Raw genomic sequence first — 114,252 nt, 5'->3', positions numbered from 1 at the left:
ATGTAGCTTTCAGTGTCCAATCTCAAATGCTGACCTTTGCAATCCCCAAAGGACATTCCAAATGTAGTGGGTCATTCCTGTAGCCCATTTCCATTTTCCTCCATGCAGATTCAATGACACTGTAGGACTCCAAAGGCTTAGGAAAAGCTGGTCTTCGTTTCCTGTGAATAACACATACCACCCGTCCAAGCCAGAACTCTAGTTTACGTGCCTCCGTTGGGAGTTTCAATGAGGAGATCTCATCAAGATTGAGATTTAGGTGACCTGAAACAGTGTAGATTATATGTAAACATAGATAAGCAAAGCAGAATGTTAATACATAAATACCAAAATATAAAACAAAAGAATAACATACTATCTTCTATCTTACATATGTACACAGGAATGTGCTCTCTTACCAGAGACCAGTGGCCACTCATTGAATGGCAAGAATGGGAGCCAAAAAACCTAGCAGGGTCCATGGTTGCTACTGTGAGGTGGCCTTTCCCTTATCCCAAACACAGGGGAAATGCCCTTTGAGCAGAATAAGACCATGGGCTCTAATCCTCCTGTCGGGAGCTGGAATGTTGCCTTAAACTAACAGTGTGAATGGACCCCAAGAGAGACACAAAGTGTGGGATCCTGGTTTGTGTGTGGGGTTCTGGGTTCTCCCAGTACATGCAGAAGATCTTGTTCTGAGTCCTCCCTGTGCTTTAGGAACAAGCAAGTGCTTGTAGGGTAAGATGGCACTAGGCGGGGCCGGCGCTTTGGCAAAGTAGGTGAATCCTCCGCCTGCGGCCCTGGCATCCTGTATGGGTGCTGGTTCTAGTCCTGGCTGCTCCTCTTGCAGTCCAGCTTTCTGCTGTGGAGTGGGAAAGCAGTAGAAGATGGCCCAAGTGCTTGGGCCCGTGCACACACATAGGAGACCAGGAAGAAGCACCTGGCTCCTGGCTTTGGATTGGTGCAGCTCCAGCCATTGCAGCCATTTGGAGAGTGAGCCAACAGGAGGAAGACCTTTCTCTCTGTCTCTTCCTCTTACTGTCTGTAACTCTCGCTCAAATAAATAACAATCTTAAAAAAAAAAAAAAAAGATGGCACTGGGATACAGGGATACAGGGATAGTGGCGTTAGACAATGAAAGCTACGCATTGCAGAACCAACCAGTTCTGGATTCTGACTAGAATGGAGCCTTGCAAATTAAGACTGATAGTCCTGGATTGGAAGCACCTGGGAATAAGTACTGCATGTTTAATTGAGAAGCTTCCATTGAGAAGATAGGATTGGCTTGCCAACCCTTCTGACCACCAAAGCAACTGGCCCACTAAGGGAAGTAAGTCAAAAATCAAGTGTTGGGCTGTTTTCCCTAATTGAGTAGATGGTGAATATGACCAAAGTAGGATTCAACTTGTATGGGGAAACAGCTGGTGTTTGAGTTATATGCATTGAAATATCCTCAGGGCACCTGAAGGGAAAGACCCCAGGCTATAGTCCTTGAAAGGGATATTAAGACAGAAATTTGGTGATATTTCTATCCACCTCTTGGTTCTCAATGCTGGTGTGAGTCCTGGATAGTCCCTTCAGCCAACACTAGCCTGGTTTGAAGAATGTTAATAGAATCACACACATCCAAAATACAGATTTATAAGTATGTACACAGAAAAATAAGTACCCAATAAATAAGCAAAAGCATTAGGAGTATAAAATGGGATATAATAGGAATATACTGTGCTTAAAGTCCAGATTGTTCTGAACTCTCAGGTTGCTGATGGGAGTCTGCATGGGGTGAGATGATAACAGGCTACAGGGATAGCCCTCCTTTGGAGTTTCTTGTGGGTGGTTGGATGATTCTCAAGTTCAAGGATTTGTATCAGATGCTGAAAACGACACATTCCACACCAAGCTTTTTTTTCCCCCTAGTTCTAGGTGGTTGTAGATGAAGCCAGATGAGGCCTGGATTAAGAAAATTTGAGGGCCAGGTTCCTGAAGCATATGTCATTGAGAGGCTTCCAAGGCAGGGATGGGACTGCCTACCCATTCTGGCCATCAAAGTGGGTGGACCACTAATTAAACTGGATCAGAGCTTGACTGCTGGGCTGTAACTACTCAATGGGTAGATTATTGGAGTCATGTTAGGGCTCAGCATGCTGGGAGAGACAGATCATTCAGAAGAAGTATTGGGAAATGTGTAGTGAGTGTTCCCACAACACCACAGTTACAGAGGTGCCTCAGACAATGGGCCCTACAGAAGCTCTGAGGCTACCAGCTTGGTAATATTTACCCTCATCTCTTGGTTCTCAGTGCTAGTCTATGTCATGAACAGTTACCTCAGCCAATTGCCTGGATCAATAATAAAGTATGTACACTGGAAAATATTCACAAATGCATGCAGGAAAAAATAGAAATTAAACATTTTGATATGCATAAATACACAGAAATTTATTATGTTTTGCTTCATCTACCATTGTAGAGGAAAATATCACTAGGCTTACGTACAGTATAAACATACCCACAAAACGTGTAGGTATATAAAGCAGAATATTAACATAAATATCAAAATACATATTTCTGGCATAAAGCTGAAAAGAGCACACTTTCATATACACATAGTTTTTCCATAAAATTTTTTGTTATTTTTTAATTAAAATACTATATTATTTGAAAGAGAGGCAAGAGCTTTTTTTATTTATTTATTTTTACTTATTTATTTGAAAGAGTTAAACAGAAGGAGAAGCAGAGAGAGTCCTCAGTTGGCCGCAATGGCTGGAACTGTGCCAATCCGAATCCAGGAGCTAGGAGCTTCTTCCAGGTCTCCCACACGGGGGCAGGGGCCTAAGGACTTAGGCCATCTTCTACCACTTTCCCAGGCCAGAAGCAGAGAGCTGGATTGGAAGTAGAGCAGCTGGGTCTCAAACCAGCGCCCATATGGGATGCTGGCACTGCAGGCAGTGGCTTTACCTGCTGTGCCACAGTGCTGACCCCGCAAGGGCATTCATGCTAGCAGAATCATGCAACACGAGGGAAGAGGGGGCATAGCAGGAGTTTCCAGAGTTCCAGGGAGTTCCTCAGAGCCAGTTTCTAGGGACCCTTGCCTCAAGCACCAGCACAATGCCCATTTAACCAACAAGACCAAGTGCCTTAGCCCTCTTGTGAGGAGCTGGGATACTTAGAATATCTCTCTGGATTAGAACCCTTCTTTAGAACTGCCAAAGGAGTCACATATAGTGGAGGCCTGGTTTGTGTGAGTGGTGTGGGGATCTCTCTGGAAATGAAAACCAGCTTGTTCAGAGTTTTTCCAGCGCTCTGGCAGTAAACATTTGTGGGTAAGATGGCATAAAACCACGTGGATGGCGTTGCTAATATTGGAGTATCCTCTCCTCTTGGCAGTTGGGAGATTCCCAGGGCCCAGATTTGAAAGTAACACATTCCATGACGTACCAGTTCTCTGTTCTGAATGGGACCCGAGATTTGAAAAATCTGCAGGTCAAATATCTGAAACATACTCTGTGTTTTGGGGAATTTCTCACAGAACAGGTGCCAACCCTGTCTGGCCACCAACATAAGTGATTCAAAGGAAACCAGGGCAAAAGTCCAGTACTGGGCTCCATCTCCCCAGTTGGATAGATGATGGCTGTAGCCAAATTAGGGCGCAGCTTGTGGGGACAGACATTTCTTGCAGAGTTGGTGTTTGAGAACTGGCCAGTGAAGATGTTCAGTGCAGCTAATTGAGGGGAATTAGGAATAGATCTTTCAAGAGATCAAACTGGCAGCTTGGTGATAGTTTCATACATCTCCTGGTTCTTAATGCCGGTCTGAGTCATGAATAGTCACTTCAGTCAGTGATAACCCAGTTTGATGAATAATTAAATATAACCCCCACCAAATTATATATGTACAAATATGTATACAGAAATATGAAGCAAATTTTAAAACATGAATATGCATAAATATAGAAGTTTATTAATATAAACATGTATCTTTATCTGCCAGACTGGGGTGCTTCACTAAAGAGTATAAAAAAATTGTGTGTATGTGATTGCTAAATAGAAATTACCCATAAGATATATATAAATGAAAGTATTAATATATAAATATGTAGATATCAAAATATTTATTTCTTAAACAAGACCCCCCCCCCGAAAAAGCATGCTTTTTTGTATACACAGGAATTGTCATGCAGGGACCAGTGAGGACTCTCCGCAGCTACTTACAAAGAATGATAAGAGCTGAAACTAGGGTAGTCCCATTTCAGGTTTCCTTTTCTGGATCTGACGCACCAGGTTATTCCTCTCTGATTATAAGAAGACCCAGTGCCTTCATGCTCCTGAGCAGGTAAAATTTTTCTAAGTCTTTCCACCTGGATGAGAGCACTTTGGAATTCCCAAGAGAGGTGCACACAGTAGAATCCTGGCTTGTGTGTGCCGTGTAGGGTTCTGCTAGCAGGGAAACACCAGCTTGTTTAGAGCCCTCTTGGTGCTCTGGCATGAAGCAGGTATGCATGAAATAAGGTGGCCCTGGGCTTTGGGGATAACCCTTCCATATTTGGAATATCCTCCAGATAGATGAGAGATTCCCAGGAACAATATTTGGCGTCATGGGGCCAGTGTTGTGGTGTAGCATGTTAAGTTGCCACCTACGATGCGTGCACCCCTTATAAGTGCTGGTTCTAGTCCTGGCTGTTCTGCTTCCGGTCCAGTTCCCTGCTAATGCACCTGGGAAAGCCACAGAAGGTGGCCCAAGTGCTTGGGCCCCTTGCACTCATGTGGGAGTCCTGGGTGCGGCTCCAAGCTCCTGGCTTTGGCCTGTCCCAGCCTTGGCCATTTGGGAAGTGAGTCAGTGGATGGAAGATTTCTGTCTCTCTTTGTAACTTTGGCTTTCAAATATATACAATATATTCTGCATCAGACACTTAAAACTACACATTCCAGAACAAACCAGTTATGTCAGGTTCTAGATGTATCTAGAGTACCACGGATTAAACCTGAATTTGACCTGCATTGGAAATTCTAAGGGGCCAAGTACTTTTGCTTGAGAAAGTCCTAACACGGGAGATTGACCTGTAACCCTGTCTGACCACCCAAGCAGGTGGTCCGCTACTGCATGGATGAGTGTAGAGAAACTAGGGCTCAGCTGGTGGGGTGAGAGTTCTTTTGGAGCTGGTGTTTCCAAAATGTGTGATAAATATACCCAAGGCACACGACTATAGAAATAAGCCCCACATGGCCTTGCAAGGATCTTAGGCCAGCAACTTGGTGATATTTCCACACAATCTTTGGATTTCAGTGTGAATCTGAGTTATGAATAGCCACCTCAGTGTATAATTGCTCAGTTTGATAAATATTAGTATAAATATTCATGTCTATAGATATGTACTTACAAGTACATACAGGGTAATATGGAACAAATTTAAATACATAAAATGAAATGCATAAACAAAATTAGAACTATATTAATGTGAACATGCAACTTTATTTGCCACACTGGGGTACCTCACTAGACAGTGTAATACAAAAAGCATAGTTTATATACATATATGCACACATACAAAAATATACATGTTAATAAATACAGATGACAAGAAAAATATGCAGACATAAAAAAGAATATTAATAAGTAAATATACACCTATCAGTATATTTGTTTAAAAAACTAAAGAAAACATTCCTGGGGTGGGCATTTGGCTTAAGCAGATAAGACACAGATTGGGATGCTTGCATCCCAAATGGGAATGCCTGGGTTCAGTGCCCCACTTCTGGCTCCTGATTCCATCTTCCTGCTATTGCAAACCCTGGAAGGCAGCAGTGATGGCTCAAGAAATTGGGTTCCTTCACCCACATGGTATACCCAGATTGAGTTCCTGGCTCCTCGCCTTGGCCCCAGCCCAACCCCAGCTGTTGTGGGCATTTGAGGAGTGAATCCATGGATGAAAGTGCTGTCTTCTCTTTCTTCCTCTCTCCTCTTCCTTCCCTCTCCCTTCCCCCCATCCCACCCTCAAATAAGTGAATACATATATTTTTAAAGATTTATTTATTTGAAGGTCAGAGTTACGCAGAGAGAAGAGAGGCAGAGAGAGAGAAGTCTTCCATCCGCACGTTCACTCCCCAAATGGCCGCAATGGCCCGGAACTGAGCTGATCTGAAGGCAAGAGCCAGGAGCTTCTTCCAGGTCTCCCATGCAGTGCAGGGGCCCAAGGACTTGGGCCACCTTCTACTGCTTTCCCAGGCCACAGCAGAGAGCTGGATCGGAAGTGGAGCAGCTGGGACTCAAATCGGCACCCATATGGGATACCGGCACTTCAGGTCAGGGCATTAACCCACTGTGCCACAGTGCCAGCCCCATAAATATATTTTTTTTAAAAAAAGCAAACACATGGGGCTGGCACTGTGGCATATCATGTAAAGCTTCCTCCTGCAGTGCTGGCTTCCCGTATGAGCACCCATTCGAGTCCCAACTGCTTCACTTCCAATCCAGCTCTCTGCTTATGGCCTGGGAAAATGGTGGAGGATAGCCCAAGTCCTTGGGCCTCTGCACCTGCATGGGAGACTCAAAGGAGTCTCCTGGCTCCTGGCTCTGGATTGGCCCAGCTCCAACCATAACAGCCATTTGGAGAGTGAACCAGTGGGTGAAAGATTCTCTTTCTCTCTCTCTCTGCCTCTGCCTCTCTATAACTCTGCCTTTCAAGTGGCCTTTGTATGACCTCAAATGTGAGGGTAATTTCCTTGTAACCTAACAAGAGCAAGCATCATCAGCTTCCAGTAAGGAGCCATTATAATTCTTAATTCTGGTGATCTGTATGAGAGCCTTTCTTTAGAATCCCACTAGAGGGGCTAGCATTGTGATACAGTGGGTTAAGCCCTGGCCTGCGACCCCAGCATCTCATATTGAAGTGCTGGTCGCAGTCCCGGCTGCTCCATTTCTAACGCAGTCCCCTGCTAATGCACCCGGGAAAGCAGTGGAAGATGGCCCAAGTCCTTGGGCCCCTGCTACTCATGTGGGAGACCCAGGTAGAGTTCCAGGCTACTGGCTTTGTCCTGGCCAATCCCAGCCATTGTGGCCATTTGGGAAGTGAACCAGCTGATGCAACTTTTCTTCACTCTTTCAACTAAATCCTTAAAAAATAATCCCACTGGAAGGCACATACAATAGGGTGCTGTTTGTGTATATGTTATATGGTTCACACAGGAAATGAATACGAGCTTGTCCGGAGGTTGGTCTGGCATCAAGTGAATATGTATGGGGGCAGGTGCTGTGGCACAGCAGTTTAACACCCTGGCCTGAAGTGCCAGCGTCCCATGTGGATGCTGGTTCTAGTCCCAGCTGCTCCTCTTCTGATCCAGCTCTACTGCGGTAGCAGTAGAAGATGGCCCAAGGCCTTGGACCCCTGCACCCACATGGGAGACCCAGAAGAAGCTCCTGGCTCCTGGCTTCAGATTGTTGCAGTTCTGGCCATTGTGGCCAAATGAGGAGTGAACCATCAGAGGCAAGACCGACCTCTCTCTGCCTCTGCCTCTACGTAACTCTGACTTTCAAATAAATAAATAAATAAATACATCTTTAAAAATAAAAGTGAATATGTATGGGGCAAAATCGGACCATGCCACAGGGATAGCCCAGCAGTGAGTGGAGTTTCCTTTGGATAGTTGAGGAATTGGTGTCAGACACTGAAAGACATACATTCCTTAACAAATCCATTCTGTCTGACTCAGCTGGACCTAGAACCCTCAGATTAAACCTGGCTTTGACAACACCTGAAAGCCAAGCATCTGGCCCATACTTAAAGCACCCAAAAGCAGGTGGTCCTCTAGGAAAATTAAGTAAAAGTTTGAGTATTGGGCCATTTTCTCCCAATTAGATGGATAATGAGTATAGCAAAACCAGGGTTCTACTTGTTGGGGAAGATGGTAAGGAATGTGCAGTGAATATGCAGAAGGTACCAGTCTACAGAGAGGCCAAGGACCTGCCAGGGATCTTAAGCCAGTGCTTAGTCAAATTTCTGTACACTCTTGATTCTTAATGCTTTTCTGAATCATGAATATTCATCTCAGCCAACAAAAGACTATTTTATAAATATTAATATACACAGATGAAAATGTATATTTATACACAGAGAAATTGGGATAATTTAAATAAATACATAAATGGAACATATACATATAAAATGTAGAAATTCACTAATAGAAACATGTGTCTCTACCTGCCAGGCTGGGTACTTTAGCAGACAATGTAGAGGAGACAACATAAATGAACCTATAAATGCGTCTATATGTGTGTGTTTATGAAATATGCCCAGAATAGGCAAAGAGTTAGGGAAAATGATCTGGAAGACTTTTCCACAATTTCTTTCTCTAGCCCTATACCAGAACTCTACCTCCTTACATACCAATGCAGCGTGCCCAATTTCCCATGATGCACCAGTCTCCTGCACCAGGAAGAAGGTGCCCTGATGAGCACATGTCCATACAGCTCAATGTAAAGAAGCCATGACACTCCCAGAAGACCTCACGTGCACTAACTCTCCCCCAACTCTACCCTGTTTATATATTTGCTTAGGGTACCATCCCCTACCCCATAAAGGGGACCACCGAGTGTGGGGGTAGCCTTTTTTGACCTTCCCTCATGCTCTCTCCTTGTGGACAGCCCTCTCTTGCTCTCTGACTCTGTCATGGTAAGTATCTCTTCTTGTGGGTTTGTCCACATTCATGCCCGAATACATATTCACTCACTTTAAATAAACCCTGCTGTCATTACCACATTTTACATATGCTCTGCTTTTAATTCCTGGCTCATATGGAGGCAAGAATCTGGCATTAAAACTGGGAAACATATCTTACAACATATGCACAAAATATGTACATAGATAAATGTAGATTATATATAAAAATGTGTAGATAGCAAGCAGAATATGATTATGTGAATTCATAAATATCAAAATGTGAATATATTAAAACTTAAAGAAATAGTATCTCTTCTATACACTGGAACTTGTATTCTTACCAGGGACCAATCAGCACTCTTATCATTTACTGGAACATTGGGACCTAATAACACCAGGGAGCCAAGGGCTCCATGTTTCCTGTGGACCTTGCCTGACCTCGGTCACCAGGGTAGTCACCTTATGACTTAGCAAAACCATATCCCATCACCTGACTGTGAAAAACTAAAATGTTTCCTAAATCTAACAGTCTAGGTGAGAGCCCTCTTTTGGAACTCCCAGACAGTGGGTTAAGTGCCACCTAGAGTTCTGTCATCCCTCATGGGTATTGGTTCAAGTCCCAGCTACTCCACTTTCCATTCAGATCCCTGCTAAAGTGGCTGGGAAAGCAGTGGAAGATGCCTCAAGTGCTTGGGCCCCTGCATCCACATGGGAGACCTGAATGAAGCTCCTGGCTCCTGGCTTTGATCTGACCCAGCCTTGGCTGTTGAGGCCATTTGGGGGAGTGAATCAGCAGGTAGAAGACTTCTCTACCTCTTTGTAACTTTGCCTTTCAAATAAATGAATAAATCTTAAAAAAAAAAAAAAAAAAAAAAACTCCCAATGGAGGGCCATGCAGTACAATTCTGGTTTGACTGGGAGTCATGGGATTCTCCCCGGAAATGAAGCCCAGCTTGTTTGAGTTTCAGTCTGCTCTGGCATCAAGTCATCGTCCGTGGGGTAAGATGGCATCAGGATCAGCGATGGCTCTACCATGTGTCTGCACTGTCCTCTGGGAATTCACAGGGCCAAAATTTGGCATCAGACACTGAAACCTACACATTCCAGAAGTAACCATTTCTGTTTGATTCTAGCTAGTTCTAGAGCCTCCGTTCAGATTGAGCCTGAATGAGAGTTGGATTGGAAACACCTTAGGAACAAATACTGAAGCACAGTCAATTGTTTTGAGTAGCTCCTGATATACAAGATGGGCCAGCTAACCATTTCTGGCTACCAAACAAAGCAGGCATCCATATGGAAACTAGATCAGATTTCCAGGTTTGGGCTTTGTTTTTCCAACAGTATCTTTGATGAGTATAACGTAACTAGGATTCAGCTTGTGGGGGAATCAGTTTATTCATAGCTGGTGTTTGGTTAATGTGCAGTGAATGTGTGCAAGCCACCAGTCTATAGAAAGGGCTCAGGCCATGGGCCACATTCCATGCAAGGGGTCCTAGACCAACATTGTGGTGATAGATCAACACATCTCATTGTTAGTTTGAGTCATGAAAGCTCACCTCATTCGGCCAGCACCGCGGCTCACTTGGCTAATCCTCCACCTGAGGCACCGGCACGCCAGGTTCTAGTCCCAGTTGGGCACTGGATTCTGTCCCAGTTGCTCCTCTTCCAGTCCAGCTCTCTGCTGTGGCCCGGGAAGGCAGTGGAGGATGGCCCAAGGGCTTGGGCCTTGCACTCACATGGGAGACCAGGAGGAAGCACCTGGCTCCTGGCTTCTGATCGGTGCAGCGCGCTGGCCGTGGCGGCCATTTTGGGGGTGAACCAATGGAAAAAGGAAGACCTTTCTCTCTGTCTCTCTCTCGCTGTCTAACTCTGCCTGTCAAAAAAAAAAAAAGAAAAGTCACCTCATTCAATGATAGCCCAATCTGATAAATATTAATACAAATATACACACCTGAAAACATGTTTATAAATATCTAGAAATAAATATGGAACAAATTCAAATAAATACAAAAACATATGAGTATGTGTATAGAATGTAGAAATTTATTCATATAAACAAGTTGCTTTATATGGATGCTTCACCAGACAGTACAGATGAGAAAACAAAATTATACAAAACATGTTTTTGGTTATTTTTTTTTTTTGGACAGGCAGAGTGGACAGTGAGTGAGAGAGACAGAGAGAAAGGTCTTCCTTTTGCTGTTGGTTCACCCTCCAATAGCCGCCGCGGCTGGCGCGCTGCAGCCAGCACACCGCGCTGATCCGATGGCAGGAGCCAGGTACTTCTCCTGGTCTCCCATGGGGTGCAGGGCCCAAGTACTTGGGCCATCCTCCACTGCACTCCCTGGCCACAGCAGAGAGCTGGCCTGGAAGAGGGGCAACCGGGACAGAATCCGGCGCCCCAACCGGGACTAGAACCTGGTGTGCCGGCGCCGCAAGGTGGAGGATTAGCCTAGTGAGCCAGGCGCCGGCACAAAACATGTATTTTTAAAAAGTAGATATAGATTACATATAAATGATATATAAAGTGGAATATTAATACATAAGTATGAAATATTTATCCTTTTTAAAGATTATTTATTTGAAAGGCAATTATATAGAGAGAGAGAAAAAGAGAGAGAGAGACCTTCTATCTGTTGGTTTACTCCCCATCAGCTGGAGCTGGGCCGATCTGAAATCAGGAGCCAGGAGCTTCTTCTGGATCTCTAACATGTGTGCAGAGGCCTAAGGATTTTTGTCATCCTTCACTGCTTTCCCAGGTGCATAAGCAGGGAGCTGGATCAGAAGTGGAGCAACAGAGACTCAAACTGGCACCCAAAAGGGATGCTGGTACTGCAGGCAGTGGCTTTACCTGCTTGACCACAGTGCCAGCCAAAATATTTCTAAAATAAAACTTAAAAATGCATAAAGCACCTTATTGTATACACAGGAGTTGTATTCATGCCAGGGACTAGTGACAGTTCTCATCTGCTGGCATTGATGAGAGCCAAAAACTCCAACTCAGTCCTTGCTCGCCACTTTCAGATAGCCCTTGACTGACCTCAAGCCCCAGGGCATTCCCCTCTTTAACATGACATTCCAAAATACCAATTAAAGAGAGATTTAAAGAATAATGATATTTATTTGTGGATAAGCAGAGAGTTGCAGTCAGATTATGCATGCACAAAGTATAAAGCATGAGTATATCCAAGGAGGTTTAAGCAAAGGAGAGTTTGTAAAGACAAAAATATGGATAAGTTAGTCAGATGGTTTGAAATAATAATGTTTGGTCACAATGATTAATAACCAGGGTGACTTAGTTCTAGTTTGGGGGAAAGCATCAGATCATCTGTAGAAGTAAATTTGAGCCATATTTGACAGAAACATTAACTAAGTCAGACAAAAGGATTTGAGAGAAGTAGATGGGGCTTTCTGTATATCCTTGGGGAAGGATTGTCTTTTCCAGGTGCAGTCACAGAGGTTCTGGCTTTGAGGGTATACTGGTCTACTGGAAAAGGTGCTACAGAGATCAGTAGTTGAAAATTAACTTAAAAATTTTTGAAAGAATGCTTCTCCTCATCTTTGAGAGGCTCTGCATTTCCTTTGTTCTAACTGTGGGCTTCAATAGACAAATTTTGAAATTTCAAAATAACTCCATTTTGGCCAGCAAAGTTGAGCGTCATCCCAGGTTATTTTGGTCCAGAGACAGCCAATTGTAACTCTTGAGAACAAATTGCCCCTGAAATCCTGCAAACAGTTCAAGTTCTCTTGAACTACTGAGATACCTGTTTGAAGTGTTTGGAAAGGGGCCAGCACTGTGGGGTAGTTGGATGGGAGCCGGCACCATGGGGTAGCTGGACAGAGGCTGACACCGTGGGGTAGCAGGTTAAGCCTCTGCCTGCAGTGCCGGCATCCTATATGGGTGGCTAGTTTGAGTCCCAGTTGCTCCACTTCTGATTCAGCTCCCTGGGAAAACAGTGGAAAATGGCCCAAGTGCTTGGGCCCCTACACCCACATGGGAGACATGGAAGAAGGTCTGGGCTCCTGGCTTTGGATCTGCCCAGATGTTGTGGCCATTTGGGGAGTGAAACAGCAGGTAGAAGACCTCTCTCGCTGTCTCTCCCTCTCTCTGTAACTCTGCCTTCAAATAAATAAATAATAAATCTTTTTTAAAAAGTATTTGAACAAAGCTACTTATCTATCAGGTCAATTTGACATGGGAGCTGTACACAGAACACATAGCTGTCTAATCTTGGCCATCTTGCTCAACCTTAAGCGGTCCTTTGATCTTCATGCAATCATTTTCTATTCCCAGAAATGTCTGTCTTAAAATTTATCAGTAGCTTTCATTTCCGCAGCCTGTTTTCAGAGAAAGTACTCTCCATGTCTCTAAAGATGTTTGTAATGACTCATGTCCTAACCTGTGAGAAGTTTGCCCCTGCTCACCTCAATCTTGCATTTTTGGGAAAAGCCAATGTGTGCTCACTGTGTGATGACAATGAAAATTTACCATCACAGAATACAGAAATTCTGACTAGAATTTGACCACTTTGGAATACTGCCCAAGAATCATTAAAAGTCATTGGCCTTGTTTCTCCTGGGCCTGTGTGAATGAGCCTTATATTAACTTTATGTTAACTTTTTTTACAAAGCTTGTTTTATGTAAGGCTGCTACAAAACACACCAAACACTGGAGTTAAGGGAAAGGTTTATTGTCGGGTAGGGGAAGCCCGACGAGCCCCGAGGGGTGGGTGAGACAGCAAGAGAGAGAGGGATCAGGAGAGGGGGCACGTGTTTGAGAAACAGGTCCTGTTATACCTTGGCAGGGGCAGGGAAATAAGAGCAGTGAATCCCATTAGAATCAGGGTGGATCTGACACCTGTGCTTGGGCCATCTGGTCACCTGGCTTCTCAATGGCAGCAGGAGCTAGAGCCTAGGATGGTGTCCAGGACATAGATTGGTAAGACCTGAACCATTTTACTTGCATTTTATTTCTGTTGACTCTCTCTGGACAGTATTTTTTAATCATGAAACAGGAGGTGGCTGATTAAACAAATTTAGAACATGGGTTACCCTTCCTGGGCTTCTTTGTTGTGGACCAAGTCAGGTGATCTGAATGAGGGCATATTAATATGCCCCCTTCTGACTTGAAATAAATTCTCTGAGACCTCCACCTGAAGCATGGAGGTGGGGATCAGGGAGGATGTAGCCCATAGGCCCTGGCACGGCTGGAAAAGCTGAGGTCAAGGGGCTCTTGCAGGCACTGCTTCGGGGGTCGAGAGTGTGCAGTGAAAAACTGGGAAGTTTGCTTTCATTCCTAGCCAAGAATGTCAGTAGAAATCCATTAGAAAAGAATTTGGAGGGTTGGGGTGGGGGGAACAGGTTTTATTTCAGCAAACAGCTTTCTACAAAACCTAAGTTCACTCCTGGGAACAAAGGAGGGGGCTGCCTCCTAAAGGCAAAACAGAGCAGGCCGAGAGTACCTCGTCCTGATTGGTCGACACTCAAAGGAAACTCTGAGTTTGACTGTCTTGGCTGAGCTCCTGCAGCATATTAGAGACATTTTTCCATCTTGGCAGTTGAAACAGAAACATGTCCAGGCAAAAGCTGCCAAGTCCAGCTTGTGGTTTATCCAGGAATGCAGAGCACAGCAGAGAACTTGGGCAGCCAGCAGTCAGCAAACCGCTGCTTGACTCCATTTTGAATCTGGGCCCCAATAACCACTGAGGATCCATCTTGTAGATTCAGCTTTGCTCAGAGTGCGCGTGGTCCTGTTTCAATACATGCAGGCACATATAATATGTATGAATGTAAAATAGAGAAACTTAATAAAATAAATGTATAGCTTTATCTGACAAATTTGGGTGCTTTGCCAGACAGTGTAGAAGAGAAAACTTTATATATCTATGTGTTCTACATATATATATACACATACACAGAGTATAATAAATACTTATGAATGAATAATGTAGATTATAAATGCATAGGCATGTAAAGTAGAATATTAAAACATGAATATGTAAACATCAAAATACATATTTCTTAAATGAAATGGAAAGAAACCACCTAGTATATCATACACGCACAGTCAGTGGTTTTCATGCCAGAGACCGGTGGGCATTCAAAAACCTCTAACGGATTTGCTAGTTGCCAGTTTCAAATGGTCCCTAACCTCAAGCACTGGGACGATCCCTTTAACCTATAAAAACCAGGTGCCACTACCATCCTGTAAAGAGCTGAAACAGTTCCTAAATCTGTCAAACTGGAGGAGAGACTTTTCAAAAAAAAGGTTTATTTATATTTTTTATTTGAGATTTATTTATTTATTTGAAAGAGAGTTACAGAGAGGCAGAGGCAGAGAGAGAAAGAGAGAGATTGTCTATTTGTTGGTTCACTCCCCAAATGTCCACCATGACCAGTTCCCAAGCCTGGAACTCCATCTGGGTCTCCCATGTGGGTGGCAGCGCCCCAAGCACTTGGACCACCATCCACTTCCTTCTCAGGTGCAATGGCAGGAAGCTGGATCAGAAGTGGAGCATTTGGAACTTGGACCTGTGCTCATGTGGGATGCTGGCATCACAGGTGGCAGCTTAACCTGTTGCACAACAACGTCAGCCTTGAGAGATTTTTTTTAGATTCCTCCGGGAAGCACAAACACTGAAGTCCATGTTTGTGTAGGTGTTTTAGGGATCTCCAAGTATGTGAAGAACAGCTTGTTCTGTCTTCAGGCTGCTCTGAGGATAAGCAAGTGTGCATGGATTACAAGGGTGCCTTTGCCAAGTATGGAGTGTCAGCTGGCATCAGATGTTGAAAGCTACACGTTCTAGAACAAACTGGTTCCAAATGGTGTTAACTAGACCTAGAGCCCCACAGATTAACCGTGAATGAGGCTTGGATTGGCAACGCCAGCGGGTCAAGTAGTCGAGACACACTCAACTGTCTGAGAAGCTGAAAATCCAGCATTGCATTCCAAACCCCTCTGCTCACCAAAGCAAGTGATCCACTGTGGAACCAGGACCACATGTCCAGTGCTGGGCTCTGTCTGCCCAGTGGGACGGATAATGAGGGTGGCCAAGCAAGGACTGAACTTGCGAGGGAAGATTTTTTATAGCTTGTGTTTGGGGACTATGCAGTGGATATGCATGACACCAGACTGCAGACAGACTTCAGCCTCCCAGGGAACTTGGGCTGGCATCTTGACAATATTTTTACATAGCTTTTGATTCTCAGTGCTGGTTTGAGTCACCTCAACCAATAGTAGCCCAGTTTAATAAATATATATATAGGGGCTGGCGCTGTGGTGTAGCAGGTAAAGCTGCCAGTTTGAGTCCCAGCTGCTCCACTTCTGATCCAGCTCTCTGCTATGGCCTGGGAAAGCAGTAGAATATGGCCCAAATCCTTGGGCCCCTGCACCCATGTGGGAGACTCAGAAGAAGCTCCTGGTTCCTGGCTTCTGATCAGCCCAGCTCCTGCCATTGTGGCCAGTTGGGGAGTGAACCAGCAGATAGAAGACCTCTCTCTCTGTCTCTGCCTCTCCTTCTCTCTCTGTGTAACTCTTTCAAATAAATAAATGAATCTTTAAAAGATAAATTTATATATATACACACACGCCAGAAAATACATATTTTACAGAGATATATGGGACTATTTAAGTAAATACATAAACTATGGGTATGTATATATAAAAGCAGAAAAATTTACTAACCTAAACATGTAGTTTTATCTTAAGGATTCTGATGCTTCACCAGACAGTGTAGAAGAAGAAAACATAAATGAACAAATACAAGAAATAAGTATTTTAAATGTATGTTACATAAAATTCATAGATATAAAAAGCATAATATTAATATATGATACGTATATATCAAAATATGTTTATTAAATTAAGAAAACTGAATAAAGTACACACTAACTCCTATACACATAGAAACTTGATTTGTGCCAGGACCCAGTGGGCATTTTTGTCATCTGCTGGCAAGGATGGGAGCTAAAAATTCCAACCAGTGTTCCTGGTTGCCTGTTTTGGGTGGCCCTTGTGGAACCTCATGCAACAGGGCAGTCCCCTTTTAACCAAATAAGAGCAGGTGCCATCACCCCCTTGTGCAAAGCTGGAAAATGTCCTCCATTTGTCAGTCATGGTTAGGATCCCTTCTTTAGAACCCCCAACGGAGGCACATACAGCAGAATCCTGGAGTGTGGATCCCGTGGGGCTCTGCCGGGAAATGGAAGACCAGCCTGTGCTGAGCCTCGGTGTGCTTTGGCATCAAGGGAGCATGCTGGGTAAGATGGCAGCAGGTTGCAGGGATGGCCCTGCCAAGATCAGAGCATCTGCAGGGCAGCTGGAGGACTCCCGGGCCCACAATTTGGCATTAAACACTAAAAGCAAACCAGTTTTTCTATCTGGTTCTGGTGGAATCTAGAGCCCCACAAATGTGTAAATGAGATTTCAGTTGGAAACATTTGGAGGCCAAGTACATGAGAGATACTGAATTATTTGAGAAGCTTCTAGAACAGGAGATTGGCCTGTCAATCCTTTCATGACACCAAAGTATGTGGTTCACCAGGGAAATTGTGTTGGGGTCCCTGTCTCCCCAGCGGGATGGGTGATGAGGACAGCAAAACTGAGGGTCAGCTTATGGGTAAAGACAGGTCTTCCATAGCTGAGGTAGGACAATGTAAAGTGAGTATGCCCCAGGCTCCTGGCAATAGAGGCCCTGGGCTGTGAGGGCCTCTGAGGCCAGCAGGGATCCTAGGCTAGTAGCTTGGTGATTTTTGCATACATCCCTTGGTCCTCAATGCAAATTGAGTCACAAATAAACCTCAGCCAGTACTGGTCAAGTTTGATAGTTATCAATGTAAATATACACTCCAGAAAATACCTATTTAGAACTATATACAGAAACATGTGAAGCAAGTAAATGCATAAACACCTGAATATGTAGACATATAAAATACACAAATGAATATGAATGTGTTGTTTTTGGTCAGACTGGTTGCTTCCCAAAATAAAATATAAATAGATATAACTATGTGCACCAATACATGTTTTCATAAATAAATTTGTATTTCTTATCATATATGTAGCTTTATAAAGATTAATACATGCATATGTAAGTATCAAATACACACTCAACCTGTCCATCTGGATGAGAGCAGTTTCTTTTAGAACCTCCAAGATCAGCACATACGGTGGACACCTGCTCAGTGTGGGTGCTGTGGAGTCCTCACAGGAAATGAAGGCCAGTTGCTCTGACACCTGAAGGTGCTCAGGTGTCAAAGGAGTCTGCATCTGCATCTAATAAGATGATGCTGGGCTGTATTGATGGCCCTGCCAAGTCTGGAGTGGCCTCCGGGTGGCTGGAGGATTCCAGAGCTAAGATTTGGCATCAGACACTGAAAGCCACATAGTCCTGAGAAAACCAGTTCTGTTTGCTTCAGGTTGCATCTAGAGGTTCTCTCCCCCGCCAAGATTAAGCCTGAAAGAGACCTGGATTGGAAAAACCTGGAGACCAAGTGCAGTAGTGACACTCCATTACCTGAGATGCTCCAACCAAGGAGACAAGACGGGCTGGCCAACCTGTCCACTGGGAAAACTAGGTTAGAGTTCAAGTGTTGCCTTCTGTCTCTAGACTCAGGTGAATGATGACTGTAGTCACGCAAGGGCCCAGCGTGTGGAGGAAGACAGTCCTTTCAGAGCTGGTGTTTGGAGAATGGGCAGTGAGGATGTGCAAGGCACCAGACCACAGAGAGGACCCAGGCCATAGACTGGGTAGGGTTCCTACCAGCAGCCTGGAGATCTTACTCTGATGTCTTGTGTCTGAGTGCTTGTCTGAGTCATGAGTAACACGATAATTAATAACCTGGTTTCATAAGAGGTAATATGAATATGCATATATTAAAATATATATTTACAAATATGTGGAGACATATGAGACAAATGAAATAAACATGAATATCTTTTCTATTTTTATTTTTTAAGATTTATTTTTATTTATTTGAAAGAGCTACAGAGAGAGGTAGAGACAGAGAGAGGTCTTCCATCCGCTGGTTCACTCCCCAGATGGCCGCAACGGCCGGAGCTGCGCCAATCCAAAGGCAGGAGCCAGGAGCTTCTTCTGGGTCTCCCAAGTGGGTGCAGAGGCCCAAGGACTTGGGCCATCTTCCACTGCTATCTCAGGCCATAGCAGAGATGTGGATCAGAAGAGGAGCAGCTGGGACTAGAACCAGTGCCCATATGGGATGCCAGTGCTTCAGGCCAGGGCTTTAACCTACTGTGCCACAGCACCGGCCCCCAACATATGAATATCTTAAATTAAAAATGTCAAAAGTTATTAATACTGGGGCTGGCACTGTAGTGTAACCGGTAAAGCTGCCACCTGCAGTGCCGGCATCCCATGTGGTGCTGGTTTGAGTCCCAGCTGCTCCTCTTCCGGTCCCGCTTTCTGCTTGTGGCCTGGGAAATCAGTGGACAATGGCCCAAGCACTTGGGCCCCTGCACCCATGTGCGACACTGGGAAAGGCACCTGGCTCCTGGCTTCAGATCAGCACAGCTCCGGCCATTGAGGCCATGTGGAGAGTGAGCCAACAGATGGAAGATCTTTCTCTCTCTCTCTCCCTCCCTCTCATTGTCTGTAACTTTACCTCTCAAATAAATAAATAAAATCTTTTAAAAAAAAAAGACATCCACATCTGGAGCTGGGGTTGTGGCACAGCGGGTAAAGCTGCCACCTGTGATGCTGGCATCCTAGTTGGATGCCAGTTGGAGTCCCAGCTGCTCCACTTTCCATCCAGCTCCCTGCTAATGTTCCTGGGAGAGCAGCAGAAGATGGCTCAAGTCTGTGGGTCCCTGCACCTACATGGGAGACCCAGAAGAAGTTCCTGGCTTGTCCTGGCCCAGTCCTGGCTGTTGTGACCATTTGGGGGTGAACTAGTGAATTAGTGAATGGAAGACCTCTCTGTCTCTCCCTTTCTCTGTAACTGTGCCTTTCAAATAAATAAAAATAAATCTTTAAAAAAATGTTTCTTGCACCTGAAATTTTTTGGCACCAAAATAAACTCATATTTTTAACATTACTGTGAATTTTTTGAAACATCCTCATATATAAAATACACTTCAAATATATAAATTAATGAATATAGATTACATATAAAAATATGTAGAAGTAGCGACCAGTGTTTGGCTTAGCGTTGGGATACCTGCATGCCCTATCAGAGTAACTGAGTTTGAGTCCCAGCTCCACTTATGATTCCAGCTTCCCACTAATGCACACCCTGGAAAGCAGCAGCAATGGTTCAAATAGTTGAGTCCTTGCCACCCACCTGGGAGACCTGGATTGAGTTCCAGGTTTCTAGCTTTGGCCTAGCACAGCCCTGGCTGTTATAGATACTTGAAGAATGAGCCAGCAGATGGAAGAGCGATTTTTCTCCCCTTTCTCTCTCTCTCTCTTTCCATATATATATGCCTTTCAAATAAATTTAAAAATAAAATAATTTTAAAAATACATATCCACCAAATTGAATGTAATACAAAACACTTTTACCTCTGTTATTTGTTTAAGATTATAAAAGATGTGAATTTGAACAAAAATTATTTAGTAGATATCAATGGGATAAGTTAGTGGATATACCTTTTAACAACAAATGTGCTTTATAATATGTTTGTTTAAACAGGCTTCCCAAATCTCTACATCCTTAGAGTTTTGCTGAGCTAAATATATATGATGGATATTCATTAAATATCCAGGTCATTTCCAGATAAATATTAAACAAGAATTACTAAAATTTAGTTTATCTACTTTTGACTTCTTATTACAAATGAACCAAATGTATTTGGGTCTGTTAATAAACATAAAAAATTATACTTTGAGGAAACACTTTTTATAAAGTAAATGTATCTTTCAATTCCTTTCTTTCACAAGCTTTTTTTTTAATTGAGAGGCAGAAAGAAAGAGAGACAGATAGAAAGAGAGAACGAACCTATCCATCGACTCACTCCCCAGATACCTGAATCGGCTGGGATGGGGTTGTGGGGGCAAAGCTGGGAGCTGGAAACTCGGTCCAAGTCTCCCAGACGGGTGGCAGGAACCCAGTGACTTGAACCATTGCCACTGCCTCATAAAGTCTGCATTAAGAAGCTGGGTCTTGAACCACGGTATTCCTATGTAGGACGAAGGCATTTAACCCACAGCTTAACCACTAGGTTAAGTGCCTATTCCAGTAACATGTCTGTCTGTCTTTCTTTCTTAATTTCTTTCTTTCTCTCTCTCTCTCTTTTTCTCTCTTTCTTTCTTTTCTTTCTCTTTCCTCCTCCCTCCCTCCCTCCCTTCCTTCCTTTCTTCCGTTGTAAAGATTTATTTATTTTGAAAGTCAGAGTTGGCCGGTGCCACAGCTCAAATGGCTAATCCTCCACCTGCAGCGCCGGCACCCCAGGTTCTAGTCCCGGTCTGGGAGCCAGATTCTGTCCCGGTCGCTCCTCTTCCAGGCCAGCTCTCTGCTGTGACCCGGGAGTGCAGTGGAGGATGGCCCAAGTGCTTGGGCCCTGCAACCCATGGGAGACCAGGAGAGGCACCTGGCTCCTGGCTTCGGATCAGCGCAGTGCGCTGGCAGCAGCGCGCTGGCCGCAGCAGCCATTGGGGTGTGAACCAATGAAAAAGGAAGATCTTTCTCTCTGTCTCTCTCTCACTGTCCACTCTGCCTGTCCAAAAAGAAAGGAAGGAAGGAAGGAAGGAAGGAAGGAAGGAAGGAAGGAAGGAAGGAAGGAAGTCAGAGTCTCAGTGAGAGCAAGAGTGAGAGGGATGTTCCATCTGCTGTTTCACTCCCCACATGGCTGAAACAGTCAGGGCTAGGTCAGGCTGAAGCCAGGAGCCAGGATCTCCACCTGGTCTCCAGTGTAGGTGGCCAGAGCCCAAGCCATCTTTTGCTGCTTTTCCCAGGCTATTACAGGGAGCTGGACCAGAAATGGCACCGCCGGGACATGAACTGCCATCCATATGGGATGCTGGCATCACAGGCAGCGGCTTTACCTGCCATGTCACAATGCTGGCCCCAACACATGCTACTAAAAAAAGATTTTAAAATGATGTTAATCTATAAAATTCTGGTTCACAATTACTAAGAATATGTGATTAAATCTATTAAAAATAAAGGGATGATGTGGTGGCTTAGCAAGTTAAGCCACTGCCTGCAATGGCAGCATTCCCGATGTGCAGCCGTTAATGTCCCAGCTAATGCACTTCTGAGCCAGCTCCCTGCTAATGGCCTGGGAAAGCAGCAGCAGATATCCAAGTGCCAGGGCCCCTGCATCCACCTGGGAGACCTGGAAGAAGCGCTAGGCTCCTGGCTCCGGGCCTGGCCCAGTCTGGGCCATTGTGGCCATTTGGGGAGTGAACCAGCAGATGGAAGACTTCCCTCTCTCTCTCTCTCTCTCTCTCTCTCCCTTTCTCTTGTAACTGCTTTTCAAATAAATAAAAATAAATATTAAAAAAAAACTATTAAAAATAAGGGAAACAGGTCTGTTAGGAATATACAAGAAAAATAAGATATTTTAATTTAAAAAGTTATAAGAATTTGGTTTTGTTAAGGGAAAAGTAATTTTGTCTAACTTAGAGGTTATTTAAATTTTGTTTCAAAGAAAAAATAAAAAGTTGTGTAAACTTTATAAAAGATAAGTCTTCTAAGAGAAATTCTATGTGTGATCAAGTTGGCTAAAATTATTTTAAAAAGTCTTTTAAAAATTAAACATATAATGATTCAAAACTAGAATTTGACTCATTTAAGCAAGTTAATTTTCTAGATTTATTTATTTTATTTGAAAGGCAGAGTTACAGAGAGAGACTGGCAGAGACTGAGAGAGAAAGACAGATTGAGGGAGACAGAGAGATCTTTCATCCTCTGGTTCACTCCCCAAGTGGCCTCATGGCCAGGGCTGGGCCAGGTCGAAGCCAGGAGCCAGGAGCTTCATCCAGGTCTCCCAGCAGGGTGGCAGTGGCTTAACCTGCTACACCACAGGCTGGCCCCAAGCAAGATTTTTATGTGGTAATAGTATGAGGTACCTTTTGAGTAAACTGTAAAAAACAACGGGTGGGGGGTGTGTGTGGAGAGCCAGATTCTGTATGCTGTGCCTCATGTTGTCTTTACCAGATATTTTGAATTTCTCTTAAAAGAGTTGTACTTTTTTTTTTTTTTTTTTTTTTTTGGACAGGCAGAGTGGACAGTGAGAGAGAGACAGAGAGAAAGGTCTTCCTTTCCATTGGTTCACCCTCCAATGGCCGCCACGGCCGGCGCACCGCGCCGATCTGAAACCAGGAGCCAGGTGCTTCTCCTGGTCTCCCATGCGGGTGCAGGGCCCAAGCACTTGGGCCATCCTCCACTGCACTCCCTGGCCACAGCAGAGAGCTGGCCTGGAAGAGGAGCGACCAGGACAGAATCTGGCTCCCAGACCGGGACTAGAACCAGGTGTGCCAGTGCCGCAAGGCGGAGGATTAGCCTAGTGAGCCGTGGCCCTGGCCTGAATGACCATTATTTTTACAATGACCTGTGATCCTATTTTGATCAAGTGTTTTAAACTTTCAGGATTTGACAAACTTCCCAAAAATTAATTTTTAAATTAAGTCTTTTGATCTCAGACTAACTCTGAACATTCCAGAAAGCCCTGGAAATCCAAGAGAGACTAATAAACCTAAGCTAACTCGATATGTTAAAATTACATGAGAAACAGGGCCGGCATATGTGCCGTGGCAGGTAGGGCCCCCGCCTGCAGTGCCAGCATCCATATGGGCACCGATTCAAGTTCCGGGCTCCACTTCTGATCCAGCTCTCTGCTATGGCCTGGGAAAGCTTTGGAGGATGGCCCCAGTGCTTGGGCCTGTGCACCTGCATGGGAGATCCAGAGGAGGCTCCTGGCTTCAGATTGGCATAGCTCCAGCCCTTCAGGCGGATTGGGGAGTGAACCAGCAGATGGAAGACCTCTCTCTCTCTCTCTCTCTCTCTCTCTGCCTCTCCTTCTCTCTTTGTGTGTAACTCTATCAAATAAATAAATAATTTTTTTTTTTTGACAGGCAGAGTGGACAGTGAGAGAGACAGAGAGAAAGGTCTTCCTTTGCCGTTGGTTCACCATCCAATGGCCACCGCAGCTGGCGCGCTGCGTCTGGCGCGCTGCGGCCGGCGCACCGCGCTGATCCGATGGCAGGAGCCAGGTACTTATCCTGGTCTCTCATGGGGTGCAGGGCCCAAGTACTTGGGCCATCCTCCACTGCACTCCCTGGCCACAGCAGAGAGCTGGCCTGGAAGAGGGGCAACTGGGACAGAATCTGGCGCCCCGACCGGGACTAGAACCCGGTGTGCTGGTGCCGCAAGGCGGAGGATTAGCCTAGTGGGCCGCGGCGCCAGCCAAATAAATATTTTTTTAAAAAAGAAAAATTATATGGGAAACACTGTCAGATAATAAATAATGTTTAGCCTTCCTCTAGTTATGCTTGTATAAATATATTATTCATGGATGTTCCAAACTGTGTGAGATTTCTAAAAATCTGATGGCTTGGTCTATGTTGTCAGCAGTAATCCTGGCATTGAGTTGTTATATACCATAGAGATAACCACTGGTAAACTGTCATCAGATGTTTAATCATGCTTATTTTTAAAGTCTCATCCATGGTTAAATTGTTTTATTCTGACTTTTTTCCAAAAAAAAATTTTTTATAAGCTATTATAATTCCAAAGTGTTGTCATCAAAGAGTTCCATGGGAAGGGTAAAAAGATCTCTGAGAATGTGTGGTTGGTTCCACTAAATCCAACTGGGCAAGAGTTTTTCAAAACTTTGAAAAAGGAACTGATGGGGGCAGACATTTGACATAGCAGTTAAAATGCCATTTGGGGGGAGGGCAGCACTGTGGCATAGTGGGTTAAGCACCCCCTTCTCACCTGCAACCCTGACATTCCATTTCGGAGCGCCGGTTTGAATCCTGGCTGCTCTGCTTCCAATCCAGCTTCCTGCTAATGCGCCTGGGAAAACAGCAGATGATGGGCCAAGTGCTTGGACCCCTGCCACTCACCTGGGAGACCTGGATGGAGTTTCAGGCTCTTGGCTTCTGCCTGGCCTAGCTTTGGCCATTGCCTGCATTTGAGGAGTGTACCAGTGGAAAAATGATCTCTCTCTCTCCTTCTCTCTCTCTTTCTCTCTCTTTGACCTACCCCACCCCCATCCTGTTACTCTGCCTTTCAAATGAATACATAAGTAAGCAAATCTAAAAAAAAAAAAAAAAAAAAAAAAGTCACTTTGGATGCCCACATTGCTTAGAATCCTGGGTACGAGTTCCAGCCCTGTTCTGATCCAGCTAGATCCATTCCGATGTAACCCCAGGAGGCAGCAGGCTCAAGTAGTTGGGTCCCTGCTACCCACATAGGACGTATGGATAGAATTCTGGGGTCCTGGCTTTGATTTAGCTCAGCTCCAGTTCTTGTAGGCATTTGGGGAGTGAACCAGTAGATGGAAGATCTCTCTTTGCCTTTCAAATAAAGAAATAAATTTCTAAAATGACGGCTGGGCTCATAATACTGCTAACCAAAATCAGACAACACGAAAATTAACATGAGACTAAATAAACCAATAAAAACTGTTATGAATTTCTGTGACTTTTTGTTTTGATTTAAAATCCATTGACTCTAAAATTCTCAAAGATAAAATCCGATGGGACTCCAGGGAACAGAGGGCCTGCCTTCTGTCCCTTCTTTAAATTATTTGAGAGAAACATTTATTCAAACTGGACCTCTTTCCTGGTGCTTCTCTCTCCTTTAATCCTACACACATCCAGTAGACCCTCCCTCAGAGTACAAAATAATCAAAGTTGTTGGGGTTAAATATGCCTCTCACTCAATCTTTTCAAACCCTATCATATATTTAGGCCACAATTCTCTACAAAAGAAGAAAAAGTGGGCAAACTGGTTCTGGATGATTGTAGCCAGATCTGGTAGCCCGGAGGTTAAGCCTGAATGAGACCTACATGGAAACAACTGGAAGTCAAGTCCATCAGCGGCCTGCCCAACAAACATTTCTGGGCACCAAGGCCCGGAAGAAAATCAGGTCAAAGGTCAAGCTCAGGGCTCTCACTGCAAGATCTAATGCTTGATCAGGGAAACCAAACTAGGGCTGAAATCATTCTCTCCAAGCTGGTGTTTGGGAGACGTGCAGTGAATATGCTCGAGGGACACCAGACCACAGAGAAGGCCCAGGCCATGTATGCTGCCCGGAATCTTTATGAGGCCAGCAGTTGGTGACACTTCCACACACTTCTTGTTTTTTAGCACTAATACGAGTCATGAATAGTCAGCTCACCCAGTGACAGCCTAAACAGAAAAAATATTGATATAGGGGCTGACGCTATGACATAGCTGGTAAAGCCACCACCTGCGGAAATGGCATCCCATATGGGCGCCAGTTCGTGTCCCATCTGCTCCACTTCCGATCCAACTCTCTGCTGTGGCCTGGGAAAGCAGCAAAAGATGGCCCAAGTGCTTGGGCCCCTGCACCCACGTGGGAGACCTGAAATAAGCTCCTGGCTTCAGATGGGCCCAACTCCAGTGGTTGTGGTCATTTGGGGACTGAACCAGTGGATGGAAGATCTCACTCTCTCTTTCTCTCTCTCTCTCTCTCTGTAATTCTTTCAAATAAATAAATAAATGTTAAAGAATATTGATATAAATATTTATGCATCAAAAGACTTTTTTACAAATATAGACCAAGAAATATAGAAAGATTTAAATAAATAAACATATGGATATGTATAAATATTAAACAAAGACATGAATTAATACAAGCATATAACTTTATCTACCAGTCTAGGTAGTGCTTCACCTGTGTAGAAAACATAAATGAGCTCACATATTTATTATATGAATAAATATTATGTATAAAATGTATAGGCACGTAAGGGAAATATTAATATAAGAATACATAACTTTGAAAACATGTATAAAACAGTACTGAGAAACACACACTATCCTGTATATATGGGGTAACTGGCATTCATGCGAGGGACAAATGGGCACTCTTTACCTACTGGTAATGATCAGAGCCAAAATCTCACAGTGAGTCCCTGGCTGCCAGTTTCAGGTGGCCCCTGCCTGACCTCAAGCACCAGGGAGGTCCCCTTCTAATCGAACAAGAATATGGCTTAAATCTGTGAATCCAGATGAGAGCCCTTCTCTAGAACTTGAGGGGGGCACATACCATAGAGCCCTGGTTTACGTGGGTCATGCCGGGTGCATCCCAGAAAGTGAACCCCAGCTTTGTCTGGATCCTCAGGGTGCTCTGGCATCAGGTGAATCGGCATAGGGTGAGGTTGCACCTGACTACAGGGATGGCCCTGCCAACTCCGTAAGGTTATCTGTGTGCTGGGCCGATATCCAAGGCCAAGATCTGGCATCAGACATTGACACCTACACCTTTCAAAGCAAACCAGTTGTGTCTGGCTGTAACAGGATCTAGATAGAGCCACACAGAACAACCCTGAATGAGACCTGCATTGGAAACACCTGGGGGCCAGTATATGAGGGAGACACAACTATCTGAGAAGCTTCAACACAGGGGAACAATGTGCTGACACCTTCCAGCCACCAAGACGGGAGGTGCACCATGGAAAGTAGGCCACATGGGGAGAGCTGGGCTATGGCTCCTGCAGTGGATGTAGGGGCACTGTGGCCAAACTAGGCTCAGGCAGATGGGGGAGGCAGTTTTTTCACAGCTGGTGTTTAAGGAAAGTGCCGTGAAGATGCAGGAAGCACCAGACCCCACAGAAGTCCCAGGCCACGGGCTTCCCAAGGAATTTCAGGCCCGCAGCTTGGTGATATGTCCACACATCTCTTGGCTGTCAGTGCTAGTCTGAGTCAGGAACAGTAACTTCACACAATAATGGCACAAACAGCAAGTCTGTTTATTTACATATAGATAAATATCTATTAGTTATAAAAATATGTAGGTCTCTCATAAGGCAGAAAAGTAATACATGAATATTCAGAGTGAAGGGAGACTTTATAAAGAGATATGACAGGGGCCGGCGCTGTGGCATAACAGGTAAAGCCATCACCTGCAGTGCTGGCATCCCATATGGGCGCTGGTTCAAGTTCCAGCTGCTCCACTTCCAATCCAGCTCTCTGCTGTGGCCTAGGAAAGCAGCAGAAGATGGCCCAAGTCCTTGGGGCCCTGCACCCGCGTGGGAGACCCGGAGGAAGCTCCTGGCTCCTGGCTACGGAACAGCACAGCTCCGGTCGTTGTGGCCATCTGGGGAGTGAATCAGCAGATGGAAGACCTCTCTCTCTCCCTCTCTGCCTCTCCTTCTCTGTGTGTGTGTAACTCTGACTTTCAAATAAATAAAAAAAAATCTTTAAAGAAAATGAATAAAAGAGCTGTGACAACTAAGGGCAATGTGATGTTCTTGACCAGATACTATATGAAACAAACAAACAATAGCTAGGGAAGCCATCTTGAGGCAATTGGGGAAATTTGAATATGGGCTGTAGATTAGGTAATATTTATTGTATCAATTTTAATTTCTTTTGAAAGATTTATTTATTTATTTATTTGAAAAGCAGGCCAGCAGAGGAGAGTTTAAGAGAGAGAGAGAGCTTGAGAGAGAGAGACAGAGATCTTCCACCTGCTGGTTCACTTCCCAAATGTCCACAACAGCCAGAGCTGGGCCAGGCTGAAGCCAGGAACCAAGAACTCCATCTGGATCTTCCACATTGGTGGCAGGGACCCAAACATTTGAGCCATCTTCCACTGCCTTCCCAGGTGCATTAGCAGGAAGCTGGATCAAAAGCAGAGCAGCCAGGACTGGAACATTAGATGTTATGGGAGAATATTCTTATTTTCAAGTATCTACACAAATATAAAAGTTTATTCTTATATGTAAAACTGCAAAAAAAAAAAAAAAACACCACACAATCTCATTCATACACAAGAATGTCCTTGCATGCCAGGGACCAGTGGGCATTCAGCTGGTCTACTGGAGGAAATGGGAGGTGATGACGCCAAACGAGTCCCTGGTGGCCCAGTTTTATGTGGCCCTTGCCTGACTTCTGGCACCGGGGAGGTCCCCTTTGAACCTACCAAGACCAGGTTCCATCACCCACCTTTGAGGAGCAGGACTATGAGACTATTTCCTCCATCTCTCCATCCAAATGACAGCCTTTCTTTAGAACCCAACGTGCAGTAGAGTCCTGGTTCACGAGATTGATTTAGGGATCTCCCAGGAAACAAAGATGAGTTTGTATGAACCTTTGGGGTGCTCTGGCATCAGTGAGTGCATACAGGCGCTGAGCTACAGGAATGGACCTGCCAAGGCTAAAGTGGCCTCTTGCATGTCGGTGAATTCCTTGTGTCTGATTGGATCAGACACTGAACGCTCCACACTGGACAGCAGTCCTGTTCTGTCTAATTCTAGATGGATCCAGAATTCCACAGATGACTCCTGGGTGAGACCTAGATTGGATAGATACACATGGGGCCATCTATCAGGAAAAACTCAATTAGTTGAGGAGCTTTGAACAGAGAGGGTCAGGTTGCCAATCATCTTTGGCCACCAAGGGAGGTCAGTTTAGAGACTGGGCCAAAAGTGCTGAGTGCCCTCCGAGCTCTTCCTCCTGAACTGGGGAGATAATGAGTGCAGTCAAATCAAGGCTCAGCTTGTGAGAAAGACTTCTTTTAGAGCCATGAAGGGTGCAGTGAGCATTTACATGAACCAGACTACAGAGGAGTCTCAGACAATGTGCTGCACAAGGTATTGTTGCACCAGGGTGGGTGGAAGAGAAAGCCTAAGGGCAGGAGTTCAGCTTAATGGTTCAGAAGCCTTTTGGGAGGCCTGCATCTCGCACTGGAATCCCTGTGTTCTAGTTCTTGGCTCTGTTCCCAATTCCAGCTTCCTGCTAATGCACATCCCAGGAGGCAGCAGGTGGTGGATCAAATACTTGGGTCCCTGCCACCCATGTGGGAGACCTGGAGTGAGTTCTTGGCTCCTGGTTCAGCCTAGCCTTGGCCTAGCCATTCATGGAGTGAACCAGTGGATGGGAGGTGTCTCTCTGTCTCTCTCTTTCTCTTCCTACATTTCAAGTAAATAAAAAAAAAGTTAAGTGTTTAAATAACAAAAAACGAATGAACCTATGTTTCTATATACATAAGAGATCTATATATACATATAGATATATATGTAATATATAAGTATATAAGGCAGGGTATTAATATTAATATGTAAATATAAAATGATATATTAAACAAATACTGAAAAAGACACAGTACATCATACACATACCAGACCTAGTGTTCACGCCAGGCAGTCATGAGCACTCTCATCATCCAGTGGCAAAGATGGGAGCCATGGATGCCAAGCTCCAGCTGACCCTGGTCTGACCTCTAGCACTAGGGCAGTCTCATTTTGACCAAAGAAGAAAATTGTGGAGGAGCTCCTGTGGAGGACTGGAATGTTTCCTGTGTCTGTGCCTCTGGGGTGAGAGCTGTTTAGGACCCAGAAGGGAGCCAGGTGCAGCAGAATCCCAGCTATTGTGGGTGACCTGGATTCTTCCGGAAATGAAGACCTGCTTCCTGTAGCCTGCAGGGTGCTCCTGCGTCATGCCAGGCTGGCTGGGGTAGGATGATTCCAGGCCACAGGAATAGCCCTGCTAAGTTTGCTATGTCCTCTGGGTGGTAAGTGTTCCCCAGGGCCGAGATTTGACAGCAGACACAGAAACCCACCATATGCACAGAACAAACAGGTTCTGTCTGGCCCTCGCTTTGAGCTGCACAGATCCAGCCAAAATGAGACCTGGATTGTAAACAACTGATGAGTGTAGTGAACTTGTTGCTTGGCTTGCGTGGAAAGACTGTCATTTCGGAGCTGGCATTTAGACGATGTGCAGTGAATATGTGACCACACTGAGGTCCCAGGAAACAGGGAACTGAAGCGATCAGCTTCCTGAGATTTCCACGCATCTCTGCTCCCAGTGCAAGTCTGGGTGGAATCCTCACCTCAGCACATAATAGCCAAATTTGATAAATGATAGCATGAATCTGCACCAGGACATTTGTAATTACAAACATACTCAGAGAATTCTGGGGCAATTTTAAATAAATACATAAGCACATGGGTAGGTATAAATAAAGAGAAAATGGAAATGAAAAGTCTGTTTAAACACACACACAAATACAAAAAATATATAGAGAGATTATAAATAAAAATATATAGATATAAAAAGAAAATTTTAATACATGAACATGGAAGTGTCAAAATGTATATATTTCTTAAATAGAGAAAAATGAGAAATATACACACATGGTAACTTGCACCCCTGCCAGGAAGCAACACGTTCTCTCTCATCTACTGGCAAGGACAGGAGTCAAAAGTGCCAAAGGAATCCCTGGTTGCCACATTTAGGTGATCTTTCCCTGGCCTCAAGCATGAGGCCAGTCCTTTCTTTAAAAATTTTAATTATTTACTTTTAAAAGCTATTTATTTGAAAGGCAGAGTGGCAAAGAGAGAGGGATAGGGGCCACCATTGTGAGCAGTGGGTTAAGTCACTGCTTGCAATGCTGGCAACCCATATTAACTTTTTTTTTTTTTAATTTATTTTTTTTGACAGGCAGAGTGGACAGTGAGAGAGAGAGAGACAGAGAGAAAGGTCTTCCTTTGCTGTTGGTTCACCATCCAATGGCCACTGCGGCCAGCGCGCTGTGGCCAGCGAACCACACTGATCCAAAGGCAGGAGCCAAGTGCTTCTCCTGGTCTCCCATGGGGTGCAGGGCCCAAGCACTTGGGCCATCCTCCACTGCACTCCCTGGCCACAGCAGAGAGCTGGCCTGGAAGAGGGGCAACTGGGACAGAATCCGGCGCCCCGACCGGGACTAGAACCTGGTGTGCCGGCGCCGCTAGGTGGAGGATTAGCCTAGTGAGCCGTGGCGCCGGCCCTGCTTCTACTTCTTCTGCTTTTTCTTCTCCTTCTTTTCTTCTTCTTCTTCTTCTTCTTTTCTTCTTCTCCTTCTCCTTCTTTTCTTCTTCTTCTCCTTTTCTTCTTCTTCTTCTTCCTCTTCCTCTTCCCCTCCCCCTCCCCTCTCCCCCTCCCCCTCCCCCTCCTCCTCCTTCTTCTTCTTAAGATTATTTGTTTGAAAGGTAGAGTTACAGAGAGGCAGAGGCAGAGAGAGATAGATATTTTCCATCTGCCGATTCACTCCCCAGATGGCTGCAATGGCTGGAGCTGGACTGATCCAAAGCCAGAAGCCAGGAGCTTCTTCTGGATCTCCCATGCGGGTGCAGGGGCCCAAGGACTTGGGCCATCCTTTTATTAAAAAAAAAAAAAGATTTATTTATATATTTGAAAGGCAGAGTTACAGAGAGGCAGAGGCTGAGAGTGAGAGAGAGAGAAAGAGAGAGAGATCTTCCATCTGCTGGTTCACTCCCCAGATGACCGCAACAGCTAGAGCTGGGCTGATCCTAAACTAGGAGCCAGGACCTTCCTCCTGGTCTCCCACGAGGGTGCAGGGGCCCAAGCATTTGGGCCATCTTCTATGCTTTCCCAGGCCATAGCAGAGAGCTGGATTGGAAATGGAGCTGTTGGGACTGGCCAGCACTTTACTCAGTATGCCACAGCACCCATCCCTGCTCCACTTCTGATGTGCCTGGGAAGACAGTGGAAGATGGCCCAAGTGCTTGGGTCCCTGCCGTCCATGTGGGACACCTGGATGAGGCTCTTCGCTTTTGGCTTCATGCTGGCCCAGCCTAACCATTGCAGCTTTTGGGGAGTGAACCAATGAATAGAAGATCTCTCTCTCTCTCTCTCTCTCTAACTCTGCCTTTAAAATTAATCAATTAATTAATCTTTGAAGGAGAGAGGGAGACAGAGACAGAGATGGGAGGGGTGCATAGAGAGAGAGAGGTCTTCCATCTGCCGGTCCACTCCCCAGATAGATGCAACTGCTGGGACTAGGCCGGGCCAAAACCAGGAATCAGGAACTCCATCCAGGTGTCCCATGTGGGTGGGCAGGGGCCCAAGCACTTGAGCCGTCTTCTGCTGCTTTCCCAGGCACATTAGCAGGGAGCTGGGTCAGAAGCAGAGAAGCTGGGACTCAAACAGGCACCCATATGGAAGGAACGCTGGTATCTCAGGTGATGGTTTAACGTGCTGTGCCCCAACACCAGCCCCAGCTTTATGAATTTTTTAACTAGTTAGTGTATTTCCATTTTATTTAAGAGAGGGAGAGGGGAGAGAGGAGGGGGTAAGGGGAGGGGGGAGAGGGGATATGGGAGGGGTAAAAGGAGAGGGAGAGGGAGAGGGAGAGGGAGAGGGAGAGGGAGAGGGAGCCAGAGAGAGAGCGAGAGCTAGAGGGAGAAGACAGAGATCTTCCATCTGCCGGTCCACTCCTCAAACTCAACAGCCAGGGCTGGGTCAACCTGAACCGGGAACCTGGAACTTTAGGTCTTCCCACGTCAGCAGAGATCCAGGTACTTGAGCCATCATCTGCTGTCTCCGTGCATTAGCAGGAAGCTGGGTCAGAAGCAGAGGAGTCAGGACTTGAGCCCAAGCACTCCCATACAGGAGGCAGGCATCGCAAGCAGCATCTTACCCACTCTGCCCAGTGCCCACCCCGAAGCAGTTCCCTTTTGACCCTACACGACCAGGTGCTGTCAACCTCCTGCAAGCTGCACTATATCCTGACTGTGTGGGGAGGAGGTGTTCTCAAGAACCCCCAGGGAGGCACAGAGCACAGAGTTCCGTTTGCTGCAAGGCTTTGCCAAGAAACGGAGCCCATCTTGTTCTGAGCCCTCCGTGTGCTCTGGCATCAAGCCTGTGCCTGTGGTAGGATGGCACAGGGCTCCAAGGATGGCCAGCTAAGTTTGGGGTGTCCCTTAGGCAGCTGGAGGACTCTAGGGCCAAAATTTAACATCAGAAACTGAAAGCTACACATCCCAGAGCAAACAGCTCCTTCAGAGCCAGTGTTTGGAATATACAGTGAAGGTTCAAGGCACCGAACTACAAGGAGATGCCGGGCCATGGGCCCTGCACCAGACCTTAGGCCGGCAGCTTGGTGATGTTCTCACACGTCTTTTGCTTCTCAATGCCAGTCTGTATCACCCAATAATAGTCCACTACAATGAATTTATACTTCCCCAAACCTTTGTATATTCATTTATTTATTAAAGACTTATTTAATTTACTTGAAAGGCAGAGTGACAGAGAGAAGGGGAGAGACAGATAGAGAGAGATCTTTACCCACTGGTTCACTCTCCAAATGGCCGCAACAGCCAGAGAGCTGGGCCAGGCTGAAGCCAGGAGCCAGGAACTCCATCTGAGTCTCCCACATGGGTGGCAGGGACTCAAGCACTTGGGCCATCTTCCACTGCCTTCCCAGGCACATTAGCAGGGAGCTGGATTGGAGGAAGAATAGCTGGGATTTTTTTTCCCCAGAAAGCTTTTGTTTAAGGAATACAGACTTCATGCATTTCATACGTGCAACTTTAGGAACATAGTGATTCTTCCCACCATACCCTCCCACCCCTCTTCCTCCTTCCTCTCTTATTCTCACTCTTATTTTTTACTAAGATCTATTTTCAATTAACTTTATACACATATGATTAACTCTATACAAGTAGAGTTTAATAAATAACATAAAAAAAAGCTTCCTCAACAGTCAAGACAAGAGCTGTTCAAAGTCATTGAATCTCTACGTTTCAATTTCACTCCTGTAGATTACCTTTTATGGGCTCTATTAGTTCTCACAAATCAGGCAGAATATATGGTATTTGTCCTTTTGGAACCAGCTTATTTCATAAGGTTTTTTTTTAAGATTTATTTATTTATTTTGTGGAGTTCAGTTATGTGTAATTAGTTCAAACTGTAAGTTAGTTTAGATTAAGTACATTTGGAGTTAAGACTTAATAGTATCTGGTATGTTAAGATTAAATGACATGGGCCAGCACCGCGGCTCACTAGGCTAATCCTCCGCCTGGCGGCACCGGCACACCAGGTTCTAGTCCCGGTCAGGGCGCCGGATTCTGTCCCAGTTGCCCCTCTTCCAGGCCAGCTCTCTGCTGTGGCCAGGGAGTGCAGTGGAGGATGGCCCAAGTGCTTGGGCCCTGCACCCCATGGGAGACCAGGATAAGTACCTGGCTCCTGCCATCGGATCAGCACGGTGCGCTGGCCGCAGCGGCCATTGGAGGGTGAACCAACGGCAAAAGGAAGACCTTTCTCTCTATCTCTCTCTCTCTCACTGTCCACTCTGCCTGTCAAAAAAAAAAAAAAAAAGATTAAATGACAGGAAATATGGGGCAACATATTAAAATCAAGCTAAATTTTTGGTCTTAGGAGCTTTGAGAACCTGTTGCAAGAACTGCCATTCCTCCATGACAGGCCTTATTTTAAGACAGAAAAGACAGGCCTAAGGGTATGGGAGTGAAACTATTCCTGGAATTTAGATTCTTCCACCTTCCTGTGTGATGCCTAGCCCCTAAGTTGCTCAAATGTAGCAATAAAATGCATAAATTTAGGTAATTACCATATAAGGAATAAGGAACTCGCCTATGTGTGTAGTGACATTTGTACTTGTTTACTGAGTGCATAAAAATGCTGGGATGGGGAGGGACGGGGCTTCTCGCCTCAGCACTGCACTATGTCGTATGTGCTGGTGGGAGCCCCAGCTAGCTGGAAATAAATCCTCTTGCTGTTGCATCCAGCCTGCCTTTTGTGAGTTGTTTTGGGGAGGGTCTCATACCGGACACAACCATTCGAAAGTCAGAGTTAACACAGAGTGAGAAGGACAGAGAGAGAGAGAGAGAGAGAGAGAGAGAGAGTCTTCCATCCACTGGTTCACTCCCCGATTGGCTGCAACAGCAGGAGCTGTGCCAATTCAAAGCCAGGAGCTGGGAGCTTCTTCCGGGTCTCCCCATGCAGGTGCATGGGCCCAAGGACTTGGGCCATCTTCTACTTCTTCCCAGGCCACAAGAGAGAGTTGGATCGGAAGTGGAGCAGCCGGGACTAGTACTGGCGCCCATATGGGATGCTAGCACTACAGGCTGTGGCTTTACCCGCTACGCCACAGTGCCGGCCCCTATTTCACTAAGTTTGATGTTATCCAGTTTCATTCATTTTGTTGCAAACAACAGGATTTCATTTTTTTTTTACCACTGTGTAGTATTCCATTGTGTACATAGCCTATAGTTTTTTTATCCAGTATTCAGTTGACGGACATTTGGGATGATTGCATATCTTGTATAGCTGGGATTTGAACCTGTGCTTCCATATGGGATGACAGCATCGCAGGCAGTGGCTTAACTTGCAATGCCACAATGCTGGCCCCCTAAAATGCTTACAAATATATTCAGAGGATATGGAACATATTTAAATTAATATATACATAAACATACACATAAGTATTTTATAAAATAAGGAAATTTCTTGATATAAACATGTAACTTTATCTGCTACAATGATGTCCTTAAGACAGTGTAGAAGAGGGAACAAGTGAATTTATGTTTATAAACACCACATAGATAATATATATTTATAAATCAATATAGATTACATGTGAAAATAAGTATACATGTAAAATAAGATATTTATGCATGTATATGTAATATCAAATTATGGAGGTGGGCGCTTGGTGCAGAAGTTAAGATGCCCCCTGGGATGCTTACATCCTATAGTGTTGGATCTGAGTTCAAGTTCTAGTTCTGCTTTAGATTCCAACTTCCTGCTAACTTGGGGCTGGGAGGCAGTAGTGATGGTTCAAGTAGTTAAGTCTCAGCCATGCACACAGAAGACCTTGATTGTGATCCTGGCTTCTGGCTCCCTCCTGGACCAGCCCTGGCCATTTTGGACAATTGGGAGGTGAACTAGAAGATGGGAGTTCTCTCTCTCTCTCTTTGACCATCTCTCTATGCATATATCAAATAAATTAAAAATGAATAAATTTGAACTATGTATTTTAAAGATTTATTTTATTTGAAAGGCAGAGTTAGAGAGGGGGAGGGAGAGACTGAGAGAGAGAGAGAGAGAGAGAGAGCTTTTATCCACTGCTTCACTCTCCAAAGGACCACAACTACCAGGTCTGGGCCAGGCTGAAGCCAGGAGCCTGGAACTCCAACTGGGTCACGTTGGTGGCAGGGGCCCAAGCAGTTGGGATAGCTTGGGATGTCTCTCCAAGCACTTCAGCAGGAAGCTGGATCAGAAGCCAAGCAGGGGGAATTTGAGCCAACACGTGTATGGGATGCTAACATCGCAGGCAGGGGCTTAATCCTCTGTGCCACAACACGGGCTGCTTCAACATATATATTTGTTAGGCATAATTTAAAGCCGCAGTATCTCATGTGTACCCAGAAACCTGCATTAGGAGGGAACCCTGAGCACTCTCATCTACCAGCAAAATGTGAATCAAAAATGCCAAGGGGATTCAAACGGCCCGTGCCTGATCCCAACACCAGGACAGACCCCTAAGTAGACCAAGTGCCATTGCCCTCCTGCCAAAGCTGGGATAGTTCCTCCATATGTCTATCTGGATGAGAATTCTTCTTTACGTAACAGTAAAGCAGACTGGGGCACTCTGGAACATCAGGCCAGGAAGACGCTGGAGGCCTGAGACTCCAGCCCTCCAGCTGTGTGCACATCAGATATTCCTCACCCTGCACAGATGTGCATTCCTGCTCCCGCATATGCTGAGGCCCTGTCAGGCCCAAACCACATCCTGTTATTTCCCTGCTGAGAACTGAAGTTTTCATTAAAGTGGAACAGTCCAACCCCATGGCTAGCCATCGGAGTCTTTCCCACAGATTGCTGTGTTCCTGTCTGTTTTCCCTCTCTCTTATTGAGACCTGCTTTACATGCATTCCTTTCTTATCCAGTCCTTACTTACAAGAGTGCCTATGCTACCCTGCCTGCTCCCATCTAAATTCTTGGCACATACTTGATGTACGTGATGCACTTCTAGTGCTCGCCTTTAAAACCTATTTTAAGTCTGTAAGGCCTCAGAGTACAAATTCAGGACTGAGTTTTTTAGTGTGTGTTTTCTTGGGCTGTACCTTGAAACAATTCCAAATAAACTCTTCTGTTTTTAATAAATTTGTGCCTCCATTTCTTTTAAGTATTGATGTACATTTAAAGATAATTTTTATTTATTTATTTGAGAAGTAGACAGACAGACAGACAGACAGACACACACACACACACACACACACAGAATCTGCCATACACTGGTTCACTTCACCAGATGCCTGCAACAGCCAGGGCTGGGCCAGGTCAAAGACAAAAGCCAGAAACTCAATCCAGGTCTCTGACGTGGTGGAGGGACCCAAGTACTTGAACTACCACCTGCTGCCTCCCAAGGTGCAGGTTAGCAAGGAGGGGAAGCAAGTTGGAATCAGGAGGGGAGCTGGGACTTGAATCCAGGCACTCCGTCCGATGTGGGGATACAAGCATTCCCAGTGGTGTCTTAGCTTCTACACCAAAGGCCCAGCCCTAAATGTCAACATTCTTGATACAGTCAGCAAGATCCAGAACAATCCCGCCACCAGCACTGGCGTTTCTTGGACTCAATGTTCAGTACCAGCATGGAATGTTCACTGGGCTCCATTTTTCTTGGGATACAAGTTGGAAGTCTTCTTGCATTTGGAACCTTACAGTCCTTGTTGCTGATGTCTGTTTTATTTGGGACTTAAGAGATAATTCCCTTAGCTTAGGGATTCTATGTTTACCTTTACAAGAGAGAGAGAGATTTGGCTCAAAGGATTTTTTCCCACTCCCAGAGAGTCATTTGGGTAAAATTCTGTTTTCTACCTCCCAGCTGGGAAAGTCAGGATATAAACCTGAGTGATGTAAATGTTTATCATGTAGCAGACCTGTTCAAAAAATTCTGGGTGTGGTGCGCATTAGCTGCAGAGATAAGGATGCTACTTACAACACCCATATCCCACCTCAGAGTTGTCTGAGAGAGTCCCAGGTCTGCTTCTGATGAAAGCTTCCTGTGTTTTTTTGTTTTTGTTTTTTTTTTTTTTTTTTTTTTTTTTTTTGACAGGCAGCGTTAGACAGTGAGAGAGAGAGACAGAGAGAAAGGTCTTCCTTCCGTTGGTTCACCCCAAAATGGCCGCTATTGTGGGGAGCAACTCGGACTAGACTAAGTTACTGGAATTAAGACTTATTCTATGCATCTGCTTTCCCACAATATGGCGCTGAGAAGGGAAACAGCTTCTACACAGCTGCCTCCAGTTCAACCAATAAACTGTAGGACCTGCTCCTGATTGGAGGAGAGCAGCGTACTCGGCGTGTGGGTAGCAGAGTTGGGATTGGTGGAAGAGGACTATAAAGGAGGAGAGAGACAACATGCACCAGGAACATCTAAGGGGAACGCCTGAGGAACATCTGAGCAGCCCCCGAGAGAGCCGGCCGGTGGTGTGCCGCTCCCCCGCGGAAGTGGGGAAAGTGGCCAGGGGGAACCGCCCTTCCACGGAGGTGGAAGGGACAGTAGCCAACCCGGGAAGAACCAGCAGCAAACCCGGGGAGGGCCGAGCAGACGAAAGAACAGCGCAGGGTCCTGTGTCATTCCTCCACGAAGAGGGGGAGCGACATAATGGTGCCGTGACTCGGATAGGAAGCCTAGGCAGGGCTTAGTGTCGTTCCTCCACGAAGAGGGGGAGCGACAGCTATGGCTGGCACTGCACCAATCCAAAGCCAGGAGCCAGGTGCTTCTCCTGGTCTCCCATGCGGGTGCAGGGCCCAAGCACTTGGGCCATCCTCCACTGCCCTCCTGGGCCACATCAGAGAACTTGACTGGAAGAGGAACAGCTGGGACAGAATCTGGCACCCCAACAGGGACTAGAACCTGAGGTACCGGTGCCACAGGCTAAGGATTAGCCTTGTGAACCGCGGCGCTGGCCAAAGCTTCCTGTTGATGTGTGCCCTGGGAGGCAGCTGGTAAGGCACCAAGACCCTGCCACCCTGATGGGAGACCCACCCTGAGTCCTGAGCTCCTGGCTACAGCCGTGCCTAGTCTCAGTGGTGAGATGAGTGCGGGTTGGTGTCCTGGTGTCGATGACAGTTTACGAGACTAGACACAACAGTGAGAGAAGAGGAAAGGAAGTTTTATTTGAGTAAGAAACAAAGAAGCTTTGAGCAAACAGAGGGACTGGTAGAAAGACCAAGCCGCTGAGGTCTTGCAGCCTAGGGCGGGTATTTGTATGTCATTCACACATCGTCAAAAAAGCAACATGAAAGCAACATGAGCTGTTGTGAAGGCAGGAACAGCCTTAATAGAACCTTTTCTAACTTGTTGTTGTAAAAACCTAAACCTTGTTTTCTGTTTTTAAACATTTGTTACAATGGGCTTCCCTCCTGTTTTGTTCAGTGTATACCTGCTGAAAAAGAGCTGGAGATGCGGTTATCCTGGCCTGCTTCTAGCCCCCAGGCTCCCTAATCACCTGTTTTGGGCACTAGCAGATGGAAACTCTGTCTTTGTCTGCCTCTGTCTCTCTGCCTTTCAAATAAACATTTAAAATAAATAAATATTTAAAATTTGGGGGGTGTCAACTCTCTGTGGCAACTCCAGCTGGATTTATGTATATCACTGACACCAGAAGAACCATTAAGGCAGCTGGGTAGATATTAGCCTATGTGGGTCAGAGGGACCGAAGAAAATAAGAAGTTTTGGGCTGGCGCTGTGGAGCAGTGGGTAAAGCCACTGCCTGCACTGCCAGCATCTCATATGGGCGCCATTCAAGTCCCGGCTGCTCCACTTCTGATCCAGTTCTCTGCTATGGTCTTGAAAAGCAGTAGAGGATGGCCCAAGTCCTTGGGCCCCTGCACCCACATTGGAGAAGCTCCTGGCTCCTGGCTTTGGATCGGCACAGCTCTGTTCATTGTGGCCATCTGGGGAGTGAACCAGCAGATGGAAGATTCTCTCTCTCTCTCTCTCTCTCTCTCTAGTTAGACCCTCGGAGTGAGGATGCTAACACGTCGAGAGGCACACTGCAGAGACTCAGACTCCAGACAAGCTGATGCAAAAACAAGAGGATTTATTCAGCGTCTGTGCAGAGGGCCCTCCTGAACGTGGGAGTCCGGAGAGCGCCCCCAGTACAAGCCACACGGTTTATAGACCCGCAGCGATCAATCAAAAGCACTATAGTGTCCATGCACACAGCAGTCCAATCCGCGAGTTGTTCATGTGAAGGGCATGCGTCTTCTATCCAATCAGCTATGGGATCACATGGGAGGCATGCACCTCGTCGCCATTTTGTTGTTTACTTCTTTAGTAGTTCCTTTCCCTGCCAGCGCCATCTTGTTCACCCTGGGCGGGGAGGGGCGACGTCTCACTCCCTTCGTTCCCCTGGAGGGAGAGCAGCGTCCCGCTTCCCACACCGTTATTTGAGTATGAGGAGGCATACAAACTGGGTTAGGTCTTAGCACAGCCAGGCACAAGTGTCGCAGCTAGCTAAGCATAGGGTCCCTTATTTTTATAGCTGCACCTAATTTTAGCTTTGGGGAAAAAAGTTTAGGGCTGTAATTTTAAACTTTAATTTTTTATTTGGGGCAAAGGTGACTTCTTGTTTTTAATAGTGTTAGCTTAAGTCACTCCATCTTGGTTTGATTTTTAAGGCTCTTCACTCTCTCTCTCTCTCTCAATCTCTCTGCCTCTCTGTAACTCTGCCTTTCAAATAAAATAAATAAAGCTTAAAAAAAGAGAGAAAATGAGAAGTTTTAAAGATAATAAATTGATGTGCAATGCAATGAGGAAAAAAAAACCTGAAAATGGGACCCAGCCTCTTGTCTGTCTCCTCTGGCCCTAGGTGTCCTTGGCTGTCCTTTGTCAAAAGCAATTCACTGCCGGCGCTGTGGCTCACTTGGCTAATCCTCCGCCTTGCGGCGCCGGCACACCAGGTTCTAGTCCCGGTTGGGGCGCCAGAGTCTGTCCCGGTTGCCCCTCTTCCAGGAGGGTGAACCAACAGCAAAGGAAGACCTTTCTCTCTGTCTCTCTCTCTCTCTCTCTCTCACTGTCCACTCTGCCTGTCCAAAAAAAAAAAAAAAGGCAATTCACTGAATTGAGGGAGCGATACTGATATCGGAGATGACCCCCTAAAATATATATTCAAAATGTGGCCCTTAAAATTCCCCAGAGGCGCTATCTGGGATGCCACATATGTTACTGGAATTTGGGGTACCATATGATATCACCATATTAATAAATCCCCAATATTAATAAACCTGAGAAGGTTCTTGCCTAATATATTTACAGAAGAATTATAAATAAATAAATGAGGCAGCATGGTACATTTTAAGATTTTATTTAGTGCGAAAGATGGGTAAATCTGAGTTTACCCTGAAGGCACAGGGCTATAGCCAGCTCTCTCCTGGCCAGAGGCCAGGGCAAAAAAAGAAAAGGGCCGGACACACCGTATCCCAGGCTTTTTTTTTTTTTTTTTAAATTTGACAAGTAGAGTAATAGACAGTGAAAGACAGAGAGAAAGGTCTTCCTTCCATTGGTTCACTCCCCTAATGGCTGCTACGGCCGGTGCCGTGATGATCCAAAGCCAGGAGCCAGGTGCTTCCTCCTGGTCTCCCTTGTGGGTGCAGGGACCCAAACAGTTGGGCCATCCTCTGCTGCCCTCCCGGGCCACAGCAGAGAGCTGGACTGGAAGAGGAGTAACCGTGAGTAGTACCTGGCGCCCCAACTGGGACTAGAATCCGGGATGCCGGCACCGCAGGTGGAGGATTAGCCAAGTGAGTGAGCCATGGCATTCACCAGTTCCCAGGCTTTTAACCCACTTCCAAAGGGGAGTGGTTAATTAACCCGATTGGCTGGTGGGCACCCAGGTGTGGCCAGGTAGGGGCATGAGGTCACACAGGGGTGTGAAGAAGATATCAGGTAGGGCATGAGGACACACAGGGGTGTGGTGAAGGCGTGGTCTTCCAGCTCACAAATCTAATCGATTTTAACCTGTATGCCTGCCTACTTCAATACCTCTGGCCCTACTGGACTACATACAGGAGATATTTGCTTCTCCAATAGACAAGAGCCCCAGTGGCTAGTATTGTCCGCAGACATTTGTTTAGGGGAATTCCACATCTAAAAATCCCCCACAAAGACTTTCCCAGAAGAGGGAAGTGGGGAGAAAAAACGGAGGACCCCAGTCTGAATGCAGACTATGCTCTTAGTCCTTTACTGAGACGCCCGCCTGATCCATCGGATGTAGCAGTGTCTGTCTCTTCATTCTTTCCGATAAACTGTGTTAAAATCGCCTTCTCTTCTGCTCCTTCATCGGCCACATTCTTCATCCTTGATAGAACAAGTTCCCAGGGGTTCAAATCAGGGTTTCAGAACTGGACCTGGGCTGCTGGAAGGCCAATCTCCCAGAGATGAATTGATACAGGGAAATCAAATTTATTCAAGAGGATAGCAGCAGGGGGAGGGAGAACATGGGCAATCTTTGTCTCAGAAAACAATTCTCTCCCCCTTGCCAGTTAGAAAGCGCATTTTTTAAGTTGGAAAGAGGAGGTGGAGTTGGGGGAAGTTAGAAGGATAATAGGCACAGTGTCGGGCAGATTCCCAAGGTTCACTTGGAACTTGATGGGCAGGGCTCCTTTTGATCTAAGAGGTGACAATTTAGAGTGGGCGATCACAGTTCCTGGATAGGTGTGGAATGAATGCTTTGGCATTCATTCGACTGCAGATTCCTTCCTTGTGTGATTCTAGCCATTTCCCTGCAGTTGGTCCCTGGAATTCGTCAGCACATATTATTTGTTGGATTAAACATGAGTGTGATTAATCATAAGGCCAGCAACTAGCTTTTGATAAGCAGAATGTGAAAAGAGAGGAAAAAATGTATCCTCTTTAGTTACAGCACTTAGGGTGCTTCTTTGCGCAAATTTATTGGAAAAATGCTGACTTACTCGTCAAATGCATGGTACAACGGTTGGCTGGCAAGAACCCAATTTCTTGGGCCATCACCGTTGCCTACTAGAGCCTGCATGGACTGCAATGCTGAATTCAGGAGCCACAGCCAGGAATTGAACCTAGATACTAGGATGCAGGCCCTTTAACTTGAAGACTAAATGCCTGTCCCCTGCCTTCTGAAAGTCTTAAGCTCTTAAATTACAGTGACAAAAATAGAAGGAACTTTCAAAATCCCCAAATCGGTTTATTTGTGTGCTACGGGGGAGAAATCTTCAGAAAGTCTCTTTTTCTCTCTGCTCTTTGTTCTTTTGCCTGTCAGCTGCCTCCCAGGCAGCTTTGAAATGTAAACATCTGGGAAATTAGCTGTGGGTGGGGGAGGGCTTCGCTTCCTGTCCTCAGGAATTTTCTGTGACTGCTTTTTTTTTTGCTTTCTGCCTTTCATCTGGGCTGAAATTAACTATATACTGAGAAAGAAAGAGCTCCCTTTATGCAGACACAAGGAAATGTGCCTGTAATGGATCCCTTTATGTCTTTCTCATGCCAATGCAAACAAAAATTGAGCAGAAAGACGGGCCTCCCTCTACAGCTGGAAATGAGCAGCAAGCTCTCGGGGCAGCCAGGGAGAGGGCAGCGCAGGGGCGTGGAAAGACTTCTCTCCAGCAGCCACCACAGGCGCCTCGGCTCCCCCAGCTCCGCACCAACCCTTTGGCTTTTAACAAAAAGCCACTGTGTGTGTCTGCTGGGGAAATTCTCAACACCCACCTGTGGTCACCAACCCCAGGGCAAAAACAAACTCCTACTTTGTGTGCCTTTAATACGTGAATTGCACTTCCCCGTCTTGTGAAAAAAAAAATCATTAAACAAAATCTTAAAGATCCTTCCTACTAGCATTTGTAAAAACAGGTTTTAAAAAAATATTTTATTTGTTTGAGAAGCAGAGACACACAGAGAGAAATCAACTTGCTGGTTCACTCCCCAAACACCTTCAACAATCAAGGCACAGAACCCAATACAGTTCTCCCACATGAGTGTCAGGGACCCAACCACTTACAACCTGCTGCCTCCCAGGGTGCCATTAGCAGGAAGCTGGAATAGGAAACAGAGCTGGGACTTGAACCCAGAATGGGATAGGCAAGTAGCTAGGTTAGGACCAGGGAGCAGGAAGTCACAAGCCACACCCACACCCACCCCAAGTACCCTCCTCCTTGTCATTCAAAATGCTGTTTCCCAGGAAATATCCCCTCCATCTGGAACCTGGAGGGGAGGCACCATGCAAATTACCACTCCCACTTCCCACCTCATACAAGAGAAGGGCAACTGGGGAGAGGGCTGTTCTGCTGGAGACCATGACTGGAGCAGGTGCTGGGCTGCTTTCTCTCTGCATCCCCTCTTCTTCTGGGCTCTCTTCCTACTCATGTGGGTATCTCTGTGGGGCAACCCGTGTACTTGTGTTGTGTGCACGCTTTCTCACCTGTTAAGTAAACTTTATCACTTTGTGCGCCTATATGAGCCTGTACTTAGAATGCTTCTCTAGGTACAAGGCAATGACCTGGAATGAGACAATAAACCCTACTCCGCCACATCAATGGTGCTTTCATGTGCAACTCAATTTCCACCTGGCGTCTCCTCCTTCCTGGTCCTGGATTAGACACTGGTGCATTACTGGTGTTATATCTTAATGTTAGCCGTTGCAAAGCACACCGGACACCGGAGTAAGGGAAAGGGTTTATTGGGGAACACCCTACAGACCGGAGTGAAGGGGCGGCGAAGGAAAAAGAGAAGGAGACTGTAAGAGAGAGAGACAGAGGAGGGAGAAAAGAGAGGAGAGAAGCCAAGAGAGGCCAAGAGAGCGCAGGAGAGAAGGACCGAGAGAGAGCAGGAGAGAAGGGCCAAGAGCTCAGAGGAGGAGGCTAGAGAGAGGAACCGAGAGAGAACAGGAGAGAAGGGCCAGAGAGAAGAGCCAAGAGCCAAGAGAGCACGTGTTCAGGAACAGGCCCTTTTAAAACTTTGCCTGAGGGCGGGCAGGGAAGCAGGAGCAGCGAATACCATTAGGATGGGGGTGGAGCCTGGCTCAGGTAGCTGGGCCATGTGGCCACCTGGCTACAACTGCGCCAGTTTCCTAACAGTTGGAAAGTTGGCTTACTGCATTGACGGGTAAAGGGGTAGAATTACAATACAGTGCTACACAGAAATTATGATTTATTTATTTATTTATTTGAAAGGCAGAGTAACTGAAAGGGAGAGACAGAAACAGAGATCTTTCATCTGCTGGTTCACCCCCTAGATGGCTGCAAGAGCCAGGGCCGGGCCAGAAAGTCAGGAGTGGGATTCCATTCAAGTTTCCCACATGGATCATGGGTCCAAGCACTTGAACTAACACTCTGCCTTCCCGGGTACATTAGCAGGAAGCAGAGTAGCTGGGACTTGAACCTGTACTCTACTAAGGAATGCCAGCATTGCAAGCAGCAGCTTAATCTACTGTAACTCTGCCTTTCAAATAAATAAATAAATCTTTAAAAAATGTAAATCACTTAAGTTAAAAATATTAATTTAAGGAAGGGTAGGACATTTGGTGCAGTAGTTAGTTAAGATGTAGCTTGTCCTATGTAGGAGTGTCTTAAGATTAAGCCCTAGGTCCATTTCTGATTTGCTTCCTGCCGAGGGGCACCCTGGGAAGCAGCAGCTGATGACTCAAGTACTTGGATCATGGGAGACCTGGATTGCATTCTGGGCTCCTTGCTTCAGCCTGGCCCAGCCCTGGCTGTGGTATTTAGAGAGGGAACCAGTGGATGGAAGATCTCTCTCTTTATCTCTCTGCGTTTCAAATAAATAACATTTTAAAAAACGTAAGAAACACTGGAAGAAAGAAAATATAAAGCAAGTCAATAGGTGAATAGGTGGTGAGAAAAAGGATATTTTCTCCTACATTCCATTTTCTGAGTGTTCCAATTTTCCATTATAAATATGTATTGCTTTAAAAAAAAAACAGAGCAGGAAAAACATTTTTGAAAAGACACAACTAGTAATACAGAATACAAAGCAGTTTATAAACACAAATTAGTCCTTGGACCTTAAGACAGAATGTCTCAAGAGAACAAAAGTTCAGACTCACTTCAGGAAAAGAAATACTTACCGAAGCCTGTAATTTGTTCTTTGGGAAGGGCTGTACGCCACTTTTACTTGCTAAAGTTCTTCAATTCTGTGTTTATTTGATGTGGATGGTACCTCACCTAGCGCAGGAATTGATTCATTGTAGCAGGAAAAAAAAAAAACCAGGAAATATTTCAGTAAACAGACCAATGGACCGGTTATTAACAAAATATATTTATTTATTCATTGTTTATTTTTTGAAAGGCAGAGAGACAGAAGAGGGGGAGGGAGAGTTTCAAAAGTCAGGAGCCAGAACTCCAACCTGGTCTCCCACAGGGGTGACAGGGTCCTGAGTGTTTGGGCCATCATCTGCTGCCTTCCCAGGAGCACTAGCAGGAAGTTGGCTCGGAAGCAGAGCAGCAGGGACTGGAACTAGAGCTCCAACATGGGCTGTGGGCCTTGCAAGGGCAGCTTAAGCCTCTGTGCCAGGACACTGGCCCCAGCACACGCTCACATCCATTCCACAGCAAAGGGATGAGCCAACAGGCCACACACATACACACACACCCGGCCTCTCCCTCTGAGCCCAACAGCCCAACATCGATGTTCAAAGTGATTCAGCCTGGACTGGTGTGGCCTTCTGGGGAGTGAACCAGAAGATGAAGGTGCTGTTTCTCTCTCTCTCTCTCTCGCCCTGCCCTTCAAATAAATAAATAATATTAAAAGACAAGGAAAGAAGTGTCATCATACTGATTGACAGTACTTAAAGTCCAGCTACCCATTGCAGGGCGATTGTATTTTGCCAGGTGTGTAAAAGTGCACTATCCAGGGCTTCCCCATCGGCAAGGGCCACAGGGAAATGGCAGTGAGGCACCCCGTGGGCAATTTTTGGGTCCCATCTTTTCCAGGGCACGGCCAAGGAGCCCACTGCTCTCGGGAATGGATGCCAGTTATGTGGGCAGAGTGTGTTTCCTAGGGTTACTGACAGGAGTTCCCAGATACAGCTAAGTATTTTTTACATTTTGCACACACACACATTAATATGCTTATGTGAAAATTATGTATTTTACGTATTCTTCTCCGTGTGTTATAACCAGGCTTTATATTACTCGAGGCGGCCATTGCCATCTCAGCCCGGCACCGAATTCACACAAAGGTGCTTCCTCACGGAGAAGGACGCCAGGGGATCCCACGCCAGTTTCCTTTCTACCCTGAACCAGGCCGCGGAGACTTAAAAAAAGAGGGGCACAGATCCTACCGCTGCCTACAGGGACGGAAACACCCTCCTCAGCCTCCCCCCTCTTTTTTCCCCTACAAAAGCAAAAACCCCAAAGAAGGCGCGGATAGCGCCCCACTGTGTCCAGGCGCGCGCGCGCGCGCGCGCGCGCGCCACACCCCCTACGCCGCGCGTGATTGGCGCGCTCCGCCTGCCGGGCCCGCACCCCCGCCCCCGCCCCGCCCCCCCCGCCCCCGCCCCGCCCCGCCCCGCCCCGCGCGCTCCGCCTGCCGGGCCCGCACCCCCGCCCCCGCCCCGCCCCGCCCCGCGCGCTCCGCCTGCCGGGCCCGCCCCCCCCGCCCCCGCCCCGCCCCGCCTCGCGCGCTCCGCTTGCCGGGCCCGCCCCGCCCCCGCCCCCGCCCCGCGCGCTCCGCCTGCCGGGCCCGCCCCCCCCGCCACCGCCCCGCGTCGCGCGCTCCGCTTGCCGGGCCCGCCCCCGCCTCGCGCGCTCCGCCTGCCGGGCCCGCCCCCCGCCCCCCGCCTCGCGCGCTCCGCCTGCCGGGCCCGCCCCTCCCCCCGCCCCCCCTCGCGCGCTCCGCCTGCCGGGCCCGCCCCCCCCGCCACCGCCCCGCCTCGCCTCCGCCCCGCCTCGCCTCGCGCGCTCCGCCTGCCGGGCCCGCCCCCGCCTCCGCCTCCGCCTCCGCGCTCCGCCTGCCGGGCCCGCTCCTGCCGTCCCCGTCTCGCGGGTCGTCCTCTTCTCCCCAGCCTTCCGTTCACCCGCAGCACACGCCCCCACCCCCGAAGTCCTAAAACAAGGAGGCTGAGTCTGCGGGTGTAGGCCGGGAAGTGGCAGGGGAAGCTTGGGGCCGCGGGCAGAGCCGGCCGCTGTGCTTCCCGGCGCGGGGGAGCTGGGCCGAGGGGCGCTGGCCTTGAGGAGAAGGGCGTCTAAGTCTGAAGTGCGAGGGGCGAAAGGACCGCAGGACGCCAGGGAGGACTCAGTGCCCTTCAGGCCGAGGGCAGGGTGCGGCGGACCTGCGTGGCGCAGGATGAGCGGGGCTGGGAGGCTGGAAGCAACTCCGTTGGCTGACGCGCCCCAGGAGCGCAGTTTCCGAAAGCCAACCACGAGCGCCCCCCCCCCCGCCCCCGCCCATTTCCCCCCAGTTTTTCTACGACCTCTTGCCCCCGCACTTTCTCCCTAGTCCCTGGCTGGCCGGCCGCCCAGTGCACACTTAAAGCTGCAGATCTCCGCTCTGAGGAGTGAAGTCTCCTAAGATGGCATCTAAAGAGGGCTGAAAAGCAAAGGGACCGACTGCCTCCACCAGCTAGGGACGGGACGGTCGGTCAAAGACGAGCCGGGAACTCCAGCAAAACCAGTATCGGGTTTTATTGCGCCTTCGCGAAGCACGCGAGCCAGAACAGAAGGGTTTCTGAGCCCCAGGCAGGCCTGGGTCTTGGGCTAGGAGGAAGGCAGCTGGTGATCTGGGTGCTCTCGGGACTTCAGGAAGACGCTGTATTTGTTCAGGAAGGGTTTGGCCAGGCCATTCAGCTCTAGCCGAAGCTCCTCCAGAGCCTTGTCCAGCTCTTGCTGCTCCCCGGTCATCTGCTGCCTGTAGTAGTTGACGTAGAGGTTCACCCAGTCATCCAGCACGGTCTGCATGGCCTCCTGGGATAGAAGAGGGTCGCTGAAGACCTGGGCGGGCAGGGGCAGAGGGTTGGAAAGCGAGAATAGAGTCAGCAATGGGATCCGGGAGCCCTGCGAGCTCTCCTGTCCTCTCTCCTTCTAGATGTTTCCATTAACTCCACTGTCCTCCCAGCCGCAAGTTAGGCTCCCTTTTCTGCCTTCAGCGCCCACTCCAAGCACACTGCAGGCCTGTGTGTGTGACCCAAACTGCCTGGGCCTACCTGCTGATTCAGCAGAACGTTGAATTCCTTCAGGCCCATAGAAATGAGGTCCTTATTGGTCGGAAGAAGCGCCATCTGCTTGTCTAGAGAAAGAGAGAATTTAAGCTTTCTTTGCCTTAGCCCCGGGATAGTTCCCCCAATCCTCGCATTCTGCTTAAGGAAGCTCCCTCCACCCCCACCCCTACTCTCTGCTCTGGGGTCACATTTCCTTCGAGCTGGGCTCACCTTCAAGTCCAGCAGTGCTGTGTCTGTCTCACCCACACTCCTCAGGGTGTGTGTATCCTCTGTGCTAAGCTGGATGCAGGCAAGCAGTCAAGTGGCAGCCTCAGGAGACGCCCCGAATTTAGGTCCTGAGCAGGGGTGATAGATAGGTCAGCCTGGGGAGGAGAAGGCGGGTGGGGCTGCCCTGGACACAGAAAGATAGCGAGGCCAAGGACACCAGATAAATTAGGAGACCCTGAACATGCAAGAACCAAACCAGGCACGTTCAATGGCTGTCTCCCAGGATCCAGGCGCCAAATGCTAAGGAAATGAACTTTGACATGACAAGACATTTTGCCATTGTCACGACAACGTGGTGGCAATCATTCTCTCAGTTCATAGATGACATAGCAGTAGCAGCTTATATCACATTGGTGCCAGGCTCTGTTTCAAACATGTATTGAGGGTTTATCCTTATTTAAAAAATCCCTCTAGACATAGCATGCAGATGAAGCATCCGGAAGATGTGTGGATTCGGCTGTATGCACCAGGCTGTGCTGCGAGAGTGGAGATGCATTTGTCTTGCTTCCTACCACATCATCAGGTGCACAACAAGGTGGAAATACTGTTTTTCACTTTGAGTAATTTTTCCAGTGTTTTCCATTTTCAGCAGATGTTATTCCGAGTACTAATTTTGCATACTAATTGAACAGTACAAAAATGTACACTGAAAATGTTGTTTCTAGCTGTTAACTCCTCTCCAAAAGTAACCAGCATTAAAGTTATGGGTGTCTCCTGTTGTATGTTTCTTCATTCATCCTGTCAAATGTTTCTTCATTTAAAAACCAACATTCACAGGCACCTGTATATTCATGGAGGTTTGTTGCTTGTGGGTTTTGTGTGTGTGTGTGTGTGTCCTTGGATATAGCATTTTCTCCTATACATATGCTGTATACTCATATACAGCAGAAATGGAGTGGGATTTGTGCCACAGTGGGTTAAGCCACCACTATTGCACACATCCCATATTGGAGTGCCAGTTTGAGTCCCAGCTACTCTGCACTTCATCCTACTTCTTGTTAATGTGCCTGGGAAGCAATACCTAATGGCCCAAGTGTGTGGGTTCCTACCACCCATGTGGGAGAACTGGATGGAATTCCAGGTTTCTGGCTTTGGCCTGGCATAGTCCTGGCTATTGCAGGCTTTTGAGGAGTGAACCAACATATGGAAGCTCTCTCTCTCTCTCTCTCTAGCAATCTACCTTTCAAATAAATAAATATTTTTATAAAAAAAATCTAATTCATATATACAGATTTAGGAGCAGGATATTTCTCACCCTACCCTCCCTCCTGTCCATGTTCCCCATCCTTCTTCTTTTTTTTTTTAAAGATTTATTTATTATTTACTTGAAAGTCAGAGTTAGACAGAGACAGAAGGAAAGGCAGAGAGAGAGAGGTCTTCCATCTGCTGGTTCACTCCCCAATTGGCCTCAACAGCCAGAGCTGCGCTGATCTCTAGCCAGGAGCCAGAGATTCTTCCAGGTCTCCCACATGGGTGCAGGGGCCCAAGGACTTGGGCCATCTTCTACTGCTTTCCCAGGCCACAGCAGAGAGCTGGATCAGAAGTGGAGCAGCCAGGACTCAAACTGGTGCCCATATGGGATGCCGGTACTTCAGGAGGTGGCTTTACCTGGTATGCCACAGCGCCGGCCCCTGTCATGGCTGGTGGGAGTATAAAATGATGCAGCTACTACTGTGAAAAACAATTTGGTGGGTTCTTCCTTAATTAAAAAAAAGACTTCTTTCTTATTTTTAAAAATTTATTTGACAGATAGAGTTAGACAGTGAGAGAGAGAGAGAGAGAGACAGAGAGAAAGGGATGCCGGCGCTGCAGGCAGAGGATTAACCAAGTGAGTCATGGCGCTGGCCCCAGATTTATTTCTTTGAAAGGCAGAGTTCCAGAGAGTCAGAAGGAGAGACAGAAAGATAATCCAACCACTGGTTCACTCCCCAAATGGCGACAATGACTGGGCCTGTGGCAGGCTGTGGGGAGCAACTCGGACTAGACTAAGTTACTGGAATTAAGACTTATTCTATGCATCTGCTCTCCCACAATATGGCGCTGGGAGAGGAGTAAAAACAACTTTTACACAGCTGCCTCCAGTTCAACCAGTAACCTGCAGGAGCTGATCCCGCTCCTGATTGGAGGAGAGCAGCGTACTCGGCGTGTGGGTAGCAGAGTTGGGATTGGTGGAAGAGGACTATAAAGGAGGAGAGAGACAACACGCACCAGGAACATCTAAGGGGAACACCTGAGGAACATCTGAGCAGCCCCCGAGAGAGCCGGCCGGTGGTGTGCCGCTCCCCCGTGGAAGTGGGGAAAGTGGCAGGGGGGCCCGCCCCTCCACGGAGGTGGAGGGACGGCAGCCAACCCAGGAAGAACCAGCAGCAAACCCGGGAAGGGCCGAGCAGACAAAAGAACAGCGCAGGGTCCTGTGTCGTTCCTCCACGAAGAGGGGGAGCGACAGCAGGCCAAAGCCAAGAGCCAAGTATTCAGGCCATCTTCCACTGCTTTCCCAGGCATTTTATCAGGGAGCTGGATGAGAAGTGGAGCAGTGGGGATTCCTGCAGTGTGGATGGCAGCTTAATTCACTGTGCCACACACAATACCAGCCCTAGTTTAGTTGTTTCTTACGAAGCTTAACATACTCTTACCATATGACTCAACAATTCCACTCTTAGGTACTTTACCCATGAGATAGTTTTGTAAAACCATTCACATACAAATGAAAATATTCACAGGAGCTTAATTTATAATAGTGCCAAACTGGAAACAATCCAAATGTCTGAAAACCAGTCTGAAATCCAAATGTCTGAAAACCAGTGTGTGGGTATACAAATTGTGATATATTTATTCAGTGGAATTCTCATTGACAATAAAAAGCAACAGATGAGTGCTGTTCATGACAATGTAGATGGATCTCAGACACATTCTGAGCGAAAGAAGACAGACATACAGGCTTACATACAGCACACAGTAATTTCATTTCTGTGAAATTCTAGAAAAAGTAAAATCAATCTGTAATAGAAGAAAGCAGATCAGTGGTTACCTGGGATCAGAATGCAAGTGTTGGGATTTTTTTAATGATTTATTTTATTTATTTGAAAGACAGAGTTGTGGGTAGGGTTGATTGTCCATCCACTGGTTTATTCCCCAAATGGCCTCAACAGCCAGAGGTGAGCCAGACAGAAAGACCCAGTTCATCTGGGTCTTCCAACTTGATAACAGGAGCCCAAGCACTTGGGCCATCTTTTGCTGGTTTCCTAGGCACATTAACAAGGAGTTGGATCAGAATGGAGCAGCCAGGACTTGAACTGACACTTATAAGGGATGCTGGCAACATAGATGGTGCTTTAACAAAGGCACCTGAGGAAACCTTAACACAGATGCAAAGGTACCTGAGGAAACTTTTTTGGACAATAAAAAATATGTGTATCTTGATTATGACAAGCATTTTCACACACTGTTAGAAGCCTAAATTGGTAGAGCTTTTAAAAAATACTTTTAATTGGGGCCGACACTGTGGCATAGTGGGTAAAGCTGCTGCCTGCAGTGCTGGCATCCCATATGGGCGCCGGTTCGAGTCCCAGCTGCTCCACTTCTGGTCCAGCTCTCTGCTAAGGCCTGGGAAAGCAGCAGAAGATGGCCCAAGTCCCTGGGCCCCTGCACCCGTGCGAGATACCCGGAGGAAGCTCCTGGTTCCTGGTTTTGGATCGACTGAGCTCCGGCTATTGCGGCCATTTGGGGAGTGAACCAGCGTAAGGAAGACCTCTCTCTCTCACTCTCTCTCTGCCTCTCCTTCTCTCTCTGTGTAACTGTGACTTTCAAGTAAAATAAATAAATCTTTAAAAAATACTTTGAATTAAAATACACATGTCCTTCAACCCAATGGTTCAGCAACAAATATTCATAGTATTTTTAAAAGTTATTTATTTGAGAGGTGGGGGGTGGGGGTAGAGAAAGAGAATCTTCCACCTGTTGGTTCACTCCTCAAATGCCTACACAATCAGAACGCAGACAGGTAGAAGCCAGGAGTCATGAACTCCATTAAAAGTTCCCATGGGTTGAGAGTATTTCAGGCATGGAAAGCCAAGACACTCTGACAAAAAAAAAAAAAAAAAAAAAAAAACAACAACAACAACAAAAAAAAACCACACACCTAAATGAAAGATCTCCACGAGTGAGATCCCAGTGGAAAGAACAGGTCTTCAAAGAAGGAAGGAGGTACCTTTCTCTGAAGGGAGGAGAGAACTCCCACTTTGACTATGATCTTGTCTAAATAAGATAAGAGTCGGAGAACTCAAAAGGCTTCCATAGCCTTGGAAACTCATGACTGGAGCATAGGGAGATTACTGATGCCATAAACAGGAGTGTCAGTTTGTAAAGTCAACAACAGGAGTCACTGTGCACTTACTCCTCATGTAGGATCTCTGTCCTTAATGTGCTGTACATTGAAATTTAATGCTATAACGAGTACTCAAACAGTATTTTTCACTTTGTGTTTCTATGTGGGTGCAAACTGTTGAAATCTTTACTTAATGTATACTAAACTGATCTTCTGTATATAAAGAAAATTGAAAATGAATCTTGATAAGAATGGAAGGGGAGAGAGAGCGAGAAAGGGAAGGGTTGCAGGTGGGAGGGAAGTCATTGGCGGGGGGGGGAGCCAATGTAATCCATAAGCTGTACTTTGGAAATCTATATTCATTAAATAAAAGTTAAAAAAAAAAAGTTCCCATGGGTGTCAGGGACTCAAGTACTTGGGCCATCTCAGCTGCCTACCCAGGTGAATTAACAGGGAGCTAAATTGGAAGCCGAGTATCTGGGACTGGAACCAGCACTCTGATATGGGATGCCAGCATCACAAGCAGTGGCTTAACCTGATGCACCACAACGTTGGCTTTGTTAATATTTATATTGCAAATACAGAAAGGCCTGGACAAGGAATTTTCCATACCAGTTTGTAATAATGAAAAGATAGAAACAATTTAAAGTTCCATAAATATGGAGACACTTCAAAGAAACTATGGCATGATATGTAGCTATTAAAATTACTGAGGTAGACCTGTGCTGATATGAAGGCTCTCTAAGACAATGTTAGACAAGCTACAGATATAATAGCTGACCTAGGCCAGGAGGATGGAAGTGGGAATTAAATGCAAAAGTGTACATTTTGTGTGTATGTGTGTCACTGTGTACGTGTATTATGAGTATGTGTGTGTGCATGTATTGTGTGTGTATGTATTGTGTATATGCATATGTATTCTGAATGTGTATTGTTGTGTGTGTATGTATTGTGAATGTGCTGTGTATGTGTGTATGTATTGTGAATGTGTGTGTATGCATTGTGAATGAGTGTATGTATTGTGAATGTGTGTGTATGTGAATGTGTGTGTATTGGCTGTTTACTTCTGGGGGAACTGGTATTTGTTGAGAAATGGAAAGGAAGTAATTGTCAAAGAATGTGATCTTTCCATTTACAATGTTTGAATTATTTTACAGCAAGAACGTTTCCATTATTTCTAGAATTTATTTATTTTGTTTTTTTTAAAGATTTATTTATTTATTTGAAAGTCAGAGTTACACTGGGAGAGGAGAGGTAGAGAGAGAGAGAGAGAGAGAGAGAGAGAGCTCTTCCATCTGATGGTTCACTCCCCAGTTGGCCACAACGGCTAGAGCTGTGCCAATCTGAAGCCAGGAGCCAGGAGCTTCTTCCAGGTCTCCCACGTGGGTACAGGGGCCCAAGAACTTGGGCCGCCTTCTACTGCTTTCCCAGGCCACAGCAGAGAGCTGGATTGGAAGAGGAGCAGCCGGGTCTTGAACTGGCGCCCATATGGATGCTGCACTGCAGGCAATGGCTTTACCCACCATGCCACAGCGCCAACTCCTATTTCTAGAATTTAAAAAGAATACGAACCCAAAAAGAAAGTAAGGAAGTCACTGAAAGGGCTTTCAGCAGGGGGGATTTTAGCTGCATGGAAAGTGCAGTATCTGGGCAGGAGTGGCAGTCGGGAGATCCCTGAGCAGAGCGTGCAGGAGACGAGGTGCCTGATGTACCGCTGTGTGCTAGGACTGAGGGGCAGGCTTCCAAGAGTCTTCATGAAGTCAGGAAAGGGCAAATGCTACTCCTCTCTTGGTCAAGTCACTGATCCCTTCACTCCTGTCACAGGCAAATCTAGGATGGGTCCTGGTCCCCAGACACTTAGGAGTCTGCATGAGAAGACTGGATGTGAAGACCTAACACAAGCAAATATAGCCTGGCTCCTGGCAGCTTATGCCAGCATCTAAACAAATGCCAAATCAGAATAGCCACGGTCTCTGGGCCAGGGGCTGTCAGTGTGATGCTGGCCACATATGGTGACCACTAAAGCTGTCAAGGGTTCAGAACTAGTGTGACTGTGTATTCCAGTTCACCCCAGAAGCTCCACTTCAGATATGTTATCCCAACAAAATTATCAATAATGCCCCTTTTCCAAATCAATTCCAAATCATTTATTTATTTTTAAGAGAGAGAGAGAGAGAGGGAGAGAGGGAGAAAGTGGGACAGGAGAGAAAGAAACACATTTCTGTTCACTGGTTCACTCCCAAATGCCCACAACAGTCAGGGCACTCAGCTGGGGTCTTCCACATGGGTGGCAGGGACCCAGGTACTTTTTTTTTTTTTTAAAGATTTATCTATTTATTTGAAGATCAGAGTTATACAGAGAGAAGGAGAGGCAGAGAGAGAAAGATCTTCCATCCGCTGGTTCACTCCCCAGTTGGCCACAGCAGTCGGAGCTGCACCGATCCGAATGAAGCCAGGAGCCAGGAGCTTCTTCCAGTCTCCCACGTGGGTACCAGGGCCCAAGGACTTGGGGCATCTTCTACTGCTTTCCCAGGCCATAGCAGAGAGCTGGATTGGAAGTGGAGCAGCTGGGCATCGAACCAGCACCCATATGGGATGCTGGCACTGCAGGCCAGGGCTTTAACCTGCTGCGCCATAGCGCCGGCCCCGAGGGACCCAGGTACTTGAGTCATCAGCTGCTGCCTCCGAGGGTGGGCATCAGTAGGGAGCTGGAATTAAAGACAGAGCTGGGACTCAAATCTAGGAATTCTGTATGGGGTGTGGGCATCTCATGTGGCATCTTAACCCCATGCCAAATGCCCATCCTAATAGTGCCTCTTTGAATGACACTAAAAAACTCTATACCCAACAATACATTATACAGTGACACTAGTTACCAGAGCCACTTGAGCCACCTCCTACAGAACAATGGGCCTCCCATTTGAACACTTGTCACCCTCTCCAATAAGAGTTCAGGAGTTTTATTCACATGACACATTTAATCCTCATCCCAACTGTATGTGGTACATGCCAGTATTATTTCCATTTTGCAGATGAAGAAACTGAAGGGCAGAGATAAGCAAGCAACTTACCCAAGACCTCACAGCTACACTCATAGTAAGCCACTCTCTTGGGATTTATTTACAGATGTTGGTCTCGGAGGTCAGCATATTCACAGAGGCACCACTGAAAATTTAACACCAGGGAGGTGGGCATTTGGTGCAGAGGTTACACTGCCACTTGGGGACCCATATCACACCCTGGGAGGCAGCAGGTGATGGCTCCAGTGCTTGGGTCCCTGCCACCCACGTGGGAGACCTGGAGTGAGTTCTGGGCTCCTCCTGGCTTTGGCCTGGCCCAGCTCTGGTTGTTATAGGTATTTAGGGAGTGAACCAGCAAATGGGAGATCTCTCTCTCGCTCTCTTTATGCCTTTCTTTATTTTATTTTATTTTTTGACAGGCAGAGTGGATAGAGAGAGAGAGAGAGACAGAGAGAAAGGTCTTCCTTTGCCGTTGGTTCACCCTCCAATGGCCGCCGCGGCTGGCGCGCTGTGGCTGGCGCACCATGCTGATCCGATGGCAGGAGCCAGGTGCTTCTCCTGGTCTCCCATGGGGTGCAGGGCCCAAGCACTTGGGCCATCCTCCACTGCACTCCCTGGCCACAGCAGAGAGCTGGACTGGAAGAGGGGCAACTGGGACAGAATCCGGCGCCCCAACTGGGACTAGAACCCGGTGTGCCGGCGCCGCAAGGCAGAGGATTAGCCTAGTGAGCCATGGTGCTGGCTTTCTTTCTGCCTTTCAAGTAAGTAAACAAGAAAAACTTCAGGAAGAAAATGTAACATAATGTTTGTAGCCTTTCAACTTTTCATTTTATCAGGAAACTAATTCTTTCTTTTTTTTTTTTTTTTTTTCAAATGAACTGCTTGGGGTTATCTCCACCTCAGACTGCACTGCTGTGAGATAAGGTGAGGCTGGGTAGAAGGGCGTTCCAGGTTCAAGTCCATGAGGAAGGTGATAGTTTGGAACAATCAGAAGCTTCAAATAGGGAGTTGTCAGCTTAAGTCAAACTGGTGGGAGGCTGGCTAAAAAACCAGGGTATTTTATTTTCTGATTAAAAAGAGGATGCTTGGGGCCAGCACTCAGCCGCCACCTGCAGTGCCGGCATTCCATATGGGTGCTGGTTCAAGTCCCGGCTGCTGCATTTCTGATCCAGCTCCCTGCTAATGTGTATGGGAAAGCAGCAGCAGATAGCCCAAGTGCTTGGGCCCCTTGCATCCACGTGGGAGACCTGGAAGAAGCTCCTGGCTCCTGGCTTCGACTTGGCCCACCCTTGGCTGTTGCAGCCATCTGGGGAGTGAACCAGATGGAAGACTCTACCTTTCAAATAAATAAATAAAAATTTTTAAAGAAAGAATGCATTTGGCAAACTTCTACTTGAGTAAATATATTGCACTGCATGAGAAGGAGAGAGGGAAAAAGAGATAAAGGTGATCTGGAAGGGAAAGAAACACCTGTCTTAAACTTCCGGTTTCCTGTGCTCCCTCTCCCATTAAATAAACAGGAACTTTTTGTCTGAGGCTCTTGTTTTCTGACACTATTACTGAATTCTCTCAGCCTTGCATGAGGTTTCGGAAATCAAATTCCCCCAGGCTCAGAGCTAGAGAGAATTTCTAGTGGAGGCCAGGGGCTCCCAGAAGGAGAGAACAACGAAACACAGATCTTGGGCAGCTCTCCATGCATTCACTCACACACAGGCCCTTGAAACACCTCGTGCGAGTCAATGAGGAGATAAACGAATAAAGATATGGTCCCTGCCCTCAACACTGCGGAAGAGAGAGCCGCGGACTTGCGTAAAGATGTGGCTGCAGCAAGTCTCCCACACAACTGTCTCTCCGGACATCGTCTTTCCTTCTCTCCATTACTGGAAGTTTTCAGGTCACAAGGGATTCAGGGGGACCCCGGGACGAGAAGAGGGCACATTAAACTTTACAGAGATAAAAGGCCCGACAGCTCCTAGGGCGTGGGAGGCGAGCCAGGAAGCTAGGAACAGCTGTTAACAGGATGCTGGGGCCGCGCGCCCTTCGCGAAGGAAGATTGTCCCTGCGCAGCCGCCGTCGCCGAGCCGGAAGTGAAGCTGGTGGTCGTGGCAGCTGAGACCGTGGCCACGTCTGGCGGGGCTCGGACCGGGAGATTCGGGATGGCTGAGGACGGGGCTCCTGGGACCGCTGTGTGCTTCGAGCAGTTCGGCTCCGGGACGGCCCGGGGCTGCCGCGTCGCGGCCGACGGCAGCCTGCAGTGGGAGCCGGGAGGGTGGCACTGGCGGGGGTTCTCCCGGGTCTTCCAGGCGAAACCAGATGGACGAGATGGGGGTGGAGGGGGTTCCCCCGGCACCGCTTCCCGGACGCTCGCGGGGCTCCAGGCCGTGTTCTTGCCGCAGGGCTTCCCTGAGAGCGTCAGCCCGGACTACTTGCCCTACCAGCTGTGGGATTCTGTGCAGGTCAGCCCGGTGGACACAGGGAGATGGGAGAGGGGTCTGTGCAGGCTCTGGCTGTCTCCACACATTTAAGCGAGCGATCGAGGCCCGGGGCGGGGCCGTGACGTGTCCCAGGCCACACACCAAGAAGGATGGCGGGGAACGACGTAAACCTCTGTGCCCCAGTGCCCACTCCTCACTCCGCCTCTTTTCTTCTCCAGGCCTTTGCTTCCAGTCTCTCCGGCTCCCTGGCCACCCAGGCAGTCTTGCTGGGCCTAGGGGTGGGGAACGCAAAAGCCACTGTCTCAGCTGCCACGGCCACCTGGCTCGTGAAAGGTGAGCTGCACCCCCTGGAAGCCTCAGCGGTTGCCGCTCTCGCCTTGGCCTCTTTGTCTTCCCATTGCAAAGCCCAGCCCCTCCTTTGTGCCTCTGCCAGTATCCTGGGCTCCCGAAGGGTGTGAGATTATGAACTCCTGCGTGATGAGGTAGCATGCAGGAGCCAAGTGTCCCCAGTATCTCACACAGTGCCTTGTCGCACCCCAGCCTTACCCCTCAAAGAGGGCATACCCTTATCCCACACAGCAACCTAGCAGCCACGTACAAACTTCAGAGCCCCTAATCACCTGGTCCCAAGTCTCTCCCTATTACGCCTTGTCTGTCTGTGGAGGATTGCACGAGAATGCACTTTGTCCAATAAAAGTGCCCGCTGCCCGTGATGGTGGGAATGGGTTATTTTCAGAAAGAAAGGACACAGCTGATCCCAAAGAGAAGGGAGATTCTGGAAAGCAGGAAAGTACCCCCCCCCCCCCCCGGGATCTTACGTGCCGTGAATGAGAGCCCTAATGACCGTGTGCTGGGTGTGTACGGCGTGGTGCGCAATCACTAAGAAACAAAGATGGTGTCTGCCCTCTGCCTCCTAGGGAGAGAAGTAGAGGGGGTTCCACACCCAGAGGTCCTGTGGCTTTGTCCGCTGACCTTCACCTCTCAGCACCGTTCCCAGAGGGTACTCAGGGTATTTCGATCAGAGGCTGATCAGGAATACAGGTGGCCCAGGTGGCAGCTTAATCCGCTCTGCCACAACGCCTGCTCCCCAAACCGTGTCTTCCAAATAATTCTGTGGCAAGTGGCCATTTTCCTCCGTTTACAGGTGAGGAAACTGAGGCACGGTGTCCTGTCCAGGGTCACATAGACATTAGGTGGTAGGGCTTGGGTTTGAATTTGGGTGGTTAAGCTCCAGAGTCCGATTTCATTCCAGCACACTGGGATTACTTTGGATCTTGTCCATTGCTCTCCTGTGGGTTAAGTGCTTGGAATGAAGTCGGAACTCGGGTCAGTAGCTAATATTTCTGTGTCGTTTCTAAGCATCCCCATCTCACCACCAACATGGTGGCCTAGATACATTTTCAGCTCAGGTTATTAGGTTTAAAAATAAGGCTATTTTAAGATACAAAAAAAATATCCAGGTACTCTGGAGCATGTTACTGATGCTAAAAGGAGCCGCCTTCATTAGAAAGGATTTCATGGGGTTATTACCATCAAACATGGAAAAATTGTGGGTCTGGCTTCGTATGCAAAACTCCCTTGGACTTTCTTGATACGATCCTTTTCAGATACAGATCTCTATGAAACACAGTGTTGACTGTCACAACCCACGTGGTAAGACTCCTCAAAGCCCACCATAGGGCATGCATATGGGTCTTGATCTCTGCAGCCAGCTATGTTGGATGCCATTATTAACTTTTTTCACATGGAGAAACTGAGGCACAGAGAGGTGACATAACTTGTACCAATATCACCTAGGGCCAGGATTTGGGCCCAGGACTCCTGAGTCCCACTCTTTACCGCAACTCTTTTGCCTAATAGGATTTCAAAGTGGAGCCAAATAGCAACTTGTGGACAGCTGATTGCTTTTTGAGACTCAGAAGTTTCTAGATATATTTTTTTAAAGATTTATTTATTTATTTGAAAGTCAGAGTTACACAGAGGAGAGGCAGAGAGAGAAAGAGGTCTTCCATCTGCTGGTTCACTCCCCAGTTGGCCGCAACTGCCAGAGCTGTGCTGATCCGAAGCCAGGAGCCAGGAGCTTTTTCCAGTTCTCCCATGTGGGTGCAGGGGCCCAAGCACTTGTGCCATCTTCTACTGCTTTCCTGGGCCACAGCAGAGAGCTGGATTGGAAGTGGAGCAGCCAGGACACGAACCGGCACCCATATGGGATGTCGGCACTGCAGGCCTGGGCGTTAACGCACTGTGTCACAGTGCCGGCCCCAAGTTTCTAGATCTTAAAGCTCAGTTAACTAAGTGAGGCAAGAGCAGGTGAGAATTATGTTTCCTATTCTGATGGACAGATTGCCTTTCAGATATCAGGCAGGGTGTGCGTCATCAGTGTGTCGGAGCGCCACCCTCTTGATTCAGACACGGGCCCTGGAAACTGACATTAGAGGAGCAGAGAGGGCCCCCTTTGTGTCGAGTGTCCTAGGGAAGATATGCATCTGGTTGGAAGAAGAATGCAGTCTGTCCTAGCGGGCTCCCTCTTGGTTAGCGAGAGTGATCTTGCCATGTTCCAAATCACTAACCCGATCCAATACCAGAATCTTAAATGGAAAAGCAAACTGTTGAGAATAGAATGTACTTGAAAGGGAGAGGTGAAGGTGATTGACAGCAGAGAGGAGGCCTGGGAAGCCACCCTGAAGGGTGTTGCTCCGGGAAGCAGAGCAGGCCGGGTGAGAACGTGTTGTCCACACGCTGCCCAGCCCTGGCTGATGGTGGCAGGGAAGGAAGGCAGGCCCAGACATTAGCATGTCTTCAGGGTGATCAGAAAAGCTGGAAATCCAGATTTCCTCGAAAGAAAAATCCACGTTGTTTACCTGTCTTCTTGGAGGTTCAGTTGCTTCCTCTGTGAAGGAACGATGCCTCCCAAGCTCAGAGGCTTTTTGTGTGAAGAGAGAGGAGCATCGGTGTTCCGGTGTCTGCAGAGTGCTTAGCAGCCTGTCTCGGACCCAGAGACAGTCAGCTGGGTGAGCCTGCCTGCTACAAGGCCTCAGTGAGGCAGGTGCAGTGGTACAGCGGGTTAAGCTGCCCCTAGGGATTCCCACCTCCCATACTAGAATGCCAATTCCAGTGCCAACTACTCTGCTTGGGCATCTGCTACCCACATGGCAGTCCCAGCTGGAGTTCTGGGCTCCTGGCTTTGGCCTGGCCCAGCCCTAGTGGTTGCAGTGAACCATCAGATGGGACAGTCTCTCTCTCTCTGAATGCGTTTCAAGTAGATAAAAATAAATTAATAAATGGGTCTCAATGTCCAAGGATAGAGGCTTCTGCGGGGGGGGGGGGGTCAGTGCATCAGTTTGCAGTGCAGTATATCATCATCATTGTGGTCTTGCTTCCTCTGTGTCCTTTGTCGTGTCCCCTGGGGGAGTCCCTGCCAGTTCGTCCTCATGATCCCCCTGCTGGCGGTAATGGGTACTGTCTCAGTATAAAGGAGGATTGGAATTTGCCAAGGTTTTCTGTAGAGGGTGAGGCGGTAAACATTCTGCCTTTTGCTGGCCCCAGTCTCAGTCACAGCTCTTGTGTCACAGAAACAGCCACAGACAAACGAGCATAGCTGTGTTCCAATAAAACTTGACGAAAACAAGATGGAAGCCACGTGATTTACCGATCCCTGGTCTGCGTCAGTATTTTTCATATTGACGGCTGTCTGCTGTTGGCCGGATTCTGAGGCTGGCGCTGTGACTTCCTGGGCCACTGCAGTATCCCCCTGGCTTCAGGAAGTCCCTGGTGCACAGTAAGCAGCCAGGAAGCAGTTGTGCAACTGAACACCCAGCTGGTTCTAGGTACTTGGTTATTCTCCCCAGCCTGAGCGGGCCCCTCCGTCTGCCCTCCACCCACAGTGTATCACCAACCCACAGCCCAAATCCTTTATTTATCCTATAATGACCTGCGACTGCACTGCTAGCCTAAGAGCTAGAACATCAACAGTAACCTCTGAACTTTCCACTTAAGATTTCCTGCTTTTTGGAATAGTTTTACCAAATAGAGATATGTTCCCAGAAATTATACAGTGTGAGTTGTTTTAGAGCTTTATGAAAACTATTTTGTGCTGTGTGTTGTCTTTGTGAGTTACTCTTTAAAAAAAAAAAAAGATTTTATTTATATTTGAGGGGTAGAGTTACAGCAGAGAGGGAGAGAGAAATCTTCCATCTGCTGGTTCACTCCCCAAATGGCCACAATGGCTGGAGCTGGGCTCATCCGAAGCCAGGAGCTAGGAATTTCTTGTGGGTCTCTCATGTGGATGCAGGGACCCAAGTATTTGGGCTATCTTCTACTGCTTTCCCAGGCCATAGCAGAGAGCTGCATTAGAAGAGGAGCAGCCGGGACATGAACCGGTGAGCATATGGGATACCGGCAGCCTACTACGTCACAGCGCCAGCCCTGAGTTACTCTCATACGACATTATAACGTTAGTATTCATCCGTGTTGCTGTGAATAGTTGTAGTTCATTGGATTTTCACTGCTGAAGTTTGAGTGAACATTTTTTTGGTCTCCTGCTAGTGAACATTTGTAATATCCCAGTTATGAACAACGCTGCAAAGAACATTTCTTGTCCATGTCTCTCTGTATGCTTGTACACTTAGTTCTTTTGAGTGCATACCGAGGAACTAAGTCTAGGCACTTCTGAGCCCTCATGCAACTGTGTCCTTCCAGAATTTACCAAACCAAGCCAGGTTTCCAAGGCAGCAACTCTGGGTGAATCCATCACTTCAGTGCCAGGGACTGCCAAACCCCGCAGCTCCCAAGTCTCATCCTCCTTCCTTACCAATGGTGTCTTCTCTCCCCAGATTCAACTGGCATGCTGGGCCGCATCATCTTTGCCTGGTGGAAGGGGTGAGTCGGTGTTCCTGGTCAGTGGACACAGGACAGCACCCGCCAGTGGCGGGAGTCAGCCGCTGCGCTGGTGAGGGTTCGTGGGACATAATTGTGTCAAGTGCCCAGCATGTTACCTGCCCGTAGTAACATTTGCTGCCCTAACCAGCTTCCCCTGTGGTCCCCAGCCCCTCTGTGTGCTGTCTCTAACCCTTGTGACAACGTTGTAGGGTAGCACTGTGTGTGCAGTTGTACAGGTATGAACACCTGGAAGAGGGAAATGGCTTGCGCCAGCCAGATGGCCTGCAGCTAGTGAGATGAGGTCCCCACAGCATAAAGCTGCTTTATTGGGCAGAACCCTGGGCCAGGCCACAGTGTTCAAGAGCTGCCCTGTGTGTGCTCCCGATGCAGGAGTGCTCCCTTTCCCTCTAGATTACAAGTTACAACTCGAGGCTGTGCTACAGATTCTTGCTTTTTAAATTTATTTTACTTGAAAGGCAGAAAGAGAGATGGATCCTTCGCCCATCTGCAGGCTCTTTCTCACTGGCCTGCAATAGCCCAGGCTAGACCAGGCCAAAGGTGGGAACTGGGAGATTAATCCAGGTCTCCCACAGGGGTGTCAAGGACCCAGTTATTCAAGCTATCACCTGCTGCCCTCCAGGGTGAACATAGCAGGAGGGGAGCTAGGACTGGAACCCATTCACTTCGATATGGGATGCCGGCACTCCAAGCGTGGCCAGTTACTCACGCTATGCGGTGTCAGGTAGAGGAGCCCATGAACAGCCTGCCTCAGGCTGGCTGGAGGGTGGGCAGCAGCCACAGAACAGTCAGGTTTTCCCTTGTGCATCATGGGCTAGTAAGGGGGACAGCACTGAGGGGTCACTGCAGGGCGTCCCAGCCGATGACCACGGTTCAGGCAGCAGGGACAGGGTATAGGGACAGGCCTCCGGCTGGAGGTGTGGGTTTTTCTTGGGCCCCTCAGACCTTACTATGGCCTAGGACTCCCCACCCTGCCCGCAGGATGTGTTTCCTCCTTAACTCTGAATTGCAGCAACCTCTCCTCCCTGACAGGAGCAAACTGGACTGTAACGCGAAGCAGTGGAGGTGAGGAGGGGCTGGGCCCGGGGGTGGGGGGTGAAGGTCTCCTACCTCTGACCCCTGACCTCTGGCTTCTGATCCTTCCCCCAGGCTTTTCGCTGACATCCTCAACGATATTGCCATGTTCTTGGAGATTATGGCTCCTGTGTTCCCAGTCTGTTTCACCATGACCGTCAGCACCAGCAACCTGGCCAAGGTACCCATCTTTGGGAGCACCCCTAGCCCAAGACACCTGCCTTGGTGGTACTTTGTGTAGAGGTGCCACTAGGCCCCGGTACTTCTAGAAAGTGAGCAAGTTCAGATGTTTCTTCTCACACCCAGCCATATACTGGGTACAATGGTGCTTTGTGGTAGAGGACTCCCTGGGCACAGTGTGTTAACCAGCTTTTCATCCCTGTAACAAAATGGCTAAGACAAGCCACTGAGGAAGGAGGAGCTTTCTTTTTGGCTTATGTTTTTGGAGGTTCCCAGCCCAAAGCTGGTTCTACTATCTGGTGAGCCTGGTGGGTGGGGATGGCAGAGCCAGTGTGGAGGAGTGATGTGGAACCTGGCCCTTCATCTATGCCTGCGTGGCCTCTCCTCATAAAGCCACCGTGACTGGCTCATGGGGGCACCACCCTGACCACTTACTATAGTCTCTTCACTTGCCAAAGGCCCTGCCTTCAGACTGTGCAACAGGGTTACATTTCCACTCTTCATCCCTTGGCTGTTAGCTATAATCCATGAACATGAGCCTTTGGGGATCAAGTGCTGAGCACCCCTTCCCCCCACCCCTGGGGACCGAGGGGTTGGACTGAGGATTGCGACTTTGGATGTGTGCTTCAGATTCTGCGTTATCCTCTATCTTTGGGGCCTCGGTCTCTGCCCATCCCCTCACCTTCAGCGAAACCTTGACTCGACTCTGTTCCTTTTCCCTCCTTGCTGTCTCCAGCCCATTCACTCCTCCACCTCCCTGTCACCTCAGCTGAAACAGCACGATGAGTTCCTGGGTGGTGTCCCTGCTTCCGTTCTCATCCCTCCTTTGTCCTTGTCAGAGGGGCCCAATAATCCTTTACAAATGGGAGTCGGGTCAAGGCAGCTCCCTGCCCTGTTTCTCTCAGGATAAACGCTTGGCAAGGCTCACAGGACTCGCCGTGGTCAGCTCCCTGCCAGTCGCTCCAGCCTCTTTTTTGTCCTGCATTTCTCTTGGCTGTGTGTAAGCTTTCTCTGCCTATGGAGTAACTGGTTTGTCATCTGTTGATCTCTGCTGCGTGAGGGCAGGGCCCACGTTTAACTTGTACTGCAGCACCTCCGTCTGTGTTGGCATCTGAAAGAGGTGTAGTGAGATGTGGGATGAATGAGAGTGACCAGTGACCTTTGCCACCATGAGATCTCAGAGGAAGAGATTTTGGGTGCCCTGGAGGTTCAGTCAGAGCCACCAGCGTACGTTTTGGACTGGCTTGCCAGGCTGGCCAGGGCTTCATGGGGCCAGGAAGTGTAGTAGAATTACAGGTTAGGGGGAACATCACGTGAAGTGGGAAGCCAGGCTGGGCCTGGTCGCTGGTCAGTGGAGAGGATGCAGCCAAAGTAGGAGTTGGAGGAGGGGGACCTTCTGGGCGAAGAGTGACCTTGGGGCCTCTGCCCTGGGGAAGGAAATTGAGTTTCCTTGCGACCAGGTCTACAGGTGATAGTGCAGGAAGGACTTCAGCTTGCTTCTGGAACGAGATGGCAGGTGAGCCCAGAGGAAGTGCGTGGTGAGAACCACATGACAAGGACAGCATTCAGGAATTTGCCCCAGGGTCACTCGAGGCCTGGTCCTCTCACATGGCTGGCCCACTGAAACGCTTGTGTTGTGCGCACCATGTGGCCGCCCTGACCCATGCCCTTCCCTCTGTCCACCCAGTGCATTGTGAGCGTGGCTGGTGGGGCCACGCGGGCTGCGCTGACCGTGCACCAGGCCCGCAGGAACAACATGGCCGACGTGTCCGCCAAGGATAGCAGCCAGGTGAGCAGCCAGGAGTGGAGGGAGTGTGTGCTTGGGATAGTGGGGGCTGCAGGCCAAGTGACACTGGGTGGTCAGGAGAGAAGCACCTGAGCACCCCTGGGTGGGAGGGAGGGGAAGGAACCTAAGTGCAATGTGCTTGGACTCTGAGCATCTGTTGTTAGGCTCTGGTGGTGGCAGGTCCACTAATGCTCACAGCCCTACCCACTCTGTGTGCATGGCCAGGAGTGAGCCCCTGCCCTTGCCCTGTGGGCACTGCCCCAACCTGGGAGCTGACTGTGCTGATCACGTGAGGGCCCCCGTGTGAAGCTCTGGGCAAGTCAGAAGGTGCTCAGCATGTGGGTTCATCAGGGTCACTGGCCGGAAGTGTGCGCTCAGCAGTTTAGCAAGCTCTGCTGACCAAGTCGGTCCACCTGACCAAGATAACACCCCTCAGACCAAACCTGCGAGCACTAGATTCCCCCAGCCCCTGTGCTAGGCGCTCGCGTGTGTAGAACGATTTAACCCTTTCCAGCCCTGCAAGGTGGCTGGGTTGCCACCTGGGGCTAACAGATGGGGAGCATAAGGCCGGGGATCCCAGAAGTCCAAGATAGTTTTCTTTTGACACTAAAACACTTTGGAAACCTCCGTTCTCTCCAGTCCCACTTTCTGACCTAATAGTGACAAAGCTGATAGTAACTAGTCGTTAACCACGTGCCAAGTATTTCATGTCTATGAACTCATTAAGTCCTTGTGATGGTCTTGTGCAAGAAAGGACTTCTTGTGGCCATTTCAGTTGAGGAAACGGAGCACAGAGAGGTCCAGTACCCCTGAGTGCCCTTGGACAAGTCCCTTCTCTCAGGAAATGACTAAACCAGTTTTTCCCCTTAACTTCCCCTGGCCCTAGATCTGGAGGCCATGGGGTTGGGTGTGGGGATGGGGAGGAATTGCACATCCCAGGCTGTCCTCTTCAGGGTCCCCTGGCTCCATGCCAGCTCTCACCTGCTCTCTTGCTGGCACCAAGCACTACCCCCACTCCCAGGCTGTTCCTTCCGAAGGCTCCAGGCTGTCTCAGTCCATAGCAGCATCACATCACAGGGCGGCCTGGCACAGGTGCCTCACCCCACCTGCTGCTGATGTCTCCTTGTTGCCCCTCGATACAGCTGCTGGGAGTGACTGTTCCCACCTTCTGCTCCTGAGCCCCCCAGGTCCCTGACCCCAGTTCACTGCCACACCCTCAGCCTTTATGCCCTTAGCCCACGAGGGCTGGGGGAGAAGAGTTGTCTACCCAAGGCCCTCTCTGTGCCAAAACTGACTCTTCCCGGGGCGTCAGTGGTCAGTGTCACCAGTCCAGTTTCCTCTTTCATGACGAGCTGAGGGCAGGGAGCTGAGGGTCTTTTCCCCTGGGGTGACCTCAGTCCAGCCATCAGAGGGGTCTGATAACAGATTGGCGAGGGGAAAGGTTTGGTCTGGTTCTTTCTCTTCCTATGTGGTTCCTTGAGCCCTCTGTGGATTTGTCTGCACACTAAGGCATCTCCAGGTTTGACCTTTTCAAGCCACCAATAAGAGTTGTCACCCACTCACAGGGGAATGAGTCTCTGAGTGTGGGCTACACAGATGAGTCTTGCCAATCAAAGGTGTGTTCCAGAGGCTGTGTGTCTGCCCCGGCAGAGGAGCGGCTGGTTTCTTTCCACTGACAGCTCACTCCCCAAAAATCTTAAGAATGTACTTGGCAGCCCCCTCAGAGGAAGGGGCCCCAGGAGGCTTTGGAGCCGGGAGGAGAGTGCTGGAAGCACTCAGGGGCGTTTGGTGTGGAGGGCGCCCTCTAGCTCCTGACCCCTCTGCCATTTTCCAGGAGACACTGGTGAACCTGGCAGGGCTCCTGGTCAGCCTCTTGATGCTTCCCCTGGTGTCAGGTTGCCCTAGGTAAGCCGGGAGCAAGGGCCGGAGTTGGTGCCGGCTGGGCTGCCACCCCCACTGGCCACCTCACCTTGTCTTCCCCAGCGTCAGCCTCGGGTGTTTCTTCCTCCTCACTGCCCTCCACATCTATGCCAACTACCGGGCCGTCCGAGCCCTTGTCATGGAGACCTTGAATGAAAGCCGGCTGCGGCTGGTCCTGAAGCACTTTCTTCAGCAGGGGGAGGTACTTGACCCCACGCCAGCCAATCAGATGGAGCCGCTGTGGACAGGTGACTCAACTGCTCGTCCCGAGGCCTGTGTCTCCCCAGCCTCTCCCCACTGCCCAGCGTCCTGATTCCAGCTTCCCATAGGTTTCTCACCGTCTCCGGCTCTATCCCTGGGGGTCCCTCTACACTGTTTGGTCTCCAGGTGAGCGGCCCAGTGCCTCCCACTCCTCACAGCTGCCGTCAGGCTCCTGAGTGGGTCACACAGTGGCTTCCCAGCTGTATCCCCCTGTCTGAATAGACCTGGGTTCAGCGTGTGTGTGTGTGTGTGTGTGTGTGTGTGTGTGTGTGTGAGGTGGGGCAGCAGGGTGTGTGCCTCAGAGGAGGTACAGGGATGTGTTTGTTGGGGGTAGGAAGGATGGGTGGATGGGGAGCATGGTGGCTGGGTACAAGAGAAAGGCTGGGCTAGGTGGAGGGGGGTGAGTGACGGACAGACGCCGGAAGTGCGCCCAGTGGCGCTGACAGCCGTCTATGGCCTTCCTTCTTGGCTTCCCCCTGCACTCTCTTCCCTGCTAGTATGTCTGAGCTGCAGCAGCTGATTGACGGGCACCAGGAGCCCTACCTCCTCTGCTGGGACCAGTCACGAAGTAAGTGGGGCACATCCTCCCTGCTCTTGACTGGGGTCTGGACCCAGACCTTGGACCAGCTGGAGGCCGCTGGTGTCCCAGGGGGCTGCTCCAGACTAGGACTTAGAGCTGCCGCCCCGGTGCAGCAAGGTGGCGCCAACAGTGCCTGCCTTATCCCCCACAGTGTTAATCTGAGAATCAAATAAGGCGGTTAAAGAAAGGCACTGGGTGCATTGTCCCTGGGGAGCCACTCTTCTTGGGGGAACAAGTCCCTGAGTTTACTGATACTACTGGTTACGGGTTAAAGGTGCTTATTCTCAGTAGCCACTAAAGAAGTGCAAAATAAGCCCACCTCACTGAGCTGCGGTGAAGTAGTATTTGGGAATTGGGAATTTCTGTATGGCCAGAACACTCGGGGGAGGGGGGCGCAGGAAGTGAAGTTGGTAGGAAAGAGTGAGAAGATGGCCTTCCAGGGCTAGCTCAGCCCCCTGGGGCAGACAGGCGTGAAGCAGGGGGGTTGGGTTGAGGGTGGGAAGTGGCCCCTCTCTGCTACCTGTCTGCCCTGGCTCTCCAGACCAGGTGCAGGTAGTTCTGAGCCAGATGGCAGGCCCTGAGACCGTCCTAAGAGCCGCCACACACGGGCTGGTGCTGGGAGCCTTGCGGGAAGACGGACCCCTTCCAGGAGAGCTGGAGGAGCTGAGGAGATGGGTGCGGGCAGGTGAGGGCCTCATAAACTGGACCACTCATGACGTGGAGTGGAGTGGTGTGGGGGGGGCAGGGGAGGGAGGGGAAGTACCGCCTGTGCCCCTGGAGGGCTGTAGAATTGCTGGTTGTGCACCCCAGGTCCTGAGAAAGATAGCTGGGTGGTCGTGAAGGAGACGCACAAGGTGTTGGACAAGCTGTTCCCAAAGTTCTTGAAAGGTAACATCCTTGAGCCCCAGCTCTCTGCTGCCTGCTCTCCCACCTACCTGGCTTTTCTGGGTGTTCTGAGGTTCAGGGACCCAGTCCCCCGTCTATCGGACGGTGTCTGGGGCTGTGTCGCGCTGATAGGCTGGGTATTCCTGGTTGGCTTTCGGGAGGTGGGGGCGGAGAGGGGCTCCCGCTGACTGATGGTGACCTTTTGTGCAGCACTGCCTCCATTCTAGCATTTTCCTCGTGCTAGCTCGGTGAATTCTTGCTGTCAGCAGGTGAAGTTTTCACCTCTTTTATGGCAGAAGGGAAGGCAGCCGAGGTCGTCCCGGAAGCCTAAGCACCTGGCCCGTGTCCTCCTTCCCCGCCTCCCCAGGGCCAGGGCCAGCCCGCAGGCTCCTCCCCAGCATTCTCAGCAGCACCCTGACCCCTCCCCAGGGCTGCAGGCTGCTGGCTGGAAGACCGAGAAGCACCAGCTTGAGGTGGATGAGTGGAGGGCCTCGTGGCTCCAGACTCCGGAAAAGAAGGTCTCATGAGCAGCCCGGACAAGGACACTGGCCACGGCAACTTGTGGGAATGGCTGCTTTATTTTTGCTGAGGGAAACCGTTAGGGCAGCTTGGCTGAGGCCTCGTGGAAGTGACTGCCAATCAAATGGACTGGGCCTTCCCATACCACTCCTGCCCCTTCCCCCTTTCCGGGGACCGCTGCAGGCTCCTGATCCCTGCTCATTGTGCGGCCAGCCCTGTCCTGACCTGTGGCTCGTGATGCCCAACACAGTCGGCCCTAGGCATAAAAGCCCCAGAAAAACATGGCCACGGCCATCATGAGCAGGGCATTGAGGTTGACCACCCGGGACCAGCGCGGGTCCTCGTTGATGTCCTCCAGCCGCCTGGCCGCTGCAGCCTCCTCCTCCTGGGTAGGGGGTGCGGGGCCACCTGCCCTGCCCCTGTTCATTCCACAGAACCACAGCAAGCACTGGCGGAACAGGCCTGGGCCCGGGGCCTGGGGCTCTGAGGGAAATTGAGGCCTGACAGTGAGTTTGAGGGAGCTTGCCCCAGCTCCCCCTCCTCAGCACCCCCTCCCTGATCAGTCCCATACCTTCCATCTCCACTGCGTGCTCTGGGCGCCCGTTCTGGACAGGGGGAGAGGCCGGGGCTTCCAGCTCGTCAGCATCCAGGTCTTCCCGTTCCTCCTTGCTGTGCCGGAGACTGAAAACCAGGCGGTGGAGCTGGGGAGGGTGGGAGCAGGGGCCGAGTGGGAGTCCTGTTCCCCCAGCCCAGGCCCCGGTCCTGAGGTCTCTTGTCCTTGCTGTCACACCAGCCCTGGGACTGCCCACCCTCTATCCAGTGCGCCCCCAACCCAGCCTCAGCTCACTCAGACCTTCATCGCCTCAAGCCTGCTGTCTGCACCTAGAACTGGACTCAGCACTCTGGTCTGTTTGGTTTCCTCCTGCTGCTGTGGCATCCCACCCATCCTTCCTGGCCCACCGTTTCTGTCCCTCCCCTCCCCCACTCGCTCAGCCCTGCCCTGCAGCTGCACAAAACCGAAGTGTTTGGTGAGCTCTCAGGAGGGCACTGTGTGCTCAGCCACCAGCAAGGTCCTGTGGGTCGGGTTCCAAAGGCTGTGTTGGATTGGCTTGGGAGGGGAGTGGAGCTTTAATTAGCAGCCTTCTAAAATCTTCAGGCTCCCTCCTCCCAAACCACTTGAAATGAATGTCATTGAAATAAAAACAGGCTTGCTGTGGACCCCAGCCTGCCAACCTCACAGCCACAAACAGGCAGTAGTCAGGTTCTCCCCATGGGTGGGGCTGGAAGCAGATGGGGGTGGCGATGATGGTTCTGGCTCACAGTGGGGCATATTTGGGGCTCCCAGGCCACCCAGAGGCTGCCACTTACGTGCTTGCGTGGGATGGGTGCAGTGCACAAGGAGACGATGATGATGAGGAGGCCAGAGCAGAAGAAGAGCACAATGGCGAAGTAGAGGTAGTGCACCCGACACAGGAACGCCGGGCAAGCAGAGGGTCGCACGCAGCTGCCCGTGCCGAAGGAGAACTCGGGAATAAGGCGTGCCAGGCCCATTAGCAGGCCCCCTATCAGTCCCCAGAAGGCGCCCTGTGGGGGGAGATGGAATCAGCCGGCTCAGGACTACCAAACCCTGTCCCAAGGTCGCCAACCGGGCACGATGCACACCTTCTCATTAACGCGCGGCACGAAGAGCGCCAGCACGAAGACTGCAGACACAGGCGGGGCCAAGTAGCTGGAAACGGACTGGATGTAATCGAAGAGCTGCCCGCCCTGCGCCGCCTGCACCACAGGTAGCCAGGCCACCGACACCGCCACGATGAACACCACCCAGAGCCTGCCATGGGAAGCCAGCGGGAGGTTGTAGCCGGGGTGCTTCGTGCCTTCCACCCGGGCTGAGCATTGCGCGGCAGGAGTTGGGAGCCCGGGCCGCACCGTCCTACTAGCAGCAGCTCGCCTTCGCCGGCGCGGGGCCGCAGGCGCGTGTAGATGTCCATGGTGAAGAGAGTGCTGCTGCTGTTGAAGATGGAGGCCAGCGAAGACATGAGCGCGGCCAACATGACCGCCAGCATGAGTCCGCGCAGACCTGTGAGGGCGACAGGAGCCGTGAGGCGGGGGCGGGGAGGGGGGCTCGGCTAGGGGTGTGCCCTCCCGGCGGCCGTCCACAGCGTCTGCGCCCGCCCTCACCGTTGGGCATGAGCTTCACAACGAGCCGCGGATAGGCGATGTTGGAGCAGCCCACTTCCGTGCCACACACGCGCTTACACACCTCAGGCGCCACGCACGCCACCTCGTCTGCGGGAAAGAGGCCACTGCGCGGCTAGGAGCGGTCCTAGGCTGGGATCTGAGCTCCCCTGAAGCGGGAGGTGGGAATCCTAGCGGAGGGTAGAAGGGGCGCCTCATGGGAGGCAGGGCTGGGAGACGGGCACCCTGATTTTTGCACAAAAAGGGGACTGGACGGGACCCAGGGCTGCGTGCGGGGTGAGGATGCACACGTTACCAGGGTAAAGGATGCGGCTGATCATGCCTGGCATGACCATGAGGAACATGGGCGTCAGCTTCAGGTAGCCACACAAGATGCAGCCTGCCTTGATGTGGGTCAGGTTCCTCCCGGCCAGGCAGCGCTGCACTATGACCTGTGACGGGGGAAGGGGAGTTCAACTCCCTGCCTTGGCTCCCTGAACCCCGTCGACTGGGTCTTCCTCTACCGCAGCCTCCCGACCCCACTAATTCAGCGTCTGGCCCAGCCTCATCTGCTTTCTCAGATCCTGCCCTAGGAATCAACGGCATCCAGCTCCACCTGGTTTAGCTCCACCCTGGCTTGGTTCCTGCCCCCCTCGGTGGGATGGATTCAGGCTGCACCTGTCTTAGCTCCACCCCCTAGAAGTTAGGGCTCTGCTCCAACCCAGCCTCCGCTGCCCAAGCCCTGACGGCACACCTGGTCACTGCACCAGTACCAGCCTGAGACGATGGTGAGCCCCAGGAGCAGCGCGGGCCATGGTAGGTCCCCCGTCACAGGGTCCCGGAGCAGATGATAGGAGTCAGGCCGGGGTCGGTAGCAGGAGCTGGAGATGTTGCCCACAGCCGGGTCCTCGGACACCGTCAGCGAAGTCATCGCTCCCATGTATTTGTCGAAGAGCCCGGAATACCCGCCCACCTCGTGGAAGGCTGTGCGGGCACCGTGCCAGAGTCCTGCTTAGGACCCACGTGCCAGGGAGGCGCGATGTCCCTGCCCCGAGGTGGAGACCCTCTCTGCCCTTGACCCCGGTGCCATCCCCTGTTGGCTGTGCCCCCTACCGTAACCGGTGAGGATGAAGGCCCCTGCGATGATGACAAAGGTCTGCACTGTGTCTGTGTACATCAGCGCTGCCAGCCCTCCTGCAACAGGTCTGGGTCAGTGGAGACAGCCCAGCTGGTGACCTCATAAATTGGGAGAACGAATTTCAAAATGACCTGCCCAGTGTCACTGCTGGTCGTGCATTTAGGCACCAGGAAGCAGGGCTCAGTGAGCAGAGAATCGCCGAGTTTGAGACTCTGCTGATGCTCTCTTGGGCAGGCATCCCCCCGTGAGACCCCTCTCCAAGCCTCTACCAGGTCCCAGTTGCTTCCCTGAGCAGTAGGAGAGAGTGACTTTCTGTCGTCCAAGCTTCAGCTCCGTGCTATCCTGGCTGGGCCCTTAAGCCTGCCTTGGCATCAGGCTCCCCGAAGCCCCGCCCGCAGCTCCCGGCCCGCGCATCCCATGCGGGTGTCGTCCCGCAGGCCACCTGTCACGGTGTAAACCATGGTGATGCCCAGGAGCGCGATGACCGAAGCGTAAATATTCCAGCCTAGAGCCTGCTGAATAAACACCGCCCCGGAGAACATGTCCACCTTGGAGGAAGGAAGGAGGGAGCCCAGAGGTCAGGACTCCCTGGCCAGAGCGCTAACCCAGGTCCCCTTCCCGTGTGGGCCACGACTCTACCGCACCGCCAAGGTTCCCAGGGCCCACCCACCACGGCCGTGGCTCCTTCCACGGACCCTCAGCCATCTCTTCCCCAGGTTCTCCGGCGACCTCCACTAGGTGCCCCGGGCCTGCTAGGATCCCGCCCTGCCCACCGCGCGTGCGCACCGAGATCTTGGTGAAGATGTACAGAAAAAGCGAGAGCACGGACAAGTAGAGGCGGATCCGATGGCCGCCGAAGCGCTTGCGCAGGTACTGCGGCATCGTAATGACGCCTGCGGTCAGGTACACCGGCGCGAACAGCCAACCCAGGAGCAGCACCACGAACAGCGCCTGCGGGCACAGCGCGACAGACAAGGGTGTCTCGGTGCCTGCGACCCTGCCCCGAGCCTGCCCTCGATCCCGAAGGCTCCAGGAGATGTTTGCTTTGGAAGGTGCCACGGATGACCCTGAGAAGGGTCACTCTTGGCGCCACCCAGCGGACAACTGCGCAGGACTGCCCTGGACCCTGAGCATTCAAGGGATGCTTGTTTGACACATTCCTGGGCCTCTTTGCTCTCTCCCCAGCCATCATCCCTGGCCAGCCCCTCCCAAGAGGGTCCCTGCATTCCTCCCACTCCCTGCTCAAGAACCGAAGCACAGCCAGCTGCGGATGGGGTTATTGTCAATTAAAAAAAAAAAAAAAGGTCTCACATTCCACTCAAATCCAGCCACAGCCAAGCCGTTTGCAGCACCGGTCCCTGCCAGGCCCACAAAGTGGCCACTGCCGATATTGCTAGCAAAGAGAGAGGCTCCAACCTAGGTGGGCGGGAGATGGGAATTGAGCCAGGCAATGGTTCCCTGGGCCCCCTCCCTTCCCTGGCCCAGCCCCTCTCACCGGCCACCACACCATGCTTCGTCCTGCCAGGAAGTAGCCACCCACGGTGCCTCTGTTGGTTCTGCACATGGACTTGGGGGGTAGAAGTTGGGGGAGGGAGAGATTGGGGTTTGGGGCACATCTTTGGACCTCATTAGCTCATTAGCCTCCTCAACGCATTCCTCAGCCTTGTCTCAGGCTGAAGATTAACTAGCCCTCAACTCCCCTGGATTGTTTGCACCCCATCCCCCAGGTACCCAGAGCCATCCAGGCCCTGAGCCTCTTATCCAACTTCTCCAGCCCAAACATTGCTGGAGTCAGCCTGATTTTCCTGGGGCCCTGGGACCCAGGCTGCTGGCCAGTTGTACTAGGGACAGGGAAGCAGAGGCCTCTCCCTATAGAATGCTGACCCTAAAGAAAACCCACCGACCACTCAACTAGCAAAACCCAAGGGCAAAACCCAAGGGGAGCAAGATGAGAGATGAATGTAGACCGGACTTGGAAGAGGCACTTGCCCTCCCCCAGCCCCAAGTCTCTCCCTCCCCCCAGCAGCACCTGGGTCTCCCTAAGGCATTTATCCCAAACCCCAGAAACTCAGCCTTCCGCAGCAGCCCCTCAACTTCTCACCCACAAGCCGACACCAATGACCAGCAGGAAATAAGCAGCAATGACCGCGATGTCAGCAGGATTGTCGATGAGAGCCCGCTGGTCCCCCAGCCCCAGTCTGGAGCCTGCCTCCATGTGTTCCTCCATTCTACCCAGGATCTGCTCCTTGAGGGACCAGGCCCTGGACTCCCCCAGGGGAGGGATTAATGGTTACCTCGGGGGCAGTGAGCCGATAAGTCCCCCAGGGGCTTGTCCCCCCCCCCCCCCAGCTTTATTTAGCTGAATCAGGCCCTATCAAGGCAGAAGGCTGCTCCCCGGAGCACCGTTTCCTGGCGCAACCTCCACCCTCTCTCCACTGCCTCAAGCTCAGGATCACTTCTTTGCCTTAAACTGCGTACCCTTCGACCTAGGGACCTGGGTGAGTCAGCCCCCAGGTTCTGACCAATCCAGAGAGCATCTGTGCTGAGTCATCCCTCCTGTCCAAGATCCTCTGATAAGGGTAGGAGTTGTGGTACAGCGGGTAAAGCTGCAGCCTGGGACAGCTGCATCCCATGTTAGAGTGCAGGCTCCAGGCCCAGATGCTCTGCTTCCTATCCAGCTTCCTGCTGATGCATTCTGGGGGACAGCAGATGATGGCCCAAGTGCTTGGGCCCCTGCCTGCCATGTGGGAGACCTGGGTGGAGTTCTGGGCTCCTGGCTTGGGCATGGCACCGCCTTGGCTGTTGCACACATTTGGAGAGTGGATTAGTGGGTGGAAGACCTCTCTCTCTCTCTCTCCCTTTCTGTTACTCTGCCTTTCAAGTGAATAAGGTATATAGCATCTCCATGAAGCCCATAGAAAACACCTATTCCAGCACCGAGGCTCACTTGGCTAATCCTCTGCCTGCGGCGCCGGCACCCTGGGTTCTAGTCCCGGTTGGGGCACTGGATTCTGTCCCAGTTGCTCCTCTTCCAGTCAAGCTCTCTGCTGTGGCCCAGGAAGGCAGTGGAGGATGGCCCAAGTGCTTGGGCCCTGCACCCACATGGGGGACCAGGAGGAAGTACCTGGTTCCTGGCTTCAGATCAGCACAGAGCACCAGCTGTAGCGGCCATTTGGAGGGGTGAACCAATGGAAGGAAGACCTTTCTCTCTGTCTCTCTGTCTCACTGTCTAACTCTGCCTGTCAAAAAAAAAAAAAAGCTATTAATTTCAAAATTATTTTGCACCAAAACAAAGTTATATTTGCATTTCAGTTTTCTATGAAATTCATGTTTTAATTTTTTTTAAGTATTTATTATTTTTTTGAAAGGTAGAGTTACAGAGAGGCAGAGTGGGGGTCTTCCACCCACTGATTCACTCCTCAAATTTCTGCAAAGGCTGGAGCTGGGCCAATCTGAAGCTAGGAACTTCTTCTGGGTCTCTCACGTGGGTGCAGGGGCCCAGGGACTTGGATCATTTTCTATTGCTTTCCCAGGCCATGGATGGGAAGTGGAGCAGCCAGGACTCAAACTGGCACCTACATGGGATGCCAGCACTGCAGGTGGCAGCTTTATCTGCTATGCTGCAGCACACAGCCCCTTATTTGTCTTTTAATTTGAAAGGCGGAGAGATGGAGAGATGGAGAGATGGAGAGAGAGAGAGAGAGAGAGAGAGAGAGAGAGGAACAGATAGAGATCTTCTATCTGCTTGGCTCGTTTCCCACATACCCTCAACAACTGGGGCTGGAGTAAACCAAAGCCAGGAGTCCTGAACTCAAGCCAGGGCTCTCACATGGGTGGCAGGGACTCAAGTACTTGAATCATCACTACTGACCCCCAAGGTACACATACAAGAAGCTGGAACTGGAAGTATAACCAGGTACGGGAGTTGGTTCTTGCCATAATCCAGTGCACAGCTCCACTCTCACTAATTCTAGCCAAGTGATGTTTTCCAGGCTGCTGTTACAAAGTGCTATGTTACATTATGCTTCAAGGCTACATTGTTGTCCTTTTGCCCATGCTCTGGGAATGGCATTCCAAGGTAGGGTTAATCTCTCCACTTACAGACAATCTAAAGGCCTGAGCCCCAACGTCATGGCAAGCTTCAGCACCTGGCTGACCAGTTTTGGCTTTTATTAAAGCTACCCCTTCCCCTAAATGTGCTGCTCCTCCTGCATGTTCTGTGATACCAGCCCTCCCGACCGCCTTCTTAGCAGCTTCAACAAACCCCAGACTGCCCTCACTAAAGCAGGACAGAAGTGCTTGAGATTGCTAAGCTGCTGTTGTCCTCATCTGTTAACAGACAACTCTTTCCTTTACCCTCAAACCTTGTCCTCAGTATTTGGTTTTGGCACCAAGGACAGGGACAGAGCTTTGGGTAACGGAAGAGCAGCCTGGACTTGAACACAGGCACTTCGATATGGGATATGAGCATCCCAAGGAGCAGCTGCAGCACTGTGCCAAACGCCCACCCCTCCCCAGATGTTCCAACTGCCTTGCGTGAGCTCCTTACCCTGACTTTCCAGGCCTGCCGTAACCTGACCCTGGCTTCTCCATACCCTCTCACTCCCTTTCCCTTTCCAACCCAGACATCTTCTTTTTCTACTTATTTCCCCTGGATATTTCCATATCCCCAAAAACTTTGAGTAAGCTGTGTCTTCTCCTAAGGTGCCCCATGCCTCCCAATGGACCAGCTCCTACTCAGCTTACGTCACCTCATCAGCAAAGAGTTCTATGACAATTGACACAGTTCTGAGCACATGGTGTGGTCCCTGTCTGGGTCTAGGTCTGTCTCCCCAGTAGGCCAGAAGTTCTACAAGAACAAGGACTGCTTGGATTCAGACATGGAGTCCCAGGCTGCCCAGTACAGGGTTGGATATGAGAAGGGTCAGCTAGAGCCAGTGTTTGGTGTAGCAGCTACGACACCACCAGTTGTTGGGAAAGAAATGGGATGCCCAAACCCCATATTGAGTGCCTGTATGCAAGTCCTGGCTCCACAAAGATTATTTATTTATTTGAAAGGCAAAGTTAGAGAGAGGGAAGAATAGAGAGAGTCTTTTATATGCTGGTTCAGTCCTCAAATGGCAGAAATGGCTGAAGCTGGGCCACTCCAAAACCAGGAGGTAGGAGCCAGAAGCTTCTTCTGAGTCTCCCATGGGGTGCAGGGGCGCAAGCACTTGGGCTGTCTTCTGCTGCTTTCCCAGGTGCATTAGCAGGGAGCTGGATTGGAAGTGGAGCAGCTGGGACTCAAACTGATGTCCACATGGGATGCTGGCATTCCAAGTCATGGCTTAACCTGCTGTGCCACAACATTGGTCCCATAAATAAATCTTTTTAAAAAATAAAATAGGAGCCAGTGCTGTGGTGTAGTGGGTAAAGCTGTTGCCTGCAGTGCCAGCATCCCATATGGGCACCAGTTTGAGTCCTGGCTGCTCCACTTCTGATCCAGCTCTCTGCTGTGGCCTGGGAAGGCAGTAGAAGATGGCCTAAGTCCTTGGGCCCCTGCACCCACATGGGAGACCTGGAAGAGGCTCCTGGCTCCTGGCTTCAGTTTGGCTCAGCTCCAGCCATTGTGGCTATCTGGGGAGCGAACCAGCAGGTGGAAGACTTTTCTCTCTCTCTCTTTGCATCTGGCTCTCTGTAACTCTGCCTTTAAAATAGATAACCAAATCTTAAAAAAGATAAAATAAAATAGAGGGGCTGGCATTGTGGCCTAGCAGGTTAAGCTGCCACCTGCAGTGCTGGCATCCCATATGGGTGGTGGCTCTAGTTCCAGCTGGACCATTTCCCATCCAACTCCCTGATAATGGCCTGGGAAAGCAGCAGAAGACGGCCCACAAGTTTGAGCTTTTATACCCATGTGGGAGACCTGGAAGAATCTCTGAACTCCTGGCTTTGGTCTGGCCCAGCTCTGGCTATTGTGGCCATTTGGGGAGTGAGCTGGCAGCTGGCAGATTCTCTCTCTCTCTCTCTCTAACTCTGCCTTTCAAATAAAAAATAAATCTTTAAGAAATAATAAACAAATATGTCCTCACCATTGCTTACAAGGCCCTCTATGAACAATATGCATTTCTGCTTTGAGCACTTCCAACTCTAATGATTGATTGATTATATTTGGAAGGAGACAGATGGACAGAGATCTTCCATCTACTAACTCACTCCCCCTGGTGCCCACAGGTGGCCAAAGTCAGGAACCAAGAACCCCGAGGTAGGTCTTCCACATGGGTAGCAGGGGCCCAAGCACTTGAACCATCACTGCTGGTGCTTCTCCCTCTGCTCTCCCCACCCCCAACCAGAGTGTGCATTAGCAGGAAACTGGAGTCAGGACAGGGACCTAGGAATGCTGATATGGGATGTGGGCATTCCAAGTGGAGTCTTGAGCACTGCACCAAATGCCTGCCCCCTTCTTCCTGCTTTCATCTGCTCCCAGATGAAAATCTAGCCAGACTGGCCTTCTCCCCTATTTCCCAGTTTGCCAACTCCAGCGTTGGTGCTTGCTGTCACTTCTGTCTGGAAAGCTCTTCGCTGTCTTCAAGCTCAGACACTGCCTTCTCACAGGGGCTTCTCCAACTGCCTGGTTCTCTCGTTGCCTTCTGTAATTTGTTCTCTGGCTTTTCCTCTTCACCTTCCCTCCTTTCCTGTTGTCCTGCAGTAACTGTTACCAAGCACCCAACTCATTCAATAAACCATTCCAGACCCGAGATGCACAAAGCAATGCCTATTTACCACAGTGACCAGTGCTAATGAGGAACTGGGGAGGTGCTGGGATTGGGTTGAGGGGAGGACTGGGGGAAAGCACTGGTTTTCTCAAGATGGTCAGGGAAGGTGCATTCCTTTGTCACACTTGTCATCGTGTGCTTGTTTGTCATCTGTGTCCCCTCCCTGACTGCCCTCCCTGGGGGCGGGGAGGAGTAGTCTCAGAGCCAGGCATGGTTAAGTGCTCAGTGAACAGTTGTTGAATGAATGTGTCGAGGTTGGAGGTGGCCAATTTGAGCATCCAATTTGAGGGATGGACTGCATTCCCAGACAGGATATGTGACAGAGGATGAGCAGGAGGCCTGGGAAGACCCCAGGGGAGAAGCCTTGGAGAGGAAAAGGTCAGGGGATCAGCCAGAGACCACAGCAAAGGAGAACTCAGGGGTGTCTTTTGCCCACATGGGCTCTCTGTGATTCCATCATCTCTGGCAACAAAGGCCCCTATAGTCTGGACCCAGAGGGTCCAGGCCTCCTCCCTAAGGAAATGAAGGGCCCAAGGTGAGGGTTCTGGGCCTCAAGAAATGCCCCTGGGACTTGCAAACACATCTGAACACCCTGGCCTCGCCTTTCTCTGCTGGGACTTAGCTCAGGCACCGCTTCCTCCAGGAAGCCTTCTTTGACTCTCAGTCTGTGTTAGAAGCCTCCTTCCAAGTCCTGCAGCTCCCAGTGCTCCCCCTGGTGCCTTCTGTGGCCTCCAAGTGTCAGCCTCTGTTAAGTATTTTCTCCTCCATCAGCCTGGAGCTTTCCAGGGCAGTGACTGCCTAGGCTGGCCCAGGGCTGGCCCAGGAAAGGGAGTGACTGGTGAACCAGCAGGGAAAGTGAATGACTAAACATCCACGAGGCTGTCTGAGGATGGGCGTGAGAAAGGGCTAAGCTGCATGGTTAAGCTGTCACTGGGGATGCCTGCATCCCATGGAGACCTGCCAGATTTAGAATCCTGGCTCTGCTTCTGATTCCAACTTCCTGTTAACGTGCACCCTGGGAAGAAGCAGGTGATGGTTCAAGGACTGTGGTCCCTGCCATACACACGGGAAACCCAGAATCAGTTGCAGGCTCCTGGCTTTGCCTGGCCCAGTGCTGGCCATTATGGGCATTTAGGGAGTGCTCCAGTGGAAGGAAGTGCTCCCCTACCCCCCGCCCTGTGCCTTTCAAGTGAATACAATAAAATACAATTTAAAAAACAAAGAAACCCACAGATGATTGGTGATGTCATGGGTCAATATTAGTGCAGGGGAATGGGAATTGTGGAAAAGAAGAATGGGGGACCAGTTGGTTCGCTGGGGCCCTGGTTTGACCTCTGGCCCTGGCTCCCTTGGTAGCTGCACAATCCTGAGGCGGGGGTGGGAGGGTGGGGGGTGAGGTTTGGAATAGTGGGGGTGGGGTGGGGGAGGGGGCTCCCTTTCCAGCTCAACTGGCATCGGAAACCGAGGAGTGGCCATTTGTGAGGGTTGAGGCCACAGGGCAGTGTCCCAGGGCCCAGGGTAGTGGGACAGACCCAGCAGGCGCCTCCCGCCATCCCAGGCAAGGCTCCCGCCCGCGCACAGAGACACTGCACCAGTGACACGTGGAATGTGTGTTTATGCGGGCAAGAAAATAAAAGTGCACAGAACAGTGAGGGAGCGTGGAGCAGGGCAGGCCAGGCTTCCGATTAGTCGGCATTGCAGGAACTCTCCTCCTCCAGAGTCCGCCTAAAGGTACGAGCAGGGCGAGGGCCTAGCGCGTCCCTCCACGATCCGCTTTGGAGGCACGTGGTTTCGGGATCGGTGGCGCCGGTTCTGAACTTGATGGCATGGCGAAGGACGTTGAGTACCTCAGGGGGTTAGGTCTGTCCGGTGGGCGGAGCCTCACGGAGCTGGGGGTGGGGTGGGGGCAACCCCAAACTCAAAGAGCCAGGCCTTGGGGTCTGGAGGACCCGGGCTCTTGCGCAAGCGAGGACCTGTGGAGCGAGGCGTCCGGACCAGCGAACCCCGCACTCGGTCAGCCGAAGAGCTTGAGGAAGCAAGGCTGGCAGTAAGGTTTGCCCGCGCGCTCCTGGAAGGAGCCCTTGGTGAGCGGGCGCAGGCAGAAGGTGCAGGTGAAGTGGTCCGGGTGGAAGCGGCGGCCCAGCGCCGACACGCAGCGACCGGTCACGGGGAGGCCGCAAGTGGCGCACAGCGAGCCGCGCCTCGCGTGGAAGTGGTTCTCGCACAGCGGGCGGCCCTCGTGCTCAAAAAAGCTGCCTCCCGAGAAGGGCGCGAAACATTCCTGGGGAAGTGCAGTGTCGAAGACCAGTCAGCGGCCACAGCCCCGCCCCGAAGGAACCCACGCCCAATCAGTGCTCCGTCCCGGACTCCTAACCCCGCCCCAGACCCACCCAGGCCCGCCCCGCGACCGCGCGCACCCTGCAGACGAAGCAGTCCGGGTGCCAGAGCGCGCTGAGTGCTGAAATGTAGTTGTCCAGGATGGGGCCCTGGCAGCCCTGGCAGCGTGGGGCGAACAGCTGCAGGAAGTCCCGGCGGCAGTAGGGGCGGCCCTCGCGCTCGTGGAAACCTAGGAGTGGGAAAGGAGTGGGTTCAGAGCCAGGGGTGCGGGCGGGACCAGGGACAGGCGTCATGAGGGGCAATCAGAGGGAACCAGGGACGTTGGTGCGAGGTGGGATGGGAGCCCCCGGACGAGGGGTGAGTGGAGGCGGGAAGTCTGGGTCTCACCCTCTTCTCCGAAGGGCTCCCCGCAACTGACGCAGCAGAAATGCTCTGGGTGCCAATGGGTGCCCAGGGCAGTCACCATCTTCTGCGTGGAACCAAAGGGGGCACTCAGCGGGTGGGCGGGCGACAGCCGTCTTCCCTCCCTCTCCCACCCGGGACCTGGGTGCCTTGAGTCTGAGGGAGGCAGCAGATTTAACCCTTGGGGAGTTGAGTCTGATTGGAGGGGTGGGGCAGGGACTTCGTGAGGGAGCGCGCTGTCCCAGGTGCCGTGGGTGTGGAGGGTGCGGCCGGGCCAGGGCTCACGTGTCGGATGGGTTGGTTGCAGAAGCCGCATCGTGGCGAGAAGCGCTCGAAGTAGCACTCGGGGCAGAAGGGAGCTCCGTCCTTCTCGAAGAAGCTGCTGCCTCCCAGCGCCGTGGAGCAGCTACCGCAAATGAAGTGCTCCGGGTGCCAGGCGCGTCCCAAAGCTGTCACCACCTGCGAGTTGGGGGTGGGGCCGCCGGGCGGCCACAGGCTCAGTGAGTTTCGATTTTACCTGGCGCTTTTGGAGTCCTATCCCTTTCAGACCAGGATGAATCCTCCCACGTTCAAGATCATGTAAGTAGGGGCCGACGCTGTAGCATAGCGGGTAAAGGCGCCGCTTGCAATGCCAGCATCCCATGTGGGCGCCAGTTCGAGACCAGGCTGCTCAACTTCTGATCCAGCTCTCTGCTATGGCCTGGGAAAGCAGTAGAAGATGGCCCAAGTCCTTGGGCCCCTGCACCCACATGGGAGACCTGGAAGAAGCTTCTGGCTCCTGGCTTTGGATTGGTGCAGCTCCGGCCATCGTGGCCAATTGGGGTCATTGGGCACAGCTGTTGTGACTCACACCTGCTCCACCAATAAGCCAAGAACCAGAGCTCCCAGCTCTCCTCTGACAGAGGAGGTATAGTCTTGTTGGGTGCCTGAGAGAGGGTGAGTGGAGCCTGGAAATAGGTTTTACAGAAGCCCTGGCACAGTCTGACCACAATATATGGTAACTAGGATGGAATTCTTGCCTTTACCACCTACTTGTTAAGTGACCCAAGCTTCAATCACCCTGTCCATAACATAAAACATAGTCATATGCACTTCATGGAGTTATTAAAAGGGAACAGCACTTGGGGGCCAGTACTGTGGCGTGGTGGGCTAAGCCTGGGCCTGCAGTGCCTGCATCCCATATGGGCACTGGTTTGAGTCCTGGCTGCTCCACTTCCAATCCAGCTCTCTACTAGGGCCTGGGAAAGCAGTGGAAGATGGCCCAAGTTCGTGGGCGCCTGCACCTGCGTGGGAGACCCGGAAGAAGCTCCTGGCTCCTGGCTTCAGATCGGCCCAGCTCCAGCCATTGCAGCCACTTGGGGAGATGGGAGATCTCTCTCTCTGTAACTCTCTCCAATAAATAATAATAATAATAATAATAACTTAAAAGGAGGACAGCACCAAGCTGGGTTCTCAGAAAAGGTGGGCCTGTGGGTCTCTATCTCCCCTCTCATAGGATTCCACTTACTTGCCCAGCAATTGGTTTATTGCAGGAGCCACAGAGGCCCTTGGCCTGGGTGGGAACCCCCCGGCGGCTGAGGTCAGACTGCAGCAGCCCCAGCATGGTGTCCAGGCTGCCCTTGCTTGTTGGTGCCGGCGGGGATGGGGAGGGCTCACTCACGGAATTTGCCGGTGCCGGCGGCTGGGTGGGTGCAGGGGCTGGAAGCTGCAGTGGGGGAGAAGGTGAGCATTGAGTCAGCAGCAGAGGTGGAAGGGTCCAACATGGATTGGGGAACCAGACACTGATGCCAGCCCACACTCTGCCTGACTCACATGGTTCTGGACACGGAAGTCAGAGAGTGAGGCCATCAGTCTGTCCAGCTCCAGAGTGGCCGACGTGGCCGAAGGCTTGGGGAGGACAGGGGTTGGACTGGGAGGGCTGTGAAGAGCACAGGTGTGTCATCTCTGGGTCTCCTCTAATAACTTAAACACCCAGGACCTATATCACCTCTCTCCCAGCCTTGCCACCTATGCCAGACTCACAGGCTGGGTCTTTTCTTATCTTCAGATTGGTCTTCCTTCTGCTCTCCTGTAGCCACCTTGCTGGATGGGAACTGAGACATTATTTCATCTGGAGAGAGGAGAGACGGGCACTGGGCATGGGGCCATGAGCAACCCACTCTCCCAGTTAAGATTTTGTGCCCTGTAACTGTTATTCTGAGCTCTTTGCTCTGCTCTATCCCACCAAGGTCTGGCCCCATGACCCTGGTACCTGTGATGTTGAACTGGGTGGCGTTAAGTTCCTGAAGCAGCCGGTCTAGCTCACAGAGCCCTGTGCCCAAGACACCACTGGAAGAGGAGAATGGAGGGGCCGCAGGGGCTGCAGGCTTCGGGGACCGGGGTTTGCATACCGTACTGGGGAGCAAAGTGGGAGCCTGGATTCAGTGTGGGGAATCCAAGCCTTCTCACCTGAGCCTCAGTTGGCTCCTCTATCTCTATACCCCAGTTCCCCGTTGTTCCCCATCTCCTCACCTGTACAGATGGTCCTTGTCCCCAGAGGCTCCTGAAGACTCCCCAGACCCTGTCTGCAGAGAGAGGAGAGGATTGTGCAAGATGACCAGCCATACTTGGCTTGGCTAAGGCCCAGAGTCCCCAGACCTGGCCCTCGTGGCTGCCGCGGTTCCCAGCATCTGATCTCACCTGTGGCTGGTGGCCATAGGGTGGGGGAGTTGTGAGTGGCTCTGAGGGGCGCTGTTTTGTAGCCCCTGACCTTGGCATGTGTGAGGTGGTGGTCTCCAGGTCAGAAAGCAGGGCATCTGCAGGGAGAGGCCCTCAGGGTTAGAGATTGGGGGTGGGGGTCACAGGGCAGAAGACAGGGCCTTGCGAGATCAGAGAAGGGTTCTGAGTGGGCGGCATTTGAGGACAGAAGCCAATGTTAAGAGCAGAGGTCTAGAAAGGGGATGAAACAGGGCCAGCCCAAGGCAGAGACGTGGAACTGTAGCAAGGAGACCGGCACATCCTGATTGGCTCATGCAGGGAGTCAAGCGCAGACCTAACCACCTGATTCTTTTATTCTCTCCCCATCTCCCCTGATGCAGTCAACGTTGGCTCTTCACTCAAGCTAAATTGGGCCCCACTCCAAATTGCTTAATTGGCCCGATGCCTGGCACCCAGCTTTCTGATTGGACGCTCTTTCTGCCACACTCACTAATTCCTTTCCCTACCTGAAGAGGCCCCGCCCCACCTGGCTCATTTCCAGGTCCCACCGAGTCCCGCCCTAGGCTCCTCATTGGTGAGTTGCGCGGGACCTGCTTTCTGATTGGCCTGTTTCCCACAGTCCCGGTGCCCGTTACCCCTGCTGAGGAGCACCCTCTACTGCAGGGGTGCGGGAACGTCTTTGCTCTGATGGCGGGCACAACCCTTCTAGTCACCACGACCCACAGGGAGGACGAGCTACCTGGGTCCTCCCTCCTGTCCCCAACCGTCTCCCCAACCTAGGATCCGGTCCTTTGACCTCCTTCCCTGCCAGAACGTGGGACCTTCGCCCCCAACCTTCTCGCACTCCCTGTCCGTCACTCTCTGTTCTGCCCCTTGGACCGGACCCCTGACGCACTCCGCCCCCCGAAACTCCCGACACAGCCCCGCGCTTTCTTCTCCGAAACTCGCTGTCACACTCTGTCCTCCCGTCTACTTTCCCAGTTCCCGACTCCGGGGCCTCGTTAACTCCTCCCTGCCCGCAGCCCCGGAGACTCAGCGCCCACCCGAGGCCCCGAGCGGCCAGCCCAGGAAAGGCAGGAAGGGAGAGGCAGGAAGGGGGACGTGGAGTCGGGAAGCAGGCGCGCGCAGGAGGCGAGAAGCCGGCGCAAGAAGCCAGGGATGGGGAGGCGCGCGGTCGCGAGGCTGGGGAAGCGGATCCAGACCGCGGCAAGGGGCTGGCGACCCGGGGATCGGCGCCCCACTCACCCAGGTCCTCCATGGCGGGGCGCGGGCGGGCGGCGCGGGGCGAGCAGGGCGGGGGCCGTGTCCGGTGGGGGCGGGGGGCGGGGGGGACGTCCGGGAGCTGGAAGCCCGGCCGTGACCATGTAAGGAAGCCAGGACCCGCTGGGATGGCGATGGGGGGGCAATGAACGGGGGAACCCGGGGTGGGGGCGTGGACGGGAGAGAGCGCCACGGCCCACCCAAGGCCGGCCGCGGAGGCGGCCACACCCCAGCCTTGGCCTCAGCGGCAGGGAGCCCCAGGCGGCCAGAGCCGGAGTCGGAGAAGTGACTCTTCTAGACCAAACTCCAGAGCCCTTGCCTGGTGAGACTTAGGGGTGCAGACTGGGGCTTCCAATCAGATACTCCCACCCGCAGCCAGCACTGAGTCCTAGACAGAGCCGTCCCCCTTCTTCCCTGCCCTCTGTAGCTCCATTCCTGAGAGCCTGGTCCCAGGAAGCATCTTTTGGGTTAGGGGCAGGAGTGATCCTCTTAATGTGAGACTCTGATAACCGAGTACGCAGAGATCTCGAGTCATGCTCACTCAGACAGGGACACAGACTGAGCTGGAGTACACAGGTGAACTCAGACCCAGGACCAGGACCCATGCAGACTTAGAGAAAGCACTCCCTGGTGGCCAGACCCCAGCCAGCCCATAGGTCCCTGAAAACCATTGCTTAACATTGTGCCTGACCCTGGCCTGTTCCCAAACAGCTCTGTGCCAAGCTACCGATGGACAAAGAAGACAGGCTCCACACACAGGGCAACAGGCCGCCCTCCTGGGACTGAGACCCTGAGAAATCAGGGTGGAAACAAATCACCCCAGAGATGGGTATGGGCAGGCACAACTGGATGGACCCGAGCATCAGACTGTGGGTCTCCACCCAGGCACCACCTCCCTGGCCCAGTTCAATGCAATGGGAAAGGCCTTTGGCATCTGTGTGTCTTCAAGAGCTCCCTGTGTGGTTCTCATGCACAGCCTGAGAAACCAGCCTTGGAAGACCACCCACAGAGGCACAGGAGCTGCCAGTGCCAACCACAAGCTTCCCAGAAGCAGACCCTGCCACAGGCCTGGTCCAGGTCTCTCCTCAAACTCAGGGTCTGGAGGCCAGACTAAAGCAGTGTGTCTCCCTCACCTGGGGGTCAGCACAGGGCTTGGGCTTTCTCTGGGCCTCATAGAATCTAGGACTGCAGAAGGCTTTTCCCTATGCAGACAGCATGAAGACACTTGGCCTGATAGATGCAAATGATCCCAGGAATTGAGGGCCCGGGATGGGTGGACAACAGTCAGGGGAGAGTAATGCCAAGGCCTCGGACACACATTATGCACTCCCACAGCCCTCTCGGCCTTGACCGAGGTCTGTTTGTGACTGGGTGGCTGGCTGAGCCAGGAGACCCTCTGAGCAGGAAGCAGGCCTCCCCTGGGGTCTAAAACCACATCCTAAGGAGAGGCCTGGAAACTCCACCCTATCCCAGGGCTCCAGAAATCCCTGGACAATGGCTTATTAAACTTTTATGTGCCAAGGGTGGCCTGCGGCAATTCACAGAGACATGGGCAGATCTTGCTTGGCGGTGAAGGGGCAGGGGTCCTCCTACAGGAAAGTGAGAAGAGACAGCACACGACAGAGGCAAACAACTCTAAAGCTTTTTAATCTCAACTGCAGAGGCTGGGCCCCTGGGCTATTCTCTTGGGCCCCATGCCCAGACCCTGGCCTTGACTTCTCACTCCTGGCTCTTCAGAAACATCATCCTGGGGTCTGGCTCCATCCTCTCCTCAGTCCTTGGTGACGTCTCCTTCTGCCTGGCCTCTTTCCCAGCCACTCTGGGGGAGGCCTCCTCTGTAGTCAATTCATGCTGGGGTCTCTTCCCAGGGGCCATCAACAGTCTGGGCTGGGACCCCTGGCCCCTGGCTCAATCCCCATCACCACGGCCAGCAGCGCCTCCGTCAGGGGCCCTGCCTCCTCACCCGCTGCCTCCACAAGCCCCACCAGTGCCAGGGCCCGCTTCCGTGGGCACTGACCTGGCCCCAGGGTCCAGCGGGCACAGTGGGCAGCCAGCCGGGGCCGGCCCAGGCGGAACACCTCACCCACTGACTCTGGGGCACCCTGGGGCCCCAGGTGGATGCGGCCTACAGCCTCTTCTAGCTCCTCCTCCAAGCTGGGCAGCAGGAAGCGGCCGGCAGCCTCCAATGCCTCCTCAGCTTCTGAGCCCAGCAGGGGCTGGCCTGGTGGGGGCACGGGCCCCAGGGCAGCCCCGCAGCCCCGGCAGCCATGCACGTGGTGCAGGATGGGCCAGGCCGCACTGGGTGACAGGCCTCGCAGTGGCACTAGGTCCATCTGGGCTTCGGCAAAGCTGCCAGAGAGCAGGGCCCGGAAGAAAGGGGAGGCAGTGGCTGAGGCAGCTCGTTGGGCAGGGAGCTGTAGGCCCGAGTCCAACAGGAAATGCAGGTCAGGAGCTGGGACAGGGGCTGGGCCCAGCAGAGGTTTGTAGAGGCAAGGGGAAGGAGGGTCTGAGTCCTTGGCAGTTGCAGAAGGGAGGGCTGGGTTCACAGTGGGAACCAGCAGGCATCGGAGGCAGGACAAGGAGTCTGCAGCGAAGAAGAGGAAGAGCGGGTGTGGAGCTGGCCGGGTCAACGCTGTGAGGAGGAGACGGAGGCCGCCCTGGTCCAGAAGCAGCCGGCGCCACAGAGAAGGCTTCCTGCAGGGAGATGGGGAGTCACTCAGGAGGCAGAACAGGGTGCAATTGGGAACCAGCAACCCTGCTCCCTGGATCCCCGGCAGGCACCCACATTCCCCTCACCGACAGATGAAGGGCAAGGTCAGCGCGCAGGCCACACGGTCCTCGGGGCTCCCGGAGAGCAGCAGGTGGGTGAGGGCGCCGACCCCGAAGGGCGACTCGGCTTGCACAGTCAGGTTCTGCAGCAGCATTTCACCTGCAGGCGGAAGGGGCGGGGGAGCTCAGGCTGAGAGGCTGGGAACACTGCTGGCACAGGACGGGCAAGAAATCAGGGCACAGAGGATGGGGGAGGCTGCAGGTCGGAGGGGACGGGGTCAGGCTGCTAGGAGGCAGAAGCCAGGGGCAAGAACAGGGTGCTAGGCTGGGTGGCCATGGACCGCAACAAATCTACAGTCTCGGCAGAAGACTGGGCAGCACCGTACTGTCTGGGAAGCAGGGCCTGGGTCTGGGTTCACAAGCCATTGTGCCCAGCATGCAGCGGTCAGGGTAAGGCAGAATTAACCTTTACTGGGCCAAGATCTAGGTTATGGGGATCTGGGGCTCAGGCCTGGGCAGCAGCCAGAGCAGAACTCTGCAGGCTGGGGCTGTGGTGCTCCCTGCCGGTTAATCTGGACATTGGAGGGGTGGAACAGGCTAACTGGAAGGTGGGCTTTGGGTCCATGGGAGGCGACAGAAGAGGATAGGAACTTGCATGTGGGCAGCAAGGCAGGGGCATGTACCCAGCTCTCGGTGCTGGCTGCGGCGAGTAGGCCGGGCCCGCGCGGAGGGCCAGTCGTCAGGCGCCACTCCCAGCACCAGCCAGGCGCGCAGTAGCGCTGCGCCGTAGCTGCGCACGAAGGCCTCGAGGCAGGCAGGGTTGCAGGTGAGGCGCGCCAGGATGCGCAGCGCACGCGGGCTGGGCGGGCCCGGTGCGCCTGTCACGTAGGCCAGCAGGCCACATAGCGCCGGCCCCGTCACCAGTGCCCCACTGGGGTCAGGAGCCTGGGAGAAGCGCGACAGCAGCAGCAGCGCCGGCCCTTCGCGGCCCCAAGGCTCTTCAGTGGCGCCCACAGCAGGGCTGTGCGCCGGCGTGCGTGGGGTGCGCAGTGTGCGCGGGGGCCGCAGCGACGCTGGACTAGGGCTGGGGTTGGTGGGTTCCGCACACTCAGGCAGGGGGCAATGCTCGGGAGACCAGTCTGGAGAGATGTCTTCGGAGTCTGCTGCGTAGCCCTCGGAGATCAGCCACGACCTGCAGAGGGCAGTGAGGAGAGGAGACTGAACCTCAAGCCAAGGGGGAAAAGAAGAAAGCAGACCCGGGGCGGGTGGTTGGTACAGGCCACTTTGGGACCCCTGCGTCCCTTAGCGCCTGGGTTGGAGTCTCGGCTCTGCTTTGGATTCCAGCTTCCTGCTAATACTTGGGTCCTTGACATGGTCCAGCTCTGGCTGTTGGATATTTGGGCATCTAGCCTTTCAAATAAATAAAAAAACAATTAAAATCCACTTACTTTAAAATATTATTTTGTCAATTAAAAAATTTTTTTGAGTTGTTTGTTTACTTGAAAGGCAGCTACAGAGCAAGACAGAGAGGAGAACGAAAGAGACAGACTGATCTTCTGTTCACTGGTTTACTCCCCAAATGGTCACAATGGCCGGGCCTCGGCCACACTGAAGGCAGGAGCTGGGAGATTCATCCTGGTCTTCCAGGGGAGTGCAGGGGCCCAAGCACCTGGGCCATCTTCTGCTGCCTTCCAGACATGTTAGCAGGGAGCTGGATGGGAAGTGGAGCAGCTGCGACCCAAATGGCACTCAGATAAGCGATGCTGGTGTCGCTTAACTGGCTGTTCCACAACAGCAGCCTCAGAAAATACTTTTTTTCAAGTGGTCCTTTGTAAGCAGGTGAAGCTGAGGGAGAGGAATAGTGCAGATAAAGGGGGAATGGGGTGAAAACAGGAATGGATGGGGGGTTGGCACTGTGGAGTAGTGGGTTAAGCTGCCGCCTGCAGCTCTGGCACCCCAGATGGGCATCAGTTCAAATCCCAGCTGCTCCACTTCCCATCTAGCTTCCTGCTAATGCACCCAGGAAAGCAGCAGAAGATGGCCCAAGTGTTTGGGACCCTGCACCCACGTGGGAGACCTGGGTGAAGCTCTTGGCCCCTGGCTTCGGTCTGGCCCAGCTGTGGCCATTATGACCATTTGGAAAGTGAGCCAGTGGATGGAAGATCTCTCTCTGCCTCTCCCTCTCTGTAACTCTGCCTTTCAAGTAAATAAATAAATCTTTAAAAAAACAAAAAAGTGGATGGACAAACCCAAAACTTATTCAGTAATTACTGATTATGTGGAAAGTCCTGTGTCAGGTGTTTGGGAAAGGCACTGAACAAAGTTGCTGTCCTCCTGGAGTTTATGTTCTAGGGAGAAGAACCAAACAAGGGTACAGAAAGGGCCAGAGCGGGGAGAGATGAAATTGTCAGTAGGATGGAGATGGTAGCCTTCACTGAGAAGGTTACGACTGGAACAAGATCTGAAGGAGGTGAGATGAGGGTGTACAGGGGTAAGGGTCATCTCGGCTCTGGGATGGCACTTACCTAGGACATTCAAACACTAGCTAGGAGGCCCATGTGCAAGAGTACCAAGGACAGGTGGAGGAAGTGGAGGCAGAGAATTTACAAGACAGCGGATATATAGTGAGCACTGCTTAGGGCCAGGAAAGGGGCCAACCACCTTCAGTTAATCTTTACGACAACCCCTGGGGCAATGTTCATTAGTATCCTCCATTTTATGTAGCAGAATCTATCCTCCATGTTACACACAGGAATCAGAGGCTCAGAGAAGTTCCTTAACTTCTCCATGTTTCAGCTTATAAGTAAGTGATGGTTACAAAATAAGACTTGGGCTCCAGTGGCACCACTGTGGGTTAAGCTGCCACTTACAAGGCTAGCACCCCACACTGGAGTGCTGGTCTGGGTCCTGGCTACTCCACTTCCAATACAGTTCTGTGCTAATGCACCTGAGAAGAGAGTAGCAGATGGCCCAAGCGCTTGGGGCCTTGCCACCCATGTGGGAGACCCGGCCCAGATCCGGCTGTGGTGGCCATTTGGGGAGTGAGCTGGTGGTTGGAAGGTTTGTTTCTTCATCTCTCTGCTTTCAAATACATAAACAAATTTTAAAAAGAAGAAAAATAACCAAAACTTGGGTTCCAGAGGATAGTACCTCCTAACGAACTTGCCTGGGGCCTACAGTTCAGAATTGTTGGGGGTGGAGCCCAGGTCAAAAGCTAGACCCAGAAGACTGAACCTCAAGCCAAGGGGGAAAAGAAGAAAGCAGACCCGGGGCGGGTGGTTGGTACAGGCCACTTTGGGACCCCTGCGTCCCTTAGCGCCTGGGTTGGAGTCTCGGCTCTGCTTTGGATTCCAGCTTCCTGCTAATACTTGGGTCCTTGACACTGGGACATGGTCAGGTCAGGAAAGGACAAGGAATCAGGAGTTGGGGGTCAATGAAAACTTGAGATGGGATAGGGATTGGGGACCCAACCCCTGCTCCACAGCGCCGCCAGCCTCCTGGCTCCTGAGGTGGGGACTTACCTGAGGCTTCGGAGACTCCCAGCCTCTGCCCGCTCAGGGGTCCGTTCCTCAGGGAAGTCCCAGGAAGCGGCTTCTGTTCCCTCTTCTTCATCATCGCCAGCCTCGCCACACAGCTGCCCAGCCAGGAGAGGTACAAGTCCCAGAGCCTGTAGCCGACCCAGGGCCCCAGTATCATAGAGGAAGCCGACGAGGGCGGCCACAACACGTGGGTGCCAGGCACTGGCACGAGGATCCCGCAGCAGGCCCATCAACAGCTCTAAGCCGCCAGCATCCCGCAACCTGGCTCGGTTAATGGCCTCCCGGCACAGGAGGCACACAGCTCGCACTAGAGGCTGCTGGGAGACTGGGCTGGCCCCACTGGAGCCCCGGCGCCTCCGGAGCTCACCGAGCAGCACTTCCACACCACCTGCATTGCCCAGTGCAGGCCGTACCAGGCCCTGGGCACACAGGTTGGCAAGGATCAGGATGGCTGCCTCACGTACTACCCGTTTGGGGTGGGAGGCCAGGCTGACAAGTGGGCCCAGCGCTCCACCCAGGCTCAGCTGCTCAGCACAGGCCCGGGAACAGCCACGGCTGAGCTCCAGGAGGGCACGGACGAGGGCAGAGGTCAGTGCAGGATCTGGGGCTGCAGCTAGGAGCTCAGCCAGTGGGCGTACTGCCCCCTGCTGGGCCAGCGCCAGCCGGTGCTGGGGCGAGTCTGCCAGGTTGCGGAGGGCACGCACCACACTCTGCAGGCACTGTGAGTCCTGGCAGGCTGTCAGGCTCTCCACCAACAGGGGAACAGCGCCTGCAGAGGGCAGGGGACGACAAGGGGTGAGCAAGGACCGAGGACCCAGCCCTTGTCCCACTCCACGCCAGTGCTGGCCCCACCCTCACAGCCTTCTCACCGGCAGAGTGGATGGCTCTGCAGCTCTCAGGTTCCACGGCTAAGTTCCCCAGGGCACGGGCCGTTCGGTTCTGGATGCTGTCCGCTTTCACACACTGAAGAATGGTCACTGCAAGAAGAGTTTTTGGCTCCTTGAGCGTTCTATCTCTTATTACTGCCCTCATTAGCTCAAGAAGGTGGTGTGAGAAGTACCAAAAAGGCTTCGGAAGAAGCTCGGAGCAGGAGCTAAATAGGTAGGAATTTGCTAGAGGCGGAGGTGGATGGTGGCATTACATGGCATTTCAGGCTTGAAAGTGGTCTTTGTAAAGATGCAGGTTTTTTTTTTTTTTTTTTTGTTAAAGATTTTATTCACTTCAAAGGCAGAGTGACAGGGAGGAAGAGACAGAGAGACAGGGAGAGCAAGTGAGCTCTCCACCTGCTAGTTCAGTCTCCAAATGGTTTGGGACCAGGCCAGGCTGAAACTAGGAACCTGGAACTCCATCCAGGTCTCTGCACATGGATGGCAGGATCTTCCACTGCCTTCTCAGGCACACCAGCAAGGAACTGGATCAGAAGTGGAGCAGCTGGGACTTGACCTGGCACTTCAATATGGGATGCTGGCCCCAAGGTGCAGGGTTAAGTCTGTGCTGTGGCTTCACGAAGGGCCTTGAATGCCAGGCCGAAGGATCTAGACTTGAACGTGAAGGCTCTAGGAGCTTTCCAAAGGTTGGAAGAAGGGGAGTACATGGTATAATCTAGCATACGTGGGGAGAATGGACCAGGCAGCGAGCAAGGGGCTGTCACCATTGTTCAGGTGAGAAAGGACAATGGCTTGAATCAGGCCCAGCAGTCTTAGGCACATGGTGTTAAGTAGGGCTAGAAAGACCTGGGTGGCTTCAGGGATACTGAAAATGCAAAATAGTGATGGAACACTGGGGCTTACAAACCAGTAACAAAACCTGCCATTTATGGAGGGTGTATTAATGGGCCAGGCCTTTGTGAAACATGTTACAGGCCAGATGCATTTTATGCAAGTTTTATGTTTATTAATGCTTCACTTGACCCCCCCCCCCCCCCCATAAAGATTTTGTCAAAACGCCCAGTTTCACACAGGACCTGAATGCTGTGCCGGCATCACTGCCGCTAGGAGGCGCTAACTTAGATGGCAAACAGTAGAGCTTGATCTCTTGTTGGGATTTTCTCTTTCTGTGCTGGTTTTTAACAACTGGAAACACCCAGTTTGTCCCCGGTCTCTACGTCCTGCATGTACAGTTCCATTTCTCGCCACTCGTTTTGCAAGGAAGCTATTATTACCCCATTTTACAGCAAGGAATTTCAGCCTTGGAGGCTAGGTCTGGCTGACTGCAGACCCTCTGGCCTCCAGCTCACCAAATGAGGTTCCGATTCTCGCACAGGGCCACACGGCAGGCCCCGCGTCTGCGCTGTGACTATCTAAATGGGGGATAACCCTCAGCCCAGACGCGAGGGAGGGGCCACGACCAGATAACGGCTGTGATTATCCGGTCTGGGAGGGCTCAGGTACAATTTCTGGAGCGCGCACGGACATCCCGGGGAGTAATGCCGGGGGAACGGGAGGGGGTGTCCCGCCATAATGCCAGGCTACGACACACAGAGCTCAACACCGCCCGAGCCCAGACACAGAACCCGGCGCGGGTGGACTTTCTAGGAAGTGGGGGCGGGGCCTTACCCAAAGAGAGAATGCCTCCGAGTCTGCGCACTTCAGCCCGGCACGCCCCTTCTGTGCAGCAGTTGGCTAGGATGCTGAGGGCCAAGTCCAGCGTCTTGCGCAGGCGTACTGGCGGCGAAGGCGTCGACGAAGACAAGGCGGCGGAGGGGGCGGGGCCCGGCGAGGGGGCGGGGCCAGCAGAGGCTGCCAACGCGGCCGACAAGGGGGCGGAGCCTGGGCCTGCCTGGGGCGGGGCGGGGTCTGCTGCCGCCGCTCGCCGTAGCAGCGAGAGAAGGGGGCGGAGCCCGCCGCGTGCCCGGAAGCGCTCGATTCCCCCTGCTGCCTTGATGTGGCGCGTGCGGAGGGCTAAGAGCGCACGGCCCAGGGGTGTCTCGTTGGTAGCTGGGTCCTTTCCCCCACCCAGATCCTCCCCGGCCGCCGCCGTGAGCTGCGCGAGGCAGAACGAGAGCGAGTCCGTGAGGGTTGGTTTCGCAGCCGCCATCTTGGCTCGGGCCTCAGGCTCCACCCCGCTCCTCGCCGCTTATCTGAGAGAGCGGCCCTGGAAGAGGGGCGGGGCCAGTTCCTCCTTTCCGACGCGGCTTAAATAGCGTCGCCTGTCACACTGAGAGTCGGAAGTTGTAGTTCTGGACGCACAAGGCTCATCGGGAGTGGTGGTTGTCTAAGCGACATGCGAGCCGAAGAGGCGCGAGCCGTGCATGCTGGGAGATGTAGTCCGTACCAAGCCTGGTCCGTAGCTTAAGACGAATGGGAATCCCCCGAGCCTCAGAGCGCGCCGGCGCCTCAGAGAAACCAGACTTTTGACCGTGGAGTCTTCGTGCCGTGCTGCTGCACCCCCGGCGTGTCCCTGGTAGCCACTGGCCTTCCTCCTTAACTCGCTTCGCCGCCCTCAAGCGGCAGCTGGGCCCCGAAGTCCGGGCTGACAGATTCCGGCAACCCCGAGCCAGGCCCAGGGTGTCTCGTGCCTGACAGCGGCCGCACCTGGGGATCTCTTGCTCGGACAGGTGAATGAGAGGGTTAAACCTACCGAGAACGTTCGCTGCCACTTCCTAGAGCGACAAGGGGCCGTGGGCCTTTCCGTTTCCGGTGCTGGATGTATAGGTACCCCCGCCTCAGCTGTGCCTGGGAGCTTAGTAACTGGCATCCAAGAGGCAGGGCGCTCGCTCTTCCGCTAGTAATGGAGTTGGCGGCGCCAGAAGTGGTGAAAGAGAACCGGACGGGGCGGAGCTGCAGGGGAGCTGGGACGCAGGATCCCCGGCAGGCCCCAGATCGCCCCTGGATTGCGAAGTTGTTCCGTCCGAGCGGCCCTTCCTGGTGTGGCCGGGGGCAGCCAGCCGCCCGGGAAATGCTCTTGGGCCTGCAGTTCCTTGGTAGGTCAGGTCCTGTCATGTCCCTGGGAATAAAGAAGTCCCTGCCTGGACCGACTGTCCTCCAGTCCCCAAAGCCTTCGAGGGTCGAAAATGTGGACTAACCACGGTCTGCCTCCCTGATTTCATTCACCACCAAAGCAGCCATGGATGACAAGCCTTACAGCTGTCCAGTGTGTGGCAAAAACTTCCGACGCGGCTCAGGTCTGGTTAAGCATCACACTGGTGAAAAACCGTACCCTTGTCCCGAATGCAGAGGTTGCTTCAACCTCCCCTCCAGCCTCATCCAACACTGTCGCTCTCACTCAGGTGTGCAGCCTCATAAGTGTCTGGATTGCGGAGAGGCCTTTGGGCGCAGCTCAGACCTGGTTAAACACCAGTGAGTGCACACGGGTGAGAAGCCCTGCAGCTGTGCTGACTGTGGCAAGACTTTCAGTGTTAGCCCCATCCTGATCCAACACCAGCGAACACACACGGGTGACAAGCCCTGTTACTGTGGGGACTGCAGCAAGAGCTTCAGCCTTAGCTCCAAACTGCTGCAACATCAGTACTGCCACACTGGGGAGAAGCCTTACTGCTGTCTCTGGTGCGGTGACCGCTTTGGGCAGCACTAGCATTCACACACTGGTGAGAAGCCCTATAGTTGCTATGAGTGTGGCAAGAATTTCACCAACAGCTCAGACTGCCTGTGGCACCAGTGCATCCACGATGGAGAGCAGCCCTTCAAGTGTCCTGAGTGTGGCCGTGGCTTTAGTGAGCACACCCAGTTAGCTGAGCACCAGCGTGTCCACTTAAGTGAGTGACCCTTTGTCTGGAATGTGGAAAAAGCTTCTGTCACAGCTCCAAACTCCAATGCTCACACACAGGTGAAAAACCTTATAAGTGCCCTAACTGCAGCAAGAGTTTCATGGACAGTTCAAATTTGCTGTGACACCAGCATGTGCATGTGAGCCAGAAGCCTTATGTTTGTAGCAAGTGTGGCAAGAGCTTCTGCCAGAGCTCCCACTTGCTCATCCACCAGGTGACCAGCAACAGTGAGAAGCCCTTTGTCTCCCTGTAGTGTGGCAAGGCCTTTGCCTGCAGCTCTAACCTAGGCCAGCACCAGCGGACACACCAGGGTGGCAAGCTCTGCAAATATCCCTGGCTTTAGTTTTAACTCAGACTTTAGTCTAATTTTAATCCAATGTTCAGGGAGCCTTAATGGACCAGGGCCTCTAAGCTGACTTCTTTTTGCTCCTGTAAGGTTGTTGACTTCAGGGCTGATGGTGGGGTTTGGGAGGGTCTCCACATCCTTTCTCAGGCCTTCTGGAACCCTAGGCTGGAAGAATCTGAACACAAGAGCTGTGATTACTGACTTCAAAGAGCTCTTCTAAAAGAGAAGCCAGAGACTTGTTCTGGGAGGTTACAGAGACAGACAATCTTCCAGGTGAAGGGAGAGTTTTTGGATGTGAGAGCCATCCTACACTGGCCTCGTTGCCCCCAGCTGTGGGACATCTCTAGCAGCTGCTGAACCCATCTCTTCACAGGCTTAGGGAATGATCGAGATTAACTACACCAAGAGTAACAACCATTTCTTAGAGAAATGGGACCAGAAATCAGGTAAGCCCCTGTGAGGAATATGATGACAGAGAGTTCAGGTGACCACAAGTAGAACTATTCTGACACAGGGAGTAAAGACTTTGAACTTGGGACCATATATGACCTCTAGGATGTATGACCCCTCTGAAAGACTTCTCACTACATGAGAACTATCTTGACATCTGCTGGTTCACTCCCCAATTGGCCACAACTGCTGAAGCTGTGCCAATCCAAAGCTAGGAGTCAGAAGCTTCTTCTGGGTCTCCCATGTGGGTGTAGGGGCCCAAGGACTTGGGCCATCTTATACTGCTTTCCCAGGCCATAGCAGAGAGCTGGATCAGAAGTGGAGCAGCCGGGTCTCTAACCAGTGTCCATATGGGATGCTGGCGCTTCAGGCCAGGGCGTTAACCCACTGTGCCACTGGGCTCTTGACATTCACATTGATGGCCTTTCCAAGAGCACAAGCCAGGGTGTGAGTTGGAGGCCTGAGCTCTGCCCATACACAGTAAGCACCCAGTAAATAGCTATGATGATTGTTATAAACATCTGTGCAAAACTGTAACACATAAATGAGGGTGTTAGGTATGTGCTGGAGATGGGCATGGAAAGAGAGTTTGTTCACAAAATCCCTTTCAGATAACCAGAAGCTAATTTCTCAAATGAGGGCGTCTTCCCCTCAAGTTGCAGAAAACAGGTTCTGGGTAAAACAGGGAAACAGGATGGACGTCAGAAGCAGGAGGCATGAGTTCTCCAAGCAGGTGCTAATCCAGTGTTTGCTGTGCTTGGAGCTGGGAGTAGAAACTGCTTTGAGACCTAAGCACATGACCAGTCCTTGGTCTAGAGATGGCTTTGACCCTCACAATGTATGTGTTGAAATAATGAAGCCAACATTTAAATCAGGAGAGTTAACATCGCAATCTAGATTTCTATTTATTTTATTTTATTATATATTTTTTGACAGAGAGAGAGAGAGAGAGAAAGGTCTTCCTTCCATTGGTTCACCCCCAAAATGGCCACTATGGCTGGCGCTGCGCCGATCCGAAGCCAGGAGCCAGGTGCTTCCTCCTGGTCTCCCATGTGGGTGCAGGGGCCCAAGCACTTGGGCCATCCTCCACTGCCTTCCCGAGCCACAGCAGAGAGCTGGACTGGAAGAGGAGCAACCAGAACTAGAACCCGGCACCCACATGGGATGCTGGTGCCGCAGGCAGAGGAGTAACCAAGTGAGCCACGGTGCTGGCTCCTTCTTTCTTTTTTTAAGTCAGAAGGGTCAACAACATTGGATCTTTATGCTAACTTTTTTTTTAAGGACAGATCCTTTCTTTCTTTCTTTTTAAAATTTATTTGAGAGGCAGAGTTACAGAGAGAGAAATCTTCCATCCAGTGCTTCACTCCCTAAATGGCTGTAATGACTGGAGCTGGGCCGATCTGAAGCCAGGAGCCAGGAGCTTCTTCCAGTTCTCTCACGGGGGTGCAGGGACCCAAGAACTTGGGCCATCCTCCATTGCTTTCCCAGGGAGGTGAATTGGAAGTGGTGAAGCTGGAACTCAAACCAGAGTCCATATGGGATGCTGGCACTGCAGGTGTAGGCTTAACCCACTAATGCCACAGCGTCAGCCCCAACTAACAATTTGTTGAATAATCATTGCCCCAGACTGAGGCACTGCCTCTTGCCTTCCTGACTCAGCATGTTTCATTTGCATTACTTGCCTGACCCCTACAGGAAAGCATTTGGGGTTACAATCTGTATATTATTAGGAGTGACAAGGACCCTTCCATTCAGTGAGGCCAAAATGTCCCTTTTCCTTCACCCCTTCCTGCCTCCAACCCTATCACTTTCCTTCCCATTCCCCAGCACCTTGCGATGATAGACCTGCCCTCCTTCTCTGAGCCTTCCTGTTTCCCTGCCACCCCCAGCTCATTTGAAGTTGCTTTCTTTATCTGAGAGGAGGCAGAGGCCTGGATAGAAAGACAAATTCCTGTGTGCTCTGGTCAAAGATCAGAGGTATGGGCCCTGGTCCCACAGGCCACAAGGAAATGGCCTCAGGAAGGCACTCCACACAGTGCTGTTATGAGAATCAAGTATGGAGGCATTCTGTGAATACCGAAGCCTGGGTAGAGTGAGGAAGGAGTGGGAATCTGGAACATTGTCACCCCAGGGCTGAACATGAGATTGACTCCAAGACAACCACTGTTCTCTCTCTGATTATACCCAGTCCTGGAATCCAGGTTCCTCTATCTGAGCCTGGTGGATCATGCAGAGGCTTGTGCTGTGGGGTCATGGTCTCTGCAGACTCAGTTGCTGTGGCAGGTGCTTTTGGAGGTGTACTTGGAATGCTGGAGCAGTGTCCTCCAACCCCCTTGCAGGTCAGATTTTCTCCTCCCTTCCTTGGATGCCACCATGGGCATTCTTAAGGAGAACAGGGACTAGGCCCATGCTATGTCCCCAGCATCCCACCTTGGGAAGGAAGGTGCAGAGAAACTTGGGAGAAGCTCCTGTACTGTCTGGGTAATTTGCAGCTTCCTTCCTGGGTCCATTTCCCAAGAGTGTGGAAGAAGAGGGGAAGCTGTCCCAGGAAAGGATGAGGAGGGTGAGCTGGCTCAATGAATTGCCTACTTCCTGACCCAGCCAAGCCACAGAGCTGAAGGTCCTGGGGCTACCAACTTCAGGAGTGGGAGTATGTGGACTTCTGGGCAGGGGGTAGGAGGGCAGAGGGGAAGGAGATGGCTGGCTAGATCCAAGACCTGCAAAATGGGAGCTCAGTGATTCCTTGATCTGAGCTGGGAGGGGGGATCCTTGGCAAAAAGTCCAGGATCATGACAACCTTCTCTCACCTAGTAGGACACTCCCCTCTCCATTTTACCCCTTGGCTGATTTTGATCCTATGGATGTACAGATATCTGAGAATGTCTAAAGTAGGTCCTGGCTTAGGGGCTTGTGAGCTTCTGACTTCTGGAAATGCCCATGGAACTTCCCTGCTTACACTGCTTCTTCCTACACATGGCTCTAGGTCATGGCTCCCTGGATCCTAGACCCACTCCAGCCCTTGTACTGCAGCTGCTCAGAGTTGGCAGGCAGGAAGAAAGAGACAGACGCCCCATTTGGGGCCATGATGGTGAAGAACTTGGGAAGTACTTGAGGAGAGAAAGAAGTCAGCACCCCGTCACCATCTCTGAGCAAATATTTTGACCTAGAGGCTCACTGTGTTCCGCCCAAGGATTGGCTGCACAAAACCAGGACTGGGATTCCAGCATCTGTTGTTTAGGAAACTGGCAACAGAGAATCCCAGAATCTTCCTCTCTTGGACCCTAAGGCTATCACCTACACAGCTAACCCTCTCCTCATGTCAGTGCCAGCTCTTGGGGCCAATCACAGACTGAGAGGGAACCTGGCACCCCCAAGTGATAGGATAATAAGAGAGGGTTACCTCTCCCAGGCTTGACAACCTTCCCCACCCAGACTCTAGGAATGAAGTAACTAAGGGTTCAAAAGCAGATCTCATGAAAAAAGCAGCACTCATGAAAGCTTGTGCACCCAACTCCCAGGACAGGCCATGTTGCTCTTGTTAAAGCCTTTGTATCATGAAAGAATAAATGAATGGATTAGTGAATTTGGTTTCTAAGCCAATGGCTTACTGGCAATAGCAAATGAAAAAAAACTTTTATTTATTTATTTTTTTTGACAGAGTGGACAGTGAGAGAGAGAGACAGAGAGAAAGGTCTTCCTTTGCTGTTGGTTCACCCTTCAATGGCCACCGTGGCCGGTGCACTGCAGCCGGCACACTGCGCTGATCCGAAGGCAGGAGCCAGGTGCTTCTCCTGGTCTCCCATGGGGTGCAGGGCCCAAGCACTTGGGCCATCCTCCACTGCACTCCCTGGCCACAGCAGAGAGCTGGCCTGGAAGAGGGGCAACTGGGACAGAATCCAGTGCCCTGACCAGGACTAGAACCCGGTGTGCCGGTGCCACAGGTGGAGGATTAACCTATTAAGCCACGGTGCCGGCCAAAACCTTTATTTTTTAAGGACATTTATTTTAAAGGCAGAATTACAAAGGGAGAGAGGGAAAGATACACCCCCTCCCCCCACTGACTATACTCATAGAGAGAGGGAGGGAGGAAAGAAGGGAAGGGGGGAGAGAGAGAAAGAGAAAGAGAGTGTCAGTCTTTCATTTGTTGGTCACTTCCCAAATGGCCATGATGATTGGGGCTGGGCCAGGCTGAAGCCAGGAACCAGGAACTCCATTTAGTCTCCCGCATAGGTGGCAGGAGCCCAAGTACTAGGACCATCCTCTGCTGCCTCCCAGGTACATTAACAGGGAGCTGAATTGGAAGCAGAGCAGCCAGGACTTGAACTGGCACTCATATGGAATGGCAACTTAAGCTGCTACACCATAATATTGACCTTCAAGAAATTTTTTCAGACCTCTTTTCTGGTTCCTCATCCCCTTTCCCTTTCTGAACAATTAGATCTGAAAGCCTCTAAGGTTAGACAGAATGAGACAGGCACCTGCTGGGTGTGGGGAGCAGGACATAGTGGGCCAGAGCTGCATGTGAGTCCTGGCAGCATGAAGAGGATGGCTTGGTGGGGCGAGAGAGCAAGGCCTGACCAAGGAGGGCATCCCATATGGGCACCGGTTCGTATCCTGGTTGCTCCTCTTTCCTTTGCTATGGCCTGGGAAAGGAGAAGATTGCCCAAGTCCTTGGACCCCTGCACCCTCATGGAAGGCCAGAAGAAGATCCTGGCTTCAGATCAGCTCAGCTCTGGCTGTTGCAGTCATTTGGGGGAGTGAACCAGCAGAGTGGAAGACTTTTCTCTTGCTCTACCTCTCTCTGTAACTCTGTCTTTCAAATAAATAAAATAATTCTTAAAAAAATCTGACTGATTATTAAAACAGGAAGCCCATATCACTGCTATAAAATAGAAAACCAATGTATTTGACTTAAACCAAAAGAAACCTTCCTCTATTTCTTTCTTTCTTCTTCTTTTTTTTTTTTTTTAAAGATTTTTGTTTATTTATTTGAAAGGCAGAGTTAGAGAGAGGCAGAGGCAGAGGCAGAGGCAGAGGCAGAGGAAGAGGCAGAGGCAGAGGCAGAGGCAGGGAGAGAGAGAGAGATCTTCCATCTTCTGATACACTCCCCAGATGGCCACAATAGTCTGAGCTGCGCCGATCCAAAGCCAGGAGCCAGGAGCCAGGAGCCAGGAGCCAGGAGCCTCCTCTGGGTTTCTCATGTAGGTGCAGGGGACCAAGGACTTGGGCCACCTTCTACTTCTTTCCCAGGCTATAGCAGAGAGCTGGATTGGAAGAGGAGCAGCTGGGACTTGAATTGGCACCTGTATGGGATGCCGGCATGGCAAGTGGAGGCTTAGTCCACTACGCCACAGCGCCAGCCCTGAAACCGTCCTCTATTTCTTAAACTGCCTACAGAGTCCCAAATACAAGTGGCAGCAGATAATAGAATTCTATTAGTGTTGAAAGTATTGCAGTTTTTTAGAAGTTTCTTGCTATTTCCTTATGGTCACAATGGGATAGGTACACAGAGGTGACTGGCTCCATATGTAACATGTAAATCAAAATGTTAACAAATGAATTTAAGATTCCAACATTCTAAGATTGTGATGGTTAATATGGCAGTACTTCAAAAAGTGTATGGAAGATGGAATTGAAAGGTAGCTTTATTTTGGTGTCACAAAATTTGAAATCTGTACATATATAGAATCTTCAACAAGTTCATGGAAAATGTGTATTATGAGAAAAATGTGCATTGATGAAAATGTTTCCAACAAAACCTTTCTAAAATTTTTATTTATTTTTCCTTTTAAATAAAGATTTATTTATTTGAAAGGCAGAGTTAGAGAGAGATAGAGAGATAGATCTTCTATCAACTGGTTCACTCCCCAAGTGGCCACAATGGCCATAGCTGGGCCAATCTGAAGCCAGGAGCCAGGAGCTTCTTCCAGGCCTCCCACATGGGTGCAGGGGCCCAAAGATTTGGGCCATTTTCCACTGCTTCTCCAGGCCATAAGCAGAGAGCTGGATTGGAAGAGGAGCAGCCCTGATGCGAACTGGTACCCTTATGGGATGTTGGTGCCGCAGGCAGAGGCTTAGCCTACTACAGCACAGCACCAGCACCCAAATGCTTATTTTTATGCTATGTATATCTTATTATTATTAAAAAATTTTAAGGGAAGTAATTGTATTCAGTTCTCTTAACTTTTTGTTTCCTGCTCCCCCTTGATCTTTGGTTGACTATTCCTTGTCTACTTGTTTGTCTACAGATTTTCAATTTCACTTCCCTGGCCCTGGCATCATTAAGGGTGAGTAAAGCCTAATATAAACCATTCTCAAAAATGACTTAATACCCAAGAACAAAAGTTCCATGTAGATTATCAGGTAATATTCCAAACACATGTAGCATTTGGTCCTCATCAAAATCAAGGTGTGCAGTTTAAAAGCCAGCAGCAAATATAGGTAGCTTATCTCTGACAAATCTCAGGAATTCACTGAAATAATACTACTCATGTTTTCAGAATATTTCTTTTTCTTGACTATCTCTAAGTAGATTTTTAAGAAAGATTTATTTATTTATTTGAAATTCAGAGTTACACAGAGAGAGGAGAGGCAGGGTGGGGGGGAGGTCTTCTATCTGCTGGTTCGCTCCCTAATTGGCTGCAATGGCTGGAGCTGTGCCGATCTGAAGCCAGGAGCCAGGAGTTTCTTCCGGGTCTCCCACGTGGGTGCAGGGGCCCAAGGACTTGGGCCATCTTCCACTGCTTTCCCAGGCCATAGCAGAGAGCTGGATCAGAAGTGGAGCAGCTGGGATGCCAGCACTGTAGGCGGTGGCTCTACCTGCTATGCCACAGCGCTGGCCTCTCTATGTAGATCAGAAGCAAAACAGGTAATAGGATTTCAGTAGAAACATTGAGAAGTATGCTAGAAAGAAGGAACTTCAATAAAACATATTCCATAGCTAGCCTCTTTGGCATGTAAAACCAGTTCATCTGGTTTGCACCTAGGAGAAAGTCAAGTACAAAGAGAAATGAGGAGTGGGGGAGGGGCATGGCCCCAAAATGAAGCCCCTTTGGATACTCCAATACTCCCATATTGGAGTCCCTGGGTTTGATTACCAGTTCTGCTCTCCACTCCATCATTGCTACCAATTTGCACCCTTGGAGGCAGCAGGTTATGGCTCAAGTGATTGGGTCCCTGACACATTAGAGATCTGTATTGAGTTCTTGGCACCTGGTTTTGAACTGGTCCATCCTTGGCTACTGCAGTCATTTAGGAAGTGAACCAGTGGATAGTAGATCTCTCTTTCTTTTTCTGTGTTTTTCAAATAAATATTTTTTTTTAAGAAATGAGGAAGGAAGAAAATAATTGAAAGCAAAAATATTTCATGGCACCCCCAACTTTCCTGCTTAGGAGGCAATGAGATTCATGACTAGGTTCAAGACTGAAATGAAAAAGGTGTAAAATCTTTCAAGTATTCAGCTTAAATAAGTGGATTTTATTAATGGAAGATAAATATTGCAAGGTTCATTTGGAAACCTCTGTGTGTTCTGCATTAAAAGGGACAGGACTGCTCAACTTGGTTGGAAACCTCCATTCCAGTCTTGGACAGTTCCCTAGTTCTGCTATATTTCTTGGAAGGCAGCACTGAAGGATGTGAAAATCACCTTAGGTTGTGGGATGAAAAAATATTTCCCAAGTCCTTAAATAGAAAAAGCTATTGTGCTATTCATACTTTATGTCCAAGATAATTGTTTAGAAGGTTCAGTTCTAAGACTCTCACGATAGCCAACAGCATGGGAAAATGTAGTGCTCAGTTTACTTCATGTACAAAAAGACTTCAAAACCAAATTATGGTAACACTCAGTGGCCAGGCTCATACCAAGTCCTGATTCTCAACCTTCTTATCTCTCTCAGGCTGTAACTTAGAATGTGTACTTCCCATGAGCTCAGTTAGGGATTTTATTAGGTTTTTTGAACATTTTAGTTTTCCTTCAGGGGTGGTGCCGTGGCTCAATAGGCTAATCCTCCACCTGCGGCACCGGCACCCCAGGTTCTAGTCCCGGTCAGGGCACCAGATTCTGTCCCAGTTGCTCCTCCTCCATTCCAGCTCTCTCTGTGGCCTGGGAGTGCAGTGGAGGATGGCCCAAGTGCTTGGGCCCTGCACCCGCATGGGAGACCAGGAGAAGCACCTGGCTCCTGGCTTCGGATCAGCGCGGTGCACCAGCCGCAGCGCATGGCCGCAGCGGCCACTGGGGGGTGAACCAATGGAAAAAGGAAGACCTTTCTCTCTGTCTCTCTCTCTCACTGTCCACCCTGCCTGTCAAAAAAAAAAAAAGTTTTCCTTCAACAAAGCATGTTGAGATCAGCAATCTTACTTTTTAAAAAAATTATTTATTTGAGGCCGGCGCTGCGGCTCACTAGGCTAATCCTCTGCCTTGTGGCGCCGGCACACCGGGTTCTAGTCCCGGTCGGGGCGCCGGATTCTGTCCTGGTTGCCCCCTTCCAGGCCAGCTCTCTGCTGTGGCCAGGGAGTGCAGTGGAGGATGGCCCAAGTGCTTGGGCCCTGCACCCCATGGGAGACCAGGTTAAGTACCTGGCTCCTGCCATCGGATCAGCGCGGTGCGCTGGCTGCAGCGCGCCGACCACGGCGGCCATTGGAGGGTGAACCAACGGCAAAGGAAGACCTCTCTCTCTGTTTTTCTCTCTCACTGTCCACGCTGCCTGTCAAAAAATAAAAAAAAAATAAAAAAATAAAAAAATTATTTATTTGAAAGAGTTACACACACACACACACACACACACACACAGAGAGAGAGAGAGAGAGAGAGATATCTTCCACCCACTGATTCACTCCCCAAATGGCTTCAGCAGCCAGAGCTGGGTCAGTCCAAAGCCAGGAGCCAGAAACTTCTTCTGGGTGTCCCATGTGGGCGCAGGAACCCGAACACCTAGGCCATCCTCCACTGCTTTCTCAGACACATTAGCAGGGAGCTGTTTCATAAGCAGAGTTAACAGAACTTGAACTGGCTCCCATATGAGATGCTGGTGTCACAGGCTTTACCCGCTGTGTCACAATACCAGCTCCCAATCTTACTTTTAAGAACACAATCTAGAAATAAATAATACAATCAATAATACAATCCAAGAAAATGAAGGCAATTTTACCTTAAATTTACACATTCCATCAGAGAGAAACTTATGTTGTTTCTTGGTTTTCTGAGCACATTTCTTTTTTCATTGATCCATATGAATATGTAATATGGGATTCAAAATACAAAACTATTATTTATGGTGCTAGCAAGACCTATCTGCAAGTGAATCCTCCCAGAAGTAAAGAAAGCAGTACTTTAGATTTATGATGCTTGCTTTGAGTTAGGTTTCCTATAGATCACAGTGAAATGCACCACTGGGATGAAAGAAGAGATAGCAAAGTAAGTAAACTACCAGAAAGTCAAAGTACTTGAGAGTGAAGCCATGAGAGAAAATGAAAAGATGATTCTGTCTTCTGTTCCCAATCAGATATTTTTTCTACTAGTTTCACTTTTTCCTTCTTAGAAATTGCTATAAATTCACAAAAATAGATGAAAACAATCTCTAAGATTATTACCAACACCCTCCCCCAAAGTGAATTACTCCAGGGTATCTGCAGGAAAGGCACATGACCTGGCATTAACAGTGTAAATGACTTCTGAGCATTTCTACGATGCCTTAAGAAAGCTTTAGTTCATGGCTTTTAAAGATTTATTTATTTAGAGGCCAGTGCTGTGGCGTAGCGGGTGAAGCTGTTGCCTGCAGTGCTGGCATCCCATATGGGCACCAGATCGAGTCTTGGCTACTCCACTTCTGATCAAGCTCTCTGCTATGGCCTGGGAAAGAAGTGGAAGATAGTCCAAGTCCTTGGGCCCCTGCACCTATGTGGGAGACCCAGAAGAAGTTCCTGGCTTCTGGCTTTGGATCTGCACAGCTCTGGTTGTTGTGGCCAACTGGGAAATGAACCAGCAGATGGAAGACCTCTCTCTGCCTCTCTTTCTCTCTCTGTGTAACTCTGACTTTCAAATAAATAAATAAATTTTAAGATTTATTTATTTGAAAGAATTATAGAGAAAGAGGGGGAGAGAGAATGGGGGGGGGGGGAAGAGAGTGAAGGAAAGAGAGATCTCTTCCATAACTGGCTCACTCCCCTAATGGCCATAACAGGCAGGGCTGGCCCAGGCCAAAGCCAGGAGCTTGGAACTCCTTCCAGGTCTCCTAATTGGGTGGCAGGGACTCAAGCTTTTGTGTCATCTTCCATTGCTTTCCCAGGCGCAATAGCAAGGAGCTGGAGGCGAAGTGGAGCAGTCAGGAGGACTTGAGCCAGCACTCATATGGGATGCCTGTGTCACAGGTGGTGGCTTAACTCACTGCACCACACTCTGGTTTTTTTAAATCCAAGAAAACTACATGAAAATGAGGACTGTATTTCAATTAATTTCCTACTAGATCTTTCTACTTTGATGGGGGAAACATCACCAAAATTATTAGGCAAATAGTTCCCCGACCACTAAGCAATACTCATAGAAAATTCCAGCAGTTCGAACAGCTCTGTCCATCACCAAAGATGATACAGAGAAGCACCAGTTTGTCCCATTTAGTTCTGCCCTCTACCAAGGTAAACAATTAGATTACTACAATCACTGCTAAGAGCAAAATAAAAACAAAACACTTCAGCCCTTCCAGGTTTTCCCTGCTCTAGAGGGTGGGCTTCATGGTGCAATGGGTTAAGCTGCCTCTTGGGATGCCTGCATCCCATAGTGAAGTGCCTGGTTCAAGTATTTGCTACTCTGCTTCTGATCCATTTCCTAGGAGACAGCAAATGATGGTTCAAGTACTTGGGACCCTACCACTCACATGGGAGATCTGGTTGGAGTTCCAGGCTCTGAGTTTTATCCTGGCCCAGCCCCAGTTACTGCAGGCATTTGGGGAGTGAAACAGTGGATGGATGTCATCTCTCTCTTTCTTTCTTGCTCTTTCATATTAATAAAAGTAATACCTATATAATTAAACATTTATAAAATTTCCCAGAAAAATCCAACTAAATCCAATTGATTGGCTACTGAAAGGCTCCCAATATCTTCCTGCTGTCCAGCAGATTTCCCTACATGAGAGTTAGGGTTGAGGACTCTGGAGGATATGAGCTGTGAAACCAGACGTGCTTAGGTCACACCTTAGCCTTGCTACTTGGCTGCTAGAGGACTTGGACAACTCACAAAGTAAGGCATGGGACTGGTGCTGTGGTGTAGTGGAAAAAGCCACCGCCTGCTGTACTGGCATCACATATGGGCTCTGGTTTGAGTCCCAGATGCTCCACTTCCAATCCAGCTCTCTGCTATGGCCTGGGAAAGCAATAGAAGATGGCCTCAAGTCCTTGGGCCCCTGCATCCATGTGGGAGACCTGGAAGAAGCTCCTGGCTTCTGGCTTTGGATCAGTGCAGCTCCAGCCATTGTGGCCAAGTGGGGAGTGAATCAGCGGATGGAAGACCTCTCTCTCTTTCTGCCTCTCTTTCTTTATCTGTATAACTATGACTTTCAAATAAATAAATAAATCTTAAAAACCAACAACCAACCAACAAAACAAACAAAGAAAAAACAAGGTAAGGCAGAAGATGAGATCACCACTGACAGGTTAGCTACATGACAACACACCTGCCTTTCAACAGACAACACGTGGAAGGCTCTTGGAACACAAGCAGAACCCTCTAATAGGTATTTCTTCTCTCATCTCACCCCAAGGTGCAAATTTATTTTCTGCTTGCCCCTATGTGACAGCTCTGCTGCCTTGAGTTTCCTCTTTTCCCCACCACCACTGTTGCATTCGCTGTAAGGGGCCCACGATGTTCTAGGTAGCTGTTCTGTTTACCAATAGCGAACCACTTACCCATCACAGCCTATGAAGACTGCACAAAAAAAATTCATTATCCTTGTTGTGTGTCAAGTTTTTTCTACTCATTCTCCATTGGCGTTAATGGCTCTCTCCACTTAAGACTCCTAATAACCCTCTATGTGTGGCATCCATGAACTTCTATTGTGACTCCCAATTTGCCTGGCATCTGTGTTATCTCCTAAGTGTTAAGCTTCTTGATAGGCTCCGATCATGTCTTAGCCCTCTTTCAGTTTCCCCCAAGTGCCAGGTAATGCTCAGTTCTTCCCTTCAGACTTCAGGCTGTTAGCATCACTTGCTTCCCAATCATTTCTATGCAAAACTAAACTTATCCTATTATTCTAATCCAGAAATCTCTTTCTCCCAATGGCCTTCTATCTCAATAGATGACAACTCTCTCTCCATTGATACATTAATAAGATTTCAGCTGAAAAGGTTCAATTTTTTATGAGTTAAGAACCTGACCATACATCAGAAGTCACTGTATTTACTCTTAGTTTAATTAAAACCCACTTCAAACATCTGTACTGAGAAAACAGAACAAAGAAAACAGAAGCCCAAAACTTTGCCTTTATATATTTCAAGACTTATCAAGAAGAGGAAGAAACAAAATTAAAATGGATGTAAGAAAAGGAATTTCCCAATAAAATATTAATTCTTCATAAACCATATCTGATAATAATTTTGAACCCAAGAATGTTTGCATTCTATTAAATGAATACTAACCTACCTAACTTCAATAAAGGCAATGACAGACTTTTTAAAGTTAATGTTACTACATCATTTATTTGACATCATTTTTTGCAAACTCCAATAGCAATAAGAAAGTTCAGGGGATGGCATTGTTGCATAGCAGGTAAAGCAGCATACTGCCTGGGGCACTGGCATTCCATATGGGCACTGGTTGGAGTCCCAGCTTTTTCACTTTCAATTCACTTCCTGCTAATGTGCCTGGGAAAGCAGTGGAACATTGCTCAAATGCTTGGACCCCTGCACCCACATGGGAGACCTGGAAGAAGCTCTAGGTTCCTGGCTTTGGACCAGCCCAGTTCTGGCTGTTGACAACATTTGGGGAGTGAACCAGCAGATAGAAGATCTCTCTGTCTCTCCCTCTCTCCTTTTTTCTCTGTGACTCTATGTTTCAAATAAATAAATAAATAAATCTTAAAAAAAAAAGAAAGTTGCCGGTGCCGCGGCTTACTAGGCTAATCCTCCGCCTAGCGGCGCCGGCACACCGGGTTCTAGTCCCGGACGGGGTGCCGGATTCTGTCCTGGTTGCCCCTCTTCCAGGCCAGCTCTCTGCTGTGGCCAGGGAGTGCAGTGGAGGATGGCCCAGGTGCTTGGGCCCTGCACCCTATGGGAGACCAGGAAAAGCACCTGGCTCCTGGCTCCTGCCATCGGATCAGCGCGGTGCGCTGGCCGCAGCGGCCATTGGAGGGTGAACCAATGGCAAAGGAAGACCTTTCTCTCTGTCTCTCTCTCTCACTGTCCACTCTGCCTGTCAAAAAAAAAAAAAAAAAAAACCTACCAAAGTCAGAGACAGGGCATCATCCAAGACAGAGAACAGACCCCTGAACCCTGCAGCTGTAGGAATTCTGGGCACAAGCTGCAGAGCCACACTTGCTCTGCACAATCCAGGGAAGATCCTCTTAGCTTCTTGGGGCTCAGTACAAGCAGCAGCCCATGAGAAATCCAAGAGGACCAGACCTGAGGAAGCCTCTCTGCATTTGTTGTTACTCAGTGTGGGTGCCCAGGACACAAGCCCCAGCTTCAACCTTGCATGCCCTGTAGGAATGGGGGACGGGTCCATCTATCTGTGCCCTGCAGATCTGACTGTTGCTGTTGGTACTGCAATTCCTGAAGTAACTC

The 114,252-nt window shown here is 50.4% G+C and overlaps 5 protein-coding genes and 1 long non-coding RNA gene across 9 annotated transcripts; 2 read left to right on the top strand and 4 right to left on the bottom strand.

Moving 5' to 3' along the window:
* Positions 1-49,183: 49,183 nt before the first annotated feature.
* On the bottom strand, positions 49,184-59,267 carry AHSP (alpha hemoglobin stabilizing protein). The gene is made up of 4 exons (XM_017337767.3): positions 59,126-59,267; positions 49,951-50,075; positions 49,726-49,808; positions 49,184-49,513 (listed from the first exon to the last, which is right to left on the bottom strand). The coding sequence occupies exons 3-4, from the start codon at positions 49,798-49,800 to the stop codon at positions 49,280-49,282; spliced, it is 309 nt and encodes a 102-aa protein (XP_017193256.1). The 5' UTR covers positions 49,801-49,808; positions 49,951-50,075; positions 59,126-59,267; the 3' UTR covers positions 49,184-49,279.
* An 87-nt stretch (positions 59,268-59,354) lies between these two features.
* Positions 59,355-73,105, top strand: RUSF1 (RUS family member 1). Of its 2 annotated transcripts, none has more exons than XM_002721747.5 (13): positions 59,355-59,807; positions 60,005-60,119; positions 64,619-64,664; positions 65,715-65,747; positions 65,832-65,937; positions 67,624-67,725; positions 69,557-69,627; positions 69,706-69,890; positions 69,972-70,029; positions 70,401-70,471; positions 71,025-71,168; positions 71,294-71,371; positions 71,798-73,105. In XM_002721747.5, exons 1-13 carry the CDS (start codon positions 59,508-59,510, stop codon positions 71,893-71,895), a joined length of 1,407 nt encoding a protein of 468 aa, XP_002721793.2. In that variant the 5' UTR covers positions 59,355-59,507; the 3' UTR covers positions 71,896-73,105. The 2 variants fall into 2 exon arrangements, with proteins under 2 accessions (XP_002721793.2, XP_008246918.2); XM_008248696.4 differs by lacking the exon at positions 71,798-73,105 and adding an exon at positions 71,635-71,714.
* SLC5A2 (solute carrier family 5 member 2) lies at positions 71,855-77,457 on the bottom strand. 3 transcript variants are annotated; one of them, NM_001082669.1, is given in 14 exon segments: positions 71,932-72,370; positions 72,459-72,588; positions 73,256-73,471; positions 73,550-73,718; positions 73,817-73,967; positions 74,069-74,176; positions 74,382-74,517; positions 74,820-75,049; positions 75,179-75,259; positions 75,646-75,751; positions 75,990-76,154; positions 76,515-76,619; positions 76,699-76,770; positions 77,305-77,432. In NM_001082669.1, coding segments are annotated over 14 exon segments (2,022 nt in total). In that variant the 5' UTR covers positions 77,431-77,432; the 3' UTR covers positions 71,932-72,143.
* Positions 77,458-83,553: 6,096 nt separating this feature from the next.
* Positions 83,554-88,792, bottom strand: TGFB1I1 (transforming growth factor beta 1 induced transcript 1). The gene is made up of 11 exons (XM_002721726.5): positions 88,640-88,792; positions 87,377-87,492; positions 87,209-87,261; positions 86,949-87,091; positions 86,720-86,807; positions 86,510-86,615; positions 86,205-86,402; positions 84,983-85,156; positions 84,683-84,764; positions 84,376-84,524; positions 83,554-84,239 (listed from the first exon to the last, which is right to left on the bottom strand). Exons 1-11 carry the CDS (start codon positions 88,650-88,652, stop codon positions 83,973-83,975), a joined length of 1,389 nt encoding a protein of 462 aa, XP_002721772.1. The 5' UTR covers positions 88,653-88,792; the 3' UTR covers positions 83,554-83,972.
* Positions 87,477-90,175, top strand: LOC138847109 (uncharacterized). Its single transcript, XR_011384716.1, has 2 exons — positions 87,477-88,643; positions 89,366-90,175. It is a non-coding gene; the product is annotated as an uncharacterized lncRNA (long non-coding RNA).
* A 104-nt stretch (positions 90,176-90,279) lies between these two features.
* Positions 90,280-99,036, bottom strand: ARMC5 (armadillo repeat containing 5). Its single transcript, XM_008248695.4, has 6 exons — positions 97,518-99,036; positions 95,832-95,939; positions 94,945-95,731; positions 92,107-92,615; positions 91,451-91,583; positions 90,280-91,348 (listed from the first exon to the last, which is right to left on the bottom strand). Exons 1-6 carry the CDS (start codon positions 97,996-97,998, stop codon positions 90,529-90,531), a joined length of 2,838 nt encoding a protein of 945 aa, XP_008246917.4. The 5' UTR covers positions 97,999-99,036; the 3' UTR covers positions 90,280-90,528.
* Positions 99,037-114,252: the final 15,216 nt, after the last annotated feature.

Source organism: Oryctolagus cuniculus, chromosome 19 (genome assembly GCF_964237555.1).
Source record: "Oryctolagus cuniculus chromosome 19, mOryCun1.1, whole genome shotgun sequence".
NCBI lineage: Eukaryota > Metazoa > Chordata > Mammalia > Lagomorpha > Leporidae > Oryctolagus > Oryctolagus cuniculus.
This window is presented reverse-complemented; position numbering and strand designations above follow the sequence as displayed.

Coding starts and splice junctions, on each gene's coding strand:
- AHSP (XM_017337767.3), bottom strand. CDS start 49,800: ATGGCGCTTCTTCCGACCAATAAGGACCTCATTTCTATGGGCCTGAAG. Junction 49,514..49,725: donor ACGTTCTGCTGAATCAGCAG/GTAGGCCCAGGC, acceptor CTGCCCGCCCAG/GTCTTCAGCGACCCTCTTCT.
- RUSF1 (XM_002721747.5), top strand. CDS start 59,508: ATGGCTGAGGACGGGGCTCCTGGGACCGCTGTGTGCTTCGAGCAGTTC. Junction 65,938..67,623: donor GCACCAGCAACCTGGCCAAG/GTACCCATCTTT, acceptor CTGTCCACCCAG/TGCATTGTGAGCGTGGCTGG. Junction 70,030..70,400: donor CTACACTGTTTGGTCTCCAG/GTGAGCGGCCCA, acceptor CTTCCCTGCTAG/TATGTCTGAGCTGCAGCAGC.
- SLC5A2 (XM_051834947.2), bottom strand. CDS start 77,430: ATGGAGGAACACATGGAGGCAGGCTCCAGACTGGGGCTGGGGGACCAG. Junction 76,771..77,304: donor TCATTGGTGTCGGCTTGTGG/GTGAGAAGTTGA, acceptor CTACCCCCCAAG/TCCATGTGCAGAACCAACAG. Junction 73,968..74,068: donor TGTGAAGCTCATGCCCAACG/GTGAGGGCGGGC, acceptor TCGCCCTCACAG/GTCTGCGCGGACTCATGCTG.
- TGFB1I1 (XM_002721726.5), bottom strand. Junction 87,262..87,376: donor CCTATGGCCACCAGCCACAG/GTGAGATCAGAT, acceptor CTCTCTCTGCAG/ACAGGGTCTGGGGAGTCTTC. Junction 84,765..84,982: donor GCAACCAACCCATCCGACAC/GTGAGCCCTGGC, acceptor GGTTCCACGCAG/AAGATGGTGACTGCCCTGGG.
- ARMC5 (XM_008248695.4), bottom strand. CDS start 97,998: ATGGCGGCTGCGAAACCAACCCTCACGGACTCGCTCTCGTTCTGCCTC. Junction 95,732..95,831: donor CAGAGCCATCCACTCTGCCG/GTGAGAAGGCTG, acceptor TGCCCTCTGCAG/GCGCTGTTCCCCTGTTGGTG. Junction 91,584..92,106: donor CAGCCAGCACCGAGAGCTGG/GTACATGCCCCT, acceptor TTCCGCCTGCAG/GTGAAATGCTGCTGCAGAAC.